Source organism: Gallinula chloropus (assembly GCF_964237585.1).
Source record: "Gallinula chloropus genome assembly, chromosome: Z".
NCBI lineage: Eukaryota > Metazoa > Chordata > Aves > Gruiformes > Rallidae > Gallinula > Gallinula chloropus.
Genome location: NC_140089.1, coordinates 67,693,745 through 67,837,923, shown reverse-complemented (window position 1 = coordinate 67,837,923; position 144,179 = coordinate 67,693,745). Strand labels below are relative to the sequence as shown.

At 41.4% G+C, this 144,179-nt stretch overlaps 1 protein-coding gene across 1 annotated transcript; it reads left to right on the top strand.

Annotated features, from left to right (window-relative positions):
- Positions 1 to 31,827: 31,827 nt before the first annotated feature.
- On the top strand, positions 31,828 to 142,833 carry ZSWIM6 (zinc finger SWIM-type containing 6; the record flags this gene model as incomplete). Its single annotated transcript, XM_084277978.1, has 14 exons — positions 31,828 to 32,353; positions 94,525 to 94,881; positions 103,772 to 103,920; positions 104,392 to 104,542; positions 118,310 to 118,489; positions 120,058 to 120,234; positions 120,523 to 120,669; positions 123,459 to 123,605; positions 125,661 to 125,921; positions 129,117 to 129,252; positions 134,675 to 134,832; positions 135,355 to 135,518; positions 139,653 to 139,734; positions 141,971 to 142,833. Exons 1-14 carry the CDS (start codon positions 31,843 to 31,845, stop codon positions 142,831 to 142,833), a joined length of 3,483 nt encoding a protein of 1,160 aa, XP_084134104.1. The 5' UTR covers positions 31,828 to 31,842.
- Between the last annotated feature and the right edge of the window lie 1,346 nt (positions 142,834 to 144,179).

Here is a 144,179-nt window from a genome sequence, read left to right as displayed (position 1 = left end):
AGGCCAGGAAGGAAAGGAGACAAAAATACTCCATGTACTTTTGAAACACTACCTTAAATAAGGCCTCGTCACTTTAACTAACAAATGATACACTTTGAAATTATTATGCAGGTTCTACCATGGATGCATTCAGCAGAGATAAAAACACTGAAATGAGCCTCTTGGTCCATCATGTATGCAAGAGAGCTTAGGATGAGAGGGGACGTGCAGTTATTTTGGAAAACAATCAATACTGCAAGGCGGGAGAACTGTACCTTGGAGGTCAGCGTGACTGGGCCAAGTTCCCTTGTTCCAAACCAGAACTGGAAAACAAATGGGAGACCTTTAATCAAGTGAAACACAGTTACTCCGAGTCCCCTAATAAGGGAACTTTGGGAAGGAAGTTTCTAGACTAAGGAGGTTAAATATCATCATGCTGTCAAAATGTACATGCTGAGTTGATCTTGGACACGTTTGTTCTCAGAACTTGTTCTTCCTATCAGCTGTGGCACTGCTTGTCTCTGGTGTAATTAGTCACATGTTTAGATGCAGCATTTGGCACTAGGAAGCTTCCTTCCTATCTTAAAAACGCAGGCAAAGGAATTAAAAGCTGTGTCCAAAAAACCCCTCCAAAACTAATGTTTAACCCAAAGGCACCCACACCCAGTTATTCTGACAAAGTGATACTCTCTTAGAAAAGCAAAGCTCTTGTGAGTTGTGATATTATCACAGCCTTGGAATGTGTGCACAACTGAACTTGCAGAGTTACTGCTTTTCTTTTTTTTCTTTTTCCTTAATTGTATTAAATAGTTGATGGATCACATGCTGTTGTAACGAGAAAAACAGGTTTGATAAAACAAACTAAATATGCCAGTGAATAGACCGTGTAGGCATAATTATTTTTTGAGAGATAAAATAGGCAAACATGAGATGTAGGGCCGGAGTAAGACTGAATAATGTGCCAGGGTTTCCTTAATCATGGGGACACAGTTTCACATTCCTCAAAGGTGGTACAAGGAATACACACTGGCTGACAGAAGATTGTTCTCCAAGCAGTTTTCCTTTGCTGCATGTAGGGCAAGGCAACACGCATAGGTCTAACTGAGGGGCAAAGGGAGCCCTGGCTGCAGTGGGCCAAGGAACCCTGCAATGCACTGTTTTTCCATTTTACCAACTCCCCACCACTTCCAGTGCAACCCCAGCTGGCCATTCTATGTCAGGTAGGGAGACTGCCTGGGAAACGGGCATTCCTGTAAAAGTAACAACCAGCCAAGCTGCCTTGCCTGGGCAGTGAAGCAATGAGAGGCACCAGCCCCAGACTCTTGGCGAACAAGTTTTAAAGAGGAAGGAGAATGGCAACATGCAGTAAAGGGGAAGAAGTTCTTGCTGTGACCAGACTGGAAGGGTGGGCACAAAACTGGGGGAGTGGAAAGACTTGTGCTTCCCAGATGTACTAAGGATCCCCCAAAAGACATTTATTATCTTTTTTACCAGCTCTTACTTCTCTTGGGTTTGTTTTTTTTTTCCTATAAGTGAAGGGAGTGACTACATGCTAAATTGTTTGTGAAGGCTGTAAATGCTTCACCTATCAGGAAGTCCTCAGTCCTTAAACTGGAAACTGGAACAGCTATGTCCTTGACTGCATAATTCCCGGAGAGGGCACCTGTTTCTGAGGAAAGTCCATGAAGGTTCAGGCATTCTGTTGGTGCAACTCCAGCTGTGCTGGCTTGAAAGCAAGTAAGATATCAAAGGTGGATCTAATATATCAGCCCTGTGACTACTTACAGAGAACTCAATCAGGGCTGTAACAAGAGCTCCTGCGGGTAAGGGGCTGTGGCAGAATGTGTCAGGTGGTCCCACAGGTAAGCCAGCACAAGTTTTGTGGGTTTTGGTTTCATGATCTTCATGGATCAAGGTTTCAGGAGGTGTGGTTTAGATATCAGAGGTTATACGTCAACAATTATATATTGATTAAAGTTTACTTGCACATAAAATCATATTGCTCTTTCACCACATAATTTCATGAACTGTCAGATACTTGTTTTTTTCCAGCCAGTTACAGAAGAGAACAGACTGCTCCTGGTTAAGAAGTCTTGCTTTAAAAGAGGAGAATGCATTCACCCTCTTACCTGGGCAGACGGAAAGTGGCTTCCAAGAATGGGATCTGCTCAGGATTGGCTAAGGAAGAAAGTCTAAGCTTATGGATATGCTTCCTAAGGAAGTCGTGCTGAGCTGGCTGGAGCAGGAAACTGAATTTCTTTCATGTGTGGACTTTGCTTTGATATTTCCTGGCCAAGAGTTGACCTTCTTGCCTGAGACTCAGAGGAGGTTTTGTGGGAATGTCTCTGTTGAAAGTATAGGCTTTAATATAGAAAACTCTGCATTTCCTTGCTTCTGTCTGTAACTAATAAAGAAGAAGAGTCACTGCAACCTGTGCACTTTACACTCTGTTACCTATTATTCATGGAGAGGCCCGGGGTAACAAATGACGTACTGAGCAGAGCTAGCCTAACCATGTCTAAGCACATTTGCAGCAGGGAAAGTAGGGGTGGGGGAGGGGATGGACATGGGTGGCCCTGATCTGTCTCTTTTTTCTTAGGGGAAACATGGTCCAGTGGAGCATACTGCCTACCGGGCATCGCTAGCTGCACCACGGGGTGGGATAAAAAGAAACACATTGAAAGGGGCATTTTTTTTAAAAGAAAAATCCCAAAAGAGAGCATGATTGGTATTTTCACGTGAGCAAGCAGATCTGAGGTTTGTCCTTTATAGCAGGAACATCGCATCTAATTAAGTCTGAATGCATTTTTAACACATTTCTAGTTTCTAAGCAAGTCAAAGATTTAACATGACACCCTACTGACAATATTCTCTTCTGAGAATATGACTACTACAACCAGAAGTAGTTTTGCTTAACCTCCCTTAGAAGTTTTTGAATGCACAGTGCATGGAGTAACGTTGGGATCGAGAGACCAAACGCTAAGAAAATTCTCCAACTTCAGGGTGCAGTGTTAAATTGTCAGTGCACATCTAACATGCCTTACAGGAGGGAGCTAGTCATGAACTGCCCCAGGCTTTCATTAGGACTGAGTAAGCTGGACAGCAGAGCACCTTGGCTACTCCTAGGGGTGCAGTCAGACATCTGAACCATGCCACTTACCTTAGTGAGGGTGCCAGAGCACATTTGAGACCAAATGGCTTCTAGATCTGCCTGCTTGATGCTCTCTCTGTCTCTCCTTCATTGCCCCTCACCCATCCCACTGGCTGTGGTTTCCTGGCTGGAGCTTTTCCTGTTGCTCCTTCCCTGACTGCTCCACCAGCTCCCACAGTCCTTTGTCCACCCTCCTTCGTCCGTGTACCTGCTCCAGTCACTTCCCTAGTTTCGTTAACATCCTCACAGCTCTTGTGGGTTCCCCTATTCCCACCTTTAAGTTTTGTTGCTGTATCCAACAACAACAACAACAACAACAAAAGAGTGAGAATTGAGAAATGAAATACAACGCGAAACTCGGGGCCCAGTCATGAGTGCTTTGATGATGATCGTGCAGAGGGTCTCAGCAGGAGCCCGACTGCGTCAGCTGCCTTTTGCAGTGTGATGGGAGTGTATGCATCTGTTGATTCTGACTCTGCCTGTTTATTTTCACTACAGAGCTATTATTCCTCTCCTTATCCCCACGCAGTGAAGTAGCAGGCACACTTCAAGCCTCATGGCAGAACAGAGTCAAGGGAGTAACAGGGATTAAGGTTGGCTGGAGTGAGAGTGAAACAGTGACAAGAGAGAACATTAACAGTTTGCTGTTTGTGACAGATACTATCTTTCTCAATATCCAAGAGGCATTTAGAGAGGTAGAAGAGAGCTCTTTATTGATGCAGGTCTAGAGAGATGTAAACTAGTGCACTCAAACAGGTAAAATGCTGCTGAAAAGTTTGACAACCTTGTGAGGGGAAATATTGAATCATCCTTCTTTCCACAATATAAACACCACTGCCATTATCATTGACACTAAGTTAGTATTGGACAACATTACTTTAACCTTGGGGTTCAAATTGGCTGGAAGTCTTTTTGAGATGGCACCCCAAATTAATCATTTTCTGGGAGTGTTACCCACCGTCAGCTGTAGCCCCAAACCTCCTGTTATCACTGCAAAACTCAGCAGTGGCCAAGTGGCAGCTCAAGAACTGGAACATTCTACATAACTTCAGTCTCTCTTCCCCAAAGTTGTCTTTCCAATTCTTCCGCTCCTTCCCCAATTACAAAAGTAGTTGGAAGAACGTCTTATTTTTAGGTAGGACGTCTTCCCATTAAGACATGAGCAGTCTCAGTGGTTTCTTTACCTCTATGGTCACAATTGTAAGTGCCGGGGGGTGGAAGCTGTGAGTTCAGCCTGTGCAGATGAAGGCCAATGCGTACGGTGGAAATGGGGAGAGCTGGTGCTTTCAGTTGTGGGTGTAGTCAGCTCCTTCTTGACTTCCAGTGCTCCCACATAACTAGGGATACAGGGACCTCAGCATACAGTGCCAAGTAATGCAATGCCATGCTCTTGGGTCAGCGAGATCCAATTCTGAGGCAAGCACAGGGATAAACACGTCATGCAAGTACTGGAAAAGTCTAACTCAGGCAAGGAGCTCTGTCTCCATTCCCCTTCTGCTTACTCATGCACTGTAATTTGCTTAGGCAATTACCATGCAAATATAAAACAGTGCTGCAACAAGCATGGCACCTGATATTTTTGTTTATGCAAAGAAACATGACGCTAGGAAAAATACACATCTGCTTATTCTAACAGCATGTTACACAGCTCACTGGGGCCTAAAATTTCAATTCCCTTTAAGAAATGGGACAAGGATGCCCGTTTTTGTTCTCCCCGGACTGATTATAGCACATGCTGGGATGCAGCCAAACACTGTGCGTCCTGCAAGCAAGTCCTGGCAGACCACCACACTCAGCTCCTTGGTTTGCTGCTGCAGACAGCTGCTTTCTGTGTCTCCAGAAAGAACGGTCTGTGTGCTTTAGGAGAGTCCGTGGTCCCTGGACACCTTGCTCTGCATCCCAATGGGTTTCTGGCAAGGCAGGACTCTGGAAGGGTAACACCAAGTCCAGCATTAAAATACTTCTGGTCGAGGCAGCAGTGTGTACTTGTTTCTCACATACATCAGATTGATCTTGCCTGTTAGTTCGCTGCTGTGATTGAACAGCAAGGTGGATGTCAGTGATCTTCACACGTGAAAAAAGGACCATGTAACTAGGCCTTAAATGGGTGTATACATATATATCTGTGTCTGTGTGTGGAGATCACTGCCATCTGCTTAGCTGTGCAATCCTAGTAGCAAACTAACAAGTGAGACTGATCTGTTTTGGGGGTGTGTATATATACATATAAATATATATATGTATATGCAAGAAAGACAAAAGACACTGACACTCTAGCACTGTAAGGTATGGAGCAACCTACTAGCACTGTCAGGTGTGAAGCAACCTACATGGCTTGGTATTTTTTGTTTCAACATCCAAAGGTCAAGTGGGCCTGGAATGTAGTGCCAACCAACGATCACCTCTTTATGAAACAGAAACCATTTTAATGATAATGCCGAAAGTTCTTCCAGCACTAGTTTGTCCATCAGTTCAACACCAGGCTTATGAATAACCAGGGGTTTTTGGTGTCATTTTAATGTATTTTACTTTGCTTTATCTATGAAATTTGAGTTTCCCTACCAATTATTCAGACCTCACTTCTATGTCAGGAGGAAAAAGTCAAATGCCAAATCTTAATAGAATAATCATACCTACCGTGCTTTAGGTCTTTTCTCATTACTCCCCAGGACCCATCCAAAGTCAAGAACTTTTCTCTCAAAAAAACCTGAAACCCAACCCAAACACCTTTAAGAAGCTTTTCTGTGTGTCAGGTATTATGAAAGTGATTGGTGTTCCTAAATGGAAATTATTTGGTGATTTAGGCCAGATCTTGCTGCTGAAATATTGGCAAGCCACTACACTAAAACTGAATCTCCATTAATACAATTCAGACCAGAACACCTATATTTAAACAATGTAATTATTAAAAGAGTGTTCAGGCTGGGTCTCATATTTCAGTGATGCAGAGATAAGAAAACAATATTTTTCCTCTTAAAAAATAGCATATTAGCTTTTCTAATTAATTTACACCGTCGTTAGAAGGCAGTGCTTATGACATAGGCCAAGCATACCTGATCCTGAATGGGTGCTACAGCTTAGTATCAGTGCCTGCAGTGCATGTAAAGCAAGAAGTACCGAAATAGGGAAGAATTTGATTTCTGGGATGGTTCAACTACTAAAACCCCCACTTTTCTCATCTCTGTGGCACTTATGCTTTCCCCTCCCCGCCCCACCTCCTCTCCCCCCACCCCCACCTCCACAAGGACAGGTCTTCTCAAAATCTCTAAGCAAAAGGAGAAGGAAGATTGTTTTATTGCATAAGGATGATTGCCTTGCACTAGTGTGCAGATATTTTCATATGTAGAGACCAAAGCAAGGATGAGAAGGCCAGGCTGGGGCACTGGCTACATCCTGCAGCCCTTACTTGAGTCGAACCCCAAGCCACCACGTCACTAGAGTGTTTTGTAGTATAATAAAAGCCATGGGTCAAAATCAAATTTGAATGTCACATACTGCACAAGTAAATACCAAATTGCCAGGTCTGATCTTATCCTATAGTTATTCTACATTTATGATGTGGTGTGATGCCTTCGCAAAAGCGGGGTGAGGAGGGAAGCTAACGAGAAGACAGTGAGAGGTGCTTGCAAAGCAGACAGGAGCCCTCTCACCTGCTCTGTTGTGGTTGGCTGGCACAGTTAGGTAGTACCTGCTACAACTTCCACCACTGTAGTTATTGTTTCAGTGACAATTTGTTTGCATCACTCACAGTGTTCCAAACCCTCAGCGGGCTCTGCTGGAAGATGAGTGTGTTGGGCAAAATTCTCAGTATTAGATGTGCAACTTCTGAGCTTTCAACAAAGTTTGACTGAGGTAAAGCCAAAATTAAACGGTTCTGCACGTTTCTTTTTAAATTAAAAAGTCCTTAGGAGGGCTGTGATAGGCATCAGACTCGCTTGTTCATTTCATTAGTGCTGGCATAGCTCTGGGACTCTCACTGCGGGCGCTTCAGGCGCGGGGACAGTCGTGTGGCGGGTTGCACAGCACGCCATGTGCCGGGAGGGGAACTGGGCAAGTGTCAGTGCCATGGCGTGTGCACAGCGGGCGGCTGGAAAGGAGCAGTGCTGGGTCCAGCTGGGGTGTGAGAGCCAGGCTGCCTTTGCTCTCGCGGGATGGCTTGTGCAAAGTCGTGCTACCCTGAGCAGTCCTGCCCATGCTGCTCTTGCCCAGCACGCTTGCTTCTCCTTGGTGCTCACCCTACTGCAGGACCAGGGGCAGGCTCTAGCAGGGGTACTAACGTGGTGTTAAACTTGCTGCTGGTCCTAAAGATACTGCTCTGTCCCATCGCTGGCTTGAACAGCGAGAGCAGGCTGGTTTCATTTGCAGGCTCTCCCTGATGAGCACATCATTATTCTTTCCGGAACAGCCGTATTGTTTTCATCACTACAATTCTTCGATTCACCTCGTCGTCCTTATTTCACTTTTTTTTTTTCTCATTAAAAATAACAATAAACCTGAAATGTGTCAGCGAAGCATGATCTGTGCTTTCATTGCCTCAGCAGGTAACCAGGACATTGTTGAGTCAATGATACCAAAGTAAGGAAATACAGTAATAGATTTGATGTTTTTAATGATCTCCTGGTTTTATGAAATATTTTTATCAATTTTTCATGTTGAAGTCACAGGTATTTTAGTATAATTTTCCATACTTTTACATATTTATTGGGTCTTAAGACCATTGCTTTATTACTATGACAGTTAAGGATGAAATAGAAATGTGGGACTTGTGCATGGTATAGAACCAGAACTGGTACACAAACCAAGCACAGACATACTGTGTATTTATGTAATGGATTTTTGTTTTGATTCTGATAACATCTTGTAAATATCAGGGCTAATGCAGTTCTCATGAAATTTTCCACAAATTATCTCGAGGCAAGTATGGGGTAATTGGGTGTTGAAAAAATGTGCTGTAGAAACAGCTCTAGACAAGTACATCTGTATTACTCAGGAAGTTGTAACATGTACGTGCTCTAAGTGCATCTTTGAAATACAATGATACATAAATTCCCAGTCTGAGCATCATCAGCACAAGGACATTTATTGGCGTGGGTGGAAACATTTTGGAGATAGGGTGCTTGTTTCCTTTCCTCTTTGTTCTGTTGAAGTGAGGTATAGTACTAAAAATGTGGTTGGGATCCAGTGCCGGCTTGGAGAATTCCAGAAAGCCCTTGTCCTTGTCAATGGCCTGACAATGTTTTTGTCCTCCTGAGCCTGGCTGGAAAGCAACTTTGCCTATGAAAAAAATTCAAAATGCCTTTCATTTCTACACTCATATCAGGTAACGCCTTTCGCATTTTAAAGAGAGTGGGAAATTGCTCTTCATAATAAAAGGAGAAAAGAGGAGTGAGATGGTCCCACCATAACAAGCTGCAGAAGCCCTGGTATTCCCAGGCATGGGGTGTGAGTGTGGATGAGGGCTCACTGCCCAGGGCTGCTTTGGCCCCTGTGCCTGCCTGTGAGGCCAGTCTGACAGCCGGAGCCCCTCTCTTGCAGCCCAGCCCAGGCAACTGCTGCAGCCAACTAGCGTGGGGGCATCCCCTTCCTTCTTATCCCACAAAATCCACCTGGCCCAGGAACGCTGTTCACACTTCCGTGGTGGTGGTGTTGCTCCCGTCAAAACCATGACACTCCTGTGAAATATTCAGTTTAACCAACTGGCATTTTTAGTTGGAAAAAAAGCTTTCCTCAAAAACGTCTCCCTCTTCTGTGCTGGACACGTCTGCATTCCTGCGCACAGGGCAGGTGCTGGTGAGCCCCTCACCCTGGTCTGGCACCCTGTTATTTTAACTGGGGAAAATAGTAATGCGTGAGGGGGCTGTCGTGAATTGTTTGAGCCCTTCAAGATGCCACTCAGTTAAAAATCAGACCTTACAAACCCAAAGCTCCTACAGACATCAAGGTCGCCAGCTAACCGAACATGCTGAAAACATTCGGCATTTTGTCTTCAAACTTCTCAGAATTAGTATTGCTGACGATGTGCTCTATGATTCTATGTCTGCCAGCTTTGCAGGAAGAGAACACTTCCAGCACTTACCTATGGACATTTTTATGGAGATAAAAAATGTTTATGCAGTTTCTTTTTTCTTTTTTTTTTTAATTAAATAGAAGCACACAACAAATGGCAATCGTAATTCAAAATCTTGATCCCTTTGGAACAATGTACAGCAAAGCCTGCTGATGCCTTGACTGATCTGACAGAATCATACCAGTCAGGAGAGGACATCAAGTGAAGACAGAAACTAGGAAAGGTGTCCTTTTCCATTAGACACCAGGCTGACAGGAAACCTTTCTCCCACCAGAGCAGCACTAGGGCTGAGTGGGCGCTTGCAAGCCAGCCCAAAGCCGGGGAGGGGGGGGCTTTGCACATCCAGGTTCAGCTCCCACCTCTTCTGCCAGGCATGGGGCTGCTTTGGGAAGGTGCCCTGGGGGATGCAAAGAGGCAAAGGGTAAGAGAGGCAATCTAGCCTACTTTAAGAGCATTTTTATAGAATTGCTTGGCAATTACAGAAAGTATGTTCTGATTCAGTATTCACAATTGGATTTATCCAGGAAAATTTGGATTTGGTTTGACAAGGTTTGAATTGCAAAACAAGCTTTGCAACTGTATTAATCAAGTCAGTCTGCTATGAGAATGACAGCCTGTTTTGCCACAGTGGGCCTTTTTTGTTGGTAGACTCCAGTGCCAAAACAAGCAGAAATGATGAGCTTATTCTCTAGGGGCAAGTATAGGCCAGTGTGTTTTCGATTCGCGCTTTGAAAGCCTACCTACAAAATGAGGTAGGTGTAAGCCCTGTCAGAAGCCTCTTGCAGCTGAGAGGACAGCACAGGAACTCTATCTATGCCTGTGTGTCGGTGGAGAAACAGCCCTTCTCTCCAGCTGCAGCTCACCTGCACGGGAAAACATTTTTGCTTGTTTACACAGCTCTGTAGGTTGGCAATGTGGCTCCTTCACTTACTGCTTTTCCAGAGGCTGACCAATGATCCTGAATCTCCACAACCCTGTAACTTGCGATCCACGACCCAAATTGAAATACATCAGGAGCAGAGCTGGGGGGGGTGGTGCTTACTCGGGGCTCAGAGATGCTGCCCAGCCCTGCGGGAGTGGGGAGATGGGGAGCTGGAGCCCGTAAGTGCCCCAGGAGGAGGTAATGGGGCCCACCTCCACTGAACAAAATTAATCAGATAACGCTGCTCTAACAAAGAATTAGCCCTTCTGATGTAAATGTTTGCAGACAAGAAAAGGTCTTTGCCAAGGTCCCGTCCTGAACTCCTTAATTAATGGAGTAGATCTGTTAATTTCATAAGATTACTTGCCTAAACACATACCGCTCCTGAGAAGAGAGAGGTATATTATTTAGTCCTAAACAAATTAGGCTATGCTAAGCAGATTGACAGGTGAAGATGAAAAGGGATCAGAGAGCCTGTTTTGTTCTGAACATTTGTTGGACTATTCTCTAGCAGGATACAGAGTGGAAGACATTCACATTTCATCTTTATCGAAAGTAACCCAACCCTTACCCAACCTAGGGAAGTGCCTTTGACTTGCCGCTTCCTCTCTGAGAGCAATTGCAGTACACCCCTGGGATGCTCCCCCTCTGGGCTGCTGTTGTCCCTCAAACGCCCCAGCCTGCTCCACTTTCCTGAGTTCCCCCTACGCTGCAGATACATCTGAGAACATCTGGAAAGCTTCTCCCACTGAACCCACCAGCCTTCTGGGAAACATCTGTGCCGCTTCAGGCTCAGCTGGATGAGCAGCGGCTGGGAAACAAAACCTGTGTCAGAAGTGTTGCGTGCATTGGTGGCACCGCAACATCACCTCGGAGAGGGAGCATGACCACTGCTATTCAAACCATGATTGCAGTTCTTCACAAGTTTCTGTGTAAAGACACATTTTTAAAAAAATGCAGGCAGTATGTTCAGGCTTTTCCTGCAGAATCATCTGTATGGCCTCAACGCTGGGGTAGCAATAGAGGAGTTACCAGAGTGCCTCTGCATGTCCCTGTGAATTTTGGGTTTACTTCAGCAGAATCCTAAGTCTTTGAAAACTGGATTTATGTATGGCCGTTGGTGGTTGTTCTTATAAGCATTTGCCAGCAACTGCAGAAAGATCTGAACTCTGCTTGTTACCTTGCTTACGTGCACTCAGGTGTCCAGAGCTGTCAAGCCAGATTGGTCCTACTGCCAGACATCTTTGCCAAGAATTATGTCTTTAAGAAAAAAATGTAGACTGTTCTCCCCCCTCCCCCCCTCCCCAAAATCTTGTCTTTCAATTGGGTACAGAGCAGGAATTGTTACTAGCTCGTGGCAGTATGCTACCTGTTCTCTGCCATGTGGACTGCTCACAGGCTGTCACCTATTACCAGTCCCAGGGCATCCTATTTTGAAGTCTGCTTGATGAAAGTGGCTTTAGAAATATGCTCAATACTTTATTCTAACTCAATGATTAAACAGTGTATCAGATCACTTCTTTTGCTAAGATATGAGCCTCAAAACCAACCTGGTCACTGATACAGAATAAAAATATAGCTTTGGTTTCTAAAGATGCTGGCGAATCAAGTCTGGATTAATGAGAACAAAAGAGATATTTATCTAATTTTCTTTCAGCACTATTAGTTTCTGTGATTGCTAGGGCTTCGTTTCATGCACTTTCTCTGGTGCTGAGCACTGTCAAGGATGCAATAATGGAGTGAGGAACTCTTTTACAGCGTATACTAGCAGTGCTTTTTTTACATATGCCAGGTATATAATTTACTGAATATAAGATTTTTTTAGATTAAAATATAAATTTGGGTACGTAAGTAAAAAGCCCTTCCAGGTAAGTAAAGGACTCCTTTTCAATTATAGGTTTATTATCACAGGTTTATTATAATAATAGTCATGCAAATTAATTTCTTTCTAAGGAACAGGACACTGAATTAAAAGAAAAGTAATTCTGAATCATGTGCTAAGATACCCAGTAGTGGTTAAATTAAATCAGTAAGCATTGCATCTAACGAGTCCAGTTGCAGAGCTACCCAATTAAGGTATCCTTGTTCTGAAGGACTTAGTCTGAATTAAATGCATACTACCCAGAAGGAACTATCTGTTTAATCAGCTCTGTTAAGACACCAGTTTTTTTAACCAGCTACTACCTAAAGCTGCCACATAATGACAGAAATACATCTGTTGGCAAAGATAGAAGCTTGGCATCCATGACTGAGATAGCCATTTCACTACAAGTATCCAAACAGCAGGCAACCTCTCCTAAACAATGAGGTATATTTTCTCTTTGATAGTGGTTTAGGTATATAAGGTTTAGGTATATATACCTAACTATATTAGGTTTAGGTATATATACCTAAACAAGGTATATTTTCTCTTTGATAGTGGTTTATCCTAAGTAATTAAAAAAATAAAACATAAAGGATGGAACAAATGCTTGAATGAATGACTCTGACAAACGAAGAGTCAGGAAATCTTATTAACTTAACAGTGTTGAATGGGCTGAGTGGCAAGGCAGCTCGGAAACCAGAGTGAGAGAAAATTTTAAAATGCTGTAAGCTTTAAATAAAACATAAAAACATTTTGTGTGTATGTGTGTATGGGGAGGACCATTACACAAAAGTCAGTGTTTGACATGTGGCATATAATTACAGGAAGTTTGTAGAAGGTGCCATGATACCTGTCAATTATCAGCAGGCAGAAAATGCAGATAACATACATAATTCATCAGCACACTGCCCTTTGTTGTTAAGCTGACTGATTTAGCTCCGTAACATAGCTGCTTACTCAAAACAAGACATTTAAATTCAAATGAAATACTGTTACCTCTTCAAAATGTGTTCAGTTATTACACTGATCAGATGTATATATATGCATTGCTAAATGTTAGCAAGGAAGACTACAGCTCCACAAATTTATATGTGCACTCAAATCTGTTACATTACGAGGAAGAAAAGAGGTGTTATCAAGTCAGCCCTAATATTCCTCCATGAAAGAATCTGTTAGCCAACTCTTGCTTTCAGTAGAAAACATTTAACAATTAAAATTACTTTAATTTTCTTAATATGTTCTTTATTCTAATTCTATTCTAAATTATTCTACTAACTGCAAATACAGTTCAAATTTTATTAAAAAAGTGGAGAGGTCATCTCAGATTGATTCCTCCTGCTATTGCCTTTAATTGTGCCTGCTTGAAGTCAGATGGATCTTAATTTAAAAGTCATCCATCTAGATAAGGGCTAGCAGAAAGTACTGATCAGATATTGTGTGAAGGATTTCCATGCTCCAAGTATGAATGCCCTCACTTAAAATTAAAAAAAAAAAAAGTAAAACAAAGCAAAAAGCCTGATAGAAATACAGATGTTCTGGAAATTAGTAGTATTCATTATTTGGGTATGGAGACAGAAAACTGTTCAATGTTTGAAGGGAGACAGATCTGAGATACACTAGGAATTTGTGTACAGCATAAAAACTCATAGGGAGGAAAGAAATTAACTGGTTTTATTTACTATTTCAGAATAGAAGAAGATACATTGTTAAGTCAAAAGGCTGTCAAATATTAAAACACTTCAAAGCAAATGCCTTTTACATAAAGGAAAGGCAGTTGGAGCTCACTCCCACAAAGTGAGTGGGAGCCAAGAGCTCTTCTGGGCAAGTGGGATTTCAATAAAGTTTGAACTTTTATGAGTGCTCACACCCATGTGCGATGGAAACTGTGAGTGTCTCGTTGTGCACAGAAGTCTGTGGTACTGTACCAAAGCCGCTGCCATTACCTGATGGTTGGGTTTCCCTTAGGCAGAGGTTGTCTGCATTTGCCTGTGCTGGGTCTGGTTTGGCACAGGTAGATGTACTGTGCACCCAGAGTATACTACATCTTGTGTCATGACTAAATAAGCATAAACACCTTCCAAGAGGCAAATCTTTTTTATTCAGAAAATTATTTTGCTAGGAAGAATAACAAAGTCTAGTAAACCAGATGATATGTGGAGATAAATAATGTGGAAGTGATCTGAAAAGGAGAAGAGAGGTACAGAACCAGGCAAGGGATCTCTCTTTTTCCTCCTGGGCTGCAGATAACCAAAGACCCTCACTGCCAGCCTGGCCGTGGCCTATAACCCCTTCCAAGCTGTCACATTTCCATGAACACCACATTGAACAAGACAACTTTTCTCACAGCTGAAGAGGAACTCCCACCAGTTCATCTTAGTCAAATGTTTTGGGTTAAGTTTTCAGAAGACTCTTGATGGGAACAGCAATCTCAGTTCTCACAGTTTTACAAAAGGCCGGACAGGCTGCAAAACTGTATTTGTGGTAGGAGCTCAGGACGACTCCAGCTGATAACTTGGTGGCTGGGGCTTCCTTTGTCTAGACCTGAGAAGTTCTAGGTACTGCATTCAATTTTGAACGTTATCATCCAAACCCATCTCTGAGATAAGATGCTGTCTGCTTGTTGTAGCAAATGCAAAACTGAATATCCATAATTAGGATTGGGTTTTAGATACGGTGCTTTGGTTAGCTGCAAATACATTCAAATCAATTTGTTGGCACGTAAACCAATACAAAATATTGCCGTATTTGTGTCCAACATATAGCATATACTACTCACCTATCTACAGTAGCACTGCCAAAAGTAAGCAGCCTGTTTTGAAGCACAGGCAGAACAGTCCTTTTGCATAAGCAGGTAAAGCTGTACTAAAGCATATGTTCTGCATAAACAAAATATTTATTGTACTTGCAAATTATCTGTATACCCTAAATGAAAAAACGGCTGTACTGCTGATTGTTTCCCCTGAGTGAACATAAAACAGCACCAAAGGGCATAATATTACCAGACTAGTTCAACCACACATCAGGCTCACTGCGGCGGTGATCTCCGTACGCTGATTTGTCATTGCTGCCCTTTCCCTGACCATTGGTGATTACTCCACACACTTCCCACTACGTGGGAACAGCATGGCAAGAAGATGAGGAATGTAAGAGCTGGAAAGCAACTGCAGTTCAGCATGGGCAAGGATGTTGTCCCTCTGCAGTAAGATGGAGTCACTCAAATATGTGGGCAGTGGCCAGAGAGCAATGAGGGCAATGGCATTGGGAGACCAAGTAAAGGAAGGAAGAGAGAAATTTGAGGAGGTTCTTGTTTGAGTTTTACCACCAACCTTGATGCGTATGCTTGACAGTGATTTATTTACCTAGGGTCAGTGGGTAATTTTGGTCATACTTAGTTGCATTTCCAAAAGCCTTCTGAAGGCCAAGTGTGTTGCTTCTGCACACACCAGGCTCTCCCGGGGGACACAGCTGCACCTATTGTCCAAAGCAATTGGCCCAGGATTCCCTTTACAAGTCCCATCACTGTAGTAGAACTTGATACATATTGCCAAAATATCACTCCCAATTTGGGACTATAAAAATGTAGTTTCTTTAGATTCATAACTCATTCTTGTTTACAGATTTATAAGAAAATTTGACAATGAAGGAAAAAGCAAAACTACTTTTCCTACCCTCCCTGCACCACCACCACCACAACTGGAAGGTTTTGGTCTCAGTACTAGCTAAAGTACATAGTAGGGTATTAAACAAAGGGGATGATGCAGACGAAACAGAAAACAAACAGCCCTAGAGATGTAAAAGATGACCTTTGGGTAGAAGGAAGAAGTTAACTCTCCTCAAAATCCAGCATTTTTCATTTATGAGTGCTTCCATCGATGCACACCAGCAAACGCTGCTTTGAGGTCTAGATGAGTGTAAGATGTAAGGACAGTCTGACCAGCGATCTCTGATGAACAAGCTGGAGAAAATTTGTTTTGTTTTTGTTTTTTTTTTTCTTTCTGACCTATTAACGATGGTTTTTGAGCATGGACAGAAACTTCTGTCACTCACTCAATGTCCTCACTGGGTAGCAGCTGTGGAGTGTGCCTTAGCCAGGATTGAATGTGATTGTTGGAAAAGGTGGTGTTTATATCTGTGCCTTGTTGTTACTAAAAGAAAGAGCACAACTGTACATAAATTTTAAAGTAATGGGAAAATTGATGCTTTATTGCACAAATAGTTCTTTAAAGGCAAATCTGCATAAAATACTCCAGTCATATTAGAATGATGATTTGTTCTGTGTGCAGAGTTAAATCAAGAACCGTAAATAAAAAAGACACATTTTCTTCCATCATATAGTGAGAAGCACTTTATTCATGGGATCATATTCTAGAATAGGCCTCAGACCATGGTTTCTACGAAACACTTTACAAATTTTTACCATATTCTTGATATAAATAGTTGATATCTATGCAATCTCATATTCTTTACAAGTTAAAATTGATGCTGAACATTACGCTATGCTCCTATAGCTTGAAGATGAATATAGAAATCAAACCTAAAACACATTAAAGTGACAAACCTAAGTAACTGCTCTAAAATACTGTATAAGCATAATATATGTAATGTTCATGGCTGGTATAAAGATAACGACTCGTTTCTATCAGAGCCAAACTCACAGGCTTTGTTGTGGGAGTGCCGGTTTCCGGATCTCCCAGCAGAGTTGCTGATGGCAATCTCTGTTCAACTTTCGTTCTTGATAAAGTACAGCACACAATCCCAGTTACTCAGATGCAGGACAAAGGACCTTAATTCTCCAATATGTAGTGGTCTGCAGCTGGGTAACAGGTATTAAGATAGCTAGATTCAGACATACACTAGGCATTTATCATTTTTCAGATTAAAGTAGCAGCTGCTTCTTGTTACAGAGTTTTCAGCTGCAGAACCTCAGATGGCATAAATTATCAAATCCACTGAAGTCAACTAGAACTATGATAATTTACACCAGATGAGAATCTAAGCTATCTTTGGAGATACGGCCTCACTACAGGAATCTTACATGAGAAATGATGCCTAGTGTATAATGAAAAGTCTGGAAAACCATTTGATCTGACTGTGTCAGTCAGGCCATACGTTAAAAGCATGGCACAATAGTCTGGGGAATGCTTGCCACTTTGTCGGTATGATGTCATTGGCATTTCAGGTGCGGATTAGATTCACCATTTTGTAGCAGAAACAAGATTATATCTATGGAGCTGAAACAGCCTTCAAGAGTACCCAGTCTGGGAATACTTTCAGCCTGGAAGAGCAATTAGATTGCTGCTACAAACAACTGAGCATTATCTCAGCACTTTGACATAAGGCTGGTGTGTATCCCAGGACAATTTCATCAGAAGTCTGAAAGACACAGGCTCTTTCAGAAGAGAAACCTCCTTCAATGGACAGACAGAAAGAGAAACTGGGGAAAGGAGAATGGAGAAGGCTTTCCCTCCTGTCCCCGCAGTCACAGATAAACATTTGTTTCTTCAGGTGTCCATGAAAAAGGGGGGATGATGGTCAAGTGTAGTTGTGTGTAGACCATCAAATGCCATGCTGCTTTGCAAGGTCTCTCCTTGTGACTTTGCTGCAATGCCAACAATAGCATCTGAGACCCAAGACTACAGCAGAAGGCAAAAATCAACTGCGGAGGCACGAGGTAGCATGACATGGTCTCATGACAGTTGTTCTTTGGAGCTTCCTGTCTCAGTAAGAGTTGCCAGGCAGTCTTTACCATGGGGCACACACACAAAGCCCAGAGGTTTAGGCATAAGACGCAAGGGCCTGCTTAGAAACGTGACGCATTGCTTACCTGTAGCTTTCCAGAGTGGTTTGGGTCTAACTGAGCAGCTCTGATGCAAAGATGGATGAGGGAGTGACACATTACAGAGACTCCTCAGTGAGTGGTGACCAGTGAGACTACAAAGAACACGCAAGACAGTATAATGAGAACAGAAAAGAGAAAAACTACCCTTAAAAGAAAATAAAGAATCTTCTCAGCAGTAAAATACTGTTTGTGAGCTTAGTGAAAAACCGGCTTCATCTGGCTAAGCCCTAGAGCTACTGACACCACAGGCAGCAGTTAGCACAGCTCCCTTGCAGTCAGTGCTGCAATCATCAGGTGACTAGTACTACCTACTGATTCCAAGGCACTACTGCGGCCCTTCCTTCTCTTCATTTCTTGACACCATTAATTCATTAGCTTCTTCAACACAGGACAGGGCTCTTTTTGCTGTGGGATTTTTCTATTTCTCCTCCCCACCCCCCCAGACATATCCGTTCCTTATCGGTATCAAAGTAATTAAAGATTTTGGGAGACTTGTACAGGATACCAAGGCCAACTTTGCACCCAAATGCTGTTAACAAGGATTGCTATCAGGTATAAGGTTTCACCTTGGAGGAAGCTTAGCAGAAAAATTCAGATGATCAGTCATCAAGAAAAACGAGCAACAACAGTGATACAAATGTTCAATTCTTGTTAGGGACTACTTGGGATGCTGATCTCATTGAAACATGCTCCCCAACTTTTAAAAAAATTTCTTACGTAATTATACTCTGTTCTCAAGTTCTTGCCACTGCACAGAGGTCCCTTTTATATAAGTTCATATTCAGGTCGAGTTCAGAGAGGCTTCACAGCCATCAAGAGGCACGACATTGTCCATCTGCCAATGTGGTTTTGCCCCAAGCTGCAAGAAGGCTGAAGTGGCCATTGTGAGGGCTATTTGCATTTTTCAGCACTTGCAGAAAGGAAGGTTTCAGCAAAGCAAGGATATAATTTTAGATGCACACAGAGGGAACTGTTTTGCAGTAAATATTAATAAGCGAATGTTACTAATTACTTCTGCACTTTTTACTTGAAGGACTAAGTATCACTTTACAAACAAAAGCCTCAACGCAAGTTGCATGTTTTGGACAAGTGAAAACTCCAAGTGTCAATACGGACATACCCTTGGTGTGTTTGAAACAGTACAGACATACATGAATTAATACATGAGCTGAGACTGTTAATCCAAACCAGTATTCTACCTTCTGTATATGACCACAAGCTTATACAGACAGACAGAATCACCAGATACATTGTTAATTCACAAGACTGTTGCTCAGAAATTGGAATAAACATGAAAAAGGAGTGCTAAATTTCCACATGTGGCTGGCTGTCCTCCATGTACATCTTTAGAACAAGCTTTTATGCAGTCTGGATCCCCTGCACACTGTACCATTTATAGATGATGATGCCCTTTCTTAAACTGCTGCAACTGCACTAAAATTCCAGAACAAATGTTAGCATCCTCAGCCAAAATAAAACCCCAAAACATGCAAGCCCCTAGTAGAAACAAAGGAAGAACCAAACTTACCTTGGTCTCTATCAGAGATAAGGCTACAATGTCCTGTGCGACCATGTGGGCTGATTTGTCAGAGGTTCCTGAGATTTGCTGAACTAGTTCTGAGTTTAGATAGAATACGTCTTTTAAGACAGAACCTTGTAAGATTAAAACTACTAGAGATGGAAAGCCCAATGTAACTCTCATTAAACTGTTCCAGTGGTTAACTGCTCATTATTTAGGAAAAATTGTACCGTTTGGTTCTTAGCCTGGTTCTGTTCGGCTTCAACATCCAGCAGTCTGATTCTGTTGTGTCTGTCAGCTAGATGGAAAAGTCAGGTATTAAATTTCTATTTCATTGAAGATACTTTTGGACTGCAGTCAAAACACTTTTCTGTTTGATAAACCAAACAGAAAAACTTCCTTGTATCACACCCCATGGGTCAATGAGTTTTCTGGCCCTTCTCTCAGCCTTTTCTGTCTACCAACAGATTTCTTGAATCCTAAACTGGACAAAGCAAATTCCAACAAAAATTGTTTCAGTGCCAAATATGTAACTAGTATTGTCTTTGTAGTCCCTAGAGATTTTGCTTAGTATAGCCAGGAATTACATGACCAAAGCAACATATTTAAGAGCATTTATTGTTACCTTCCTTGACAAATCTCTCTGCACCTCTTCATTCCTCCTCCAAATCCCCAAATATAAAGTTGTTAACAGAGGAAACATTCCAACCGGCATTTTCACTTCTTCTCAGGTCCAGCAAAGCACAAATTTCTGAAGATGAAAAAGGCAACAGCAGCGTTAGCTTTCCAGTAATGTGACTGACGATTAGACTACAGGAATTATCTGCAGACATGGTTTTATTCCCCTGTTTGTTTCAGCTGTACCAGTACATGTGAAAAAGCTGTGCAAGGCAGAGAAAAGGCAACAGAGGTAGTGACACATCTGTGGTATAAAACGTGTTTAAAACAACTGGCTCAAGATTCAAAAGCAGAGTAAATCTATAGCATGGGGATGTTTTAGCATTATTCTGAGATGCCATAACGAAGTTAAGTGAGCATGTAACATAACTGAATGCTTTAGAGATGATCAGAGCCATGATATACAAGAAAAGTCAGGAAACTAAATGGGAGGCTTAGGCTCCCCTAAAACAAAAGGCTGTGTTTTCTAGGGAGTTTTGAGAACACTATGCTTAACTGACCTCCAAATGCCCTCAAATTCAGGTGTCTTCTCTGTTCTTCAGCTCTGGTATTAGGTGGGCAGACCAAATGTAAAGGTAAAAAGGACAGTCTGCTTAACAGCAGGACAGTTACTTAAATCTTATCCACAAAACATTTGCCTGCTTGCCTCCAACTTATTAAATAAAGTCATCTGGACTGCATCAATGACTTATCTTTGTTGTTTATTAGATCCCAAATCTTTTGGTCCATCTAGTAGTATAATTAATAATTCTGTACAATCTTTGATGTTATTTAAAACAAACATTGAATAATAACCCAAGGCCAAAGCAACTCCTAAAATAACTTTAATATGAATATACTTGCACAATTAGAATTCTCCATTTACTAGCTTGTATTTGACTGTCAGCTAACCAATATTCTATTAATTAGCAGAATATCAGTCATATTGATTAAATTAGCCTGATGTATAAAAAGTGTCGTGCAGCATTAAGTCAAATTGTTTGGAAGAAGTCTAAGTATTACATAAGCAATGTTGTTAGAAAAACACTGCATTTTTTATCAAGCATGTTGTTTAATAAAACTGGTCGGATCTGTTTGACCAACATTAGTTCTACCGATTTCCTTTAACAGTTTACCTATCAATGACACTTTTTTTACCCACATGGATGCTAGCCAACAGTCATCTGGATTGTCCTATTTACCTTTTTACTGCCAGTATGGTTTAACTTCGCCAAGTCCTCTGGATGGTCTTTCCCAGTTTCAAATTTATTGAAAACAGTGAATGCAGAGAGCTGGTCAGTTTGAACATGAGACTCTGAACATGCTACTTTAACCTAGCTTTGGTGGCTAACACAGCCCTGAGTTTCTGCTGGAATATGGTGTGTTTTCTCACCTAGGAAGCGATAACTACCTGTATGCTTCACAGACAAAATATTTAATTATCTGGTCTTTTGTGTAATCTTACACAACATTTCTACAATTTCTATAAAGCTGTATGATTCTCAGGGCTAACATAAGCCTCCCTGAATGTACTACTCCAAGCCATGAGGGCAAGCAAGGGACATGAATGATGCTGTGTTCTTTGCAGACGTAATTGCCATTTACAGCACTGACTCACGGGAAGTAGTAACTCTACATAAAATATTCCATCAGACTGGCTGATGTGTTATCCCAAGATGGTGTGCTGAGGCAGTAAAGTGCAGTCACTGTTCTGAGCATCTGTTGAAAGGGCAGAGTCAGCTTAAAATCTAACCAACTTTCAAAAGTTAGTTAAAAGCCGTTCTCTATTTTCCTACACATCTCCAAAACTTGTGAAGCTTACTTATGGAAACATGTTTTCCCTGGTATCTGACAAGATGCACACAAAAGAAAAAATGACTTAAAACAAAACCAGTGAAGTTAACCACAGATAAAAGTGCAGACAGAGTAACCAGGGCATTATTTTTGTTTAGCACTACTTGCAACAGCTGGCATGACTCAATGAGAAAGGTGTAGTTATGTTGATTCTGCTTCTTTCAGAAAGAAGTGACCTGTGGAGAGACATGAAGCAGCAAGCTATTATTCAACCCACCTTAATTCTGTCAGACCATAATTTCCCACATAAAAGATTTCTGCAAGAACATCACAACATGCAACACAAAAAATACTTATTAGAGTAAGTTTATCAGTTTAAACCTGGGACAGCAGAGTTTCTTTTAATATTCTCCTTATTCCCCATTCACCCCACGTTTCTTCTTCATACACAAGCAGTAGACCCTCCATCCTGTGAAGGAATTGTCATTCTTTATTTTTTTCCCCCAAGTATACTTGAAAAAAAAGATTTTAACTATCATTGCACTGCAGTTGTGTATAAAAGGCTAGTAGCATTTGTGTTGTAAGTACTCTTCACAAAAAATTATGCTTGTTACAGGGCTAATCAGAATTACCACGGGCTACGAGTGCTTATACCATTATGTTCTCACTTCTCAAGCTGAGATCTATACAAATGATACCACAAATACTCTTGCTGAGATCAGCGTTAAGCAGAAGTAGCAAGCATTGAGCAACATTCATTCTGCAGATGCTGAAGTGTATTCTCATCTGGACTGTGTTCTGTAACATGATTTTTCAGCTCTCAAGCAGCTTTCTAAAAGTTGTCTTCTGAATGCTAATTTGAATCTTGTGTTGGCAGATCCATACAGAGTGTGTCATGAATGTTGCCATGGTTATAGTCTCCCTTTAGTAAACAGTATGAAATAAACCCACATTCAATGGCAATAAAGCAACTTAGTCCAATCCCCAGGTACACTTAAAGTGGTTCCTCTTCATTCATACTGCTTAAAATCTGAGTAAGCAGGGACTGCAGTTTCATTTCCAAGTTGCCTGTACAGGGGACACCATTCCTCTTAAGAAACTTAACATATCTTTCGCTCCTAGGACCTTCGCTGCAGACATGGCAAGAGATCCTGAGTGAAGGGAAGAAGTTGTCTTCTTCCTCTTAGCAGATGTGGTGACTGCGACTCATGAGTACCAGATGGAGGTTGTCACCACAGCATCAATTACTGGGAGAGGAAACTGCAACTTTTGCAAGGCCCAGAGCTATTTTAGGAGGATTTTCCTGATGCTAGAATCAGTCCAGGGTGGATCCAATTTCCCTGGCAGTAAATGCCATTTAGAGGGTGGAGTTGGCAAGGGACTGGGTTTATACATTCATCCTTCAAATCTTATTCACATTAGTTCTGCTGTTCTCTTCCTCAGTTCTTCCACTCCTAACTGATACCCTAGTGATTTCTTGTTTTCTTTTTAAAGAAAAGACCTCTAGCTTTCCTAGTGAACCTCAAAAGCAGCCACTCAACTGCAGCCAGTACATTTTTGCTTTAAAAAATAAAAATCAAAGCCTTTATGTTTGAAGAGACAAATTGGAAGGTCAGAGTAGAGTGCCAACCAACTCAGTACTGGCTGTCCAAGTGTGCATATGGAGAGCTTTGGTGCCTGCACTGCACGCAGTGAAAACCGCGTCCAGGCTTTGCAGCTGAAACAACAGAAGAACAAGGTGATTTTTGTGCTGTCTGTAACAAAGCTCTGACAAGTGCATAGTTAAATGAACAGGGACGCAGTTCTGAGTTAAGGTACTGGAGAGATTCTTCCATCTGCTCAGCCTGGGGGAGCAGTCGCATAGCGTCAGACCTTCACTACAGCTGGATGAATTCAGAGGCTGCACAGAGACCTACCCCTGCCCAGAGACTCAGTTTTCTGGAACCACTAAAAAATGTATTTTACATGAACACACTAGGATAGGGTTCTAACCCTCCTGCTCACGGACCGCAACATCCTCAGGATGACTGATGGTGACACCTGCCGAAGCTGGGTGACACTGTCTGGCACGGTGTGTCCTGGAGGGTTTGCGCCACACCACACACAGCGCGGTACAGCCCAGCAGAGGACAGTGTCTAGCAATAAGACAGCTGTCCCATGAGACCTGCCTCGTTTACTGAAGCAAAGCAGCATGGATACGTATTAAGGGGTCACTTCCTTTGCAGTAGTAATGCTGCCAAATTCTTGCAACTCCATCATATCCCCCTGGAAGAGGCTCAAAGCAGTAACTTTCTGGGAATATAACGGGTACATTGTGCCACTATATTATTGCAAGTGTGGAAGTGCAGCAGAGGCATATCTCTCAGCTCATCTTAATCCCTGAAGCACAAAGGAGGAAAGAAAAAGAAAAAAAAAAAAGAAAGCTCTCCCTTTCTATTCAGAGGAACTTATGAAGTTAGATGTTGTTATTCAGAGCAACTTCAAAAGTTAGATGTTGTTCAGTGACAGACCCATAGACAAAAAAAAAATTAAATCCCTGCTCCAAGAAAGGGATTTCAGTGAAATCTCTCAAGCTGCTGAAGCAGAAGGAAGTACTGGTTTCTCTGACAAAATTTTACTGCAGAGCTCCAACTGTAGCTTATCTCTATCTTTTGAATCTGATTACAAGGCTAAGTTTGAGATAAGCTTGTACTAGCTCTGGTACAATTTCTGACACTGCAGGACAGGAAGAATAGGAAGGAGGCAGGCAAGGGGATGGAAAGTTTATAGGGCATTAGTTGGGACAGGGCAGTGCAGCATACAATGAACAGGCAGAGCCAAATGATGGTCAAAGGAAGATGGGAAAGAGAAAGAAGGGATAGAAACAGACAAATAGACAATGAAAATATTTACAGTTGGGGTATGAAATAAAGGTGAAAGTATTATTAACAGTACCCAAGAGATATATTTGTAAGCTATTCAATTCAAAAGTTGGCTGCTCCAAATAGATGCAGTATTTCACAACTAAGCCACTCAGTGTCGCAGGGATGAAACAAGTACATAGCACCTGGGTTTCAAAATCTCCAATAGCTTCTGAAGTCCTGGGACACACAGCCAAGTTTCACCTAGTTAAACCCAATCCGCAGAAGTACTTAACTAGCACTTGGCTTATGAATAGATTTGACACCAAATACCATAAAAAGTAGAGATACAAACAGAAGATGAAATCTGGGTGGGGGAAAAAAGGGAAAACAATTCCCTGAAGTGTAGTACCCAGGCATTGTCTTTCCTCCTCAGTACATAGCCCTCTTTGAACAAAAGAAGCTTAATCAGAAGGCTCAGCAAACTTTTTCTGCCACACTGAAAAATCTGCCTCTAATTTCATAGGGTGACTGAACTATACAGTATGTATATTATGTGGCCTGCCACAGCAAGATAGTTATTTGGCCTATACAGTATGTATAGTTCAGTTGATACTTAGAGCACTGCCTTGTCAGTTTGTCTCCGATACAGCTCAAGGAAATAGTCATCTGTAAATCCTGACTGGGTGTTTCAGTCCCAGTAAAGCCAGAGACAGGTTAGCAATACTGTTCAAATGCTTATAAACTAAGAATTTAAGTACCTGTAGGAATCAAATTTAAACAAAACAGTTAATAAATCTTCAAGTCCAGCTTAGTTTGCCCAGCTTGCTAAACGCAATCATTGATGGCCAAGTTGCACCCAAGTGTCTTCAAAGAATGTCGGTTGTTTAAACAAAAATCATTTAAATGTGGTTTAGCTACCTCTGCCTTTTCTCTTCCTCCATACTTTCTGTGAGGCCTCAGCTATAATTTAAAAAGGCAGAGAAGTTCACCTCAGACTGGCAAATATCTGAAGCAATTGCTGGCTCATTAGCTGTACTTCCCTTTTTCCTCAACCTGCTGTCTTGGCTCTGCTGGTGAAGACAAGGAGGCACCAGCACAGCAAGGGTCCTACTGATACATGCTACATCCCTATAGCACATAGGGAGGAGCTTCAGGTTTTGTCATATTTAAACCATTCTCTTGTAAGTACAGCTCTCTTGTGATCTCAAACGAATGTGGACTCAAGATTTCTTGAAATAGAAGAAAGAGGGTTGCCGTTTGCCTTTGTTGTTGTCTGTTTTGTTCTGCTGTTTTCTTTAAAGCCATCCTATCAGCACTTAGCATCTTGGAAAATACACTTCTAAGAATTTTGGTACATGTTGTTTCTTTTTCTTTGCCACGGGTGAAAATCTGGGCAAGCAATGCCTTTTCTTCCTGATGTTAGCAGGTCGAGGTTTGCATGCCTTCATGCAGACTTCCTGTCCAAGAGTTATTACGTGGCCTGACACAGCAAGGTGGGTATTTGGCCTGATGCAAAGCAGTGTAAGTAAAGTGAAGTTTAAAGGGAGGAAGCCTGAGAAGATACAAAGTAGGTTTGTTAGTGTGGAACACTTATCCACGAGAAGGCAGCGCAATGATGCTTCCTTTTAGACTACTGGTTCGCTTCACTTTCTTTATATGGCATGTGCTGAGGTGTTCCTATACCTGCTGGTAGACAGGTTGACGACAATTTGCACCTGATTAACCTTTGAACTGGCCTATCACATTTTCAGTGGAGGATGTCTGACCAGAGGACAATAAAGTTGTGGGGTTTTTAAAAAAACTTCACCACAACTAAACAATAAAACCACTTCACCACAATTAAACATATGTACTTGCAATAAAGAGAATACCTATAAGAAAGTATTTTAAACCCTGAAGTTTTCATAAAATTTGCTTTTATTTTGGTGTTAGAACAACATAACCCTTAAAGTGTTAGAGAAACATAACACTTTAGAAAAGCCTGTGAAAGGAATAAGACTGTTTTGACTGAGTTTTCATGAATTCTGCAACTGAGATCTATAAGAGGTCACAACAAACCCAGGGGAATATTAAACCCTGATTCCTCTCAGAGACAGGATTTTCTGCTTTTGGCTTTTTGAAAATGCTAACAGAATAAGTTAAAACTCTGAAGAAAGGTGAGACACTCTTCTATTCCAAAACTGAAATTCTGAACCCTCTAAATCAGTCCAACACGTTCCATTTTAAGAAGCCACTTCCACATTATCATTTCACTTGTAACAGTAATGCTTTTATCCTTAACCAAGTAGTGAGCTAAACTGTCCCAACCGATACCCCAACACAAGGCACCATATAAAGAAGAAATAATTTGTTCCTATTCAATATATTTAAATTGAATGTGCTCATTCCTTGAGGAAATACAGAGCAGCATTAATCCACATAGCTCTGGGACTACGGCACACACACAATGTCCTCCCCTTCAGTCCATCTCAGAATGACTTCATACATCAAGTATCAAGCCACAAAAAGGCAGAGGACACAGAAATTAATGTCAAGAGGACTCGGCTCAAAGAAAGATGTTTGTCTCTCTTCATTATTCTAGAGTATTGGTAAAGCATACTCAGTACTTTAAGGACTTTTTCCTCAATGTTTTTTTATTCTAGCCACTGTCTTCAATTTTGCAATCATGAAATATAATTTGAATAAAAAGCTGCACTTTGAAAGGGCTCATTCAGTGCTGCTGGTTTATTTTCACTTTAATAGAGAGACTCTTAAAGAACTGGCAAAATTTAGCCTAGAGTACTTAACTTTAGAAGCTTAGTATAAGGCAAATGTTCTTTTTTAACCCCTTAAACTAGTTTCTGAACACACTAAAGGAAACTGCATTAAGAAAACATTGTAAAACCAAAGATACTGATCAACTACTCTACTTCTGTTGACCAATCTTAAACTAGTAACTTCATGAACACTTATCACTGCTGCCTGTTTATCCTGTGTTTGAATTTCTAGTCACTACACTGCAAACTGGAGTGATACTCACTGCCTTTACCTACAGCAGTGTTTTCCTTGCTTTCAAATGATGTTAGAATACTTTTGACTTCCATGAAACCTGTAGTGTTAGTAAAAGAACTTACAGGCCTAGTTGTCTAAAAAGGCTTACAGAAACGGGATAAAAAAGGACTTGCTTTAGCATTGTAAATTCAGTTGTTTCAACAGGCCCATCAGTCTTTTTTGTATATGATTATTTTATTGCTGACAAGTAGTTTTCTTGCAATTATTTTTTTTTAAGCTCCAATTCTGAGAACCCCCCAGCCTGAGAACCCTCCATCCTCCCTTCCTGAGTTCCCTGTGCTTCATCTCTGATCCCCTACCCTCCCAGCGCTTAGAAACGTTTCATGCAGTGCATGAACCCAGATTCTTGGTTGGTGTCAATACAGGAATGCCTAGCCTCATCTTTCCAGACAAGATTTAATGATCAGGGTGACTTGTGTTGACCAGCCATTAGGTTGCCTGCCATCCATTTTTCTACATGTAAACCATTATTTGCTTCTGTGCAGCTGTAAGGGACCTTCCTTTGAAATTAGTATAACTGGTAGAATGAATGCTCAAGCCCCATGTGTTTTACTGGAATAAGCAAAAATGAGTGCAAGTGGCTTGACACTTTAGGAGATTAATAAGAAGGAATTTCGCTGAGTGGTGGCCAAGGGTATTTTTCCCAGCAGCTCACAGAATTGCATGCAGGATGTTAACCAAGTTAAGGTTGCTGTTCTGCAGCTGTTCCCTCCTCTCTGGGTAGCTCTGGAATACAGGCCTCCTAAAACTGTGAGGTAGAAAAAGATGAAATGAATGCTCAGCTCAGCAGGGCCTCTCCACAAGAAGAAGACTGAAAGAAAAAAAATAACTTGAAATTACAATGTCACTCAGGTACAGTTTTAACACTTTTTTATTTCTTCCCTGGAGTTAGCACATCTTCCCACGTGCTTTCAGAAAGTGGAAGGAACTCAAGGGGCAAAACTGTCACCACAAGGAATTCCAGCCCCAGATGGTAATTTGCAGACAGTTATGGTGCTACTTTAGTGCAGAGGGAGCCCAGGGAGAGGCATACCTGGTGCTTATGGCAGAAAAGTCAAGCGCAAAGATGCCATTACCTTGTCACGTGCTCCCTCGCCCAGAAATAAAATAGCTTCACCAGCATCCTATGTAGCTATTAATATTCATAGACTGAATGGGAAGTGGGTATTCCTGCCAAGTGACAGATGGGTGAAAGAGGTGGATCTATGGGCTTTGCCACCCACTCTTCTCTGGGACTTCTTCAGTGAATTTCTTAATTCCTGCCCAGATATGAAAAGACAGAAGAATGACTAAGTTAAGGCAACTGACACAATGGGCTACTTCTGCTTATTATGGATGTTTTGTTGTTCAGTGGCACTCCTCTCACTCTTCTGATTTCTCAATTTTTACTGTGAAGCTTCTTTTTACTGTGAACCTTCTATGACGGGATGCATTCTTCTGGTGGCATTAGCGTGTTATTTTCATTGCAGCAGGTGGCTAAGACCTGGTAAGGAACAGCCATTACTGAATTTAGAAGAGCATTCTTACTGACTTGCTAGACACTTGTTTAAAACAGAAATAGCACTGGAACAGTCAAGAAAAATTGCTTTGAGATACGAACAAATATTAACAAAGAGTAGTAGGTGATGGGGTGAAAACTAAATATAATTTCCCTCTGGTATCATACACATGCAATTACGAAGTTTATTTTGCTTTCTACATATCCCATTTCTCTGCTCTCAGACACACTGAAATCAATACCATATTAAAAGAAAGCACTAAATCTTCATCTCTTGCCTGTAGGGTTCGGGTTCCCTTAACACCTCCAAAATGTGGTTGGAGTGATGTTTATAAATGCAGTAGATCATACGCCTAAGATGAGGAAGAAGCCAGCTAACCCCCCCAGCACGGCACCTGCGGACTTACGGAACCAGCACCTCGCGACGCGTGATCTACGCTCAGAAGCAGCAGCGTCAGGCCCTACTGACTTCTCACCCTGAAGGCAGCTCTCGCGGCCCCAGAGAAAAGAACGACTTGCAGTGTACACAAAGACTACACAGAACATAGTTCAGGGCCGGTCTGAAGTCTGCGGTTTACAACTCCTGGGTTGAGAGGGTATCAGCCCTTCTCTGTGTGTGAACAACTGACAGCAGGAAAAGAACAGAATAAAAATTAATAAAATAAAATGAGATTTTTTTTTTTTTTTAAAAAAAAGCACGACAGCCAGACGTAGAGAAACTCTCCGTGAAAACTGCAGATCAGCGCCTGAGAGCCCCCCGGGCGCAGCGACAAGCCAACCACGGGCGCATCCCCAACCGTCTTCAGGCTCCTGCTGAGCCTTCCTGAAAACCCCACGTCAGCAAGCCCGACGCTCGATTTCACATCCATTTTTAATGGGGAAATGCCGTTTCTGCAGAGCTCAGAAAGCGGGCTGCCGCTCCGGTCTGGGGGTGCCGGCGGGTGGGGCCGGGGGAAGGCGATGTCAAGCGCCAAGGGAAGGCGATGTCATCCGCAGCCTGCGGTGTCACGCCCGGCGCACCTGACGCCCGTTCCCCGCGCTCTGAGCCGCAGCCACCCCAGGCTGCTGGCCCGGCGGCCGCAGTCGCGGGATGGCAGGCACACGGGTGGCCCGGCTGGGTACCCCAGCCTGCGTGCGGGGAGCCGCTCGGCACCGCAGCAGGCTCATGAGCGCCGCGAAGCCCAAGCCCAACTAGCAACTCCTGCCCCCACCTGCGGGCCGCCAAAACCCGCCCCTTCCCAGCTGCAGCCCCGAGACGCTCGATGAGCAAAACCCGCCGGTTCCTCCAAAGCGACCCGGCAGAGCCCTCCCCGGTGCGGGAGCAGGCGCTGGGGCCCCCGCTCTACAGCGCTCCGCGACGCCTCACGCCAGCAGCGCGGCTGCCAGCGGGGCTCCGCGGGAGAACCCGGCGCCACGCAGGGCTCCGGCGTTCTCCGCCCGACACCGCCTGGCATTCTTCATCCCGCGGCCCCGCCTCCCCCCCCCCCCGCGCCCCGGCAGGGAGCCCGTGTAATAGCAGGAGCCGGCACGGTCCCCAGCGGTACCTTCTATTCTTTAAGTGGGCACGGGGCGGGGAGACGCCACTACAGCAATAAATGGTCCTTCCGGCCTGCTGCAACCGCGCCGCTCGCCGAGCGGTTCCCGGGACAGGTGGCCGGCGCCCGCCCCTTCCTACAGAAACCTTCCCGGCCCCACTGACTCACCGCCTGCGGCCACCAGCCCTTCTCCACCGTGGGCTCCCGGAGCGGCTCCGAGCGGGGAGAAAACGCACCGGAGACACCCAGCGCCGCCGCCTCCCGCCGGCCGCCGCCAACCCGCCCGCGGCGCGCGGCGCCCGCACGCGCCCGGCGCCCCGCGGGCCGGCGGCGCCGCCTACCGTAGCTACCCTAATAGCGGGTGAAGGCGCTGGGGCTCGCGTTCGCCGGGGTACCTCGGGGGCTGGCCGCGGGGTCGCGCTATGTGTGCGTAGGGAAGGACACACACACAACCGTGGCTCCTGACCCAGAGGAGCCCAGGCCTTTTCCCCCTACCTGCCCTCCGAGTCTCCCGCGGACCACCGGAGAAACCCGCCGCCGCCGTTCCCCCGCCAAAGGGCGAGGCGCCGGAGCCTCTGCGGCCCCCGCCTTTCTGCGGGCGGAGGCGCCTTCCTCAGCCGCTACCGTATTTCCCGGCCGACATGCGCGGCGGTCCCCGCCCGCCGGCTTTCCCAGCAGAGGTGACCGGGTTGAGGCCGCGGAGGCCCCGCCCCCGCATTCCATTCCCTACATGGTGACAGAGAGGGGCGCCGCCGGCCCCGCCCCCTTTTCCCACCACGCGCTCGCGGCGCGCCCGGGCTTGTGCGCGTGACATCAGCGTTTGTGTGCTTGTGCGGGGTGGGGGGGGGTTGTCAGGAGCGCGCACCACCTTTCCCCCCCGTCCCGCCCACCCCCCGCCACCGCGCGGAGCGAGCCTTCCTCGGGCCGCTCTATTTACGTTTGTGGCGCTGATTTGCATAAAACACCGCCCCCCCGCGATTGGCCCGGCGTCCGGCACCGCCTCTCGGCACCATATTAGGGCAAAGGGGGAGTGTCCCGGAGGGGCTCGCGGTCGCTCGTTGCCTTCCTGCAGCCGTTTATAGGGTACAGCCACTTCCGCTGTCTGCTTAGAAGCGGCGCGATCATGGCGGAGCGCGGTCACCTCCCTCCCCCCGCCAAGCGCCTCTGCTGCAGAGCCGGCTATGGCTCGGGGTGCAGGCCGGGCCAGCGGGCGGGCGGCGCCGGACCCGGCAGCGGGGCGCTCTGCGCCGGACCCTCCTCCGCAGCTGCCGCCGCCGCCCTGGGGCTGCTGCCGCTCGGCAAGACCCAGAGCCCCGAGTCTCTGCTGGATATCGCGGCTCGGAAGGTGGCGGAGAAGTGGCCCTTCCAGCGGGTAGAGGAGCGGTTCGAGCGGATTCCGGAGCCGGTGCAGCGCAGGATCGTCTACTGGTCCTTCCCCCGCAGCGAGAGGGAGATCTGCATGTACTCCTCCTTCAACACCGGCGCCGAGGATCCCGCCGCCGTCCCTGGGGGGGCCGTCACGGCGCCCGGCGGGGCCGCGGACGTCGCCGCTGCCGCCGACGAGAACCGCCTGCCCTTCCGCAGGGGCATCGCTCTGCTGGACGGCGGTTGCGTCGATAACGTCCTGCAAGTCGGTGAGTCACCGGCCGGGGCCGCGCTCCGGAGCCGGGCCGCCGCCACCCGGGAAGGGCGCCACCGGCCTCCCCCCTTTGCGGGTCTCCCCCTGCGTGTCACCCGCCTGCTGTCTGGGGAGCCGCCTCTCGCCAGCCCTCCTTCCGCGGCCTCGGCGGCCGGAGCCTCCTCGCCTGCCCTGGTAGCCCTTGTTTGGGGGGGGAGTGGGGATGGGAAGGTGGGTCTGGCAGCGCGGGCGGGGAATCGCTCCCCGCGGCCCGGCCCGTACAAGCCCTTCGCTCCCCGGCTGTAATGCGGGTCGGGCAACTTCCTCCGCTGGTCTCCTCCCCCTCGCACCCAGGACGCGGAGTAACTCCCTCGCTCCGTGACACGGCCACGGCTCCCGTCGCCGGGCGGGCCGCCCCCCGCCTGTCCCTTTAACTCCTCACTCCCCCCACCACTTCCCGACCCCCCCCCCCCCCCCCCCCCCCGCCTCTCCCGGTAATCTAGCCCGTGTAATCCCGTTTGGCTCAGCCCCCTCCCATCGCCCACCCCCGGTAATCCGGGTCATCGCCTTACCCCGAGCCACAATAGCGAGGAGATGCCGCCCCCCCATCCCGGGGGGACCGCTGGTGGAAATGAATCAGCAGAAGGGCGGCCGGCGGGGGAAGGAACGGGGTGGGGGGGGCGGGATGCGCCGCCGTCCAAAATAAAGACATAAAAGCGGTGCGAGACCCCAGCAGCGGGTGTGCGGGGAGGGGGATCCGCGAACAAAGGCATTTCTAGGGCAGCGGCGGCGGCGAGCCCGAGGGAGGGGGCGCGATCCGCCCCGCCTGGGGGGGTGTGGGGGGGCGGGGGGTTTGCTTTGGGATGAGCCGCTTCGTGACAGGGGGGGCGGGGGAGCGCTGATCTTCCTCCTCCTGGAACAATACCCCCCTCCTCTTCCCCCCACCCCCCTACCCTGCCGCCTGCCGCTGCTCTTCACCCGCTGCGGGCGCCCCTGGTTAACTCCTCCCTGCTGTTGTTTAAAGGGCTGCAGAGGTGGGTACCCCCCCCACACGCACACTTTTGGGGGGGGGGGGGGGGGGAGCTGTCTGCCGGGGGCGGCTAACCCCCCTCCCGGGAGCGGGGAGAGCTAGCCGCCCCCGGCAGACAGTGTCCTCCCCCGCCGGTGGGTGATGCTCTTTGTGCGACCTGGGCACTTTGTTCTCATTTTCATGTTTATTTGTGCCCTTTCTTTTTTCTGTCTCTTTTTTTTTTTTAATTATTATTCCCTGTTTTCTGTCGCTTCCCCTCCTCCTCCCCAGAAAAGGGGAAGCCAGACAAAAGAGGCTGGTGTTCGCCTTTTGTTAGCCACAGCTCGGGGTGTGTGGGGGGGCACACCGGGAATCCCCTCATTCCCTACCTCCCGCGCCCCCCCCAAAAAAAACCCCAAACCCTCGGTTATGCCCGTTGTGGGTTTGACTTGGCTGGCTGCTTGCAAACGTGCCATCAATTTTTTTCCCTGAAGGGAAGCCGTGTCCCTGCTCCTAGACTCAGTGCCCTTCCTTTCTGCCTAGGGGGAGTTCAATCTTTTTTTTTTCCTTTTTAATTTTTTTTTTATTTAAAACTAATTAACTTTCTTAAGAGTTTCATCTTTTGGCTTTCTTTCCAAAGGTCTGAGGCACATCTGTGGTTCCACAGGAGTGGCAAAACCAGAAGTAGGGCTTTTTTAGTTTGGTTGGCAGTGCTGAGGTTATTTTTTTTCCCCTTTTGCTTGCACTTGATTCTATTTGCAAGCGATGAGGAATGACAGGAGTGCACGTAGGGAGGGTTTCTTGGCTGATTGCATTTAAGCCAGGAATTCACTGTGAAAATAAAGCCAAGGGGTGATAAATAAAAGATGCAATCTTCTCTAGGAAACAGACACCCAGCGTGGGCTTTGCTTCACTTGTTTTCAGTAGTGGAATAGGCCTCAGTGAGTAGTTGTGAAAGAGGAAAAAAAGTAACTTTTTGTGTGTCTTCAGAAGGGGAGGGGGCATTGAGTAATGTTGGCAAGGGTCAATGTGAAGAAAGAAAATATGCATAAATACAACTGAAGTGTTGACTAGTGCTTCTATAGTCCTTAAATGCATTCCAAACAAATGTTGTCCCTACTGTTTGCAAGCACATTAGCTTTGTGTGGGTTTTTTTTTTGTTTAGGGTTCTCCACCACCACCACCCCCCCTCTCCCCACCCCAACACCTTACATGAGCCTGTTTTGGAAGGCTGGGCAAAAATAGTGCTGGAAATGGGTGATATGAAGCATGTCAGTTCTTCTGACAGAGGCTTTTGGCTTCCCTGGCAAGGGAGTTGTGGAGCACTTGGGTAGGTTGGGTTGTGCTGTAGGAAAGTTCTTGTGTAATTTTGGTAGGTAGCTGTGTCATTAGGGCTGGCTCTTGCTGGTAAGATATTCCTTGTGAAGCAGAAAGGTGCAACTGTTAAAGCCAATTCAACTTCAGTGAGTTATATTGGGTGGAGAATGGAATTGGTTCCATATAATGTAGCTGAATGTGTAGCATTGAGGAAAGCTTAATGTTGAGTTTATGTAAGTGCATGTTTAGTGACCATATAAATGTGAACTTATGTTCTTTGCAGTATGAGTAATGGAAACTCAGTAAATGTTTACTATTGTACTATGGAAAGGTGCAGCTATTGGATGAAGTATGTTTATTACGTATCAATTCTAACAGCCTTACTTGTAACACTAAGTATTACTATAAACAGGGAATGCAGGATTTGATTTCTGGTGGAGGCACATAAATGTCAGTACTCAAATGAAACTATTTGCTTCTAAACTTTACTTTTTTTTTCAGTCTAGCCCTGAATAAATCTTTCAGACAATTTGATCACGACAACCCATTTCAAGCAAGAGACTTTAAAAAACCTTGTGTCTACATTCTGCTAAAAATCATGTTTCATGCCCTCCCCCCAGTTTCATATCATGTATGTGATGAAAAGAAAATCCGAAATAAAAGGAAGATGACACATTAGTGATACACACGAATAATATTTTTAATAATCAGTAAAGTTGTCTGCTAGCCTATTTTGAAACTGAAAGATATTGTTCTAGTGTAATAATTAGTATCACTTCTTTGTAGACAAATCTTTCAAAATGAAGTTGACTGCAGAATCCCAGTTGCATCTAATTTATTGATGTTTTTATAGCTTTTTGATATGTTTCAATTAGACATGAAGGATTTTCTTTTCTAGTTTATTAAGAAAATACAGAATGTAGGCTCCTGAAGCAGTCCTTTTTAACTACATAAGACAGAGCTCTTCTACCATGCATGCATTTCATTTATTTCAAACCAAGTATTTTTAGTAAAAATTACAGTCTAAACATGAAAGCACTTTGTGAGTAAATACAACAATCTGGAAGGAAAATTAGAAATTGACTGTGTTTCATTTGGCCGGATTTGTGAAGATGCCAAGAGCAAGCAGACAGTTTTAGATGGTGAAGTGTATATTTGGTTTCTGAGGTTGGTCCTGAATTAGTATACAGTACTGTATTGTCGTCAGGGCTGTGGCTGTCAAGGTTAGGAAGAGGTGTGATTCCCCTCAATAGCACAGTTGACCTGGAGAGAGCCCTTAATGCAGCTATTCTAAGAGAAGAGGCACCACCCCCCCCCACCCTCCTGTGCCTCTGCTGGCATGACTCTACTTGCTTGGGGACAGACGGAGGCTGCCTCTGCTGTAGTGCTGTAGAGCTCAGCTCTACTGCTGTAGCTGCGTCCACACTAGAAGTGCTTGAAGTGGTTTTTTTGATATGCCACGTAAGTACTCCTGGAGTATCCTTGTCCGTCTGTAATTTGAGGTCGGTTTGTCTTTGTTGCGTGGACCCTGGTTGCTCACACAGGTCTTCCTTTAAGGCTTTACAGCCCTTTCCACAGCGGCGTGAGGCTTTGTAATCATGGTAGACATGCCTCTTAGGTATGAATGGCAAGGTAGTGAGTTGGAGGGAAGAGACTCCTAGGGAAGGAAAATAATGTAAAGAATTAATCAACTGGCACTTACCATGAGAGCTAGAAAACTGCCTAGTCTGTGGAAGAGGGTTCAGCCAAACAGCACCATCAGTGTGGAGAGGCAGACTGTTTTTTTTTTCTCAGAGCCCCTCAGTGCTCTGTGATCAAGGGGAAGTAACCAAAATCCTTAAAGGAAAAACAAAGTAAAATTTCTCACGTGTAAACCGATGGTTGAAGTTCCCTAGATGTTTCTTTCCTTGATTCTTAAATGAAGTTAAGATTTTCCCAATTTTCTTGTAATGAGAAGTATTTATCTTCTGACTCAGAGCTGCTTTTATCATCTATTGTTACAGCTGATTATTCCCCCCTTTTTCCTTTTAGATCGTATTTAAAAAGGCAGAAAAAAGTTCGTGATTGCTTTCAAAATGAGAAGTCATTTCTTCACCAAGAAAGCTTTACAAGACCATGTTGGTAACTGCTGTGTGTAATTTTGGTGGAATGTGTATTGTAGCTGGCAAATTTCAGTTCCTTTTAAAGAATGATGATTCTAGTTAACAATTTCTAGTTCTTTCTAGTCATCTTTACTCAAATAATATGAAATTGTGAAACATGTAAAACAATTGAAAGTTCCTTTTATTCAAGGTTTAGTTGTTTGGGTGACACCAGTATAATGCGAAACACCTTTTTGTTGATAAAAGCACACCCAGTATTTTATTAGCAAAGAGTTGGGGCAAATGTTTGTGAGCTGAAATGTGCCTTTTAGATGATCTTCATGATGATCTTCGCTGATAGAAGGAATGTGTAATTGCCAGAGCTGAAGTTTTGCAGACTCAACTCCGACCAATGTGATCAATGCTGAGCCCGTTTACTGAACCACACACACAGCTTGTATAGGTTTCAATATCAGTACACGAGTTACATTACATGGCTATTGGTTAGATGCTCTGTTCACCCACCCTACACTTGTCTCACTATTGCTAATAATTGGTTAAGGCTACACAGTCACACTGTTTCTTCTTAAGGCAGTTGTTAACATTCTTGCAGTTTATCTCATGGATTTTCTTGCAAGCTCCTGTTCTGGTGGACATCTACTCTCCTGTTACTGCATACTGACATGTCTATTCTGCCTTCCCCAGGACTGATTATATGGGGGTCAGGAGTAAATCTGGATGGGCCAGAAAACCCACTCCTCTCAAAATGCATTGCTACATATAATTGCAAATGAAACCTGGAGGACCCATGGTTTTAGTACCAAAAAATGTTATTTAATGCAACTGCTGCTCAGTTGCGTGACAAAATGAAGGGTGTTGTTTGTGGAGATGCAGCCACAGTGTTTTGTGTGAACATCTTGGGGTCCTGTGGTACCACGTTCTGGGATGCATGGTGATCTTTTTCCAAGGGGAAAAGGATGTGTTAAACTGTCTGGGGAGGAAAAGTTTATCTGCTGACAAGCGTGGTTCCTTGCACAGTCAGCCTGATGTTGGGGTTTGGTTAGGAATGTATGACTAAAACAAGTAATCCAGAATTTGTTAATACGGTATTGTGGTAGGGGAGTAAATGAACGTTGTCTGACTTTTTGCTGGACTTTGTTTGACCTAGTTCCAAAACTATTAGTCTTGTGAAAATATTGGCATTGATTCCAGTTTCAGTTTGCTTTAAGAAATAACTACCAATATTTCCATGTTCCGGAACAGAAACAAGTAAACTCATTTTTAAATAGTTCTTCCTGAAAGGGAGATGTCTGAATGCATTCCAGTTTCCTTGTTAGATTTGGAATGCAATGCGTTAATTAGTGAATGTGCAAGTTATTTTCAGTACATGTGCTCTGATGTACCATCCTTGACCTTGAATAATTTCTTTGGAAACCATAAAAAATAAAGGGAGGGAAAAGAAGGAATAAAGCTTTCTTTCAAGACCAGATCACTAAATGTAGGAGGGAAAAAAAAATTCTGTAAATTGTCTCCTGCCTTATTTCAGTCTTTCTAAAAATACCTAATTAGGATTTCAGGAGGAAGTAAGCATTCTAGAATGATTTCAAGATACAAAAATGAAACATTGTACTATCTTTCTATACTGTTACAAGTAGTAGGGTAAAATAACAGGACAGTGTCAATAGTGCTCTAGAATTTATTTATTTTTAAGGAAAAAATTGTTAATCACTTCCATCACAGTTTTTAAAACAAGGAATATTCTCTTCCATAAAAGTTTTATATTTGGTTGATGTAACAAAATTTTTCATTGTTTGTTTTTAGGTCAGTTTTCATGTTTCTCATGTTTCATTTTTCCCCTAACACTAAGGTTTTCCTCACTTCCAAGAAAACAATTTTAATTTTCAAAGCTTGCTTTCCATTTTAGAAAGTGATCCCATCTCTGTGTATGATCAGTTGTTTTGCCATGTAGCAATTCTTGAATTTGAGCCATTTGTCGTGCCAGCAACTGATGCCTGCTTGTGCTTTCTCTCTCCCTGTCCTCTTAACTTTCAGAGAAGAACAGTTAATGAAAAGCAAATTCTGTGTGTGAGGGTAGGCTAGAATTATTTAAAACTTAGAAATGGAAAAATTGATTTCCTTAATAGTAACTACTTTCTGCATTTTGCCATATAATTTTCCTTTTTAGTGAACCTGTTAGAACCTTTACGTAAGACCCTAAAAGTTCTAATTCAGGGGGAAAAACAAGCAACCATACTTTGAGTTTAAAGCATATTACATACAGCAATTTTTACTGTTGAAGGATAAAATCTATTAGATGGCACAGTGTAAGATACGTCTGCCTGTGTTCAAGTTTAATGTTGCTTGCTGTCTAGGTAACCTAGTTAAGACAAATCATGAAGTTTTGGAGTAGTGTAGCAAAATACGTGTGTAAAGTTACATCAACATAGGACTGCAGCTGACATCCCTTAACTTGCTTTCTCTTTGGGACTTAGGTGAGAGAATTTACTGCATCTTTAAAAAAAAACCCCACACTATTTTAACTGACAAAAGCTATCATAATTTATGAATATGCTGTCTGTGACAGGAACTAATTTGAAATTTTAAACAGCTTTCATGTGCAACAAGGGTACAGATTTAATGCGAATTCTGATTGCCTGGAATGCAGTCAGCCTGACAGCATGTGAATACTTGAGTACTGTCCAACAACTGCACTTGCTGTTCTGAGAGAACTGTCTCCTTGAACTTCCAGTTTTTCCTCTCTGTTTACTATCTAAAGTTACCTGTGTAAAATGCTTTTCTCAGCTGGATGTGTATGCAGCCCTTGACATGGCTTTATAACCTTCTCTGGATCACCGGAGATGTCGGCTGGTACTGTATGCTGGCTGGCGTTCTCCTTCCAGCTACGTGCCAGTTAACGTGATGAATGCGATGCCTTGCCTGTGCACTACACTGCTGTCCTCTGAAGTAGCATTACACGTCCAGTCCTTGTTGCCTTGACCCTGCTGTTGAAGACCAGGATGTCTGGAAAATTTGTGATGTAAGCGCTGTCTTAAAATAGCTTTTTGACTTAATTCTGCAAATGTGCAAACAGACCAGATGAGTGTAGCCTTCTAATAGTAAGTACAGTGTAAAGAATGCCTTTGTGGATAAGTTGGAACTGATAAAAGGCCTGCTGCTGGAGCTAAGTGGTTGTACAAAAGAGTATTTCTAGTCTGACACAATTCAATATAGACTGAAGTGTCTCCTGATGTGGGTTTTTTACCAGAGCTTTTGAAAAATGAAAAAAACAAATGGTGAAGGAAGGTAGTCTTAAACAGCATTTAAAGTACATTTTAAGATAACTGTGATGCACACCATCGCACACTTCAAAAATGAGAGCTTAATCTTTTATTTTTTAATTATTATTTTACTCTAACCCTCTACTTGTTGTAAGCGAGTGCACTTGACAGCCTTGAAATGCCTGGAAATTTTTGCTTTGGAGATGTATGGGCAATGGTTGAGAAGGTCTGACGTTAATTAGAAAGATGCAGCATAACCTGTCAGTAAGTTTAAATTCATGCTAGTAGAGCTAGCTGATCAGATAAATCGGAAGCTCATTTACTGAATTAATGTGCTAAAAATTCAGGTGACTACCTTTGTCTTGCTTTATTTAACAATCTGCCTGTTTACTTAAGTCATCTTTCATTGTTAATTGGTGTCAGACCTTTAATATGTTATGGGATTGCTGGAAAAATAGTGGGGTAGAAGTTGCATAATAGGAAGAAGTTTCATAGAAGTAGGTGTTAAATATATTTATTATGTCTATTTTGGGAGGGGGGCAAAAGTTAATTGCATTCAAATAATAGTTTTAAAGGCTGGGAAAATCAAATGTTGCATAGCTGTATGACTTCTAAGAAATAAGACACTTTATACACATGCCAAGTTTAACTGCTAACTGGTTACTGACAGCGGATAGTAATGCAAATATACAGTGCACAAACCGTGCAGGAATTGTGCAGCTGACTACAATGTTTAATTTATGCAGACTAATGAAAAAAAGAACATTTGACCATTGAGGCACTTAAAATTGGATAAACTGTTTAATGAAGTCTGAGACAAATTTACAATCTCTAATAAAGTAGAGGTTTGCATGTATTCTAATTGTTTTTGTATTTTTGAACATGTGATATAAGCAAGGTTTTGGGTTAAAGGCTTTTACCAGGATTGGCTCTCTTGGATTTGTTTCCTTGTGCTTGAAGTTTGACTCTTTCTTACTTTATAATAGTGGCCTGCCCTCTCTCTGCATAGCAGGAAAGCATAGTGGCAGTGCAAACCCTCTTCAACATAGCAGCTTCTAGCTGAGTTTGCCAAGAATGGCTGGTGAGCTTTACTATTAGTATTTAATTTCTACATTCAGCTCTGATATTTTGACAGGCCTAAAGTTCATAGACCACAAATCCATATTATGTGATTAATGATGGGATTGATAGTATGTTTATGGAAAGTATAAGTGGGATGTTCAGAGTTTCATGCTTCTTGGTTGGTCTCTTGTGTCACTTACCTGCAGCTTTTGCTGTGAAAGGATGGCAGGTGAAGTGCCGGTGTTAAGAATTCATTAACAAGTATTTCTATGGATAATCAACTGGAAAATGTGAGTGAATCAGAAAAGCTGAGTAGAGAACCTTACAGTAAGCCATTGATTACTTGCACAGCTGTTACCTCTATGAGACACTTTGCTTCTCCTGTTTGTGGAGTATAAGGCACTGCTTTGGGAGGGTCAGAAGTAGTCTTAGTAAAACACTTTTGCGTATTTACAAAGCTGGCCACATTAACCTTGTGCTTCAAGACAATTCTGCTGAGTTCACTGATTTTAAAAGTTCAAGAACGGGGGGGGAAATCAATAATCTAAATGAATTGTTTAATATATTAGCTGAAGGAAGGAACCAAGCCTGAACGCTTACTGTGTTATGGCCAATGACAACTGGGACAACTGGCTGTGCTGCTGCTGTTGTACATGCAAAATGATTCTCAGTTCCTCCATTGATTTAGATTGTAAACTGAAACCTTGCAAACTGACTACAATTACTGTCTTGGGGATAAAATATCAAGTCCATTATATGCTGTGTCTGGATTTAGTGTAGCTATATTACATAGAAGCATGAAACTTCAATTTTCCTTCATCTAGAGCAGAAAGATGAGGATGGCATAAAATGAGTAGCTGTTTCTTAGCTTTTTGTTATTGCAAGCTGTGGTGCACGGGAGAGCCATCATGCAGCTTTCCTGGTCAAAACTAAATGCATGAATTAAGAGGTGACTTCTGTAAATGTGCTACTAATGCATCAATGGTAGGCAGTGACTGTGAACGGGACTTGATGTAGCAGATGCCCTGGCAGTCTGGTGGGGTAAAGAAGCTGGGAATAACTTGATTAGTGCTGCTCACCATTACAGAAGCAGTATACTACTTAGTTTTACTGATGGTTTTCAGTGATCAAACTTTACATTTTCATGTACCCTGGCAGTAATTTACAGGCTTGATATTTTTTAAGTAGTTATACAGATGATAAACGTAAGTGCGGTTGTACTTGGTGTCAGGAGTGAACGAGTGTTCAGAAGTAAACAAGTTTGGCTCATTGACTAAGATGTACTTGAAAAGAGGTTGTAGAATGTTGAGTCAACCTTTATAGCTGAGAGGCTAGGAAGAGAAATAGGACAGTTGTGATGCTGATAAGAGACCTCAGTAGATCCTTGATGAGGTGTATTTAAGGAAGATATAGTCTGAAAGACTACTCAGTCTGTGGGTATTAGGGAAGGCATGGAAGCCAATAGATTCTTGCCTACAAAATGAAACAAAGCTTTCAAAATACAAAGCAGCCTAGCAAATGAACATAGCTGTCCTTTAGCTTCTGAAAGTGTGTAATATGTCTAAAGGTATGAAGTGGGTGTTCTCCCTCTTTTTCAACCTTGTGTCCCAATTTCATTTTTATTAATGAGATGTATGTGGTGCACCAAGGAAGCAGTGTTCTTCTCAAAGCGCTGAATTTCTGTTTATTTGAAGGGCATTTGTTGGATTGTATTTTATCCAGAAGCAGGAGTTGTTTCTGTTGAGTCATGGTAGGTTCTACCATTACAGTGGTAAAACAAAACCATTGACTAAATTTTGTGCAACTGAAGCAATTTATTCGAGTTACTAATTGATATGATCATAGAATATAACGTAATTTCTTCTACTATAAACCACAGATTATGGTTTAATTTTTCTTGACAGGCAATGGCTGTCAAATGGCTTGATTTTTAAAGCACTGTGTGTTGCAAAAAGAGATGTGTTTTTGTATCTTTTCCCACTGTAATAAATATTTGTGAACAACAGATACCGTGTTTTTTCAGGGCTATATATTGTTCTAGCCTGGGAATAAGGATGGGGATGTGGTGAGGAAAGACAGGAATCTGGTAGAAGGTGATGCATGGCTTTGTTAGGCACTTCTTTAGACAAAGATAGGAAGGGGAAAGAGGAAGGGAACAGAGTTGCTACGGTGGTAATCACAGGGACTGGAGAAGTTTTTCCTGTGGATAAGCAGCCAAGTGGAAGACAAACCTGACATTGCTGGGGGTAGAAGATAAATGTGTAAGAATTGAAATGTAGAACAAACGTGAGCATTGTAATCTCAGTGGCTAAGAGGTGAAGGGGTTTCTTGTTGGTTTTAAAAGGAAGGACTTGAGTGTGCACGGGTTGGGGGACTAGGAAGGGTGCTGATATGGTCAGAGAACTGAATACTCCCAGTATGTAGAGTGTGAAAGGTGCAAGATGGCAGTAAGACCCAAGATGCTAATTCCTGATTACTCAGTGTGAAATGATAGCTAGTGAAATGTTAGCTGGTGAAATGTTGGACTGGATGAATGGAAAGACATGTGAATCATGGGCATGCATTTTGTGTATCCTGCCTGTTATGAGGTCCATCTTCCCTTCCCTCCCTTAATAACAAAAGGAAGTTAAGAAGTATTGAGAAACGTCTGCAGGAAGGAGGAAGCAGAGGAGGATGAGTGGGCAATGAGACACTAAGCAGTGATTTTAGGAAGTAAAAGGAGAACTACAAAACCCAGTAAAGGTCAGAAGTTCTGGGGGAGAAATAATGAATTTGTATGAGGACTGAAGGATAAAGTATTACAAATCCTGAAGCACATCCAGAGAAGATGTCTATTAGGGACCTTGGTGAGAGCCATTCTGCTGTAGTGCACTGCACTGGAACCAGCAAAGGCCCAATGGCACAACCCCATTCCAGCCAAGGGCCTTGGCATACTCAATGACTTGATTGTGGGAGTGAGGAGATGGTGATGTGGGGCAGGTGGCATTGTGATAGAACACAAATACTTCAAACAAATGTCACTGGGTGAATGAGGTAGGGAAGTCAGCACAAAAAGGCTGTATATTATCCCAGCATGCGTGTAGCTTGGCGGGTAGGCCGGAGGAGTTGGATGTAGCCATGTGTTGTGCCAGGCAGCGCTGGCGAGGGGTAAATACAGCACTCAACCTTGATGAGGAAATGAATGTCCTGAGCCTGGAGATGGGGGAATGTGGTGTCAGTAAGTCAGAGCAGATCCACCTGTATTGCAAATCATGCTGGTTTGAAGTATCAGAAGTAGAGTGGGAAGGGTATGTTTGTAGGGTGGGCTGAAAGTAGGACTGCTGTGAATCCCGCCTGCCATTTAATCATCCATCAGTAGCTGGGTGCGATTAGTGTAAGTTGCAAGCAGCGTGTTCAGCACAGGCTGAAGGGACCTCTGGGCTTGTCACCCACAAAGCTCGGTGCCCTGCTTGTGGCACTAAACTGTTCCTCTTCTGTCACAAAAAGCAGTGCTGGGCCTTTGATCAGTTTGTTTTCCTGCAGGAATGAACATATTTGTGATCAGGAGGTTGTTGTTAGGTTTGTTAGCAGTATGTGCTGTGGCTGTCTAATAGCAGTGTCCAGTGTGGTGGTTATAGCTCGCTGGCCCTGATGTGAGCCCACTGGTGCCATGATACAGTGCTTCCCTTAGCTTGAGCCACCCATGTTGGCTCTTCAGAGGTTCATGTACTGGGCTGTGTTGTAAAGGTGGTGTGCTGATCAAAGGCCAAGACCAATAGTGTATGGTCTTTGTAAATACAGTTTTAAAGCTGAAATGCAGGCCTGATACCTAGCTTTTTTTTTTTAAGGCTGGTAACCTTAGATGGCCTGACAAAGATAGTAAGTGACAAAGGCTATAAACCTTTATTGTGAATGAAACTAGACTTCCACTCATAATTTAGCAGTTATCACTCCTGTTTTTGGGAGGGGGCGCATTCCTGGTGGACCAAGCCTGCTGCCATCAGGAAAGGTGCTGTTACAGTGGTACATAGTGGTTGTTAGTGCAGAAGTCCTTCTCTAAAAGCCTGGTCCAGCAGACTTGCTCCCTCTCGGCACTTAAGTGATCTCCTACAAGGACACACTGTGAAACAGGCCTATCGAAATAAATATTTTGCATTGTGAAATACTCTAGTCATGAATATGGTAGATGAAATAACTGACTCATTTGCTGTGCTGTGACTCGTTTTCTTCTCTGTGCCTCATTGTGTAACTCTTAGAACAGAAAATGTCTGGGATTACGAACTTGTATTTTGGAAAGGTTTTTTGTTATTGTCACTTGCAAACTTCACTCTCTGAAGACCACTGTGTGTTGCTCTGAAGATAGGTTGCTGCTTTAGGCTGGCCTAAGTGCAGGCTGCTGTCAATGGGACACTGCAGCTCTCCTAAAGCTTGCAGCCTGCGCCAGGGCTTGTGGAGCTGAGTGGTAAGCCAGGGAACTGGCCTGCTTATGAATTCAGATCTTGCTGGGTGAGTTTTACCTGGTTTATTGGCCAAGAAAATCTTACTGTTGATTCAAGGGAGAGGAGGTAGCAGGGTGGGGGTGGGGAGCACTTAGAACAGCAGGGCTGCTTTCTATGTCAGTCACATTTTGACTTAGTGATCATGAAGCCCTGACTGCTGCCTGAGGAAAGGAGATGACTGCTGTGTTTGGGATTTCACCCATGGCAAAAGGTGGACTGTTTGTTTCTAAGATGGCAGCATGAGCCTTTCCTGACCCCAGGCTGCGTTGGGCCTGTGTGAGGGAGCCATCTTCCCCATGTCTTCCTCCAGTGTCTTGCTGTGTTACAAAACCTTGGCCAAGTGATGAGTACCCCTATCACACTCTAGCAGTGGTTGAAAGAAAACCAGACAAATGCTTACTTGAAGAGTACAGGAAAGGGGAAGGAAATACTTAACTACTTAATCCAATTGTACATACTTCTCTATCTGCATAGCTGTTGCAAAAGGTGCTTTTTGCCTTCAAAGTTCTTATCTTTCCTCTTTTGAGACTGTGCTGAGCTTCAGTGTACTTATGTCCAACACAGACTTTTGAGGCAACTTTTCTGCATGTTATGCAGCTGTTTGATCAAGTAACATGTTCTGTGTTTATTTTTGTTGATAGCTGTTGACTTTACTTGCTAAGGTAAGCATTCACTGCTTTTTGTCTGTTAGGCCTGCTCAGCCAACTAAGGATGAGCTGGAGTCACTGCTTTGCTTCTTGGACTTAGATCTGTTGCCACTCAACAATCTCTCTGGAGGCTGGAGAGTGGTGGTGGTATAGTAAAGACTTCGGTTGTCTTGCGTCGTTCTTATTACAGAGGAGGAAATGATGGAGCATGACTTGGAAACATCAACGTGAGTTTGTAGAGCTGGCATCTATTTGATACAGATCTCAATGAGAGTCTAAAATAGATTTGTGGAGTTCCACTGTCTTTGGTACTTCCCCAGGTAGAACAGCAATTGAGCAGAAAGCTGGTGCTTTTGTGTGACTTGCTTAGTGTGGAAGCTAAATGACAGCTGCTGTGATAACTGAGGCATACTTACTGAAATGATCTGTTTTCAGGACTCAATGCTGATGTGTGATACAGTCCAGGTGGACTGAATTAATGCAGAGGTAAGCTTGCCCATAACTGGTGGAGGGAGCGAGTCCATTTTCAGGGCAGAAAGGGCTTCTCTTTACCATAAATAGAGATTTCACAGGGCTCTGTGTGGGCCTGTCTGAAAGAGGATGCTTTGGCTTTCTCAACTGCTTGCGCTTGGCGAGGTTAAAAGTTATTATTGTCTCACTTTCAACAGTAGCTTGCTTTGATGCAGAAGGATTGGTCTGGGTTGCTGACTTCCTGGAGCCCTCCTACAAGTTTGCGTTGACAGTTGTAGCTGTCAGATTCTTTAAGGCACGCATGAGAGAGACCAGGTCCTTCAGTTTTACCTAGCATAAGAATGGTATTTTACCTCTTGTGGTTGTCTCCTGCTGGAAGGGGGCCTGCATGACCTCCAACCCTAAATGAAGTGTCTAGTTCCTTCTTAACCTCTGCAGGTGGTGTTGATTATGTGTGTTTATTGGGCTCCTAAACCAAATATTTCTTATTTGAAGAAGGTGAAGTTACTCAGTCTGGTAGCTTTCCTGCTCCCTCCATGCACTGTTAAGTCTTAAACTTAAATGGCTCCTTTCTGTCAAATCATGTTTTAGGCTGATCACAGATGCTTAATATGATACTTTTTTTTTAAGCTGACCATGACTTCTGCAAGCCAGTTTTGTTAAAGTAGTACCAGCTTGAACACTTCTCCACTTAGTAGAATGAAGAGTAGTCAGGTATACCAGCCCTTCAATTTTTGTACCAATTAGTGTGGTTTCAAGGCTGGCTGCCTTTTAACCCCTCCACCTTTACCCCTACTTCCTCTGCTATTTTGAAGAGAAATACAATTAGGGGAAACTGGCTGTTGAGAACAGGGTATTGAGCTATACAGCGCTGTTGCTCACAAAGCTAACAAATAGGAAAAAGAACAATCCCCATGAGTAATGCAAGAAGTTCTTTAAACACAGTCAAATAAGTGTTCAATTTTGAAGCCTGGCCAAGTTGTATGCAGTGTTAAGAAGTACTGCCCCAGGAAGGGTGAAGGTTTATAGACTCTGAGAGCAGGAAGAATTGAGGAGCAGTGCTTGTAGGTTGCCTTCCATCCTCATGCTATTCATAAGTTATTTCATCTGCTGTGGGAGGAACGTGTGTGTACTTTATTGACTAATTTGCACAAATCCAAGTTTGTGACACAGCTTCAGGTTGACCTAGACAAAATATTTTAAGTCACATTTTATTCATACCTGTGTATGTTTTGTTCTTAATCTGTACAAAACTTTTTTTGCCTCAGTGAAAAAGCATTCTTATATTGGAAAGGCACTTTAGAGGGTTAAAAACCTGGGAGTTTTGTGCACTACAGTTGAGTGAGCCTCCCCTCAAACCTGCCAAACTTTAAATTTACTGGGATTGATGTTTCATAATGGAACAGACAGCTCAGAGTGGATGTTCTCATCATAACTCTGGGGCTGAGTGAAAAAGAGTCTACCACCAAAACCCAAAAGAACGTACCTAGCTCTTCGCAGACAGATTTGCTCACTAGTTCAGAATTTTGCAGAACTGGTTCAGGAATCCTGACTTGCACTTGCCATCCCTGCCAAAGCCCTCCAGTAGTATTACGTAAATACCTTCACACCAGCTGGAGGTGAGAATGCTGCCTGTGGGTGCGTGGCCAGAAGCTGCTCTGTGTCAGCTGCTCACTGTAATTTCCTTTCTTTGGACCTTTATCTTGCACCTTCCTGAATGATAGCTGCCTGCTTTCCACCACGGGGTGAAGTCCTGTGGACTGCTTCCCAGTCACTGTTGGGTGACTGTCAATCCGGCAGTTTCTGTGGGGCAATGAATGTGCCACCAGCTGCACCTTTCCATAGCTGTTGTTGCTGCAGCAGGTGTGAAGTTATACACGGTTGTTTGACTTAGAGAAATTGAAGACAACTCTTGGATTTTAAATCCTGAAGGTAGGAGGAAGAGGTCATAGTGGGTTCAGATAACTACTACTAAAATTGTTTGTGTAGTTTTGTCCACTTTGCTATTTGAATTTAGGCCAATGTTGCTGTCGGTTACGCTGTGTGGTTTAGAATTATAGAATTGTAGGGGTTGGAAGGGACCTTGAGAGATCATCAGGTCCAACCCCCCCTGCCAAAGCAGCTCCCTAGGACATATCACTCAGGCATCCCGATGGGTCTTGAATATCTCCAGAGATGGAGACTCCACCACCTCCCTGGGCAGCCTGTCCCAGGGCTCTGTCACCCTCACTGGGAAAAAGTTCTTCCGCATGTTGGTGCAGAACTTCCTGTGCTCCAACTTGCAGCCATTGCCCCTTGTCCTGTCTCCACAGACCACTGAAAAGGGGCTGGCTGATTCCCCCTGCATCCCCTGCTTGAGATAATTATAGAGTTTAATTAGGTCCCCCCCCGCCACCTTAGTCTTCTCAAGGCTGAACAGTCCCAGCTTACTCAGCCTTTCCTCACAGGGGAGATGCTCCAGGCCCTTAATCGTCTTTATAACCCTCCTCTGGACTCTCTCCAGGAGATTCCTGTCCTTTTTATACCAGGGAGCCCAGAACTGGACACAATACTCCAGGTGGGGCCTGACCAGGGCAGAGTAGAGGGGGAGGATCACCTCCTTTGACCTGTCGGCCACACTCCTCCGGATGCATCCCAGGATCCCATTGGCTCTCTTAGCCACCAGGGCACACTGCTGGCTCATGGCCAACCTGTCATCAACCAGGACCCCCAGGTCCTTCTCCACTGAGCTCTTCTCCAGCAGGTCATCCCCTAGCCTGTACTGATAAAAACGGTTGTTCCTTCCCAGTTCATCTAGTAGTCTCCTTAGATGTATCCATCTTTAAAGGTAAAGTTTTGTACAGACTAGGAACTGAGACTCACGCAGTTAATCTTATCACAGAATTTCTGCTAAATGCATCTCAGAGCTCATTGTACAGTGATCTGATAGGCTTCTGTCAAGCTGAATCTTTTACAGGTTCAGGATGCAAGTACTGGATCTGTTTTAGCTCAATACTTGGGCAGAAAGAGCAGGTAGAAACATCTTTAAGAAATGCCCTCTAATAGTATCTTCCCAGGAATAGCACCGCACCAGGTAATAAAGCAGATTTGATTGAAACCTTAGCAACAGGGAAGCTTCAAAGTTGTTCACTTGAATCATGTATGAAACTTCCCTTTAGATAGGAGTGTCTATTTTTGACCTAGATCTCCGTGAACACTTAGTAAATCGTGTTGGAAATACATCCTTGAAACAAGGAAGAGTCTATGATGAATGATGGTGAATATTCAGGTCCACGCTGTGCTTCACATTGAGTTTCATGATGTCTTCAGTTCATTTACTTCTATTCCCCTTGTCCCCCTTCCTGCCCGTGAAGTAGTGACAAGAAAAAACAAAGGCAAACCACAACCCAATCCTGTTTATTATGAAGAAACAGTTGAGATTTAGACTGCCTGTTTTTAAGCAGGATGTAACATTGACCTCATTAGATGCAAGGGCTGTGAGCCTTTTGAAATACTTCAACTTCTAATTGCTGAAAAGTTGAAGTGTGTTCCTGATGACTGAAAACTGTTTAATATCTTTTTGCGTTCTGGTTATTCTGAATACAATTTAGCACATCTTTATTAAGCTTGCTTTAATTTGCTGCATATGGAGAGAGTGAACATAACACCAAGGAGAAACCTCAGCTGGAAGCTGGAATAGCTTCACTCAAAGTGATCACTTAGGAGAAAGAGTATTTCCTCAGAAGATGGGGTAAAGTATGTGTGTGCTGTATTTTGGTCATCATTGAGGTCGATACCTGAAACAAATTGGAAACTGTACCATAATTGGCAGGCTATTTTGGAGAAAAACATAGCAGGTAAAGGGAATCTGTGGCTTTTATCCAGTTCACTGAAAGTTATGAAATTGTTGAGCGTGCTGAGAGAGGTGGAGTAACTTTTTTCTTTTGTTACCAACTTTCAGAGTTGATACACGTCTACCTTATTAGATTTATATCAGTCTGCCTAGCATTTCACTTAAAGCAGGAACAGGACCTGTAGGAAAGCCTTTGTTAACCCTCTGTGTTGGTGGTGACACTGCTGCTCCTCTTGCTAATGCTCTTGCATTTCACATTAGCGCTTAGCAGGGGAATATACTATTTCTGGCACTCTGAGGTTAATTATGTTTATCATGCTGTTTACACAGCATAATTTTGAAGACTCATACAAAATAGGTGTGAGTGGAAGGGGGAAAAAGATCTCTCAGAATACATTGAAATGCCTATGTGTTTTGGAGACTTTTCTCCCATTGTAAACACAGCAAATACTTGCCAGGTTTCATTTTCTACCAGTGGTAATAGGTTTTCCGTACATCCACAGCTGTTCATTGTGTGAACAGCTGACAAAAGCTCAGGCTTTTAGAGTAAGGTGAGCTGGCCTCTGGGTAGAACAAAGACCTTTAGTGGGGGGGGAAAGACTTTTTTTCTCCAGAAGCACAAATGCAAAGGCAGCTGGCAGCATGAATGGGAATCAGAAACATATCTGGAAACTTAATTCCTCCAATTGTAGTGTTACTGAAGTGCAAGGATTTATTTTTGTTATTGTCTTTAAGGATGCTAATAATTAGAAAATAAAATTTAGCTTTTGTATTTTGCTTTTTGGATTGTAAAGAAGTGCTGCAATGCACAGATACTAATTCTGTTAAAACAGAGGGAAGGAAGTGCTTGCACAAGTGGTGTGATTTGTCTTGTGGTGAGGAATTGGGGGAGGGTGGCTAAACTAGATTAAATAAATAAACCCTGTAGGTCTTGGAGCTCTTGGGTTTTCTTGAATTCAGCGTTATGTGGGAGTGTTATACAAATACTCATTCAAAATAAGCAACCCCTGGTGTTTGTGAACGAGTATCTTGATGTGCTTGCTTTTGTAATGCTCCTTCCACAGCCACAGTCCCTCTCACTTTGCCTATGTGTTATTACTTAGATAACCTTAAAGGAATGCTACTCATTTCCCCCTTATTTTTTCTTTCTATCCAAACCATTACCACAAACCCTTGATCTATCTCTGTGACTGCTCGAACTCTTGAGTTGTTTGTTTATTCTGCCATTTAACTCTAATTTGTTAGTGATGCTCCAAGAGAACTTCCTTAAGGAGAAACCATTGTCGTGCTTTGAAGGGTAGCTGCTGCTAACATGTGTGACTGGGTTGGGGGAGGGCTATGCTGGCAGAAATCAAATCAAGTTCTCCAGGCACAAGGAGGAGGGACTTCAGTGCAGCAGCATGATAACAAGAAAGCAGCCCAATTGCACTGTACAGGGTAAATAATGTGGAGAAAGTAAACTTGCACAAATGGAGCAAGGTGGTGTTGCACAATTCATTCAGCTTGTTCATTTGCTGAGAGTAAATGGCTTTTGTCTTAGAGCAAAACAAAAAAGGTTTTATTACAGCCTTCATAATTGGCAAACAGATGCTTTTGTACTTTGGTTTATAAACTGTTATGAATCTACCAGTCTAAAACCAACTGAAACTTTCTTTTTGAATTTGAAGAGCACTTACAATATAACATGCTACCTCTTAAAATGTGTGCCATTAGACGCTTTGGGAAGCTTCCTGGAGAAAAGAGGTGTGAACCTGGCTGAGTGATGTGATCTCAAACAAAAGAACACATCTGTGTTTAACACTTTGTTGGGAGCTTTAACCAATAACAAATATTGAAAATTAAAATACTTGAATTTACTAATTAGAAAAAGCTATTATACTACTTAGTTGAAGTACACTTTTTCACTTGTTTAGCTCTGTATGAGTCATGGAATCTTAAAAATATGGTGATTCTAAGTTCCATGTCTTGCATATAGTAGCCATTGAGCATAGTTAACAGCAGACTAGAGTGCCTAGACTGCTTTTATAGGTAAGAGGTAATGGTGCTTGTTAAAAAGTAAAAAACAAGTTAAAATTGCGAACATCCATCTATTTTCTAAGCCCTTTATGCTGTTCTTGAGATCCTCTCAACTGTATGTAGAGAGTAAGAGATTGCTAGATTTTAGGATTCTTTTCATAAAGGGAATAGTGCATATTTGAGAACAGTTGTGTTGGAACAGTTCACTGACTTATGTATTGGGTTATCAAAACATAGCATGCTCAATACTAAATGATACAGTTAATTATACTAATCAAAATGTTCTGTGTTAGAGGTGAAGCTGAGTAGACTCTGACATAGGAAGATCATGGATGATAATCACACTTCATCCCACCAAGCTAAAATGACTTCTCTGTTACAGACTTGACATACTTTTTTTTTTTTTTAACCTTGCTTCTGGTAAACTGTCAGCAACTGAAGGCACCTTCTGGATTATAGAGAGCAGGATTACTGGAGCTCATGAAATAATTTTGGTTAGATACTGGTATCAACATGTTCCCTTTCCTGCTCCTCTCCCACTCTCTAAATTTGTGTTATACTTTGTTCATCAGTTGCAAAATAATAGTGGGATGAGTCTCTTGTCCGTGATCCTTATTCCTATAGTTGTTTTAGTCATGTCATTTGACAGGTTAATTGGGTTCTTTTGTGGTGTGATACAGAGATCAGTTTTTTTCTTACTGCATTTGTTATGAGTTGTGTTTTTGAAATATTGTATAAGAAGTCTTAAAGCTATTTCACAGAGCATCTGTGGTTCTTGAAAAGTGGTTCATCCTGTAAAGAGCTGTAAGCAATAAGGCTAATGGTTTACTTTTGCTGTTTAAGAACTTGATTGCCTCTGTAAAAAGATGGTGCTGGGTTAAACAATGACAGGGATGTGCACAGTATGCTGTTGGACATTCCTCGTGCTAATACAGCTTTGGTTACATTTGCAGTTGAACATGTACTCTTCCAGTGTTGATGGGCCTTAAATTGAGTTCACATGAATGATGTGCTGTGAGGCATATACTACTAATGTGGAACCTATGGGAAGCTGATTAAGTTATTGCAGAACTTGAACTTAATTTTCACTGAAAACAAATGTTTTGACTCAGATTTGAGTACTTCATACTCGAGTCTGTGGCCAAGTGTATGTAGCTCAACAGTAGTTACACAGCTAATCAGTCAGTGTATGTTTGTTGGCACTATAATGCCTTTAAAAAAAAAACAACCCACCAAACAAAATCAAAAACAGGTCTTCACTGGTTTCTTTCAAGAAATAACTGCTTCATGAAGAGTGAGCTTTAACAAGAGATTCCTAAACAAAAACACTACCCTGTTTCTTTTGAGCTTTTAGAACCTTTTGTCAAGCAGTAACCACTTCTGTGTGTTCATTGGCAGCTGAATTTAAGCTTTAGAACTTAGACACCTATCCATATAGCTTAGGCCTATTGTCTCTTTGGGTTGTGGTATTTTGTGCTTTGTGTTTTTGGGGTATTTTGTGATTGGTGGAGAACTGAAGCACTTAAATCTGGATTTTTGGCAGAATTTAATCCAGGGGGAAAACTAGTTCTGTTGTTGGGATTTTGAATGCTCAGTCAAGACTGAAGAGTATTGATGGGCGTGCTTATCAGACTGATAGGGTAATACATGCAAGCTTTTTAGGAATCAACTATTTCATCTGACTCCTTCCCAAGATCTCTGTATATTTAAAGCCATGGCACAGAAGACTGGTAGGGAAGTCACTCACAGTACAAAAGCATTCTCTTATGTACTGGAAAAGCCTCCTGTCTTTTACTTTTTCCAGTCAGAGGGGACCATTGGCAGGAGCCTGTCTTAATTTTCTACGTACTCTCCTTTCAGATATTTGTACGAATTGATGAGATGCCCCATGAGGGCTGGGCAGTAGAAGCACTCTGACATTTTTTTCCCTATGAAGTCCTCCAGGGCATCCAGGGCATCACCTTTGTAACCCTTTGCTGGATTTTCTCAAGTGTGTCAGTTAGTCTTGTGCTGGGGAGCCCGGTCCTGGATGCAAGACTCCAGGTGTGGCCTCAGCCGTGCTGAACAGAGTGGGAGGATCTCCTCCCTTGACCTGCTGGAAACTCTTCTGCTGCCCAGCATGCCCACCTTTGCTACAAGGGCTCCTATTCAACTTGGTGTCCACAAAACCCCCCAGCTTCTCTTCTGCAAAGCTGCTTTCTAGTTGCTTGGCCCACAGCACAATACAAATAGCTGGACAGGTAACCAAAATTTCTCTTATAGGCTGTTGATGGAAGAGAGTGTAACACTTTCTGTGCAGCAGTACAGTTACAGCTTGCATTACTGCTGAGCTGAATGCCAGTGACCAGAGGCTTGCAAGGCAGGTAATGTATTGGAACTTGGTGTATTCTTGGGCACGAGAGGCTTCATGCAAAGAAGCAGTTTTGCTCAAGATAGTGGATTGTGGATCTGAGCCTGTAGTAGCTGCCCATCTGCTGCCCATGGGGTGCACTGGCATGTTACTGTTTGGGTGGTTTTCATTAAGCTCAGTGATACTGTGCAGGTACAGCTTAGCTTATAGCAAGCAATTTCTGTTGCTGAGAAGTCTTGTGCTCAGGCCTTTGGTAATAATGTATCTAAAGTCCTAAGGTACCTTTAAGAAATATTTGAGTCTTTGTTTCAAGTAGGGTATGCATCACTTGGGTTTGTTTTTTTAAAAAAAGAAACTGAAACACCTTCAATCCCTTTGCTCCTCGAATTTACTCAGCTTTTGCTTAGGAAAGAATATAATTGTTGGAGCATGAAGAACTATGTAAAAAGGCTAGCCATGTTCTTTATCCATGGTGCAGATACTGTGTGGTAGCTATAAACACTGCGTTGAAGGCTTAAAAAAAAAAACCTGCTGTGTTTAAAAGTGCAAGTCCCACTCACTTCTTCAAACTAGTTCTTAGTGGAGTAGGACTGGCAGAAATAATTTGCCCTTATCAGTCTGTTGGTTTGCAGTAGTTAATGGTGATTCTGGCTGAAACTATAGTCCAAATTACTTGCTTATGAGAATTCTTCAACGCTTGTTAAGGACTGCTTGCACTTGTTTGAGGTTGGGATTTTCTTTGTTGCTGTTGTATTGATATTTTTTCCTAATGTAAGTGAAGAGTTGAAGTATTTTGAAGCTTCCAATTATTTTTCAACTAACAATCAAAGAGAACACTTTCACTTGTTCTGGCCTCAGACTACTCTTAACCCTGAAGAGCAGTGAAATAAAGCCACTTGCTTAAACAATCACAACTCCTTATTTGCTCTGCCTGTGTAATTTGGAAAAAGATGAATTGAGAATATCTCCTGGAGAAGCTTTGCTTATTTTATGTTCTGTTCCATATACATTAGAAAACTGCTGCAATTTTTAGTAAGTGCTTTTAATAGGAGGTCACTGGAGAGCTCAACAGTGTTTTAACCTTCTGGCTTTATTACTAGCCTCTGCTAAAATGAAAACAGTGGTGTAGGTGGAGAAGGTTATCTGTTAGGATCTGTTCCTTCCCCTTTCTTCTCCTGGTCTCCCTTCCACCAGCAAATATCAAAGTAGCTCTTTCTGACTCTTCCAGAATGTAAATAAATCATATGATGAGTTTCCCACCACTAGATGATATTGAAAACAAAAAATCATACTGCAAAATACATTTGAGTTGTTACATTTTGGTGAAATGGCACAGAATGTTCAATGTAGAGCAGAGAATGCTGTGAATGCCAAGTTCTCTAGATGATGATTTTTTTTGTCCTTAATCGTGTTTGTATAGATTCAGTTTATCACAGCTAGAGAAAGTGGCAGGCAAGAAAAACAGCTGCAAAATTACATTTGAGAAGTGAAATTGTTTAATGTTCTTTTAACAGCAAAACTTTTCCGGGAAGTGGTCTTAGACACTCTCGGTTTCCAGCCTATGTGACTTTTCCCCATACAGTAAGACTTAACAAAATAAGCATTTCTGTGAAGGGGTAACCAAAACCAACTGTGTACTGATTTTTTTTTTTTTTTTTTTTTACCTTCCTAAAGAAAAGCTGTGTTTTCTGTTTGCAGTTAAACATAGAAGTAGTTTTCAAATGGAGCGGTAGACAATTGATCTGTGCTCCACTCTGCTCACTCTTCCACGCTATTTGGCTTGTTCCCCTTGTATTTGCAGAAGGGATTTTAAAAAAGATTGCCACGTTTTTAAGCAGCAAGCTCATTTCCTAAAATTTGCATATAGGTTCTACTGTTGTTTCTGTTGTCATAGTGAACAACTTTAAGTTCTCTTTGTCTTTTGATTAAAGCTGAGAAACACATGTAAGCTGTTTATGTAGAAATGGTGTGTGGTTGGAAGACTGGAAGGTAGGTTATAAAGTAGGTACAGGTACCACCTTGCAGTCAAAGCTTTAGTCTTTGCTCTCTGAGGAAAGTTTGAAGTGTGGTAATGCTACATCTGTATAGACTTTACAGCTAATTCCTCTAAAATAAAAGGAAGCAAGAAAATGCTCAGGAAACAAGCAGTGTGTCTTGAGCTTACTACTCCAGTATGTGCTTGACCCTATCTCAGTAGCAGTCTTAATATATTGTTTCCTTTTGAAAATTCTTATGTTCTAAAATGGTATTCCCTTGGGAGTGTTGTGGTTTAGCTCTGGTCAGCAACTAATCCCCATGTAGCTACTTACTCACTCCCTCCGATGGGATGAGAAGATAACTGCAAGAGTGAAAGTGAGAACTCTCAGACAAAAACAGTTTAATGGGACACATGAAAAAAGCTAGGCACAAAACAAGTGATGGAACAGCACAATTTCTCATCACCTGAAGTGTGTATCACCCAGCTGACCAGCCTATCAGCCCACACATGAAAGTAAAACAAGACAAGGAATTAATTCACTGCTTCCCATAGGCAGGCAGGTGCTCAAACATCATCAGGAAAGCAGGGCTCTGAAGACAAATGCCATTGTACCCCAACTGCTGCTGCAGAAGACCTGCAGCCTCTCAGGCCACCCCCGGTTATAAGTGGAACTTGATGGTGTTTGGTATGAAATATCCTGTTGGCTGGTTTGGGTCAGTTGTCCTGGCTGTGTTCCCTCCCAGCTTCCTGGGTGACCCTGTCTTCTTGTTAACAGGGCAGTATGAGAAGCTGAAAAGTCTCTGGCTGCTTGGCAACAGCTAAAACATCAGTGTGTTATCAACATTGTTTTTGTACTAAATCTGAAATACAACACCATACCAGCTACCAGAAAAAGCCTAACTTGATCCCTGTCAAACCAGGACAGAGGGAATTTAGGCAAAATTCTCCTGAAGAGCATGTTAATGGGTCTGAATTTAAATACCTGACCAAACTAGGCAAATGGATGATTTCAGTCCAAGAGGCAAAGTTATTTGTGTTGAAGCAGCGTGGTTTGGCAGGGCTGTTGGTGCAAATATGTGGGTAGAGTGTTTGTTTCGTTTTGGGTATTGTTGTCTTTTCCTGACAGGGAAGTTGCCACCTAATAAAACTCATCCTTGCTTCTTCTCTTCAGGACCTCTGTCTCTGAAGTTCACTGTTGCTGATGAGCAGTATGACTGAGATGACATTGGCATGTTTGGGATTGTCTGCACGCTTTATTCAGTTTTCTGACTTTTGTCAAGATGACAGTGACAGAAGAGCTCTCACCAGCAGAGGATGTCAGCAGGCAAACTATAGTCTGTTGGCTCTGGCTGTTTGTGCTTTGGATCCTTTTCTCAGTAATTGAGTGACAGGTTGGGCTAACCCTTCCTTAAAATTTTTGAAGTGTAAAATAAAGCTTACCAAGGTTCAGACTTGGAGCAGGTGTGCTTCTGTTTTGCCACAGCAAAACTGTCTTTTCTTCAGTGTCTTTAGGTTAAAGAAGTTATGTCGTCCAGAGATGATACCTTGTCTCGTGAGGAAATTAGGATGAAGCCATACTTACTTTCCAGTTATCTCATTCTGTGCAATGCCAGTGAAGCAATGAGAGAAACTACTTTGCAAGTACTGCAGGTTCTACCTAGCTGATTTGATTTGACAGAAATTGACACTCTTGTGGCCAGCACCATCCTGGAAGGAGAGGGTAATGTAACTTTGAGTGCTGCAACCAAATATGTGGCAGTACTTAGTTAAACTCCTTGGTTTCAACTGCAAACCATTCACATCTTCACCTTCTACAGGACTTACTAAAGGTGCCCCTTCATCCAAACCCACCTTCCTTGAAATGTGAGACATGACATAAATTCTCAGCAGGAGTTTTGGCATTGCTTTTGTTGGCATGCTATGATTTATGTCCTTGCATGATGACTAAGTATGGTATCAGATTTTCAGATAAAATATGGGGTAACCAATACCACCAAAATAAAAGACTTGAAGCTGTTGTTTTTGTAAAGATAACTTTTAAAAGTTGAATTCCCTGAAGTAACAGCAATGAAACAAAAAGATTTGAAGGAGAGAATTTTGATTATGACTTAGTCCTTGAGCAATACAGTAGTTCAGAAGCAACAAGAAGGAAATTCTTTGTTGTTTGTATTTCATTGCTGCTATGTCCTTTGTATTAAACTTTGGAGACTTTAACAAAACTGGCTCTGCTGAAGAAACAGGTACTCACTCCCTTGGGGACCATTTTCTTCCCCTAAAGATTTTTGGAGATGATGACTTGGTCAGGGTTGGGTTGATTTCTGCCTGTCAAGTTTGTGGAGCTAGTTTTGGTCATTTTGTCTGAGGTGTTACCAGGAGGCTACTAAGAGGTTAGTTGTCTGTTAATCTGCTTTGACCTTCACCCTCATCTTCAGAGACTGCCCCTTTACAACAACAATCTCCCTGGAACCTCAGAACTGTTGTGGCTGTCTAGGACAGTCATTCCCGGTTTTCACACCCTATCCCTAACTTGGGGATAAAAATCTTTTAATATATCAGGATGCAAATTAATGCTGCCCCACCCCCAAGCATTCTCTAAATTGAATTAGAGCCTGGAGGCTTTCTTGCCAACTGTGAACATTATGTCCCCTGCCGCACCCGCTTTCCCCCTCCCCATTAGTAGCCTTTCTTAGTAAATGTATTATCCTCTTTTTTGGCTTTTTTGGGGTAGCTTTGACTCACTTCATAATTTTGCTCAGTGTTTCAGTGCACTTGGGGATCCTGCTCATTTTATGTTGTGTTTTGTCTCACCAGTATCACAGTTTCAACAACTGGCTTTTCTGTGTCGGTGGAAGGCATAAATGTTTCAAGTTTTTTCTTGCCTCTTAAAATGTCAATAAGAAGGGCTGATTTCTCAGAAGAGCCTGTTTTGAACAGGTAATTGGGCTAGTAATTTGAGCTGTGTTTAAGTATCTGAACTTCTTTATTTGTATGATTTCTTTTGTCTGATACGCAGTTTTAAGGACTCTACAGCTGGAACATAAAAATACAACAGCAGTATGTTAGTGTGTTTTGTTTGAACCCTGTGATGGTGTTCCTTCAGTTGCAGTTCAGGTTAGCTGATGATGCTTCTTGCAGATTACAGCATTTCATTATGAATGCTATCTTGTAGGCAGAAAATACAGGGAAGTTAGTATTTTGGACGAGAACAGGTCTCTAAGTGCTGTTAAACTCCAGCATGTTGTGTAAGTTGGGTTTGTGCCTCTTCTTGTAGGGACTTGACATTTCAAGAAAACAGGTTTAACCCTTGTTAGGGGTTTGAAAAACAGTTCTGAAAGAGTAACTGACAATTATACTCTGAACCATATCATAGTGAAACACAGAGCTTGGGACTTACGTGTCTTTTTCTTGAAATTGCATGGGCTGTAGTTTTGTATATTCAAGGTGCTTGTGAAAGTTTCAGACTGATTCCTGAGTATTTATGCTGTGGTGGCTTGATAGCTAAAATACAATTTGAAAGTGTAAATGGGAGAGAACAAATGTTATTAGTGTGTGTTTCAACTAATGTCTTTGTGTGGAAGCCGTTGCATTTTTTTTTTGTTTAGGCAGTTTTACTTTGAAACCTACATTTTACATTAGTAAAAACCTATCAAAATAATTCCTAAGATGGGTTAAATGTTTGCAAATGCATTTTACCATGTGCTGTGGCCAACAGGGGAATTAAATGCATACTTAAGTATGACTAGGGCTGTGGTTTCACATGCATTTTGTGCAATGTCAGTATGAGCTGGAGTTGCTCTTAGCTGCTGCTTCTTTCTCTTTTTGCCCTATTCCTTTACTTGTGCCACCGGAAGTGGGGTTTTTGTTTTGAGTGATCTGGTGTGATGTGGGTCAGGGAACTTGTCCAGTGAAAGATGGTGTTTGGCTTCTTTCCTTTTTTATTTTTTCTTTTCTCCTAGCTGGGTCCATTCCTTGATTCAGTTCAGGACATAAGGCCACAGAGGAGTTTTGGTGAAACTTGAGAGGACAGAATAGGGGGCAAAAATGAGTGTCAGTGGCTAGTGCAGTCTTCTGCAGCTTCTTCTACTTTGCTAATGCTGAAAGTAACACAGATGAGGTCATGCCTGTAGGTATGTTAGCCTGAGGTGCTGTGGATTTCCCAATACTAATCATAAGCCATTAATTGAATACTTTATTACCCTCTTTTTTCTAATCTGTGCTTATGCTAAGGCAGCAAATCTTTGTCCAAGGAGGAAGGGGAAGTCCCCTTTCTATCTGGCTTACTTGGTTTTTCCTAGTCAGCTCTTAAATTACATTAGGCCTGGTTGCTGAAGTTTTTCAAGGACAAGACAGAAGGAGAGAACAATAACCATCCCCTGCAACACAAAACTGAAGAGGAAGGAGAGAAATACCTGACAACAGTGTCCCTTTAGTTCAAGTGGCTCTTTCAAGGATTTGGTTTGTCATATAAATTTACATGTAAGAAAGACCATGTAACAGCCTTAGTGGACAAGCTTCTTCCTACTCTCCTCTTGCTGGTTTGGAAAAAAAAAAAAAGGTATACTGTTCAGCTTCCTGAAATGTATTGAGGTTGCCTGGGAAATGGAAGGAGAGTTGTTCCTTCAACAGCATCTGTCATTCCTTAAGTCTTTGCTGTAGAGCTCATGAAATAGCCTGATGCCCAAAGCTTCAGTGTTACACTACAGTGCAAGGTAAGAGCTGCCTACTAACTATCCATTGCAGCACAAACTGTAAGGGTGGGTAAGGGACCCGTTGTGGTAATTTGACACTACCCTTTTTTAGGCCTGAATGAAATGTGGGTTTGTAGAGATGGCCAAGAACAAAATCTTTTGAAAGTGCAAAACTCACAGGAGAAAACCATATCTTAGTCTGCAAAAATGAAATGTAAGAGTTCAGTCTGTTCTTAAATAGAACTCGTGAGGAGTTGCCAGCTCTAAAAAGGGTGCAGTTTAGCACTGCAGTTTGTCTTTAAAAATAGTTGCAGGGTTAGTAATTTATATTTAATTGCAATAAAAATAAAGATGCTTATTTGTTAGAAGAGCCAGCTTTAGGTTTTCTCTTCAAATGGAAATTTTAACTGTATGGGGTTTTTTTGTGCTGAATTGTCCCTTTGCTTCCCTGCACTTTCTTGCTCATGTGTGACAATTATTTTCTCTGGATTTTCTCTTTCATGCTATTAATGTTCAGAACCTTTTTGTAATCATACTTATACACCTTACACAGAATGAATCATTTGTTCAGAGTTTATAAAGTCATCATCTTTGGTCAATTTGGTAGGGGAGATGTCCACAGATGACTGAAGGATTTCAGAGCATGTGTTATACTGCCACTCTGGTACTTCCCTGTCACCTCTGCCCTTAATCACCTGTACTTTACTGCATGGTGTTCATTACTTTGTCCTGCTTGTGCTAGATCCTGTGTAAACTCATATTACCAGACAGTCCTCAGTCTGAAAAGTTTATTCTTAAATTATGATGCAAAAGGGTGTAGCAAAAAAGGGGAAGAAGGAATGAGAACAAAGATGGGAACCTGTGGTTTCACAGCCTAAAATAGGTATGTTATTAGTGTTGCATAATTGTTGGCTGAAGTGTTCAAAAATTATGATTTACTTCTGAAATCAAAAGGCTTAAAAAAACCCAATAAAAAGCTTTGAACGTCCATAGTTATTTGCCTCTTGTAATGCTCTAGGAGTTTTGCAGTTTTCAGACTGTCCTCCTGCAGCGAGAAAGAAAAGATTAAAACTACTCCAAAATCCAAACAGCAGACAGAAATAAACTTTAGATTGTTAAATGGAGAAGCCCAATGGCAAGTTGAAAACTCTGAGAAACTTAAGGATGAGATTATTCTAGGACTGCTTTTAAAGGTAGCAGCAGCAGATGTCCATGCTCATATGAAGATGCTCAGCTTTTTTCAAAAGGTAGGCTAGTAGAGAAGCACAAACCTAGTGATACAACGTGCTGCTAGGATCGTAATGGCCTGTAAACCATCAGTCATTTTCCTGTTTTCAAAAGTCCTACAGGAGCCAGAAACAGCACATAATGTACTTGACTTTGTGTTCATGACCTTTTTTCTTCTGGTGGTACAGTAAAAGCTACCCAAAAGATGTCACTCTCAATGAGACTGCGACCCAGAATTGCCCAGAGGAACTGTTACAAACATGGTGGAAGGTTAAACCTAAACTTGAAGTGTCTGTACACTTCTATGTCTGAAAGTAATTGCTTATTTCAATGTTGTAATACTCCTAGAAAGGAGATGCACTAAATGTTTTTCTATCAGCAAAGGTGATTTAGGGCCATTACTGGAACACAAGCAATAGGGGATGCTCACAGGGGAGTTAGCTGTTTTTAATAGTTCACACAAATACTACTTATGAGAACCTTAAACTGGGAAGGCTTAGTAACTGAAACCCCTTGAACACAGCTGTCAGTTACCCAGTGGAACATTTTAGTCAAGTTTATGGAACTGGCATTGTTAGGAGTATTGCAGGAAGATTAATGTCTTTAAATCTGTGAATCGTAGCTTGCAGTGATAGACTAGATCAGTTATAGCTACAGATCCTTTCCAAATCAACTATCTAGTACATGTCAAAGAAATACAGAGCTTGCATGTTTAAAGCAGAGACTAGATTTGTAAATGTCAAGAAAACTAAAAATTATGGCCCCCACAGCAAGTATTAAGTCAGCCTTTAGTGCTCTTGAGTTTTTTGTGTTGCTGTGTAAGCTGATAAAATCTTGCCCTAAAATATGTATGTTGTGGCAGTTATAGTAGCTATGGGGAACTTTTATTCAAATAAGTGCCCTGGTGCTTTGAAGGCACTGAACTGATTCATTCCTTGCGCTTAGATCCTGCTGTCAGTTATGCATTCAGATAAAATGCTTTCAGGTGTTGTAATGAACTCTCTAGTTTGTCCAGCTATCAAGTTGAGTTGTAGAAATGTTTTCTTATTCAAAATATTTTATGCTATCAGTTAAAATGGGATGGGCCACATGTATTGCAGTCTCACAACATAGTAAAGCTTGAGCTCTGGAGATTCTTGGCAACTAGAGCTTCCAGCCTTAGTAACTGTGGTGGTCACTGAAGACTGGAAAAGGGACTGTCCTTGAAACTGTGCTTCAGACTGCATAGGTGGTGGAGGGAGTGTGACGGAAGAGGTGTCCTCCATTTTTGCCCAGCCGATCTGCTCATTCAGTTTAGGAATACAGGTTGATACTGTGATCACTTTTTCAAATTTAAATGTAGCGTGAAAGAACTATGTTTCAGAAGTCAAAGCTTTTGTTTTGCTTTAGCTGCCCCTGATCAGTGTCCTGGTCGGAGGAATGCTAGATGGCTATCTTTCTGTTTCTTCAAGTGGGGAGCTTTAAAAATCAGAACTTTTTTTTCTGATTAAAAACACGAACATCTGATTTAGGAAATCTCCTTTGCTATTAAAAAAAAAGATAAGTATAAACTGATGAGTCCTTGCCAAGTATGTACTTGCTCCTCTTCAGGAAGTATGTAGATTATTTTTTGTCTGTATTTGGATCATTTGACATGTTTACGGGAATACGATTACTTGTGTAGTGGGAATTTGGAAACAACTGATGAACAGGAAACGTCTGAAGTGCTTTCCTGCTTTACTTGGTTGCTGAATTAAAAATTATCTCTAGTTTTACTACAACACTTACAGGTTTGTGATACCTGTAATGCTGTGGTACTGAGGTGATGCTGACATTGTAAATCAATTTTATACAAATATTTCTTAGGGTGATCGCTGTTTTAAAGTGCGTGCCCCTTGCTGGGTTGAGGTGACATGTATAGACTAGTTCATCTGGAAGGGCAAACACTCTGAATGTGCTAGAAAAGTACTTTTGTATGGCATGTACTCAGAAAACCAGAGCTAAACTCTAGCTGTGACAAGAGAACATTGCAAAATGGCAAACAGTGAGCATGCTTTATCTGGGAGTCTGTTGCGTGCTGTAGGTGACACATGCACTTGGTGGTGTTAAACTAGTTTGAGCTCTTGTGTTTAACTTCACTCTTAAAAGCCTCTTTTGAAAAAGAGTTTCCGGGATGGTGAAGCTTTCTCTGCCTATTATTCTTGGTATTAGTTGCAGAACAACTGGTGTGCATTTGGAGGAGGGAGGACTTTGAGCAGCAGTGGTCCTGTGGCTGTAACAGAGCTTCAGTCTGGGCACGGAAGTCTGAAAATGGGTCGTCATCTTCAGAAAGTCACGGAATGCTGTGGGTGGGGTGGTGGGGAGGAATTAACTACACTGTGCTGTCTTCACAGCTTTAGAATAGGAACCGTGTGGTCTCACAAGTAGTAGGGCTGAGTGAATGAAATGTGGAAACTACGATTACGTGACCTTCAGAAAGCTTCCATCATTTTGCTCAGGTTTGTAGAGTTTACTGGAAGCTGTTTGCGTAGCAGATGCAGTAGGCTGTTACCACAGCTATATTTAGCCTCCTCCCCACCTCTGGTTTTAGACCTGCTTGTTTCGAGGCCTTTCTTAACTGGGATGACCAGCTCAGCATGTTGAGGGCCACACTTTCCAGTGTTCGCCCCGTGCCCAAACCCAGCCCCTGCAGTGCCCCCGGCAGCCCCCCCGGCTTCTGTGCTTCGCAGGATCAGTCAGTCTGTGAGACTGGTGGTAAAAAATTCGAGTAAACCGGAGCTCCTGTACGTGCGGCCTCTGTGTTGGCCGGCGCGCAGACCAGGGTGGAAACAGAGGAAGTGAAGGTGATTTTCTGGCTGCGAATGTTCGCCCCCGATTTGCATCTGCGCTTGGGGCGAGTTCCTTTTTTCCGACGTGCCGTTCCGAACGGTAAAGGCGAGAGGGGAACCCGCCCCGGCCGCTGCCGCAGCCTCGCCGGCCCGTGAGGCACCGCCGCGGCCGTAAGCCCGGTTTCGGGGCGCGGGTGCTGGCGGGTGAGCAAGGGGTTAAAGGTGGAAGGGGCCGAGGCATTATGCAAGCTGTTAAGTAAAAAGGAAGTGCATTACAAAATGCTGAGCTCAGTAGTCTGGCTCCCGGCCAAGCCTTTGCTTTCTTCACTACAGCTGAGGGCTTTCTAAGCTTCCCACCAGTGGGTTTGTCTGAACTGTTGAGGAATGCTGCCGCCGCCGCCAGCTGACGTCAGGGCGGGCGGTTCAGCTGAGGGCCAGGCGGGCTGGCGGCGGGGAGGGGACCGGGGGACGCGGGCCTCCCCTGCGCGGTGGGCCTCGCTTGCGCGCCGCGCCGCCGGGCGCCCGCCTCGCCCCCTGCCCCGCTGCGGCCCCGCACCCTCCCTGCCGCTTCCCGACCTATCTTCTTGCTGTCACGCCAGGGCCTACAGCGGAAAGGCGAAGCTGCCCTTAAACGGGAAAAGGGTGATCGGCACCCTCCCACTCCCCGCCCCCCCCTCCCCCCCCCTCATCGCCCCCGGCGGCGAGAGTTCGGCTTCTGTATTGCGTTTTCAGCGCTGCAGAGGAGCCCGTGAAGACGGCGCAAGGAACGGCCTTTAGCTTTCGAGGCTTGGTTTTGGAGGAGTTCGGGAGGCGGTGTGTGTCTTCTGCTAGCGGAGCTCCTGTCCCAGCCCTTCCCGGAGCGTGAGCAGAAGCGCCGTAGCAGTAAGGACACAGCGCAGCCCCTTTGCTCCTAGGTGTGAGAAACTCAGTTAGAAAAGAACTTCCATGGTGGCAAGGTGTCACGCTTTCAGCTAAATTGAGTAAAATCAGGCCGGTTTCAGACTTGTTTGCCATGTGAGTGGTCTTATCTTCATCTCAGTGCAGACCGATCATGCAGCCTGCGGAGGAGTTACAGAAAGTTTGTTTCAATATCAGCCTTACTACCCATGTAGGTACCTGGAACATGACTTAAATGTTTCTTTCTTAAAGGATTTGGGGAGAGCTGTTGATTGCAGAGGCTTCTTTGCTGCCTGGAGACTTGCTAAGCAGGTCCAGGCAGCTCCTTTGAAGCTTCTTCCTTGACTTTTTTAATAGGGTTGTTTTGTTTTTTTTTTTTGGGCTACCTTTCCTTTATAATCAGTCTTGTTGCTTCTAGTCCTCACTAATAAATTTGCAAAACTTGTAGGGCAGTGTTTCTCAGAGATCAGTGTGCAAGTAAGTGTATCACAAAGTCTTGCATAAAGCATATTCCTGTTGTAAAATAGAGATACAGGTTGCAGGACTTAATTTGGAACTTAACTATAAATACACGATGGAGCCAGTTTAATAACAGTTCTATGAAGGAGGGAGAACATGGGGGGGAACCTCAAGAGGCCCTTTTCTTTGTTCTCTAACTACTTATCCTGTGAATGGTGTTACAGAATGGGTGTCATCAGTATAGTTACCTCTTCCTAATAATAAGACAAATGAGAGAACAGTTTCAGACTGGAGATGATAAATTTTGAAGCTGTTAAAAAGAAAAACTTGTTTGTGCATGGCAGGACTAGTTAATGAAATTAATTGTCAGGTGGTATTGGGGCCAACTCTTAAGAGAAGCCAAAGAAGACCAGATGTACTAGTATGGAAAACACCTCTTAAAATTTGAGACAACCTAGTCAGTGGTTGGGGCTGTAGGAGTCAGAAGTGAATTTCTTCAGTATTATTGAAGTGCTGCATGACTCCATGTGAGTCACTCTGTGTGTGTTGCTTTCTCCACTGTCCTTTTCCTGTCTTGTCTGTTGGAGATTATTAATTTCATGACTGGTCCTGGACAGTGCATACATACCACAGCAGTGCCTCAAGTTCTGTCTAGAGTACCCGGGCAGTAGTAATACAGCAGAGAGTGACTATGAGGAAGCCTCTGGGTTGCCTCTGAATCATACAAGTTTTACACCTCTCATTCCAGTGAGCACAATCTGGGATTTCCTCTTGAGCTATAAAAATGACTAAGTCTAGTTAAATGCAGCATAGACCATATAAAACAGGAGTTTGGAGGTTTCAAGCTTCCTAAATATTGCTGGATGTTGGAGAGAAATTGGGTACGTATTGTGTTTGAGCCATGAGAATCTCACTGAAGTTCTGCTTTTCTGCAGAGAATAGGCATCACAAAGCCTAACATATTGCTTGCTTCTAAAGTTCACTGCCAGAGGTTTAATTTGATATGTGGAGATGAATTAAACTTCAAGGTTGTAGATTTTACTATTACGTCTATGTAAACATGCATTCATTTTTTTCTTTTTTGATTAAATCTACAAATTAACATGGCAGAAGCAGTATTTGTTGCGTAGTTGTTTTTCATTGGGGTGTTACGGTAGGTAGTGTTCATTGTTATTTGCTGTTTCACTTCTCTCTTTTTTGGAGTCTGGTTTTTCAAGGTGCAGTGCTCCTTGCACTTGTACCTGGAAGTCCCTTATCATTGTGACTCATAGTGAAGGAAGCCTAGAAGCAGTTGAGAGAGGCTCATACCCTCTATACATATACTGGGTAATGTATGCACTAAGAAATCCTGTGCAGCATAGTATTTATTGTAACTTTGAAAAGAAGTGAAGAGTGGTGCTGCAGTGCTGGTACTCAAGCAGCACATTGCTTTCTTTTTGGTGTTAAGTGTGCAGGAAAAAAATACCAGAATGGTTCTAAAAAAACCTGAAAACGATGTAGTAGCACCCCCTTTGCAGTTATGGGTGTTGTGTCTCTCTGATGGGCAAGAGAGTAAGTCCGAGAGATCGACCAATAAATGCCATATGTCTCCTACCTCCTTTCCCTTGGTGAGCTTCCTTTCCCTGATGGGGTATTAAGTACTGCGCTGTTTTTTTCTGTATCAGTTCTTTCAGCAGTGGATTATTTGGGCTAAATTTCCATCCTTGTGTTTCAATAACAAAATAAATTTGAAACACAGCATGTGTTCGCCTCACTTACTTTCTAGAGGAGTTAACTGAAAGGCAACTTCACATACAGCTTCTACAGAAATTACTTTAGCGAGGGCTAATTCCCCTCCTTTCCCCCACTAGGTCTGTCTGCCCATCTGGTGAACTCCTGAAGCCAGAGAACTGAAAGCTTGGTGCTCTCACAGCTGGTAGATAAATTAAGAATAAAAAATTAGGTAGCTATTTGATTAGGTAAGAAAGTAATGCTCAATAGAACTAGTTTTCTGAGTATTTTAAGTAGTCAAAATTTTTTGCTTCAAGTGCAGCAAAAGCATTTTTAGTGATTCTGAGCAGAACTCTTTGCAGAAGGTAAATGGGAAAGTTTACCAAGTGTCACCCTTCTCCCCCCCCCCCCCCCCCCCCCAATAGGTGTGCCACAGCACAAAAAAGGATTTGTTCTCATGTGGTATGGTTGGAAATGTGACTCTAGTTTTAAAGAGGCAAAGATTTTTTTGTTGTTGATTTGGGCTTTTTCTCTCTTCCTTCCACTTTGAGTAAGAGTGAAAAATCTCTTATTTGACTCCCACAATTTGGACACCGTAGGGGTGACAAACAACTTTTTGGTCTCACCCATTTGATCCATCACTTCCTTTTTCAGCTCTCCTTCCCCAGACACTGGACAGCTTCTGCCTCAGGTCTGTCTGCCCGGGATCTCATATTGTCCCTACAAAGGGAGATGAGCCATAGTGACGGTGTTACTGGTGGCCTTTGCCAGAAGATCCATGGAGGATTGCAGGAGTCTCAGCTGAGCAGCAGTGAGGAAGCACTGACTGTAAAAGCCTGTGGGAGCCCCACACCAAAGGCAGCATGTGGCTCAGGGAGCTCTGCTGCACATTGTAAACTTGTGAACTTGTGGCTGACTTGTCCAGTAACAGTTACTTAAATGTTTTTCTTAATGCTTCTCATAACAGTAAAATAGCTGTATCCAGCTAAATTAACAAATTGAGCCTTCCCTTAAACTTCTGTTAAAATGTCTTTTTAGTCACTATAGACAGTTCTTTTGTTAACTTTGATCTGTTGTATCTTTTTGATTTTTAGCCTTGATTTGAATCTTGCATCCTTTTGATTTAAATTTTGATTTGACTGTATTCCACTCTTTTACTGTATTCTGTGAAAAGGTAAGCTGCATTTTATTAACTTCAGGATGTAAATGACACAGATCACTCTGCCTGCATTTTGCTTGCATACTGAAAGCAAAATACCACTTGGCGTGGCTTGGATGGAGCTGGCCTGTGCTAGTGGGAGGCCCAGAGTTAGGAAAAAATGGATCCTGCTCATTTAGAATTTGGGTGAAGAGACTTTGCATCTCGTTTATGAACTGCTTCTGATGGCTCAAATGTGGAGGATTATTTTCCATGAAACATAGTGTAACTTCACTTTAGCCTTGAAATATAGTACAAAGCTCTTTTGTGCTACTCAACACCTTCTTTAACACTGTGGTATTTACGTCACAGAGATACTGAATGTTATGTTGAGGTACAGGTGCATTTCTTCATTGCTTTGAGATTTGTTGTACCCAAAGGAGCAGACTGGAAGAACACAGGCTTGGTTTTGGCTGACTTCATGAAATGTTGGAAACTTTTTCTCAAGGTCATTTCAAAGATGCTCTCTGAAGTGGTAGTTGCTGCACAGATCATTGCAATTGATGTGGTGTTGTAAAGCAATCTGAAATTAAAAATAAGGAAAAAGAATCACAAGTTTTGATATAGTTGCTCCTGCCTGGCTGGAACGATTTTAATAATTGTTTACAATAAAAACATTATTTGCAAAACATACTGTAAAAGTACAGCATCTGGCTTTTCATGCTTAGAATGGCATAGTCTAAAAGAGTTATCCTTGTGTTTGGAAGTAACTTCCATAGGTAACTGTATTAATACTCTTTTCCATGCATTGATGTTTCAACAAATAATAGAAATAATTACAGGAGCATGACAAAGCACTGGTTTATAAGTGGATTTATGCAGTTAGGTGGGTTTTTTTCTTTGCTCATTGCTCTTTATCCTGTTTTGGTGTAAAACGATGAGGTGCTTTGCACCCTGACAGGTGGAAGCATGAAGTTTTTGACTTCACTTGCCTGTGTAAGGATCTGTTGTCTGAATTTTTTTTTCTACTTTCAAAACAACAGCTGTTTTTGTAATAGCAGCTTACAATTGTATTTACTATGAACTAGTGCCTAGCAACATCTAGGCAGTGCATTTGCTGCTGCAGCTTAGTTTACACTGTAACATGGTATCTTGTTATTTTTTAGGTGAGCATGAAGTGTCTGGATTTGTGAGTTGTGCTGGCTAGAAGGGCATTGTTACATTTGGTAACAGATATTAGAGCTGTCAGATGCAGTGTCAGAAGCAGTTCTTGACTAGAAAGAGCTGCGAGGAGGTGGCTCTTGGTTGAAAGAGTAGGACAACTATAGAAGTTTTTATGGTGAATGTGGCTTGTTTGCTGTAAATACTAATTTCCTATTGAATGGAACACTAAAACCCAATCCCGTGCGAATTCTGGGTGATTCTTTTTTGGCAAGCAGAAACATTTCCTGGAGAGGCTGCCAGTATAAACATCTTGTGTGTGCGCTACCTTGGGCTCCTCCCGCAGCCCCACCTCTTTGAAACAACTTAGTTGGCACTGGCTTTGCCAGACAGTGTTGCACAGGCTGCTGGAGTTGGGCTGGTGGTGCTATTGTTTGGGAATTACTGCCTAAAATTAGAACCTCTTTAGCCAGGAAGACCTCTGTGTGTCAGGGAATGTTATCTACAGTTCTGTCTTCCTGCTTCCATCTGCGGGGAAGGGGGAATAAATGCAGCACAGCTGAATGGATTTCAGAGCTGGAGAAGGCAAAGGACCAGGTATGAGCTTTTGCTCAAAATGTTCCTGTTTGGAATGATTTGAGTTAATATTGTTTGGGTTTGAAGAGTATTTATGTTTGTGTGAATATTTGTAAGCTTGTAAGGTATTCAGAAGTGCAAGTCTTAATTTAGGTGATGCCAGTTGTGAAGGGTTGATGAAAACCACAGATGCTTTCGGAGGTGGGGGGTTGAAGGCCTAATGTTACAGAACCTGGTCCCAATTGCTTCATGGTTATTTAGTTTAAAAGCACATAGGCTTTGTTTATTTTTAAAGCACCAACACTCACCAATAACTGTATTTGTGTTATGAGTAGAGACCTAGCTTATTAAAATCAGGACTAGCAAGATGATCAGTACGGTGCTAACAATTGCAAGTCAGTGCAAAGCATGCTTGGAAGCTGTTGCTGTTCATGGGGATTTCATGTGAGTATTGGAGCTTATCTCTGCAGAGGGGAGGGAGAAAGTTGTATATAATATGCAAAATAGGATTTTTTCAGTAATTAAGCGGTATTTTTGTTTGACACCATTTCAGCTACCTGCTTAATTTGTTTGGTTTAATTAACATACAGTCGGCTTGTCCTGACATTGATGTAAAATCAATGCCTAGTTTGCCTGAGGAAAAGGCTGGTTTTGGGCTCTGGCTACATCCTTTTCATTTTTTAAAGAAAAAAATCATTAGCAATTCAGAGAGCAGAAGCAAATAGCCATTTTTAAAATTCATGTCCTCAAATGTTAATTTGATGCTTTGAGGCATAAATGACCTTTCTAACCAGCTCAAACTTGTCAAACAAAGGAACGATAGAAACAAGCTGCTTTGTTCTAATACAACAGGCTGCTTTTTCAGGGAGAACTTCAAAACAATCTGCTCCCCTCTTCTCAACAACATTAAATTAAACTTTGCCCTGTGCTACATTTGAATGTGGATGTGTATGCGTCATTGGAAAGATGGTGATGGAATCTAGACAACCTGTGCAAATTGAACCATAGACTTCAGCTCCTGAAGCCCAGGGCAGGCAAATAAGGCTTTCATCTACAGCTACCCTAGCTGGTATTACTGAGCACTAGAAAAGCAGTTAGGTATGGGTCAGAAGCTGAGAGAAGAATTAAAAGGGGATTTCCTGTTATGACAGTGAAGAGTGGGGAGGAAAGGGGAAAGGAGAGAAATGAAATCACTACCAGTCTTTGGAATCTTTCATTTAGCTGTTCAGATTGCTGTTTATACCTTGGAGGTCAGACTCTAAAAACTAAATATGTCTTTTTCTAGCTCCTAGGGGTTTCACTGAGACTGAAACTGTGTGTAAGTATATGCTGTGCAAACCGGAAAAACACTTAGTGTGTCAGTGCCAACTGTCTGTCATTATCAGATTTACCAGATAAAACAAGCACATGAAAGGTCAGGGTGGAAGGTATATTATTTTTTATAGTGCCGTATGTCTTTATACAAGGTAATGCATTCTTTCTCTTTTTTTTCTACATCCTTCCAAAAAAAAGTTAAACTTAATTTGGTACCTGAATACCATTTTTCATTGCCTGTTTTGCTTCTGATGTCTGAAACTAATCTCCTGAAGGAATTACTTGTTTCAAAAGCAGGCACTGCAATAGTAAACTTTTTCTCTAGGAGTTAAATAGTTGTAATCTGATGTTGTAGTTCTTGTGTCTTGTCTGTCTTATCTGGTTTTTTGGGTCTTTGTTCAGTCATTGATCTGCATCCAAAAAAGGAGTATCTAATTCTTGAATCTGTTCACACTTCAGACACTGAAAGACATCCTTTAATTGTTCACTATTTTTTTTTTTCTATTATCTGTTAAGAGATTTGTCTGGCACGTTCTGCTGTATGATCTGTGTTGGCTGTGTTTAAAATAACAGTCTCGCCATAATTTTCCCAGCTAGATGGGAGGAGGCAGGCCCTGGCTTCCATGTGTACGGCATGACTTTTCCATGCAGTTGTGTAGTGGGTTTTTTGATTGCTTATGAGTCAAATGTATACACACTTTGTTTTTAAAGTTCTTGTTTTGATACCTAGCAAGAGGAAGCTGCTCTTATGGACTGAAGTCTTGTATAAAGCAGTCAAGTCAGCTCAGGCTAAAGCTTGTCTGGGTGCTGTACCTGTTTCTGTCACAGTGGACAAGAACATGTCCCTTCTTACACTGAGAGGATAAAAAAGTAAAAGCCAAATTACTCTTTTCCAAAAGTACCAAATTGTTTCTAAAACATTAACATTAACAAACTGTAGGACATGAAATTCTCCTCTCTGGATAAGAAGAGAGATCCTTTTCTGCGACAGTGTCTAAAATCAGCCTGCAGAGCTGTTCAGGACTATAAAGGCTCTATCAGTCTACAGTCTTCCTTCACATCTAGGAATGAGCTGTGATTGCCATGAGGAATGCATATGCATGTACCAAGCTCATATGGAGTTACTGGTGGAAATCTTGGGCCAAGAGCACATAGCTCAACATATTGACATAAGTACGAACAGCGCTTGTTAATTATCCCATAGCTTATTAAGTTTGCAGTTGATTCTGGTAGTTGATCCAAATTGCTGTCAGACTGTATTTTCTTGCACACAAACACATGTGCTTTTGCTTTAAATTGGTACAACTACTTCAATTCTAGTTTTGCATATCTTAAGCAACTGCTAGCTTTTATATTTGGTTATTTGAGTACTGAAATGAGTAAGTATCTGGATGCAGTTTTAAGGTTTTAAGCATAGCAGAACTCTTCCTTTAAAAACCCCAACCACCTCTGCTGCAATTACACTGTCACTGGCTTTTATCCAGCGGAAGGTTATTTGCTCTCTGTGGCAACAGACTTTTTTTAGGATAGTAATTCCTCTGTTGTATGCCTATAAGATATCCCACATGGCAAGCTGCTGAAAATACTTTTTCACCTGTTTGGACTTGAGTGTGTTTTGTGCTGTCATGACAACTCAGTCACAAAAAGCCTTGGGTTTGTGGTTGCCAAGCCTGATTAATACAACGTATTGTAATTAGGAATAGGAAAAAACCCACAGGCTCTTTTCCAATTTAAATATTCCCACTGCTCTCAAGACTTCCCCAGCTTTCATTGTGCATTGTTTCTGATTAGTTGTAATTGAAATATTTATTTTGTTTCGTGTGGCCCAGACACTGGGAAGAGTCCCTGGAATTTCAGTGCTTTCAGCCTGTGAACAGCATGGTTTTGGGGTCTCTAAGAGGGTATGAGATTGGCTCTGTACTCTTAAGAATGTGTACTCGTGTTAACAGCATATTTGTGCTGTGCTTCTATAGCTTCAGTGCTGATCTAGAAGGGAATAACAGATAATACAAGCTAGAGTACTTACTTTGCCCTTAACTCTTTCTTCAGTTGCTATTACTTCTTTCCTGTGCCAGTGTAGGTGGGAAATGAGTTGAACACTAAAGTACTGAGATGGGTGTGGGGGAAGGCAAAATAAAGCTATGTGTATTTAATTTTTTCTAAGTACAATATACACAACCATGATCGGTTTAATAAAATTGAGTTTTCCGTTTTTTGAATGTGAATTGTAACTTAACCAAATGGTATTACTTACATTTTTTGACTACAGCTGCTGTAGAAATGTGTGCACAGCTACTGTTTTGATAAATAAAGCCTAGTAGCCAGATGGCAGTAATATTTAAAAAGTTGAACGATATGGTTTGGGAAGCATCCAACTGGAATATGCTGTGCTTTGCCTAGGTACCTTAGATTTAGTACACAGTGGAAGACTTTAAATGTGTTATCACTGCAGTGGCTTGAAAGAACAAATAGACTATTATGTAGAATACAAATAATGCTTATTAAACTTGGAGTTGATTCTTTCTGATAGATGGTCCAAATTGCTGTCAGACTCTATTTACTTACACATAAACAGATGTGCTCCTGCTGTAAATCAGGGTAACTATTTCCAAACCTAGTTATATATATTTTAAACAACCGTTAAATACTATGTTTCAAATAATTTCTCGTTTCATGAAGGCTTAATTTTTCTAATAGGTCCTTTCCTTACTACTGCTCCATTCCATCTTCCTACTTGAAAGGTTCAAAGTTTGTACCTTTTGTGAGCTGGTATTGAGGGAAGAGGAAATCTTTTTTCTTGCAGGGTGTGTATGCCATAGTGCTCTGCTGTCCTTTTTATATTTTTATTCTGTTGGGTAACTGTTTACCATGGTACATTATAATGGTCAGCTTAGTGGTTTTGCCTAGTTCCTGAAGGTAGGCTAGGCTGGAAGATTCTTTGCATCAACATAACCAATGTCAAATTTGTTGGGAGATAATGAATCAGATACAGCTCTTGGTGACACAGCTATGGGAAAATATGATCATTAAGCTATGAAGTGGCAAAATAACCTTTTCTAAGACATGAAATATCATCAGTAAGTAATGGCAGACTTCTTTCTTTATTGAAAAATGGGATATGCCTTTCTCCAAGGCTGCCTGCCTGTTCCCTTCCCCCTTTTGATGTGGGAAAAGTCTGCATTGTGAAACAGTTGAAATAAACAAGCCGGACACTCACTCCCACCCCCCTCATCCTGTCTAGACTGCCTGTTTCTCAGGCACTGATCTTCCTTGGAGGAGACATTGCTCACAAGTTGTGCTCCTTGCACCTCTGTCACCAGCAGCATTGACTCTTTGCTTGGAGCTAACCTTCTGCTGGTGTTTGATGTCCTTCTCCTCTGAGGGGGTTAGTTTACCCTACAAGCTTTTTTCATAGAACCTTATACTTTTCAGACTGCTGCAATTAAGAAGCAGATTTTGGTGAGTGCAGCCTGGCCCTACTCTCTGGGACTGGGAGAGACGGAGTGTTACCCAGGTATTCCTCCAGGATAGCAGTCAGCCTTGCTGACATTATACCATCCCTTCAATGTTTTCCTCACCGTGATCCTGGACAGCCCATAATAAAATGAAAACCAAATCCTTCCACGTGTGTGTGTATATGTGTATATATATATATATATATATATATATAAAAGAATATAGATATATCTCTCACACACGTGTGTGTGTGTGTGTGTGTGTGCAGGTGATGTGTGGAATGCAAGTGCTGCAAACTGACTGTGGTTATGGTTGAAGCTTTTTCCCTGCCCTTTGAAGTGGTGGTGGAGTGGGTCAGCACTTGGTGTGCAGCATCCAAGTGTTGGAGTGAATGAATCCCTTACAACAGAACCTTTGAAGCCCTGGGGAATACAAAACACAACAAACTTCATTAGGTCTTTGGAGGCACAGGTACTTAGTGAGATTACTGTAATTTTTTTGTCTCTGCATTACTCTTAAAGAACAGTAAGAAGGGAGATCTCTTCTCTCTTCGAGAAGTGTTTTACTGGAAAACTCCAAGCCAGAAGCTCTGAATCCAGACAAATGTTGTTCTTCTAAAGGGTTTTTAGGCTTGGGTAATTACTTGTTAGGCAAGGAAAAATTCCCCAGGCAACCTTAGGTAGTTTGTTTTCAGGAAGTTTGACTCCTGATTTCAATGCAACTCTGAAAAAATAACTAAAGTAGTAAGTGTTTTGGACTGGTCAGATTGTAAAACATCTTTGAAGAAATTATTTCTTCTCTCACTACACCACCATTTCATTACATGAGTGGATCCTATAATGTCCTCAAACACTGTGACTACAGTAATGAGTTCATGTAAAAATAATAAAAATTCCCATTCCAGATGTGGTAAACAACAAGGTTACAGGGTCAGCTAAATTAAAACCAAAATCCCCAAAACTCACCTGAAATAGAAGTCATGCTTATGGCTTTTCCAGTTGGAAAACAGATTGAAGGGAAAATAAAAATGTTACTTTTTTCAATCTCCTGGACAACTGGACAACTTTTAGTTTAACTTTTTCTAGAAATGAAGTATATTATCATGCTTTAAAAAGTGGTTTCTTCAGCAGTCTTTTTTTCCTCATCTGGAAGGTTTGGAATTTGCATTGCTCTCTCATGCAAAAAGCAAACATCACCTTTCAAAACAAAATGTGTGGACTGTAACATGCATGCTATAAAATCAGGGTTCTTTTTTTCCCTGGCCAGTTTCATTTCTGGCAGGAATATTTTAAAACTGTATTAAACTTACAAACCAGAACATAAAGGTTCTACTTCATGAAATGTATGTGTATTAATACAAATATTTTTAAAATAGCCTTTTTTAGAAGAGTCTTGGTTCTGCTTCATGATTTTGGTATTCAGATGTTTTTATCTTCCTGTGTACTAAAGGGGGTTGTCTTTAAGTGTGCTCATGGTGGAATAAGTAGGGGTTTTGTTTGTTTTGTTCTCAATCTGTCATAACTTCTTTTAGAAAAGACTCTGCCTGCACTCATATGCTTCATATTTCAGTAGCTGTGACTGTCCTTCCTCAATGATACCTCTTGAGAAGTATTGATGTGGTGGTTGCATGGCTTACACAATTTTTCCTTTATAAATCAGTATCCCTACAACAACACAGGAAAAAAATTATTGTTGTTCCTTTATAGAACATCTTCCCCATATTGGATCTGCTTAACTGACAGTTTTCCTGTTCTGATTGCCTGTGAACTCTTGTGTGTGTGTCTGTGGCCAGGGTGGTGGTTGTGGGGTAAGTGTTGGTCACTTCTGCTCTTCTTCAATGGTACAGTCTTCTCAGCATCCACAGTCTGTACTCCAGTCAGCAGTGCATAGCAAGCAGCTGCCTGGTTCAGGCTACTGATTTCTCTGACCTGTTGAGGAATGCAGTGATGCTGTGCTTCACAAAATTCTCAGGGCAGTATTGGGGTTACACACCGGAGCAGCCTACATGTGTGTTGGGTGAGCAGAAAGGCCCAGTCCACTGACGTGCTTTGGTCCTCAGGAATGATGGTTGCCTGCTGGGCAAAGAAAGAGGAGATAGGAAAGCCTGGGGCATCCTTGTGTGTTGAAACAATGCACTATTTGACTATTGCATGCTCCTGGCAGATAAGACGCTAGATTGAGGATCTGTCTACCACTTCTTTCTCAGACAAAGATTTTTGTACCTTGAAAGAAGATAACAGCAGTTGTGATTTCGTTCCTAACATCCTAAAGCAGCCTGTTGGGGATAACACTTGAGTGTTATCATAACCCCCAAATCTTCCTCATGTCAGAATGCTGACTTGTCTACTTGAGATGAATGTTGTTCTGGCTAAGTATATTGGAAGCTCCTTTGTCTTGCATTGTTTACCTTCTGACAGAGAGCACATTCTCACCTGCTCCAAAGCAGGTATGAAGTAGTGTTTTCCAGAGGGTGTCACTTCAGTAATGCAGAATAGACCCTTTACTTTATTGGGGGCTCCATTGAAAGGATGTAATTCAAGTAAAAATCTGAGCATTCTAGTGGTTACTGCCTTCTAGACTAGATGAACAGTCATTGTGTCACCTGGAGTAACTGTTCATAATCAGATTTGCCTGAGTTAAGTGTAGGGAGGATTAGTGACAGTGTCCTAAGATGACATTTGGCATAGGAGCATATTGAAGTATTTCCTGAAGGATGTGAACCCTCTTACACGTGCTTGTCCAACACTTGATTCCAAACCCCTTGTTTCCTCTAGTTTTAAAGTTTGATTTATTTCCTCTGAAATAGTTTGGCATTACGAACAAAATGATTAACTGTATGTCATAGAACTTAATATTACTACTTTAAGTGTCCTCAAGTAGAAAAAAATCTGTTGCAAAGGCCACTGCTGTAACCTGATTGCCTTCTGTGACAAGGTGACCTCCTTAGTGCATGAAGGAAAGGCTGTGGGTGTAAGGTACCTTGACTTGAGCAAAGCCTTCGACTTTGCTTGAGAAACTGGCTGCCACTGGCCTGGACAGGCGCACCCTCTGCTGGGTTAAACACTGGCTGGATGGCTGGGCCCAGAGTTGTGGTTAATAGAGCTAAATCCAGCTGGAGGCTGGTCACAAGTGGTGTTCCAGAGGGCTTGGTCCTGAGTCAGTCCTGTTCTGTTTCTTTATCAAACGACCCCGCTGAGGGGATTGAATATTGCCTCAGTAAGTTTGCAGATGACACTAAACTGGGAGGAAGTGTTGATCTGCCTGAGGGTAGGGAGGCCTCTCAGAGGGGTCTGGACAGGCTGAATTGATGGGCTGAGACCAACGGGGTGAAGTTAAACAAGGCCAAGTGCGGAGTCCTCCTGCACTTGGGACATAATCCCGTGCAGTGCTACAGGCTTGGGGGAGACTGGCTAGACAGCTGCCAGGCAGAGAAGGACCTGGAGGTGTTGGATAACTGCTGACTGAACATGAGTCAGCAGTGTGCCCAGGTGGCCAAGAAGGCCAATGGCATCATGGCTTGTATCAGAAGTAGCATGGCCAGCAGGTCCAAGGAAGTGATTGTGACCCTGTACTTGGCATTGGTGAGGCTGTGCCCTGAGGGGCCCCTCACTAAAAGAAAGATGTTGAGGTCCTGGGGTGTGTCCAGAGAAGGACACCTGGGCTGGTGAAGGGGCTGGAGAGCAAGCCTTACAAGGAGTGGCTGAGGGAACTGGGCTTGTTTAGCCTCCAGAAGAGGAGGCTGAGGGGAGACCTTATCACCACCTACAATTACCTGGAAGGAGGTTGTGGAGAGATGGGTGTTGGTTTCCTTACCCAAGCCACAGGTGATAAGATGAGGGGGAAGGCCTCAAGCTGTGCAAGGGCAGGTTTAAATTATACATTAGGAAAAAATTCTTCACCGAAAGGCTTAATCTGGCATTGGAACAGGCTGCCCAGGAAGGTGTTTGCATCTCCAACCTTAGTTATATTAAGAACATGTAGATGAGGTGTTCAGGGATATGGCTTAGTAGAGGACTTGATCTCAAAGGTCTTTTCCAACCTAGTGATCCTGGAATACCGGTATTCACACTCCTAGTAAGCAAGGATAGGCTGGAGTTGGCTCCTTGCCATTTGTCAGGGTATGGTTCCTTGTCCACTTCCTTTCTTACCAGAACAGTGTGAAACTACAGACTGGGGAGTGAAACCCAGGAAATAAACTGAATTATATTAGTAGTTGCAGACTAGAAACTTGCCATGTTTGGTGCTCTCACCCAGAGTCCTGGGATTTTTGATCTAGAATACTCTACAAGCTGCTCGTTTGCAGCTCTGTTACAAAGAACACCATGGAGAAATCCTAATAAAAAGTTCAGTGTTTTTCAAAGGGAATAATGCTACTTAAGAGTACATAATATCTGAACAAACAGGCAATGAACAGCATATAATTCTGCACATTATGCAGTGGCATTAAATATACATATTAGTAAGGTAGCAGATGCTCTAGTTCTGAAATTGCCATGTAAAGTAGCAGTCTTTAGCAGCAGGGTGCTGCTCTATGTGAGGCTCCTTCACATGTAATGAATAGCTAATTTCAGCTCTATAGTCCATGAGAGACCAGAGGGGATCAGGGAGGGGTAGAGTGTTCCAGCAACCAAAACCAGCAGGATGTGCTGAGATGTGCTTTTAATGGAGCAACATTTCTGAGCTCTTGGGGGTAAAATCATAAAGAGGGATGCTCATCAGTTACTTTGTATTCAAACTGAGGAATTATTCTTGCAAATGGACAAGCAGGCATGTGCAGTGCACGTTGCAGGGATGAGATGAGAAGTTTTAGTCCCTCTTCCTTAAGTGGTGGATGTCTTGGGTTTTTTTTATTCTTTGTGCTACTGACAGATGAAATAAAAACAAGCAAAAGCATGCATGAGAGCTGACACTGAAACAGTGAGCAATCATCCCCCATTCGTTTTTCAGAGCATGTGAGAATGCTTGTTGATCCAATTAATATGTCACAGACTGGAAGATTCATCTAGCAACTGAATCTGGCACTCACATCTCGTGGTTATTGTCTTGGAAGAGGTGAGAATGAAGAATTTTCTTGCTAAGAAACAAGGTTCTGTTGCTGATTTAAGCAGCAGCCAACAAGCTTTAGGTATTCCAGGTTCATTACTGAGTATTATTCTGTGTTCTTTGAAGTATTTTTGAAATAGTTGGTCAGATGCTCAAATGCTTATGTAGGAACATAACACTATTTAATGTTGAGATCATTGCTTGGTAGGACCAAACTAGGTCTGTGAATATGAACTTCTAAGACTTGCTTGGTCAATTTAAGAGCAGGAGGTATCATATTGGACATTTGTCACTCTCATCCAGAAATTCAAACTGCAGAGAGGAAAGGCAGATTTCTACGGAAATGGCTGATAATGTTTGCAGCTCCTGATATCTCTAGCTCCTTATCAGAGGGGGAAGTTTCCTGTTAGACTTAAGTAAACAGGAAAAAAACCCAGATGTAGGGAGTAGTAATCCTTGCTACGTAGTGTAATATACCTTGGTATGATGGGTGATCTATTTAAACCCTTTTTCAGTAGATAAAAATAATGTAAATCATAGCCTTCTGGAAGCATGATGCTACTTCAGCAGTTTTCTGCCTTCCCATTTGACTGAAGGGGGTATGGATGGGTTTTCTTGGGGCATAATTTGGATTTTTCTGAAACACAGACAATTCTCGCGTACTATCCAGCTGCTTCCTTCAGGTTACTCTGAGTGGGGGTAGTTTGTGGAAGGGCACGGGGGTGTTGCATGGGGTAAGACTGAGAATATTGTTTTCAGATACTTTAAACTTCTTTCAAACTCTTTAAAGTATAAAGACAAAAAATCAGTAGCCTTCGATGTAAGGGGCCTGGCTGAAGTATTTCAGTTTATTTCTGAGACTCAGCGTATTAGTAGTGTTAAAAGCTCAAGGTCTTAGTTTTTTAGTTTACAGAACTTCATTGTAATAGAGGCTGGATACGGATTTGAACTCTGCTGTTTCTACCTTTCTTACAGTGATAGAGAACCGCTTCAGTATAGCAAATCTGATGATCCAAGTATATTGGGTGTCACAGAAAACTGACTCATCTGTCACAATGCACTTAAATTCAGCAACATACTGAACTATTTATTTCATAATATAATTCTCACCTGTGCTTGATTCCTTTTTAAACTTTTTTTTTTTGCCAGCAAAGGGCACCCTCTGTCTTTAGCTGCAGTTGTTTCAGAGTTCATATGAACATTTGGTTTTTCTTTTAAGATGTTGGAATGGTCTTCCTTTTTCTTTAGCTCCCATTTATGTTTATGTAGGTCATGATAAAAGTTAAGAGCATAGACAGACTTTTTTATTGCAAAAAAGCAGATTTATAGGCATGAGACATGCTTAAGAAAGGAGATTTAGTATCACTACAAGATGAGTATCTAGCTTCAGATAAGTAAAACTGACAAACAACCGTGAGCCACAGAGTTAGTCAACAGTGCACTTGGTCTTGTGGGTTGGGGCTCATGTTCATCAACAAGTCTAACCCTTGAGTATTTTAGTAACCAACCAAAGCTAACAAAGCAAGGAATCAACCATGCTTTCAGAAGTACGCCACCTACCAGTTTATCGCAAATACTCATAGTTCCAGTACAGATGGGTTTATCAGAAGCTGAAGCAAAAAATAAATGGCAAGAGAATGCAGGGATCCAGAAGGGAGAAAGTTGCTCTGTTGCATGAAAGCAACTTGTTGCTTGGCTCACTGGTAGATGGACTTGCTATACTTGAGTTTTTCATCATGTTTCCCCGCAATGCACTGTAAAAGTGAAGTAAGTTATGGTGGCTTTAATTGTTTCCTTTTTCTTTGTCAAAGGATAGTTATAAGGTGTTCCTTGGCCAGTCAGTGAAAGTTAGGAATGTTATGTGTTACCAGAAGTGCTTTTTGTTTGGGTCTTAGGTCTAATAGCTAATGTACTATAAAATGTGGTCTTGAGGCCAAACCACAGCATGCTGAATTCCAGTAACTTGTTTAATAAATCTCAATGACAAATTAGATTGTGTTTAGTTGTGTAATTTGTCCACCTTCCTTAGATTGTTTGTTTTCTTTTATGTACCTTGGAAGCCTTGCTTCATTGATTGTCCAGTTCTGTTTGTTCCTTCTCCCTGCATTTCCAAACTTTTTGCTATTGTTGTATTGTTGTCTGGAAAGTTTTGATTTTGTGGGTGTGAGGCATGATTTTAAAAAAGAAAATCCTTATATTGCATTTTCAGTCCCATGGATACTAATAGAAACTTGGCTAATGTTATGTGCTAAAATACTATGTAGACTGTGATGAACAGTCAGAATCTAGCTTGCTAAACTTGTGAGTGTTGCAGGTTAGAGGCAAATGTTCCTAAGAATTTCTTTGCTCTGGCAAGGAACAGTGGTATACCTCTCTCATTCAAAGAGAGTAAGTGTGGGTCTATAGACCAGTGGTGGGCTCCTTAGCTACCTCTAAGAAAACTGAGTATTAATCTAACCTATATAATCATGGAATTGTTTAGGTTGGAAAAGACCTTTGAGATCATTGGGTCCGGCCATTAAACTAGCACTGCTAAATCCAGCACTAGACCCCGTCCCTGAGCACTATATCCACATTTCTTTTTAAATACATCCCAGGGTGGCAACTGAAGTGCATTCTTGGGCAGCCTGGTCTGATGATTGACAACCCTTTTGATGAAGAAATTTTCCCTAATGTCTGATCTAAACCTCTCCTGGCGCAACTTGAGATAATTTTCTCTTGTCCTATTGTTTGTTGCTTGGGAGAAGTACCAAAGCTGCATTGTTTGAGGAGCAGCTGTGTGCTCTGAATGTGCTGGCTGCGGCTTAGTAGGAGAATATACATCAGGCTCCCCCACCCACATGCACCACACTTACTCCAAGTGCTTGCTGTGCCTATGGCTCCCTGAAATCATATGTCATGAAATTAGGGCTCAGGAACATACATAATCTTTTGTTTAAACTAACAGATGTTTGTATCTTATAAATATATGTGAGCAACTTATTCTTAAAATGGTCTGTGCATTTGTAAATGTGGTTTTCGTACATAAAGCCTATTCCTTCTGTATCCCATGTCTAGAAAGAGGTGGTACATGTCTGTGTGGAGGAGTACTAGTATGGGAAGTCTTATCAGCCAGTTTTATGGGGTGTGCTAGCCACAATTTTTGCATATAGATTAGATATCCTTAAATAATAATTTGAACAAGTGAATTCTGAACCATGAGAACCTAATTTCATATGATATGCCTGTTTTTGTGGGTTTAGGCTATGTGTTAGTGTTACCAAGAATCTTCTCATGCATATGTTACATTTTTCATGAACTTTCTCAACACTTTTATTGTTGCTGTAATAGTTCCTTGGGATTCCAGTCAGCATTTGGGGCTCTGCTGTAGTTGGATCTGGACCGCTAGGAAAAAGACGCAGCCCAGATGTTGACGTCAGCCATGCAAAGGTGGATCACTTGTGATGTTGGCAGTTTCTTAGACTTGAATCCTGGAAAAAACTTTGACACTACAGTTTTAGTGGCTTTTTCTCTATTGCTTTATCAGGAAATACTGCATCATGATTTTTTTTTTTTTGATGGAATCCCTTATAATGCTCTGGTGACCAGAGGAAGTTGCTGAAAACTCTTGTCTTGTAAAATTTACAGTACAAACCAAACTAAGCCAGCACCGAAGTCCCATGTAGTGACTGTTGCTTCTACAATTAAACCCCTCTTCTTGTCTTTTTACTTACAGTTTGATTATTAAAACAGGAGTTCAGCTAATATCCAGACACTTGTAGTAATACGCACACATTTTTTTAAAGAATTAAAGCAATAAAAACATCTTGTGAATGTTAAGAATTAAGTCTTCATGAATGTTTAGTATACAAGTGAACAATAGAATCATGGGCAGAAAGAAAGGGTCCCTTGTATTTTCTGGGAGTTTTAATGCCATTTTTATTTGGCACAACTGCAGCACTGATTATTTTTTTGTCCGCTTTTTAAACAAAAGAAAAAATTTATTCCACTGGTAATGGAAATGGGAGTGGTGGTTTCCTCCTTCAAGCCAAGTATAACTCTTCCTGGTGGAAGGCTAGTTTAGCACAAAATTACATTGTCTTCCACTCTTAAATTTGAGTGCAGTCTTAAGTTACTCAATCAGGTGTTCTGTGTTGTTGGAATGAAGTAAATACCTCTTACTGCAAGCTGCCTGTGTTTCAGCAATCCTCTGCTGGGTTTTCCAAGCCATAGGTAAGGCTGTGGAAATCCAGACACATTCTTTTAAGCTGGTTGGGTTTTTTTACCTTTTAAAAATATATTTTCAAGTTCGTATCAGTGATTGCTGTTGCCTGCCTTTTTGGATTTTATCCGCTTCCCATTGAAATACACAGCAGTAGTTTGATCAAGCTTTCTCAAGAGAATGAGAAAGCAGTTTTTCCTGATGGTAAACCAGTGTTATGAGTCAACAAGGATGTAATTTTCAGAGCTCTTTCCTTCTTACTCTTACCCACCTTCTGATGAAGCTCTGCACTGTATTGTGGCTGTTGTGTTTAATTCAGTTTGTCTTTGACAAGCCATGTGGAGAAGTGATGGTTATTATGCTTCCCTTGTAAAAGCTAAGCAGTGTTGGAGCCTTACAGAGGGACTGCACAAGTGGAAGATTAACCCTAACTCAACCATAAAGTGAAGGTGATACAGCCTTTGACATAAGCAAAGGATGTGTGGTAGCAGCAGTAGAACAGAGATGTGGTGGGAATGGTGGATGGAAATTTTGAAAGGCAGAATTTGGTTTGACTAGTTTCTTCCACCCTTTAAAAATGAGCAGGTCTTTCTGAATGCTTTCTTCTCAGATGATTTAACTTATGTTGCTTCTTTCTGGTGAAGACAGATGATTCTTAGATGAAGTTAAACCTTTAACTGTGGTTATGTGTAGTGGTTTGACCCTGGCTGGAGGCCAGGTGCCCCCTAAAGCCGTTCTATCACTGCCCTCCTCAGCTGGGCAGGGGAGAGAAAATGCAAAGAAAGGCTTGTGGGTCAGGATAAGGGCAGGGAGCGATCACTCACCAATTACTGTAATGGGCAAAACCCAAATCTTGAATCAGCTCTCCTCACCCCTCCCTTCTTCCCAGGCTCAACTTCACCCCCAAATTCTCTACCTTCTCCTGCCAGTGCACAAGTAGATGGGGAATGGGGGTTGTAGTCAGTTCTTAACATGTTGCCTTTGCTGCTTCTTCCTCACACTCTTTGCCTGCTGTGGTGTGGGGTCCGTCTCCTAGGAGACAATCCTGCATGAAGTTCCCCAATTTGAGCCCTTCCCATGGCCTGCAGTTCTTCAGCTGCCTCAGTGTGGGTCCCTTGTCTCTTCCATGAGGTCACAAGTCCTTCCAGGAGCCTGCTCCAGCATGGACTTCCCACATAGTCACAGCCTCCTTTGGGCATCTACCTGCTCTGGTGTGGGGTCTTCATGGGCTGCAGGTGGATATATCTACTCTACCATGGACCTCTGTGGACTTCAGGGGAACAGCCTGCCTCACTATTGTCTTCTCTAGGGGCTGCAGGGGAACCTCTGCTTTGGTGTCTGGAGCAGCTCCTGCCCTCCTCCTTCACGTCCATGAAGGTTAAGAGCAGTCTATTTCTTGTTGCATCACTTTAAGAATGTTGCATTAAAATCAGCCTTTGGTTGGAATCTATCTGGTTTTGTTGCTTCTCTTCCTCATTTACAGGCACTTTCCCATTTGTGATATTTATACTTGTGTTTCAGCAAGCAACTGTAGTTTCTCCCTTGAAATTTGATGTGAAAACCAAGCAGCACTGAAAGCTGAAATGGCATTACCTTGGGAGATAGGTAGCCTGGGCTGTTGGATGAATCTGCTTCCTGCAGGAGGGATTGCAGCTTCTACTCATCATAGCAGAACAAATTCCTCCAAAAAATTTATAGTTTTCAGCCTTTGCTATGGCTGAGTGTAAACTTGAGCCTGATGCTTGCATTTATAGTCTATTATAATTCACCTGTAAACACTGTGGCTGGATGGTCTGAGCAGTGTGGTTAGTTAAAAACTCAGTTATTTCTGGACTAGCTCCACTTCTAGCAACTTGCTTGAGTATTAATTACCCTTTTTTCCTCCTTGCTCTTAATTTTGAATTTGCTGCCAGTTTCTCTTCAGCATTAGTATAGCTTTGACTCCACTTAACAGGCTTTTGCCACAGCGAGCTGCTGTATGAGGGATCCAGCCAGTCTCCCTCAGCTCAGCCTGTTCTGTTAAGCCTCCCTCAAACGTTTGAGTCTTAGTGTATTCCATGCATCACAAATCATAAAATCTTCACTTGCCCACATTCTGCAAAGCTTCTTTCTTTGGCATTCTTGATATTATTTTTTTTTTGGTGGCTGTCACAATCTCTGAGGGTATATTATTAGAAGAATTGTCATATATAAAAATAAATCTTCTGTCTGCTGATGTCTCATGATGAACTGTACTTTTCTACCCATCAGCTTAAAGGTTTCCAGGCTCAAATTGAGATTTCTTTTTTACTTTTATTACTGATGCTCTTAAAATATGTTGTATTGAGAGAGGAGAGATCTTAAACTCTTAGTGTAGATGAACAAAGTTTGTTTTAAACTGTTGGCCTTTTGATAAAACATAAAACCCAAATGGGGGAAAAAGGCAACAACAGGACCCTCCCCCCCGCATTCTTACCCCCACAAAAAATAAAAAAAAAGAAATCACCAAACCATAAAGGCTTGAGTTGAGTTGTGTGCTTGAGAGAGGGTGGCCTGCAGTCAGAGATTGCTAGCTGTGACAGGAGATAGTCAACATTCACACTCCTAGTGAATTTTCTGCACTGTGTTAAGGCTTTATTTGAAGAGACTTGTCTCCTGCTGCTCTGTGAGCCATAAACATTTCCCACAGCATCATAGATCAGAATTGATGCTTAACAGAGGTGCAGTTCTGTTACTACTATACAGAAGGCACTTTTCTAACGTGTCATACACCACAATCTTGCTACTTTTGGTTTGCCCACAAAGCTGTTGCTACAGATACATGGTTTGGATTATATCTGCATTAAATGTGTTGGAGTGCACACAACTTTCAGGTTTTGCAGACGTGTGATCTGAGGCTGTGAGTAGTGCTGGTGAGAACATCGTTCTGTAGTTCATGTGGGGTTCTGGTGGGGCAAGTTGCTTAATGGCAGGAATAATTGTGAAACCTGGAGGGACCCTTGAGGCCATGCTCATGGGGTGCATGTTTTGTTCAATGTCTCCACCTCCAGACAGCAGGAGCTGCAGCAGTCTGCATCTGTCATGAAACACCCCAGATCATGTATGGCTGTTGGGCAGGGGGATGCATTTTGCTGTGGTGTTTGCTGTTTGAACAGCCTTTCCTTCTATTTAGGGAAGAGACATCCAACTCAGATTAATCTCATCTGGTGTCATCTGTGATCTACGTGGTGTACAATGCCATGCAGCTGCTTTTTGAGCAGCAGAGGTGTGATCAAGCTTGGGTTGAGGGGTTAGTAGAGAGAGGCCTTTGTCTACTTTGTTGGACAGTTCTCAGACTTGAGGGTTTGGGCTGCTGAAAGAACTCCTGGCAGGTTTTTTTATTTTAGATGCAACTGTTGAATTTGCAGTGTTGGGACAAATCTTGCTGTTCAGATAACCAGAGCTGGCACTGTTAAAACATGCACGTTCTGGGACATGCGCCAGCAGTAGTGAACTTCAGGTTGTCAGTGTGTTGTGTGTGGAGTTTATTTAATGCTATTTCCATTAACTCTTGCTTGCAAAAGCCCTGAAATATCAAATCCCAGTTATTATCTTTAAGGGAGTTGTGGAATCCGGGCAGCTGTTTGTGACAGCTCCTCTCTTGGTGTTTGGGTGCAGTGGTAATGACAGTTTTATTCTAGAGGGCATTCTAGCTCTCAAAACAAGCTCTTCTATACCTTGTGCATTCATCACATACAGCAAACAATTTATTTGCTCTTGTTAATTCCTTTTTTTCTACTCATTACCTTTGTATGGGCATGTTTTAAGGTGCTATGGGCTAGTATTTTCCATTTCAAATCAATGTTTTCTCTGGTTTATAAATAGGCTGTTAACATTAGCTTGGGGCTGAATGGTGTCATGCAAAGTTTTAACTTCATAGTAATTTCAAAGTGTGTTGTTGGTCTGTTTTTGGAATGTTGCAAAGTTCAGGCAGTATCGAATGTAGGATACTACTTTGCCATCTAAAAAGAAAACCACTTAAAAGACAGAATTTGAATGATGTAAACATGGTTTAGGCTTTTGCTTGTCTTGGGAAAAAAATGCAACCACTGATCTAAGTTACGGAAAAAATAGCTAATGGGCATAGTTGGAAACTACTTTCCATGAGCATTTTTGTTGTTGTTTGGCAAGCAAGATTAAGTTTTTTTCAGTTTACACAGTGGTTGTGTTTGCCAAGTAATACAGAATAAATCTCAACCGGTATGCCTGCAAGTTCATTTAAGTGACTGTTAAAGGTGGAGGCTGTGATTCTGATTAAGAGTAGTGTTATGTAGGGGGAGGTTACCTGCATAGGTTCTGCATTCTGAAGGCTCCCGAGCTCCCAGAGCAAGCACTTTCCTCTTTTTCCTCTGTAAGTAACTTCATCTCCTGTGAATGTAAATGGCTTATGCATTTTCCTGACTAGCAGTGTGTGTATATGGGTCTTGTAATCTCGTAAACTATTTGGGAAGAGGGTCAGTGGATCACTACTGAGGAACACATGCTGTTTCCAAATACTGTCGATAGCATACTTCCTAATTTTAGGCTAATGTGTTTATCATGGATGAGACATGCATGGTGTTCTCAAAAGTTATGTGGCAGAAAGCTAATGAAAAGTGTTGGGTTGAAGTTTTAGGGTATTTCTGTAATGCAGTTGTGACACACGTTTTCTGTAGTGTACCCAGTGGTTGTGCATGGCTGCATTACAATCAAAGCTTTCAATTGCACGTGTGAACTTAGAGTGATTTTTTTATTTCCCTAGAGTTCTTGCCAGCACAGATATCTTTTTAATATAAGCAATGCAAGCTTGCATATTTTAATATATCTTCTTAAAGTACTATTATGTTAATGAAAATAGTCTGCAACTTTTTAAACTGGTGGTGGTTGAATAGACAGCTAAAAAATTGAGGGAACAAATTTTTCAGATAGAGTTCACTCCATAGTAGCTTGCCATATTGTTGACTGAATCACAAATGGATGTGGCTCCCCTTGAATTGAGAGGGTTTTCTCTGATTTCTTTTTTTCTGTATCTACAGGAACATCTTAGAAATCCTAATATAGTTAAAATTTTAGATTGGATTACTATTTGCGGTTAACTTAGAAGTTGTATTGCGGTCCTGTTTTATTTTCGTGAGACTCACCATCATATCTCAGTATAATTATTGCAGGCCCTCCCCCCAGCATTCTGCATGTCTTGTTGTTCTGATTGGTTTTTGTTCATTTTGCTCTGAATCTTTGAACTTGGATGCATCGTGGAAGACACTTTATAACACTAGGTGACAGTAGAAATTAATTAAACTTGAGAGATCGTTGATGATGTTTATTTAGTGCAGTAACTTTGCTTATCCTGTTGGATTAACAAAACTCAAATTTGTATTTGATTTGAGCAACTAAAAGCCGATCTGCTGCTGCTTCTCTGCGTGTTGCTGTCATTTCTCCTCTTTAGTGCCTTACAGTTTGAAGTTTCCTTTGTTTGATTCAGAAGTATTTATTTCTTCTGACAAGCATGCATACTAGAGCTGGCAAATACTACATTGTAGTAATGTGGATTTTCATTTATCAGACAGCTTTATGGTCTTGGAATGTTCTTATTTAATGGATCAGGTGCTGTCAAACAGATTTTTGGCAAAAAATTGCTTTGTAAAATTCACTGACTATTTAATGCTTTCCTACTAGTGGCACTTTGGCAGAGTCCCTCTCCAAAAGTACAACAGCTGAAAACACTGGGTTTTGGCTGCTAAATTGTTTTTGGGGTGTGCTGGAGGTAAATGTTAACAGAAGCAATATCACTTGGTAAAAGAGCTGCATTTGATGCATTGTCTTAATGATATTTTTCTAAAGGCATTTTTGCAGAATGCAGCTCCTCTGTGCATTTGAAATGTCACCAGAGCTTGAATTACTGGTCACGTGCTGGTCTGAGGACAGTGAACACTTCGAGGTACAGCAGCTGGAGGGAAAACCTGAAACGTTCCTGCTCTATAAATAGCTCCTCCAGCCAACACAGGCTTTTCTCACTGCAACTGTGCTGTTGTCGTTAGGTTATAATGAATGAGCTTCTTATGTTAAAGTGAAGAACTAGTGTTCTTGGGCTTTTTGGATGTCTGAATATTACCAGCAAAGGTTTCTAACTTCAAGCAAAAGAGGAATTTTCCCTTTGAAAGAAAATACCTGTTTGGAGTGAGGGCTTACAGCTTTGAGCTGAAAAGGTGTTTTCGGGCTTCTGCTTTGCATCTGTTAGTGAGATTCCATGATCTTGGAGTCCCCACATAGGTGATTCCTTCTGCCCTCTTCCAGGAGCACACACTGACATTTTTTTTTCCTTGGCAGACAATAAGTTACTGCTGGTGAGAGGTGTCAAGCAGAGTGAATCTTTTTTTTTTTTTTTTAACCTGCTATTAGCTTTTCTTACTTTGTGTGGGTAATATTGCATGGTTAGGTTAAGTAAGACTAAGGTTATGTCTGTGTAAGAACAGCCCTCAGATGAGTGTGGAGGGCAGGGGAGAAGGTGTCATTGGATGTCTGGTAGGTTAAATAACAGCCCTTACCCAGGGATACAGAACTGAAATTTCCTGAATAGTTTTCCCTGTTATGTTGAAAACATCTTAATTGTCAAATGTGCTAACAAAAAAAAGAAACAGAAAATGAGGTGGAAAATAGATTTTGATTGTTGCTAGTCATAGTACATCATCGAGGCATACTTAAAACAGAGCTGCTGCATTTTAGCCTGCAAAGGACTGATGTTTTTGTTTAAACTCTCTGTAAGCTGGTTGACTTGACTGTACTAGTGCTGTCATTGTTTAGACCAGGATCTGTATTTATAATGTTGCTGCTATTTGTGACATGAAAAATCAGTGGAGATGAAGGGGGGGCATGAGCTGTGTGTGGACAGAGTGGGGATTCAAAGTCAGGCCTGCTGTTAGCTCTCAATATCTCAGAAGACATTCAACTTTACAGGAAGATTTTAACTTTTTAAATGATTGAGTTGTTACATATTGACATATTAAAAGTGCAAGTGCTAGAATACCTGGCTGGGCTGCTTTTTTGTTTGTGAATAGAAGATTAAGGTATTTCATGAGGCTTTTTTCTATTGGAATTAATAGGAGGTACTTAGAGTAGGAAGAAGTCGGACTGGGCCTTCCAGTGTTCAAGTATTAGGCTTTTCTTCAGCTCACAGATGAGATGGTTATATATATATATGCATCTTAGAAAAGTGATATCAAATAGAGAAAAGTTCCTTGCTGTTTCCTTGGTACCACCAATCCAACTTTCACTTACTGGGAATTAACCTGAAATACAGCTGGCTAAGTTTTAATAATGCCCCTTTTTTGAGAGGAGGCACTTGTAGGAGCATACCATAACTCCATGGAAACCCAAAGGAAGGGCAGAGTAAGGAGCTTATGATAGGAGGGGCAATTCCACTCCCGTTCTCTCTGCAAGTGTTGAGTGGAGAGAGGAGCAGAAATACTGCCTGTGCGTGGACTTTGTTTATCCACTTCCCCTTCCTATCTCTGCACTTCACAGCTTAGTGCCTCTTCAACCTTGTGTCTTAGTCCAGAGTAGTGTGAGACACCTTCATGGTAGAGTGCCAGGGAACCAAAGTTGAATGTAAACAAAACAGTGATGCTGACTGTACAACCTGCTTAGAAATGTTCTGTGTAAACAAATTTGAAAAAACAGGTATTTTCCTCTTTTGCTTCCTTAAACTTGAAGAGCACTTCTTAAACAATTGGAGTTACAACATTTTGAATTAGTTATGCATATCTACACATTTCCCCCTCAATTTTCATATGATGCTGTTTCCTGTAGTACACTTACCTGGTATTTCAAGATGCTGAATCAGTTCTGGACTTTAAGGAAGTGTGGTTTTGTTATTTCCATTATGAATAGCTAACATATAACACTTTAATTGTAGTGATCATTGCAGACTTTATATGCGCTGTCTGTTCAAGTTTTAACACTGGTATGGTGTATGAAGTCTAGCTGTATTGCTCTGTTTCTATGCCTCTGACTTACTGCTCGAGCCAGTAACAATGTCGTGCTTACATAAAATCCAAAAGAAATTCCCCAATTCTGCTATCCAGTGCCATAGGCCCAGGTTTGGTGCTCAGTATTTTGTTGGGGCAAACAGAAGTGGATTTAGGTCTGATCTTCAGAGTTTCAGACCTTAGTTGAACAGGGTGCTTTCTGTGTTGGGTTTCGTTATCTTTGCTGAAGTGAAAATCATTCTTGTGGCATACCGTACCTTCTTACAACACAGGAAAACCTAGCTGCTTTGCCTTGTGTTTTATCGTGCTGAATGGAAAACGGGACTATGATGTGGTCTTCTGAAGCAGTGTGCATGTGTCAGTATTATAACTCTATCCCGTGTATTGGTGACTGCAGCAGTTTCTGTCTCCAGAGAGCTACACAGAGCCGTCTTACTGGGTAATTTGGGTGAAGGTGAGCTTTAACACCAGCTCAGCGTTGGGAGAGGTGAAAGCAAAGGGGTTAAGTGTCAGTTAGGCAGTGACAGAGTCGAGACTCCCTAGGTTCATGCCACTAGAGTGCACTACTTCCCTCTTGCTTACCGAGAAAATGGTTAAATTTGCTGGTAGGTGCTGCAGGATCCCTGGTGGGTGGGGGTTGGAAAATTGCTGCCAGCTGTTGAGATGCTGGGGTGGGGGCAGTTGCATTGGTGTTACCTGTGTGCGGCTCTGCTCCTGCAGCTACAGTTTACCATATAAATGTTTTTCCTGCTATCCAAATTTGATAAATGTGATGGAATAGCAAAGAGGGCATGCTAACTAGCTTTTTACACCCCCTGGGTTTTACTGGAGATGAAAAGGGTATGTATGAAAGGGTTAATAGCATTTGTAATTACAGCAAGTTCTTGAAGATGTATCACTTCTCAGAAATAGATGATGACTTTTAATTTGATAACAAAATGTTACTGAGAATGAGATACAGTATTTTATTTAATGTACATTCTTTTTTTTTTTTTACTCCCCTGCACAGGTTTCCACTTGAGTGGCACAGTGACAGAGCCTGCAATGCAATCGGAGCCAGAAACTGTTTGCAATGTAGCTATCAGCTTTGATCGTTGCAAGATTACCTCAGTGACCTGTAGCTGTGGAAACAAGGACATATTTTACTGTGCCCATGTTGTGGCACTCTCTTTATACCGGATCCGCAAGCCAGATCAGGTCAAACTGCATCTTCCCATTTCAGAGACACTCTTTCAAATGAACAGAGACCAACTACAGAAATTTGTACAGTATTTGATCACAGTGCACCACACAGAAGTTTTGCCAACTGCTCAAAAATTAGCAGATGAAATTCTCTCTCAGAATTCAGAAATCAACCAAGTACATGGTGAGTTTGATACTTGCTCTTCCTTTTGCTTCATTCACTCTTCGGTTTTGAGCCTTTTTGCAGCATTCAGACTGTGACCTGCTGAGACACCTTCCGACACAGATTACTTTCTGTTGCTGTGGTGCTTAATAGAGGATTTGGTTACTGAACCTGTGCTTTAACATGTTTAGAAAGCAGTATCTTTTTGGAAAAGAAAAAAGAATTCCTAAGCAAGGAGCTTGAAGTCTTCAGCACTGTTAAAATGTGGTATTGTATTTTCCAGCTATGAAAAATGAATAGTGGTGTTTAAAGGAACTACCTTACCAACTTACCAATGGTGTTATTTAATTGGTTTTGAACTTATCTTCTGCATTTTGGTCATGTAATTTTGGGTTTTAATTGCAAAACATAAAAACGAGTAGTTGTTACTTTTTAAAATAATTAAATACGCTTTTATCATCATTAGGATTCTACATGAAGTCAGGGGAAATAAAGCCTACTTCCTGGTAGTACTGCAGCAGCCTTAGAGCATCAGCAAAGATCTTGAACTTTCCTGCACATGGTTTTAATAGCTCTGTTGCTTGTACTGAACATCGTTGTTAAATAGGACTGGGTGTGACTTCTGAGGTGGATTTTCTATGGACCTTGCTGAACTGAAGGCAGGTAGTTGTGGGTTTGAGGTTTGGTTTGACCCAGCTAGCTTATTAGAATCCTGTGTTCCTTTAAGGTCTTGTGGTAGAAGTGTCCTCTAAGGTCACCAGAGCTGTATGTGTAAGCACAGCTTAGAGGGGAAGAATAAGTTACTTAACTATCTAAAAATATCTTTTGGTCATTGCTGGGAGGGGGTTTGTATGCTAGATATTTAAGAGGAATGACTGCTATTTTAAAGAATTTGCAATACAAACATAACCAAGTTGCTTAATATTAAACACTTGTTTGTCAGATACAGTGTATGCACAACAAGCATACACTTCAGCCTAGTTCCTCTCTTTAGGATCTGGTGGACCCAGCAGGCCCAGGCATGTTGTGCTGCAGAAGGTGAATTTGAGGACCATTGTGCTCCTTTTCTGGGGGTATTTTTGGCTGTGGGACTATGAGGCTGACTAGAGGCAAGGTGGTTGATATAGATGTTCTGGGACATGAGAAGATGATTGGCAGGGATGCACGATGGTGCTGGAAAGAAAGGGAAGCTAAAGCAGATGCAGGACATTAAGCAATAGAGGAAGATGCTCCAGATGTTGTAAGCTGAAGGCATACATTGCATGAGAGCTGGTAATAGCCTGAACAAAAGGAATTAAAGGGAAGGAAGAATTATGGTGAGTATGAGTGGCATAGAAGATTAAAACAGTCGAGGATTAGGAGAAAAGGGGAAGGCAGGGGTGGGAAAGGAAGGACAGCTGATGGTTATATATGGCTGTATGAGCAATAGTAATGTGAGAGAAACAACAAGCAGTTGCAAAGATTGCTTAATCTTGATCAATGTTAAATCAGTAATTATACTAATAATGGGCATGTTAGTCTGTCAGGTATTTTCTTATTGTCAAAGTATCTCTTTACTCATTAGTATTTAAAGTATTTTTAGTGAAATATTTAATGTTTATATCCCAACCCAAGCAGTAAAAAGGATAGGAAACAAAAAACGAGGTTGAATTATGAAATTTCACAATGAATATCTGTGGGTAGTTTAAAAATAGTCATCAAATAAAATGGGGTGGTTTTTTCAGATATTGCCGATTTCTTAGTAAGTCGAATTGCAATATGTCTTAATTGACTGGTGGTATTTCTTAAAATACTAAAAACTGAAGTAGAAAATCCAGGCAGCATAAGAAAATAAGCTACTGTTGCTAAAGAAATCTGTGTTGCAAAAGAGGTTCTATAGTGTCCTGCTTTTCCTCTGACATTTTTTTAAAATGTATCTACAATGCTAAAAAGGATTTACAGGATTCTTTTAAGGAAAACGTTTCTCTAATTATGTAGCAAGTAAGCATTCTTTTGGGATTTGTACTACAATTCTATTTTGATCTTTAATAAAATTCCTTAAATTAAAAATAATGAAAATATCAAAACAAAATCAATGAAAAATAACCAAAAGAAATGTCTCTGGTTCCAGTAGCATCAACTGGTGAATGAAAGATCACCATTCTCTGCTGTATCTCCTGTGCTGCAAATGTTCAGTTTGTAGTATAAAACTGTCTTGTAGTCTCGTCCTGATTTGAACAGTTTAACCTCACTAAAGTAGTGTTTGAAGAGGAATTATATTGAACACTGCTTGAAGGCATGGGTAAGAGGAAAAAAAAAATTAAGAAACTTGCTTAGAAAAGTGAGACCTGGCACAGAAACACCAGAAATGGCTTTGATGAGAGGGAAGTCCTAAACCAGGAGCTTGATGAGGAAATTATTCTCAGTGTACCTAGAGGTGTTTTAATTTCAGAGTAGTTTTATAAAAAACCCTTCTTTCTCTTGTGGTGGTTTACACTAGTTCTAGTTTTATACGTTTCCAGCAATAAGCAAAAGAAATCAGCTCTTGAATACTCCTTGTTTGTACATAGGAATGATCTGGGAATTTGAGGAGCTCTGACCACAGTGGTCTTGTTGACTTTCTTATGAGCTGTCTGGGGAGGTAGAACAACTCTGCAGTACATTCCTTTCACAAAAGGTGAATTGGATAATTGCTCATTTCCTCAAAATTCAATTTTATGCAGCATTTGATGACTGGCTTTGGCCACCTTCCTTGCTAAAGAGGTTACCAGGCGAACTGGTGAAGTGACTTAGACTGTCATGGGTTTTGAAATGACAGATCCCTTTGAGTTCTTTGGTGGTTACAAATGATGTAATATCCTTTCTTGATTCATGACTGAGCCCTACTGCAGGGGAAAAAAGTAGGGGAATGCTGTTGGAAGCACAGGACTGTGTTGTCTATTCACTAACTTTTTCAGGCAAGCCAAGTGGTTTACTGGGAATCCTCTTTCATATTTGCCATGCTAATTCACCCTTGCTGGTCACTCCATTGCAAGAGGGCTTGCATGTTTCTAGAGAACAAAAACACCTCTTAAATTTGAGAAGATTTTATTCTGATTTTCTCATGTGACATTGATACAGCTGTAGGTGTTCCTGATTTAAAAAAACTGACATCTGTGAGATTCTGTGCTGAAGACAACTGCAGATATTCATACTGTTACCCTGACATCTGCGCTTTGTAATTGTTGGCTTCATGATGGGTTTCAGTTTGGAGATGCTGGCTCAGGAAGCTGAATGTAGGTTTGGATCCTGCTTAGCTGAGGCTTCCCCCCCCCCCCCCCGTTAATTTTTGTACCACTGTGACAGAGGCAACTATCAGGTGTGTAAAGCGAAGAGTACAACTGTCAGGATGAGGAATTATCAGTTGGATTTGTTGTCTTGGATCTGTCTTGTCTTAAGTATGAAACTCACTTAATTTGGTTGAAAGGTCTAAATTATGTTCCTGAGAATTTGAGTGGAAATAGGAAATCAGCTGTAAGATGGGGAGTGGGAGATCTGTTTGCATATTAATCTCATGTTAGCGTTGATTTTTTTATGTGCCAGTCACTGGTAGAAGGACAGCCTAGCAAACCAGTTTCATTTTTCACTTGGTAAGCTGTACGCTTTCTTTCCTGTGCTAGTTGCCACCTCTGCTCTTAGAAGAACTGTATGGATTTCTCCAGACTTTCTCCCATTCTCTGCCTTACAGTTTGAGTCACTTGCCAGTACAAAATGGTGTGCAGATGGACTCAGATTTAAGAGCAGGGACCTGGGAGAGAGCAGTTCAGTACACTTGTCTTCTCCAAAGGGGAGGTAGTTGGGTTACTGTTTCTGCATGTGTCCAGGCAGATCCTCTGCAAACACTTAATGTGTAATTTACAGTAGGAGTGCTGTCAGAGGCATTCAGGAAGGAAACATCTATCCAAAATTTGCTTTAAAATAAAATTACAAAGTATATAGCTCTATAATCCAGAGGCATGGGTGAATGTGTTAGTATGGATTTAGTGTGTTGAACTGAAATAATGGGGATTTTAGTGAAAAATTGTAGGGAGTAGAGTGGGGCTGGATACAAAGTATTGTTGGCCTACTAGAAAATGAGCTGTTCATCCAATGTTAGAATTGATATGTAAACAAGGATAATCTTTCATGGGAACCTCCATATGCTGTCAAAAATGATTGAGAGAATATTTGCAAAAGAAGGATGTAGGAAATGACAGGTGAGTTTCCTTTCAAGAAGGATAAAAGTGAAGTGCTCCAGTGCTTAGTGTGAGAATTGCTTAGGGAACCAGATTTGGGAAGGAAGTAACAGCAAAACGAGCTAAAACTAGAGAAATTTCAGAAACCCAAGTAGTAAGGAGCACAGTGTAAAATAAAACAAAAGACTGATAGCTGCAAAATATGAAAACATGAACTATGTATGAAGTTCATTTTTAAGAAACGTTTTTAAGCTACAGTAAATATTAAAACTCATTATACAGAGAAGAGTGAGATTTTTCTGAGACATGGAAGGTAAAAATATGAGAATATTGCATGCTAATCTGTACTAAAAAGGAAAGTCTCTTCTGGCAGACACAAACTCTAAAATTTACTGCTTTATAATGCAGTGACTTAGATCTACACTTTGAATCATTTGGGGAATCAAAGGCATAATAATATTTGAGTTGTTAATTTTATCACCTTTAGGCGCATGTAATTATTGTTTAGAGTAATTCTGAGCATGCCTTTTAAAACCAATTACTGTTCTGTTGTGAATCAGTATACAGTACTGTTGGTTTCTAGCTGGGACCATTCAATCTGTGCACAGTACAGATTATTTGGAATCATTTTTCCTAATCATCTTCTCCTGAATGCTTCTATGGGATGACATTTAATAAAATTTAACCCATCTCCAGTTCATTGGTATACTTAAATTAGGAAGACTTTTAAAAGTTCAGGAAGTTTCAGTATCGCCAAGTGAGTAATTTGGCATAGTTGTATTTGAAGATGGAAACAACTCTTGTGGTACTTCAGAAATTAGGATCAGGGAAGCAGTTTGCCTTCAGAGTTCATTCTGTTTTAACCAAATTTTGCTATTGATCAACACCTCAGTAGTTTTCTATAAAGTTAAATCTTAGGTTATTTTAGTCGATGTTCCTGGCTTTGCATCTACTTTTCAAGGTAAAATTCTCTATATGCAACACCAGTTCTTGAATATGGTTGCTCATTTTGAAAGCAATACTCTCAAAAATGCTGTGTAAATGATCAAAGTGTTTTTTAAATGCTTCTGCTTCTTAGAACTTGGGGTTCATCGTATTTAACATGTAACCTGTTATGACCTTAAATACAAAAGGCTGTTACCCTGTTTTCAAATTTGCTTGTGTGTTCGCTGTTAAACAGTTGTGCACAATATTCCTACTTTCATTGCTGAGACTGTAATTTCAGTAAAAAGCATGAGTAAATATGTAGGGTTGTATCTATTTACTAAGGATAAATACTTTATTGTATTTAACTGCAAGTACTTGATGTAAAACCTATTTCAAAGACCCATCATGACAGAAGTTAAAGCCAGAGGTTGGAGAGAGGGAGATTAATATGTTAGTGCCTATAAACTGTCACAGTTTAATTACAGGTTTTAATATTTAGTATAGTTATACAGTGCTTTTCACTTCCATAGTTCAAGTGTGAACTAATTTATCCTTATGACACCCCTCCAAAGCATGTAAGTGATACTTATGCCATTTCACAAGTTGGATATGGGATTTGGTTGTGGTTCCAGACTGTACTGCAGAGATTAAGTTCAGGGATGACCATGTTGCAAGTAAACTGTCATCTGCCAAAGCCTCACCAGGGTGCAGCACGTTTGGGGCTGTGCTGCAACCTGAGTGAAACGACTGCCTTTGAGTTGAACCTTCTGCTCTGCTTGATGTGGAGCCTGAACCTTTCTGCCAGCTATCGCTAGGGGTTCGATCTTTCAGCTTCTAAGGCAGCACTCTTTGGTTGCTTGGTCCGGTGGTGTTGTGTCTGCTCACCTGGTCCCATGTCTTCAGAAGAAAAGTGACAGTGTGGAAATCTTGTCTGTTGCCCAAGACAGATCTGTGTTTTGAGTAGGAGAGGACACAGGCTTAGATCAGTGTTCACCTGACTGTAAGCAAACAGTGTTCTTGAAGTGCCTGGTTGACAGACATGGAGATAGTCTCAAACTCAAAACAAGAGTGAGTTGGGTTGTGGAATCTGAGGCTTCCGCAGTGGCACCACTGCTACTGCTGTGGTGGGAAGCTGGTTTGGACTCGTGCCTGGTCGGACACACGCTCTCTGTGCCTTGTTAGTCCATGGCTATTGCTGAAGACTGACAGTAGTGTTGAAGGATCAGTGAATTACAACCTGCAGCTGGTGCCAGTTACTTGTATAGTGAAATGTTTTTTAGGCATGCAGATTAAAGTTTTGATCATACTGGATCTATCCTCTGTAAGTCTTTGCAAAGAGAATTCCCTCTGTGTCAGGTGTATCTGCACACCTGTGCTGAACAGCATTATAGAGCTCAGACCCTTGGCTTGGCGTCTTTATCGTTTACAGTCTTCTAGTCCCCTGGCATGAAAATAATGCTGGCATAAGTTTAGCAATGCTGAGCCCCTGGGGAGGTGTATTTGGGATTGTGCTGGGAGAAGAGGCCTTGGTGGGGGCAGTGCTGCTGGCCTGGGGCAGCGGGTACCCTCGTTCCTGTAAATGAACCCTGTTGTTAAGGAATCTGTGGTAGCTGTGTTGAAATTTAACCTTCTAGCACAAACTGGCCAATAAGCTTTTCATAAAATGTAAACAGTTATGGAAGGAATTTTGGTGGTTTGTTTTTTTTTTTTTTTTTCCCTAAATAGGGAAGCTTAGCTTGAGGAATCTCAGACTATTTTTAATTCAATTTTAAAGTAGCCTTGCCAAGATTATTTAAAGATAAATCCCCATTTATCTTTTACATATGGATATATATCCATGTATCAATTTGTGAGGGATAAATATAATAATATTTTGTATGCTGATGATTTAACGTAGTTTGTTTTCATAGGTCTTTTCTCTGTGCTTTAGAGCAATGAAATATTTAAACTATTTGCAAGGTGATACTGCAAACCTGGGTTTGGGCAACAGCTGCACTGCTTGTTCTCATGTGGCTTGATTTCCCTTATTGTCTTGTTCTTTGCAACTGAAGACATAACAGTATGTTTCATATAGCTGAATTGAAAGCCCCTTAACACTAATGTACTAAAGATGGAAGCATTCACAGTAGAGGAGGGTCTTGATTCCTTGATTTTTGTACTGTTCTGGGCTTGATTCTTGTCTTCTGAGAGACTGTTACAGTGTCTGTGGAAGGCAGAGTTCATATCTACAACGACACCATTTCTTATTAATATAAGTGTATGTGTGTTTGTATATGTGTATAGACCTACACCAGTGCACAGTTCCTACCTGTAGGCTCTTGAAGTTGGAGGCAGTTCAGGAAGCTGCTGAGCTAGAAGCTTTTTTCACTCTTAGCAAGTGGTAGACAAGATATCCCTCTGACCCTTTAAATCTTCCAGTTCATTTTCATTAAATAGAGGTTCTAGCATTCCCTGTGACCACTTAAAAGCTTCATCTACATGGCAGAATTGCAATTGTGAAATTAAGGCTTGAATCAATAGAATCAATATTTAATTCCTATTCATTTGAAGAGTAGTAGCTATTTTTGCTTCTCAGGTCCTAAGGACTTCTTTGAAAAGGCATGTTTTATAAATTTGGTTATGTAATTTTCCTTCCCTGACAGTATCTTTTTTTTTTTTTTTTTTGCTACAGAGGTAACATGGACTTGGATTTAAAAGTGGTATATCATGTAATGCGATTAAATTTCTAACATCTTCTCAAAGTCTAATAGGGATAGAGATTATACAGTTGTGACAAGCCCAAAATCAAAACGTCAAGTTAACTTTAGGCTTTGGCATGCTTAAAATACCTTATACCTGGTATGGTGATGCAGTATCTTGAGTTGTTTCCCTGACAGTCTAGATAAGTGCTTTTCAGTCTTTTCAGTTTGAGTACCTTTGTAAAAAAAAAAAATGCAGTGGAGATGCAGGCTCTTTCAGAAAAAGTACAGATTGCTAGATGGTACAATGACTTGTTTCAGTTAATTTCATCAGCTTTTAGAAGAGGTCACTGGTGAAAAATTACTGATTTGAACGGCAGAATTTGAGTTAGAGCATTCTGTGGCAAAAGCACTGCCTGATGTAAATCTAGTCACTTCAGCTCACTGAAGGCTAATTCAGGTGTAGTTGCTCTGAATTGACTCTGTGCTGATGATACTGCCTGTGTAAAAATGCTCCCTCAGAAGCATCAGTCTATGCAGCTGTTAATTCTTCTTTATGATGGAAATGCCTTTAGTGCTTTAAGACTTTGGATTTGTTTGGGGAATTTTTTTTTTACTTTTTGTTTAGCTTTGCAGAGTCATCACAGCTCAGAGGCACCGAGGTGATGATTTTCCTCATGTTCATCAATAGCAGCGCTCACTAGCAGTCACTTAAACCTGAGCAAGATTGCTGAAGGTACAGGAGTTACACAGGTGTTTTGGGGAGCGTGGTTTTAACATCACAATTGTAGAAATGCTATGCAAAGTCTAATATTCCTTACAAAAGCATTCAGTATAGCTGCTGAGATGGGAGGAAAAAACCTCACCTTGATTTTAATGTTTTGCTATAAAATATTATTTGTTTAAATTTCACTTCTTAGGCTGTAATTTCTAAGTGATTAAGACTACTGTGGAGAAATTTAAGTCTGTTTTAAAGATGCTTAGATTAAATCCAGGATGCCCAAACCAGGACAAAATACAAATCCAAAAACCTCTTCAGTAGTCCTGTCCCCTGGACACATGAACCATTTTCTTTGTATAGAACGTAATGATTTGATTTCTTGCTTTTTGCAGGTGCTCCTGACCCGACAGCGGGTGCTAGCATAGATGATGAAAACTGCTGGCATTTGGATGAGGAACAGGTCCAAGAACAGGTTAAACTCTTCCTCTCCCAGGGCGGATACCATGGATCAGGGAAGCAGCTCAATTTGCTTTTTGCAAAGGTGTGTTGAGTACTCTAAACCTTCTCTCCTATTCCCCAAGCCAGTCTGTACTTGTTTGGGTCTTACTCAAAGTCGTATTCTAAAACAAGACAAAGCCTTGGGGACACAATGGCAACTTAATGAGTTGTACAGCAATGGACCGCAAAATCTGATTTGTCTTGATCAGTTTAAGGATGTGAAGTAACATTTCAACCGTCTGCAGCTTTACTGTTCTCTTCCTTCCCACCCCCCAAATGTTGGAGAAACCTGTAGAAATTAGTCTTGCAGCAGTTTGCATAATACACCTGTGGATTACTTGTGGAAGAAGTGTCTTTGAAGAATTACAATGGGATGCTGAAACCAGAAATGGTTAAAATTGAGAAGGCAAACTATTTTTCCTACTTAAATTTCACATGACTTTTTATAAATTACATTGTCTGTACTGTGAATTCCTTGTTTTTTCAAGTTTGTATTAAAAGACTCATTTCCTAGGTGCGAGAGATGCTAAAGATGAGAGATTCAAATGGAGCTCGCATGTTGACGTTGATAACGGAACAGTTCATGGCTGACCCTCGTCTGTCGCTTTGGAGACAACAAGGAACTGCAATGACTGACAAGTATAGGCAGCTCTGGGATGAACTGGGTAAATGCACAGACTTCAAAATCATTTAGGTGTTCATATGTGTACTGAAACAGCTACATATTTGGGGTGGAGAGAAACCTTTTTTATGGTAAAGCAGGTTAGTCTTCTGCAGTCTTGCTTGTTCAGATAAGGTTGGGTGAAGTTGAATTTCTGATATACAGTGTGAGACAATTTCAGTTGAAGGAAAGGAAGTATTGTATGAAACAAGTACAATTCCACCAGGGTGTAAGTACCTGAGGATCTAAAGAGTACAAGAGAAAATGGAAATGTAACTACACAACTGAGGGTAAGTATATAAACCATTAATGCCGAACTGTAAAGGTTAACAAAGAAATCTATACACCGCAAAAGAGAAATAGAAGGCAAAGAGGGAAGATTTATTAAGAAAATGAGAAGACAGCAACAAAGGAAAGTAGAAGGCTGTTACTAAGCAGGAAAGGAGATCAAATAAGCAATTAACACTGCTTAACAGGGAAGATCAGCTGTGACCAGATACATGACATAGCCTGTGTACCTCTCCCCATTGTACAACTGAAATGGGAAAGGAGTAGCTAAACTGGTAAGGTCTGAGGAGCTAAAGTATTCCAGAAACTAGCTAATAACAGTTGAACTCCTGCTTCAGAAGTTCTCAAGATCTACAGGAATTTGTGATAGCGAGGTGGAATTCAAAACTCAAATGTAAATGTTACCAGTATTTTGAAGGTGGGTATGTGAGTGGAAGGAATACCACGTAACCACAAGCATTGCTTTCCTAGGCATAAGGTTCTAGAACAAACCAGTTGCCGTGTACATGTGTAGAGGATAAAAGTAATACAACCTGAATTATTTAAAATACAGTGGTAAATCTGATTTGTTTCTCTAAAGGATAACTTGCTGAATGTACAAGTGGAAGGAATTAATCTGTATATCTTAGCTGTAGTATGGTTTTTGAATGCTGTCTTGGAGTCTTTCTCAAAGCAAGCTGAAGATGCACAAACTAAATTGTATTGCCGTGTAGTAGTTCATGAAATGTCGAGTAGTTTTCTGTGCTCCCACTCAACCTGGAAAGACACTTCTATTCTAGACTTGTCAGGAGTCTGTCTTGCAATGAGTTCTGGTCCATATTGCTATGCCTGACTTATGTGGCATGGAACATGGATAATTTTTTTTAAATTTAATATTTAAGGAACCTTTACAATTTATGCCCTGTGGGACATTATGTAAATAATATGTAAATACTGCAGAGAAGAGAGCCAAAGACCACCATGCTGTTGATATATTTTAAGGATCCAAAATTAAACTAATGTAATTAAATCCAAGCAAGAGTAACATGCTTCTTTTAGAAAGGAGGCATCAAAAGAAAAAACTTGGGTTCCACTGTTAAAGGTTAAAGATGACTGTGATTGCATGCTGACTGGTGCTAAGGCTGGATATAACCTTCCTAGCATAGATTATGATCACTGTAAATGAAGCATTTGGCTAATGAAGTATTAGGTATCTAGATGAGATCATAGACTTCTGTGGTGGAACGCCTTAGTATCAGAGCAGGCAAAGCAATGTCAGAGGGAGTATTTCTGTACTTGTTTTCATTGTGTAACAACCTTTTTAGTGTGTCATTTTTTTTGATGCCTTGACGTGTTGGGCACTAAGTTTTGCCAAGCAGGGCACATGCTTAGCTGGACATGTACACAGCAAAATTGTATCCCACCATACTGAAAACTGGAGGGTCTCATGCTTCATTGCTTATGTGGGTTGAACTGGTAGGTGATGGGAGAAGCAGAAATGTGTTCTCCATCTGTTACCTGTAGCAGTCTTACCACATGCTGCCAATAAAACATGAAAGGTTTTGTTAAATTTTCTTAGCGGCTGCTCTTCTTGTTTCATCAGTTTCACATTAACTTCCTTTTCTTGACAGCACCTGTCTGAAAGTGGAGGAGGTGGAATGTCTCTGCCTGCATTGAATAAGCAGTATTTTAGATTAATTGAATTGATCACTTTGCCTCTTGTTTAATTAGAATGCAGTACTGCAGCTCCCAAAAAGCTGCCGTGCAGCCTCACCACTACCTCAGCTGCTGTATTTGGAGTCTGAGGCAGACCTTGTTAGTTTTGAGCTGTTCTGCCACCTGTAGCAGAATCAAAATATGTTGATTGTGTACCATGGTTTCATTTTAAATACATTTCAATCACTTCATGTGTGCAGTAGGCTAATGGGAGAACTTGACTTGGTTCTTCCACTTCCAGCTTGTGCTTATGCTGCTAAACAGTCTATTTCTCCCTACACCAGTAAGATTTCTTCCACTGGTGCTTAACAAGTTCCCTTAAAATTGCTGTTAATTGGGTGAATCTCTCCAGCTCAATTCCTGCCTTGTGTGGAAGTTACAAGCTGCTGCCATTTTTTTTTTTGCTGGAATTTCACCTTGACTGTCACTTAGAGATCTCTTTTTTCCAAGTAAAATGGGCATCCTCACAAAAAGTGAATGTATGAAAGTTGGAGATATTAAAGGAGACCAGAGTTGCAATAGCAAGCTGCAGGAGGAAGAGCAGGATGGCCCTGGCAAACATACCTGTGGCAGAGAACTCAGACATTGGCTTTGAGTGGGTATGTTCTAAAAAGTCAGCTTCCTGTCAACCTGTCTTCTAGGATATCTGAGAAATAAAATACCAGTACAGGGAGCGAGGCAGGCCTTGGCATACTTAACTTTTTTTGTGTTACCTGTTCAGAGTAACCTGGGAGTGGTGTATATGTATGTAGGGGTTTTTAAAAAGCTTTATGTGTTTTCTCATTTCACAGGTAGGTAGCAATTTAACATTGTAGCTGTGGAGAATTTCAGGGCAAAAATTATGTAAATACAGACTCTGCTTAATAAAGGCTTGTTTGTTTGCCCTGGTATTCTGTCTGCCAACTGCTGGACATATGGCCACTTTGTCAGTTCCATCTTGGCATAGGTTTTCCTATGGCTTTGCTCCTTGACTGGTCACTTGAGCCTTTCATTAGAACTTAACTGATGCTTCCTGCCTGGCGTTGGGCACTGGCAAGGGTAGTGGAAGGACACACTGGGCTCTGATCAGAGTTTCTGTTGAAGTTTATGGTAAATTGTTGACTTCAGCAGAAGTCCGATTGGATTTGAATGTTAGAAGGTGCTGATTTTAAAAAAACAGACCAAAACCAAACACCAAAAAAACCCAAGCAACCCCCCCGCCCCCCCAATCAAACCTTGCAAAGGTTTCATATCTAAGTGTGAACCTCTCAATTTTCTAATATGAAGTTCTAATTCTATAAAAAAAAAATAATTCAAAAGCCTTATGCCAACAAAAGCACTACACTTAACTAGCTAGTTGTTTCTTAAAGCCTTTAGATCGGTGGAGGAACATAATGGCTATGCTTGGCAGATTCTCTTATTGCACCTCCAAGAGAGGGTGGAGCTAAATGCTGCTTATGGAGCTCTAGTGGTGTGGTATTGGAAAGATCAATTTTACAGGTCAAAGCTATAAGGCTTGTTCATACATTACTCAGAGTAATTCAAGTGCAATTTCAGTGATGCACCAGTGCACTCTTACAACTTTCCAGTAATATATGAATGCACTCTCCAGAGTTTAGAGCTTGAGTTGGAATGTAGTTGCTGTTAAAATAGTGTCTTGGTAGATAAATTTCATGTGGTGATCTTCAGGTGTTTAACTCTTGGTGGCCAGGGTTGAAAAGTTGTGTGTATCAGAATGATTAATTATCTGAAGCCCCCTGGTCTGCCTTTTTAATTAAATTGAGGAATATGGAAGTGCCCCATAAATCTGCTGATGCCTGTTGAGCTGATATCTATGATTTGAAGAAAGGGTCAGTTAACCTTTGTAGTCTAGAGGGAAAAATTGGACCATGCAGTCTTGGTACCACAGTTGTCATTAATATTCATCCATGAGAAATAAGTAAACGTTGCTTGTTCCCTACAAAAGTGAAAAAAATCCCATTAAAAAAGGGAGAAATTTTGACTTTGTGCCCCATCCGAGGGATCATGATGGCTGCAAGGCTCTGCTTGATTAAGTGTTGAGCGCTGCCAGATGCCAGACATGGAGAAGAGGCTGAGTTTTGTCGGCAAATGGGATCTGCAAGTTAATTGGTGTTTTCTGCAGGCTTCTGGCTGTGAAATGAAATTGGAAACCCTTTAGCCACATGGATAATACAGGACCTGAATACAAATGTCACATGTCATCATCAGGGCCCACTGTGAAACAATAGTGTTCCCACTCGAACACTGCACCATTACAGATCATTTAAATATGGGGATTACATTTAAACTAAAAGCCCCATTTGCCTTTTACTGCAATTTAAATGTCCTCTTAGCAAAAGCTAAGTGACAAATTAAATGAAAAAAGTGCCCACATTTTTAAAGCTGTAATGCAAAACAACCTTTTATTGCTTCTCATGTGCCACGAATGAATCATTATACTTGTCAACCCTAAACCAAGCCATAATTGGAGCAGCTACTGTTATCAAAGTGGGGCTGCTCTTGTGACAGCTTAATAAAGCTGAAACTGTTAAATTAAATCCCAGATGCTTAATCTGATGAAAGCAGTCAAGTAGAAGAATCTAAGACAAGTATCTACTGCTTGGTGAAGTGATGGAGCCCAACAGCTTGTCAACACGTAGATTACAGGATCAGATTTTTTTTTGTGAACTACCATTTTCAGTATCTTTATATCCTCTTGCTTGCCTTTGTGATGAAGAAACTTCATGTAATTTGCATGTTTCAAAACAAACATTTCTAGTAGATTTCCTCCATTTTGATATTTAAGAACTATTCAAGGGGGAGGAGAGCTATTTTTTTTTTGTCAGTGACTAGTTTCCTGTAAAACAAATGTAATGACTGTCTTGGGCAAGAAAGTGCTGTGGCAACTGATGAATGTGTTCTGGGTTTGCATTGTGCTGATCATGGTTTCTGTTGGCCCTCTTATTTTAAGATGTTTAGGAGAACTTCAAAGGTGTTCTGCACTTCTAGCTGGGTCATTAGTCTCCATAGTTTAATGCATGTGTTTCTCCTGTTTACCTCAACCCACTTGTTGGTTTCTAAAGTTCTTAAGTGTAGGAACCTCTCATGATGTCGCTGTGAGTCTTGTTTGTAGGACAGAGCTTTCCCAGGTGATGCCCTTAGAATATTTCCTGTTAATGTATACTAAATATGTTGTGAATAACATGGCTTTGTCACAGTAGTTCTAGTAGTCTTGGTGTTAGTAGTTTTTCACTAGCACTTTGCTTAGTTTGTGGTCTGCTTTTTACGTGTTGGAACAGCCCTATGATCTATTCTGAGTTCACATTTGCTGATATTTTGGGCACTGTCTGTATTAGTGGTATGGTTTTGTGTTAAAATTTAAAAGTAAAATACCATTTTGCAAGGGAATGTCATGTAGAGAAATAATAAAATATCTTTCCTGAAAGATCATACCTAAGCTTTTGTTAGTAACACTTCGCTCCTCATCTAAGACTTAAATTCTAAGTGTTGAGTTTAGGCGAAGAACCCTTACAGATTAAGAAATGTTTAATTATCACTTTGCCATGTGCAAACTAAGTATTGAGTGTTAAATAATGATTTATTTATTTGGAAGCTACCCTGATTTTTTTTTTTCTGAAAAAGTTTTTTAGTCCTCTCTAGAAAATAACAAGTATACTGTATTTTAACCTTAACTAAAAGAAACATAGATGGGGAATAGCTTCAATCTCAGCTATTTCTTCCTTTTGCAATTAGTGACAAACTTGTATGAATTGGATATGCCAGTTGTTATAAACAGATAATCTCTTCAGTGTTTAAGTGAAGAGGGGGAAAAAGACAAAAGCAGCTAGATTTGATGCCAGTATGCCCCTAGAGAAATTCCTTCCTGATGCCAGATTTGGTGACTACTTCAGGGCTGCTGAAAAAGAACCACTGAAGTTAAGCATTCATTACAGTTTTGTGTTCCAATACCATTTTTCTGGAGATGCATACTTGGTGCAACCCATTTTTAGGATCAGACATGCAGTAGAAACATTCACTTTCCCCATGTTGAATTGTACTTCAGAAATGACACAGCAAAGCTCTATGTGCCCTGCACCTGTAGAAAGTTCAGTTTATTTCCATGTTTCTAAGTTCAGATTAATCAGTTGCACATACTACTGTTCTGGCCTTGAAGTGAAAACTGTAGGAAGATGCATCATGCTGGAGGTGAGATGCACCATGCTTTGCACCATTTCCCTTGACCTTTCATTGTGGGATTTGTAGGTGAAGTAGTATCTTAAATGTGTTTGTGTCTTCAACTGTACCATAACCAATAGGTTGTCTTTGCTTAGTTGATAATCCTCCTCTTTTGTTTAATCTTGCTGCCATAATGTGCTTGCCATACAGTTACATATGTTGTGTGCCTTCAGTGCATGCACTTAAGGTTACATCTGCTCTTCCACAGAGTAAGCTGTTACTATGTCAAGTGTATTTGATTGATTTGTGCCATTGGAGGCACTAAATTAACAGTACTTCTGAGGTAGCATCGCAGGGCAGTTTTGCTGCTCTAAGGCCTGAGTTATGGATGACAACTTAAAGAAATTGCTGTCATGGCCCTGCAGTGTCTCAGTTGTTACCAACACCTTCACTTCCCTGGTGAATGAAGCCAGGCCCCAATTCTGCAAAGACAGGTTCTGTCCATCTTCTCTGAGGTTTATTTCCTCCCTCATCCACTATTGGCATGTACAATAATGTTATTTGAAATGAGGGTATATGAGGCCGGAATATGGCAGTAAGTGGGGCCTGTTTTCAAAGAGGGTATTCTTTCCTGTGGTTAAATGGCATTTATCAGATTTGAGGAATAATGGTAAAAGTAATTAACTTTCATCTATAAGCATAGCTTGAGGGTCTTAATTTTAATGCTGTACAGAATATTTGAGTTTCCATTTAGTACTGTTGGATGAAAAGAACTTTACAGCAGGAGCCAAATTTCTTGAAGTACCCACATTAGAACAGTTTTTGAAGTTGCTATTCCTGAGCTGTTGAACTCATTTACCTATAAATGTCCTAAAGAATTGTTCTGTACTGGAGCTGGTACAAAACCCATTGCAGCCTTAACTGAAACAGTGACTGCCAAGATTAAGGGCAGAGTCTTACTATGAGACCATGCTGGCACTTAGCATATTTTTTCCTTCCCCTCTTTATTTTTAATACCTCAGTAACACTTAAGCTGCCATTTAATTTTCCAGTACCATTTCTAGTAAATACCAAAGCTAAAGAAAAGTAATAGATTTACGGAGAGAAATCATCACGGACTCAGTAACTCGTCTGAGCTTTACTGTGGTACTTAGGATATTTTCCAGTTTTATGTCTTGAATGGATACTGGAAAGATAACTGAAAAATTGAAAAAGTAATGTAAAGTGAGAGGTGCAAGAATATCAGTCTGCTTGGGTCCATCAAAGTAAGAGAAGGGAAATCCTTTAGAATTTAAGATACCTCTGTAGACTATAAACTGGGTAGGTGTAGACACCCCTGTCAAGCAAACAAAAGATTGCTGAAATTTGTAACTGGAACTGGACGAATTTAACTAGAAAACTAGAAATAAGTTTAGCATTGTACTAGCCAGGCTGTAGATTAGCTAACCAGGAGCTGTGCTAGATTCTTGTATTGGAAATCTTAAATAAAAGTGTACTATTTTTGTAAAAACTCAACAATCACTTTTGGACTGGGAGATGAAAGTAACTCAAATCTTAAGACTAGGAAGGAATTCAGACTACATGACCAGATTGTGTTCTGTTGGCCAGTTACGGTGGATTATATACATTCTGTGAGCATAATTGTGGCAATAGTATTTTTTCAAAACTTTCCACTATTCAGGGGTGTGTTTACACTTGCTCCACATTTTTTTTAAAAGATGTATTTTCATCCCTTTTATGAATATCTTTCTTTATTTGGTGTACCTATAAAACTTTCCAGTTTTGCACCTTCCTGAAAAACTAGCTGAGAGGAATTAATTTGTGAGAGTGATAAATTTAAGTAGAGGTAGGTTAGTGTATTTATAGTTAGTAGTCACATTAACTTTTCTACTGAAAATTGTCAAAGCCTCTACAAATAGCTGTGACTGAGTGCATTACCAGTTAAAATATTTGATAAGGTCTCATATCTTATTTTGGACAGGAGCACACTTTGTTCACCACCTAGCTGTCAATATTGGCAACTACTTAAAACTGTGAAGAATCCTAGGAAAACACCAATAAAGGGGTATTCTTGTGTTTTTTATGCTAGTATTAGAAATGCTTTTACCTTCGGTTGATTGTGAGCAAGTGGATAGTTCTGTGAACATTAGGGAAGCTCGTCAGTGGACTTCTCTAGCTTTGTAGAGTGATAACCCATGCCTTGCTGCACTGATTAGGTTACAGGGTACTACTACAGGTGAACAGAGGGCAACTGATGGATAAGTGATACATCCTAAGTGCTCTCTTAGGTACACTTACACTATGACACTATAAGCTGCATCTTTCAAGTAAATTTCCGTTCTTACATGAAACCTTTTGGTCAAATGGTGGACAGTCTGCAAAGATGTGACAGTTTTTAGAAACAAAAAGGCAAAACCCAGAACAGGCTCATGCAAAGTGACAGGCATGCTTGGTTAGTTGCTTTTTTCCATTGTGCTAAAAGTTGAACATGAAGACAGGAGCAGTAGTTTTTGCTGCTTGACACATGGAGATCAGAGCATGTAGTTGATGATAGCTTAGAATAAAATCTCAATACGAAATACCTGTTTCAGCCAAATAGACATGTGCCTTTAACCCTCGGAGCAGCAGTATGCAACCAGAGAGAAAGGGAAACTTAAGGAATGAGGCTTTTTTCTGTTGTTGCTGGGTTTCACCTCCACTCCCTCTAATGCACATTTGGAGTTTAGTGTGCAGAAGGGCAATGATTCCCTCTTGCCATCAGTGCTGCAGGTAATCTATTGCATTAATCAGCCAGCTAGTGTGAAATGCACGGGGAGTGATTATACTATCATACACAATACAATCAGCATGAAGCACTTGTCAAGACCAATACATCAAAGTTTAATTCAGTAATAGAATGAATTAGAGCAAAATGAAACATTCTGTTCTCCAAGAAACACAGCACCCATACAAAGCCTTTCTCTTTTTTTTCCCCTGAAGGCTGCACAGAGAATCCAGAATGCATTAAGGAATTGTTTTTATGAATAAAATTGCAACGCGGATCCAATGCTGAGAGTACTTTTCCTTAGGGTTCTTATCAAGGAGAGAACAGCACTGAAGTGCTTTGCCTATCTTCACTATTCCATAAAAGCAACTGTTTAATTGGAGCCTTCTCCAGTGGGACTTCTTATTAGGCTTTGTTCTAATGGAGATCTCTGTGTCTGGAGGAGGGAGGTGGCTTTGCCAGTCATTCTGAAGGCACTTGTCCTTCTTGTTGAGAAGCAAGAAATACCATACACTACCTTCTTTGAGGTTTCCAAATGGAAATACCTGATGTAAAGCACTTAAATCCTTTCCTGACACTGCTACTTAAGGGGCCATAGGTTTGCTCTCCTAGTATTGTTTCTATTCTGGCACTTTCAATGCTGGAAAATGATGCTTTTGTATTAGAATTGATTAGGCTCAAATGAGGCACAGTGGCAAGTGCTGAAGCTGATTTGTCTGTTGCACAAAGGGAATGATCTTGATTACCTGGCTCCATTTTCTTAGAAATAATCAAATGTTGCTAACCTAGAGGCTTAAAGGGTTTTATTTTTGAGATGTACATTAATGAGAAGGGCAAAGAAATGTCACAATAGATTTGCATCTGTTTCTTGCATTTTTGGATTTTACAAATTAATATATCAATCTTATGTATATTAACTGTAAAATTCCAAAACAAAGGCCAAGTCTCAGCCATTGATTACACAGATGTTGTAAATGAGGAAATGCTGACCCAAGCTTAGCTACATGGCAGTCCTGTCAAGGTAGTAAAATGTTTTTTGAAAAGTAGATTTCTTGAAGACTGTACTCAAAACCCAGTCAAACACAACTGTATGCTGGATCTGCAGTTATGGTCAGTGTCCTCCCTCCCCTGCCCCCCTAACGAAAACTGATCCTGTCACCACCTTCCTATTTACTGGGAAAGAGTAAAATATCATGGGATTTATGAAAACTTCAGCAGTGCTTAATCTCTCTGGAGAGTCTGTATACATTCCTTACACTTCCTTTAGCTTCATGAATACACAGCATGTGTGATTATTATAGCACCTACTTTTATAGTGACTGAATACTTAAAGTTTTTCAGTTTGCATATTTAAATCCTAATCAGTGTAAAGGCATGCTGTCCCTTTCACCCTGATGAATTCAAAGGTACAGATGTCTGCAGAGACACACAAAAATACCAGTGTTCCCCTGTGTATACATGGCAGGCACATACTCTGTAAAGCAGTAACATAACCTAAGTTTTTGGTGGCGTGATGCACACTAAAGATGAGTGGCAGCTGTGTGTTTTCATAAGGAGGGATGTCTGAACCAAAGGTCTGTTTTGGCAAAGCTGGCTTTTTCTAGGTCAAGAGCATTAGCAGTGAACCAAAATAAGCAATTCTTCATTGAAATATGACAGTTCTAATATTCATTCCCTTGTGAAGTTAATACCAAACTGGAGTCACAGCATGTCTTGTTTTCCCGTTGCTTTCTTGGGGTAAATATTGTTGTGTATTGGGTTGTGATCATTTTGCTGCTGTGAGTAGCTTTGTATCAGATGTAGGTGACAGTCAAGGGATCCAAATCAGGACTTTACTTACACGTTAGTAGCATGTAGTTTGGTGGGAATGGGTGTCAGCCTGCTGAGAAACAGTATGAAAGGATACCTGATGCCTGCAGAAGCAAAAGTCAAGAAGAGAGCCACGTATGTTAAAGGGAATAAGCAGAGGATGTAAACACACACACCTTCTCTAGTTTTGGTTTTGTTTGGGTTTTTATTTGTCCACTTTTTCAGGTGGCATTGGTGACGTTACTTGTTTGAATAGATTTAACAAACTTGAGAATGCCAAGAATATATTTTTGGAAAATTCTTTTGGGCATAGATTGCTGCCAACAGCATTTTCTGTGCTGAGGTCATTGGAAATAGATTTTGACATCTGCCCCTTACTTTTCAGTAAGCCCAACCTGTAGTAAGGGACAAGTGTGATCAGCAGTTTTCCCTGTCTGGGAACCATTAGGCAGCAAATAGAGAATCTGTTGTTTGAGGGCGATGTGTAAGCCTTCAGGTTGGTGGTGACATTTAAGGGCCAGCTCAGGAGGGGCTTCCACTGAGCAGCCTGAAAACAGGAATAATGTCCTCCAGGCTCATTCCAGTTGGTGTGGGGTAAAAATCTGGGCACGAGTGAGCATTTCTCTCAGACTTTTCAGTGCTAGGAGCAGGACAGGAACCAGTGAATTGAAAGAGCCAGAATGGAGCAGATGTCAGGGGAGGGGGAAGGGTGCTTAGGGAGCAGGAGGAGAAAGTTGTGTGGATACAGGCTAGAGCACACATGCTAGGGGGAGAAAAAGAAAGAAAATCACACACACACGCCCCCCAACCCCCCTCCATCCTAGAAACCTAAATAGGCTGAAGAGTGTGGGATCACTGGCATTATGCATCCTTCTCCCAGATGGTAGCCTTTGTAGCTGAAGGAGAGCTGAGCCTGAGGCTTTTTCTGCTCCCTTCTCTTCTGTGTGAGGAGTTTTGTCTCGCACTCCTCTTCCTGCAGAGAATCGGCAGCCGTGAAAGCTGGGCCAGATCTCGGACATGCGTGCAGATCACCCTGAAGTCACTGGGAGCCGGGTGCAGTCTGTGGGGGTTTATTAGAACTGCACTTGTCCTTGTGCTTCATTTGCATAAAAATAGCCTGGGTTTCTGAGACAATCACTGCTAACAATGTAGTTATACTTGACATAGTTTCCTCTTTAAGCCAGAGAAGTTTTTTTAAAGGATTCTAGTACTTTGGGGTATCTTTTCCCTGCTCCTGCATAGTGTTAAGTGAATTCCATTGCCTCTGGTGGTGTTTCTGGAAAAACACCAGTCACTGTAGAAACATAGTGTAATCAGCGGTGTGTGTTCCACCTTGCCGGATGATTTAAATACTTGCCAGACGTGGTGAAGCTGCTGCACTTTGCTTTCACTTCAGTCTGAAAGCATTGGAAATCTGGTTAGAAAATACTGAATTGGCTTTTATTTGTAAGATGCTGAGAGGTGCAGCATGTCCTTAGTGCCCTCAAATGATACTTGATTTTGAAAATAAATAAGCAAGCCCAAGTTAACTATTCTCCAAGGCTTTCCACTGTGCCCTATCTTCTGTTTTTTCACAGATTGCAAGAAGTACATTTGTTCTGGTTTGGGCAGTTCTGAATGCATTGATGCTTAATAATAACCAGTTGTAGTTTGACTCTGGAAACTGAAGTTTCTATGTGTATCTAAAGTCATGGTTTGATTTTAAAAGAAGTATTTTAAAAGAAGTATTTGATAATAGTATTGGTCTTAAGCACTCCCATGTCAAGTTTCAGACACTTTAGAAAAGCCCCAAAACCTAATGCACTTTCTGTACTGTACTTAAACTACTGAACAGTAATAATCTTCAGAAGTGTAGCATCTCTGCTGTTCTGTGCTGTACCATACCGTGTTCTGTTGCAGTTCTCAGATTTCTTTAATATGCTTTCCCATTCCATGTTGGTCTGAATAGTGGGGGACTAGCAACCTTGTGTTTCCACTGACTGCTGTGCTGTGGCATACCAATGTGCAGATTTATTACTGTAGGAATTAAAGTAACGTGATGGCTCTGGGTATTCATTTGGAATCCTTAGCAGAAGAATACTTAGTGTCACAATTTCATTATCCTAGAAGAACCAGCTGCATTTTTTTACTCTTTTTTTTTTTCAGCCAGTCATGAAGATTGCATAGTTTAAACGTAATCTCTCTCTTGTAGTGTATAAGTCGTGTTCTTAATGAGCAAATGAACTGTTGCTAAATAGTATGTGCAGATGTCTTCATGCTTCTGTCAAAGTTCATGCTGATGAAGAGACAGCTGATTTAGAGAAAAATTGTTGTAGAGACCCTGATGCATTTATGCCTGCCCTGCTATGTAGTCTCAGGGAGCAGGTTCCAAAGTTATGGTGTGTGTAAAACGTCAGTGCAAATTAGCTTTCCCTTCAAGTTCTGCAAACAGAAAATGTAAAACAAATTTTCTAGATTAGCCATATTACTGAAGTAATTGCAGTAAAAATATCTTACTCCTATGAGACTTCACAAAACCAGTGTTTACTGGGTCTGAGACCCATGTGTGTTTGGTAATGAGCTGTACAATCAGCAGTATTTCTGCTGGGTTCTGAGCGTGGAAGTATGTGTTTACAAAATACATGTCTTACTAATGCACTTCTTTGGTCCCCACAATGCGAAGCTGGAAGAAACTTAGTTCTTGTTAGTAGAAAACAACAGTCACTTCTGGTACAAACATAGAACTAAAACTTGGGTAATGTCCTGCTGTAACTTTGTGAATCGTTGTTCACTTTTGACTGATGTTCCTGTCCAATGAGCCATACATTATGAACTCTGGATTTCCCAATACCAAAGGCCTTTTACTTGAGAAGATTGGTTTGGTACCCTCTTTCAACTACTTAAGATGGACCGTGCCAGCTCCAAGGTCCGGTGTCAGAAATTGAGTCTGTTAGGTGTAGTTGGGAAGCAAGCAGTGTAGCCTTTGAGGGGAAAAAGTGTTATAGTATAGAAGTTTGCAATTGGTCGTTGGCTGCTGCATTTTTAATAGAAAACATAATTTAGCAATTTTTTTAAAATCAGGTGCTCTGTGGATGTGTATAGTCTTAAATCCCCACTGCAAGTTGGAGCAGAAGGCCAGTTGGCTAAAACAGCTGAAAAAATGGAACAGTGTGGATGTTTGTCCCTGGGAAGATGGAAACCATGGAAACGAGCTGCCCAATTTAACCAATGCTTTGCCTCAGGGTGCAAATGCTAACCAAGGTGAGCCTAAACATATGCACTGACTGCAACATATAGTATAACCTCTATCTTACATACTCTATAGCCTTGCAGAATTCAGCACTCTTTCCTGGGACAAGTAACTTTCTTGTTGAAGATTGACCAGCCAAAATTATTTTCACTAATAATACTATCCTTGCAGCAAGGATACGTAGGTGGGGTTTTTTTCTGCTGGGGCTGCAATGTTTGCAAAACAAGTATTTGTGGTTAGTTAGGTCTTCTAACTTTTCACTTGGTCTTTCTAAATACACGTTGCATGAAAATTAGATGTCCTTAAAGTATGTCATGTAAAAGCCTGTTGTTTCTTTGCTTGACTATAATCTTATATTCTTTCTGGTGCTGGGATTTTTATTTTTTCTGCAGTTACAAAGCGTTTGATACCTATTTAAAGAGAGGTCTGTTGCAACTGCATTAAACTTGAGTGTGTGAGAAAATAAAGCAGCTATCTCTGGGATGTGCTCTCTATGTGCAGTCTGCATTGCCAGGTGTGTGGGGGGTACAGAGGCAACACTGCTGTCTTGGAGAAGGTGTCTCTTCTTACTTGATATACTTTCTAAGCTAAAATGTGCTTATCAAATCTGACAGAAGTCTTGTCCAGTCATCTTCAAGCAAAGATGGCTACTTTGCTAATAACAGGAGAAGATGTGGGATACTTACCTGGGGAAAAAAAACCCCTTGTAATCATCGAAATTCCCAGGTTTTGAGTATGTATTCCATATAATTATAGCAAAGTTAAAATTAAATGCTTGGGAGGTGGTAGATGTAGACTTAGATGATTTTTTTTAATTGGTTCTTTTTCTTGGAAGATTACCTCTGAAGGAAGTAGACTTGGTTCTTTTTTAAATCTCTCAGCTAGCTGGAGCCAGAAGTTCATTCAGCATGCAACTCTCTACAGAGGTGTTTTGCTTTGTGTACCTTGTGATGTTCAACCCAACCTGGGCAGGCTAGTGGTAACTCTGACATGGCATCTCAGCATGCTTAGGCCTAGTGCCACGTCAACAGAGTAAGCTTGCACAGGAAGATGTCCATTAAGGATTACGGCCTTTGTACCTCACTTTCTTTACAGTGTGTGTATATGTTTGTGACCAAAAAAAAATACATATATAAATGCTCAAAGTTAATATAACTTCTTCAGGAGAAAGTCTTTCATGCAATGTTTATCCCTCGCTCATCTTGGCAGCTCTGGGTCTGAGGAGGAAAGAGGCTGGGGATGCTTGAGAAAACTGTGTTCCATACACTTCCTAGTTTGTTTTTAGGGGAGTTCTGTACATGCTGTTGAGTGTTCTTCATCTCTAGCTGTTCCCCCTGCAAAACCCTATTTAGCAGCAGCTGTGCTGGTGTGTGGATCTGTCTGACAGCCAAGGGAGCAGCACAGTGGTTTTGGGTTGTAACAATAGGACGTGAAATGTCATCCGCGAGCTGCTCAGTGCTGGGGTGGGGGCAAGACAGGCTGCCATTGGGGGTGGGGGATGGGTGAACGCTGTGAATGACCGATTCATGTATGAATGAGTAAAAGCTGATGCAGCTTTCTGAACTTGTGAAAATGACAGATTCACCGAACAGGCCGCATCGGACGGTGTTCACTCGAGCCATTGAGGCATGCGATCTGCACTGGCAGGACAGCCACTTACAGCACATCATCAGCAGTGACCTATACAGCAACTACTGTTACCATGACGACACTGAAAACTCGCTCTTTGACTCTCACGGGTGGCCCCTCTGGCATGGTAAGTGGCTAAACCGGAAAGACGTTTCCATGACTTGCTGCTTTGTTCATTTTCTATGGCATTATTTTGGGGGGGATGATGGGGAGATGAATGAAAAGCCTGGCAAAAAGAACAGAGGCTCCCTTGAAATGCTGGCTCAGAAGTAGTCCTTTAAGTCTCGCTTGCATAGCTTTAAAAACAACAACAAGAAGAAAAAACCAAACAAAACCCCCTTTTGAGTAACCTAGGAAAGCGGGCCATTGCAGACATGGAAGCATTGCCATTCCTCAATTATTTTCTCCATTTTAGAACATGTTCCTACAGCCTGTGCGAGGGTGGATGCGTTGCGATCTCATGGATACCCACGAGAAGCACTGAGGCTAGCAATAGCTATTGTTAATACACTAAGAAGGCAGCAGCAGAAACAGCTGGAAATGTTCCGGGCTCAGAAGAAAGGTAAATGCGGGGAAGAGAGAAGGGCAAAGGACGTGTGGAGGTGACAGTAACACTGGACTGGAACTTTGAATGAGAAAAACTGGTTTTGAAACTAAAGCAAAAGAGGTGACTTTAAATGTTCAGTCCAAACGGTCATAGTGGTCATGTTCTGGATGTCAGAGGTTGTCTGTAAGCTGGGTTGTGATCTGTGCAGGACAAGGGCTCTGTTCTGTCTCCTGCAAGATGTCTGGCACGATGGGACCTTTATCCCAGTCAGGGGTTTTGGTTACACAGTAAAAATACTCATGCTGTGTAATTTACAGGCTTTTAAATGGAGCTTTGCGTTTGGCATGTCAGGTGTTTGAAATGCCTTTTTTTTTTTTTTAATCTGACCTAATTTAGCTGGACTATATCTGAGGTGTTAGCCTAAAGTTGACATTGAGGGTAACAATGAGGTAAAGACTGCAATCTCAGCAGTCTGTTCCAAAAGAGTGTCTTGCATAGCTTAAACTTTAACCGTTTATGAATAGAGGTAGATTGCTTTTTTGGTTTTTGACACTTTTTTTTAAATAATATTTTGTGCTGTTCTTCTGATGAGCATTACCCCTGGCTGGTTTTGGAAGAACACTCTATAATAGGTGCAGTTTCTGTGCCATGTGATCCTTGCTACCCAAAACAGTCCTGTACTGAAGTTTGTTAATAGCTTGAAGAGGCAGTGGAGGAAGGGGATGGGTTTGTCATTAAAGAATGCACATGGAAAAACTGAAATTACTTTCTTAGCTGCTACAAGAATCTTTTAATTCAACTTTTATTTTGTGTTTTAATTGCTGCTCTTAACTGCATGTACCTCGTGCATTGATGGTAAAAATACCAGTGTGAACTCTCATGTATAAATTTTTCAAGTGTGTGCGCAGATGTTTGCCCAGAAATGGGCATTTAAATGACAAAGTAAAATCCTGACTAGAAAAAAAAAGTAAAAAAAATAGCTGGTAGTTCCTGTGTGTCTCCATTTTTATAGTTGTTGTTTGGGTTTTATTTTTTCCCACAATACCCATGGAAGAAGTGTGCTAGGTCTTTTTATCATGTAATGAATCTTTTGTTAACAAGCATTCCCTTAAAAACAGCAGCTTTCTCTAGTTTCTCAGACTAGCAGTAGGAAGGCCTATCTCTGTGTGTGTGTATGTACACACACACACACCTGTGAGAGGTCTCCTGCAAGTGTGCTGGTGACAGTACCACTCCTTTTCATTCCCAGTTGCTAATGTGGTATCTCGACATCCAATACTTCTTTTAAGATACTTTCCCTGTGGCTGTAGCTGTCAACTAATATTATGGTATTTTAAATAAAAAGTGGAGTGTATGAAATGAGATCCATCCTATCCTGAAACAAAGAGGTTTGTGTTTCTATGTTGTCACTCACTGCTTTCTCTTTTATTAACTCTTATGAGCAGTTTTTAAAAACACACCTTTAATACCACAGAATGTGCTTGTCTTCCCTATAAACAGATCAGTTCTTCAGCCACAGCCCAGCTTTAGGTTTTAGTTCAGCAAACACCATGTGCTCCTACTCTAGTTTTTATTCATGTGACTGATTTGATGTCAGTGGAACCACTTCCATGATTTAATGTTAAATGTCTATATGACTGGAGGACAGAAGCCTTTGTTTGGCGTGACACAAGTGAAACTCACAAGCAGGCACAGTAGAATAAATAGAACATAAGTGAGTCAGAAGTCACTGTGATTAATCCTTTTTGGTAATACTACTTCTGCCTGTCATCTTTAATCCTTGCTATTTATTTGTTTGTCGTTCATATCGAACATCAGTAGATTCTTTTTTTAAAATATCCTCAGAAAATGACACTTCATGAACAAGAGGGTAGGGGGAGGTACAAGTTAGTGTGTACTAAGCAGAGAGACAGAGCATCCATAGTGGCTTGTATGTAGTTTTTAAATAGTCACCCATAGTGTGTCTGATCTGTCATAGTTCAGTTGTGTGCATCTGTCTGGGACAAAAAAAGTTGGGAGTTGGAATCAAAGGGCTGCTGGTGCCATAATACTCTCAGTAAGTAAAGGGATTTGGGGTATATGCTACCACAACCACACTTCGTTCAGTTCACTATGCTAATTTTTTTCATGTTGTAACTGAATGATTGGTGAGGGCTACAAAACAGTATCCATTAAGGTATTTGTTGATTGAAATGTTAGAATGCCAAAAAAACCCCGCACTTGATACACTTGAAGGACAATTTTTGTTATACCTCATTTAAACGTCTTATTCTTCCTTTTTTCTCCTAAAAGGAGCTGTCATCTTGAGTTTATTGCTTTAATAAATATTTAGATGCAGGATTAGCTCATATTTTATTTATGAAATTGGGATGTATTTTACAATATTTTCATGTATTTCAGTACCATCAGATTAACTTAAAATGTAAAAATAGTACCTTGTAGTTTTGGGTGAGAAAACTGTTGTATTTTACCCAAAAACGTCTTTAATGTAATCTTCAGCACACATTTTCAGAAGAGTTACTGGTATTGTGTAAAGAAACTGCAGCTGAAATTTTTGACCCATAAGAGACTTGGCCAGTGCTCAAAGTGTTTGGCCTTTGTTCTTTTTTTGTCTTTTAACATATTCACAAGGGTCAGTGAATTCCCCTTGAAAGATACTATTTTCTCCTTTTAAGGAGAAGCTAATGGAAATACTCTGAATACTGTACTGAGAGCATTTTAATCAGTTTTACTTCTATAATTGCTTCAAGGAGCTAACATGCATTCTCCCTCCCTCCCTCCTACTTCCACCTTTTCTGTCTCAGAACTTCTCCACAGAGGAGTAACCTCAATAACAAATCTTGAAGGTTGGGTGGGACACCCCTTGGACCCCATTGGCACCCTCTTCAGTAGCCTGATGGAAGCCTGCAGGGTGGATGATGAGAGCTTCCATGGATTCTCAGACTTCACAGGTAAGGCCAAGCAAAGGGAGCGATCTTCTGTACATCTTCATTTACCAGAGGCATTTTTCTATCTTGCCTTTGTGAATTGGCTTCAAAGCCGGTGTTTCTGTCTTGTAAGAACTCACATTTGCATCCTGTATGGAAACACAAGGGATAGTGAATGTTTCAAGTAAAGTTTGAATGCACTTCAAAAATTACCAGGTACTCATTCTCGAAGATAATTCTTTATTTGACTCTTCAACTAAACCCTACAGCAGCAGCCCTCTCCACATACATTGCTCTGTCCTCTTTCTGAAAAATTGCAGGAAATCATAGGGTAACTGAAATGGATTATGGAATTGCTGAGGTTGGAAGGCACATTTGGAGACCATGTAGTCCACCTGCACTGCTTAGAACATGTTGCTCAGGACTGTCTCCAGTTGGCTTTTGCATAACTCCAAGAAGGAACACTGTACAAACCTCTCTGAGCAACCCCTTGCAGTGTTCAATCACCCTCACAGTAAAAGTGTTTTCTTATGCTCAGATGGACTTTCCTGTATTTCATTTTGTGCCCACTGCCTCTTACCCTGTCACAGGATACCACTGAGAAGAGTCTGGCACTGTCTTCTTTACATTCTCCCATCAGATATTTATACATTTTGGTAAGATCATCCTGAGCCTTCTCTTTCACAGGCTAAATAATCCCACCTGTCTAAATCTCAGATGAGAGATGCTGTGGTCTTCTAATCATCTTTGTTGCCCCACACTGGATCTTCTCCAGTATGTCCACGTACTGGGGAGCCCACAGCTGGACATGGTGCTCCAGATGCAGACTCACCAGCACTGAGGAAAGGATCACCTCCTTCCACCCGTTGGCACAGCTTCTCCTAATGCTGCCCAGCATGTTAATGGATTTTTAATTAGAATTGTAGATAATACTTCAAATTGATGACAAAACACTTAAAATTGATAGCATACAGGGCGTAGAAATTATATTAATTGGAATTTAGTGGTGTAGTATTGATGCTTGATTTACGATAGGATTTGTGCAGCCATTTGAATTTCAGTATCTGCTCCTTAGGAACTTAACTGATTAATTCTTTATTTATGCTCAGTCTCTTTCCACCTCTGTGGTAGCTTCTTGTCACCACCTGTGTGGACAGAAACTGGATTCATCCCTCTACCTGCAGCTTTTTTATATGCACATATGCAATCTGCATGGGGCTTTGCCTCACAACTCTTTACTCAGTTAGATTTTCTTCAATAAATTTCTAATCTCATATCCACCAATTCTGGAAGAGCTTTGAATTAGAAGAGATTTGAAATCAGATTCTTTGCAATTACAAAAACCACCCCATGAAATAAGAACAGTGTGTGTTGAAAAGTAACTACTTCCTAACACGCATCTGAAATCTACCACCCATTCGATGCTGTTGTCCGTCTTCTCACATCCGTCCATTATAACTGTTTGTTATAATATTTATTATATGCAGCCTATATAGAGAGTGAATCTGTAGTATTATTTAAGACAATTTATGGCTTGATGGTGTGTGGAATTTACATGTAATCTTTACTAGAAGTAGGACTTCTGGTGTTAGTGATGCACATTTTAACAGAAATGTAACCATAACAAATAAAGCCTGAAGAGAGTCCTAGCAGAGGATGGTTTAAAGTTGTGGAGTTCCCAGGCCTATTGTATTCTTTACCTTCCCTTATGCACCAAGGTTTCATGGAGATACAGGAATTGGGGGGGGAGGGGAATAGAGAATGGAAATAGATCTTCCAATTTTAGCCTCATTTATACAAAGCTTGAGGAACTCTCTTTCTCTAAACCATGCACTTTAAGAATGAAAACTTTTACTAGAGTGGGTTACTTGAAAGCTGATTGTTTTGTGTCTTTCTGCTGTGTGGAATTGGATGAGATATTTCAGATTGAATTTTGAGATTATACTAGTAATCTACATCATTAAAATTAATACCACCATACACTTGTATGTGTGGCAGTATAGGCAGACTATGGGCTAGAATGATTTGCTGATGTGGCTTGTTTTTGGTTTTTTTTTCCCTTGTGTCATCCTTTTACAGAGAACATGGGTCACTGCAAATCTCTGGAGTACCAGCACATGCCTGCACACAAGTTCTTAGAAGAAGGGGAATCTTACTTGACGCTGGCTGTGGAAGTAGCATTGATAGGGCTGGGACAGCAACGAATAATGCCAGATGGATTGTATGCACAAGAGAAAGTTTGTCGAAATGAGGAGCAGCTCATTTCTAAGCTACAGGAAATTGAATTAGATGATACTCTGGTGAAGATTTTTCGAAAACAAGCAGTCTTCCTATTAGAAGGTAACTCAATATAGAAGCTAACTGCTTCTCTAAACTGAGAACAGAACTAATATTCCTGTGGAAACTGCCTTACATACTTCAGGTGGCTTTTTTGATGTAGAACTCCAGCAAAATTTTCTTTCTGCTGTCTTATGAAAATCAAACACTTAAATATCACATGACTGTAGACATAAGGCATCTATTGACCTATAAACCTTTCATTTTTAAGTTTGCATTTTGTTCTTTAGGTTTGTTGCTCGATGTAATCTCAGCATCCTGGTTATACAACTCAGGCTCACAATTAAATAATATAGACATCAGTTGCCATCAGTAGTTCTCAGGTAGCAAAATTCTAAGTGTTCTTTGCATCCGGAAAAATGGTCTAGCAGCTTTGTAAATGCATGAAGATTTGTGCCTCTGTTCCCAAATGAACAGCCCAAAATTCAATTAGAATTGCCGTGACAGAAAGGTATTGTTTTATTTGTAGGAACTAGGAAAATGACTTGCCTCTGAAGTTTATATTGTATGTGAAAACGGAAACACGTGGTCAAACATTGAGGCTTAAAGCCTGGTCTTGTGACTGAATTTGACCAAGACCAACAGTTTGTGTTTGGGAATTAGCCAGTGTGTTGCACTAAGATCTGTATAAAAAAGCACACACTTGAAAAAAGTTTAACATCTAGCTCTTAAGCCTCGTGTTCAGAGACTAATCTCATGGATTCAGAGGTTGTCTTTCTGGTTCTTGGTGTTTTAAGTAGAAGAAAAAGCTTGAGGAGGAACCAATTAGCCAAAGGTATGGTGCATGTTTTGAGTGCGTGCCCAAGGGATGTTAGGGAGAGTGGTAGTCCTGGGTGAGTTGTGAGGACTGTTACACAGCAGTTAAGTTTTGCTTGGTTTCTGTAACTCATTTCTCTTAAAAATTCCTCTTTATTGAAAGATGTACAGTATGTTGTTTAGAGTAGCTATCCTAACCCAGATCTGTAAAGACTTTGGTATCTATTGATGGTGCCATTGGAAACTGCAGAGAAACTGCTCCATGGGGAGAGTTTCTGTTATGGTGTGGCTGTACTACTGCATCATGGCCTTTGGACAAGAACAGTTGCTCGCTGTATCCAGCTATCAAATACCATACAGGGATCCAATGGATTAAAAAATCAATTTGCTGCATCTGTTTACTGGTGAGGACACTTTAAGAGGAAAAGGCAGGATTTATATAAAGCATTCTCTGATAATTCTAGTTTATTGTCTTGATCATGGAAATTCTTTTAATGTTGTCTTAGAGTAGTAAACAAGTGATCATAGCTGGAAAACTGCTATTTTAACCACCTACAGAATTGCTGTGGTGAGCAGTGTGTGGTGATGGTCTCATTGCTGTGTGCTAGGAAATACGGCTTTCCTGCAGTAGCTTTAGTTTACTCCTGGTTAGGCAGAAACTGCCAGCTCACGTGGAGGAAAAGCTGTGCAGTTATTTAAAATGCTAATCATATCAATTGTGTTTTTATAGTTAAAGTCCTGTAGATATAATAAAGAAAGCTTAATCCAATATTAAGCTGATTTCTATGCTATTAATGCAGATTAATGCATGCTCTATGTAACTACCATTTGAGTGCGTGGGAAAGCAGAACATAAGATTGTTTTGCAAGATCTGTTTTAATTTTTTGCTTGGCTGCTAAGTTAATGGCAGAATAATTTTCATATAAATGCTTTGTCATGTATTCTTCGTGTCCTAACTGAGTTTCTGACTGGACCACCAACAGGCAAACATACATGAAATGGCTTCTTTCATTGAAGCAATGCCATCCAGCTTTGAATGGCTTTCAGCTTAATTTTAAGTGATTATGAGACACACTGTCAGCTACTAAATCTTCATTGACACTTCCTTTGTCATCAGCCTCAGTCTTCAGAAATGCCCACCTATGGAGCTCAGAATTTTTTCATGCCTAGTGATTTTTATCTTTGCATGTTGTGCTAAGCCAGCAGTCACAAAAACATTGCTGAAACAGCTTGGCTGTTTCTCCTCAACTGCTGTCCTTGCCTGCTTCCTTGTAGAGTTGGCAGAATAGAGTATGAACCACTGCTGGAAGTTGTTTAAATGACGCGTGTGACTCCGCAGCAAAGTGCAGTCACACAGTCATCCCTCCAGTGTGGTGGGTTGTAGTCTCTAGCAGGACATGCAGTTGTAACATCTAGGCCTTCTGGCTGCGATCTGTGCGAAGTATTTCTGTAATTCTTCATGGAAGACTCTTATTCTGTGTCATGCACCCTTTAATGCCTAAATCTCCACTGCCACTGAAGTGAAAACCAGTTTGACAGTTTTCCTGTTAACAGGAATAACAGACTTAAGGTTGCAGGAAGAAATGTAAAAATGGGGTTCATGTGTACCATGAACATTCAGAACTCACAAGGAAGTAGTTACGCTTAACTTTGTTGTTGCCAATCCTGGTGCCACTGTTACGAAGTTGAAATACTGCACTGGATATGGGCAAAATCTATTGCCGCAACGATGGGGGTGTAACTTCCCTCTAGCAAATACAGTTTTTAAGATCATGTTGCTGTGATGGAACAGAACCCAGCTTTGGTGCAAGATCTGACCTAGTCTTCTCTGGAGACCAAGTCCAGACCAAAAGGTTATTTGAATACCTAATACCAGGCGAGACGTTAATAGTGATCACATGCTACTCTAGTGATGGATCATATAACTTCAATTAAATATATACATTTTTCCACTGCAACCACTCTATTTTTCTTTTTTTTTTTCCTTTCCTGGAGGATTTGTGGCAAAGCAGTTGCACACCACAAGGTGCATAGAGATTCATGGGCGCAATGTAACTAAATAGAGGCAAAGCTAGGATTACTGCTTTCTGCTCTTGCATACCACAGGCTTCCTGAATGAGCCCTGTGGAGCACTGGACCCACACTGTCATTTGTATGTGCACTAGTAATGTGCTTAATACAATGCAATTTATCTGTCCTGTCTCATCTCAAGGAATGTGTGGTATTTAATATCCTTGTAATACATTACACATATCATATATATACAATGTATTTCACAAAAAACAACAATATAGCTTTTCTTTTTGTACAGCAAATGCTGTGTTTCTGAATACTGAAGGTACTAAAGGTATACTAAAGGTATAGTGAGTGTTTTTAAAAGGTCTAGAAGTCTGGCTTTTAGCAGCATGTAAAGACTTGACATTCTCTCTCTCTTCCCTGCAGCTGGACCATACAGTGGTTTAGGTGAAGTCATCCATCGAGAGAGTGTTCCAATGCACACATTTGCCAAGTATCTCTTCACCTCTCTCCTACCTCATGATGCTGAATTGGCATACAAAACTGCACTGAGAGCCATGCGGTACGTATTCATGAGTCACCTAGAAAGAGCGCAAGTCGCAGTAGGGAAAGGAGAAAAGGCCTGGGAATCAGAAGCGAGTTGTCTTTTCGAAAAGAAGCATTCTCTAAGGATAGGTTACTTTTGGTCTGCCATCTGTTAAAGCAATTGTTGTCTACACCATAATAATTTATAAATGGACGGTTAGTGTTTATTTACAACTATAAAACAGCATTTTCTGTTACAAATCCTTCTAGGACAAAGACAGCTTTAGCAGGTGTGTTCTCACCCATGTGGTGGCGTGTGTGTGTGATGGTGTTGTCAAGGAAATGAGAAAAGAGGGACCTCACCAGCAGTCTCAGGATCATCTGCTGCTTAGCCTGTTCACTAGGACTATTTGTTCCATTGGTCGTCTTTATAAAGTAACTCTCAGTGATAGATTGGAAACCATATGGTGTGGTCTGAGCCAGTGCTTTTTTCTGGCGCTTTATAATGAAGCGGTTTTGCTCGCTTCTGGGTTAGTGTTGGGATTTAGATGGAGCATATCATATGACACAAAAAAATCTGACTTAGATCCCATTTGTATTCAGTAATCAGAAGATTCTTATGGAGTTCTGTGTGTGCTGGCTTTGTCTCAAAGCAGGACAGATTGGTAATGATGGCTAAGAAAAGCCACCTGAAGGAAGTTCCAAGGGCTAAATGACTAGCAGCAAATCTGTTGTCCACATACCGTGCAGGGAAGAAACTGATCATACCTGGACTGTCTGGTTGCTGTCAGGAGCTTTGTAGTTGTTGCCTGACAAAGAATAGCCATAACTGAATACTAAGAGCAATCAAGTCCCAGACATTTAAAAAAAAAGAAAGTGTTGGGCTTTCTTGGTCATTATTATCAAGAATGATTGCACGCTGATTGAAGGACGTGCTATTTGTGTAATCAGTATTTAGATTCAAGCTTTGTCCTAGTGGTTTGGTGGTGTGTATTCTGGGCCTAGTTTCTCTGAAAAGCTAAATGAGGAGAAAATAATTCTGTGTTCAAAGGATTAAATGGGAGGACATGCATAAGAACAAAACATAGCTGCTATCTGGTCAGGCCAAAGGTCTACTTAGTCTGGTTTTTTGGATGTTAAGGGAAGAGTCTTAAGAAATATGAAGTAACCTTGCATACTTACTACTTACAATTAGCATTTTAGGAAACAGGTTAAGTCAGAAGTTCATTACTAATGAACAACTGAGGACATTCAAATGTGTGAATAGAAAGCTGTGTGGGCCATCTAAGTATGCCTTTCTTACCCCAAGTTCCCTGGTCATATCAGATCAGCAAGACAGCAAAATGTGGTGTGTGGAACTTGTTAGGCTGGTTTGCTTTGTGGGTTTTGGGGTTTTGTGGTATTTCAATTTTGGGTTATTTTAGAAAAAAGGTCAGTTCTATAAAGTAGACTTGTCTCCATGTATTTGACTTCAGTTACTACCTTAAACTGTTTCTCAGAGATTGATTGTGAGGAGTTTTCCTCCTTAAACTCCTGAAACCATGCTGAAAGGCCAGAATAGACATCAGTCAGCAGCTTTGCAGTGTACTGAACACTTCAGTGAGCACGACGGCAGCATGCCATTCCCTTGAACAAGGATTTGGGCTTTCCTCAGAAACCAATCATAACAGAAAACTTCTTTTCTGGAAGTTTCCTTTCCCAATGATAAACTCTCCAGTTAGTCATAGGTAGCTCCAGCTGTCTTTTGGTATGAAGCCATCATCTCAGCAAAAGAAGTTACTTTTCAAACAGACAAGCATAAGAAAAGAATTTTCTGTCTGTTACCATTTGGGAAAATAACAGGAGACGTCAGCATAATTTGGGCTGTTCTCCATAGCTCTCTAGTCATCACTGTGTAAGGCAGATGAGAGTTTCGGCCCTGGACAGTAATCAGTGTTTCTGTATTTTGATATTTGGCAGTCTTCAGAAATGTGGGCTGCTGTCTTGAACTGTGGCCATGTCAGATTTAGATGCTTTCTATTCTATCTGTCTGCATTCCTCAGCATTGGTTCTTCTGTCCATTCATACCAAAGTGATCATTCAGTTTATAAAGGACTCTCAATACAAATAGAAAAGTTAAAGTAACTTAATATTGGCTTGAAGGGAGGCAAAGGAAGCAAACATGGGTTGAAAGTCCATCTCATGGTTGTGAGATTTAATGGATCAGAAGAGGAAAAATTGAGCATCTTTACTTCCACAGCAGGAAGGGAATATCTGTGTCAAGGACAAAAAAAATCTCATGTAAATTAATAAAGATGCTGCATAGAAATCTGTAAGGCTGCTCATGCTTTTAGAAGTGAGACTTTTTTATTTCTTCAGCACTTATGAAGTTAACTTTCTAAGATCCCAGCTAGTAGCTCCAGACATGTCAATGACCCATGATGGCAGCTGTAAAGTATTTTACCCCTCTACATTGTAAATCATCTGTTGCTGTTTCATTTTTTGAATCCTATTATAGTGTGTGTAACACTCAACTAATGGAAGACCATAAAGCCTTTTATGTATGCGCTTCAGGGCTGCAAGGACAGGGTTGTGCTATCCTTGGTGGTCACTTCTGCCTACAGTTGTCTGCTTGCAGCTCTGAAGCATACAGAGCAGAGCCTTGGAGAATGGGGATCTGAAATGACCTACTTGACTGTTCAGTTGGAATCTGAACTTGTATGTTTGGCTTAGTTTGGCTGATCCATTATTAAGCCTGAATTTCACCCAGGCTTTGTGAGACAGTGTTTAATGGTGATGCTTAATCACAAGGTGACTTTGCTAAAGCCTAGCTAAATAATTGATGTTTGAAAGGAGGGGGGGGGGGAAAGGTGAAGAATGTTAAATCTGCTTGTGCTTGTTCTGATGTTCCCTAATCTTGCCAAAATTGCATGAAAGCCACCAATTCACAACAGCATTTCTTTTCACAGCAAAAGAACATAGAAGCTGGCAATAGACTTCAAAGTGACAGAAGATTTCCCCAAAACAGCTCTTTCTTTCATGCTCTTTGTCTATTTACTGTTACTCATAACCTAATAATCCCTTTTAACATTAAGTAGTTGAAATTTTTACTGTTTATTCAAACTATCTTATAATGCATCCATCTCTTCCTTCACCTTTTCCCTATGCTTGGAAAAAATCAGCTGAAATGTTTATATGTGTTTTATGTCTTTAAAGCTACGTAAAGACACATCTCAGTGGTACCAGGGAAAAGGTTTGACTTTTGTTACAAATCAAAACAGAAGTTGTTTTTTATACTATAGGTGTATGAAAACATTAATAACCTGCTGATAGTTACTTACATAATGTACTGTTTATATGTGCATGCTAGATGCCCTCCCATATATTTGAAATTGCCTTTCTCAGAGTGTTCTTATGCTTCAGGAACCTACAGAAAACTGATGGAACTTAAAACTATCTTACGGTGGAAAAAGACATGCATTCCAGTTACATAGAGAACCTAGGTATTTAAGTGCAGGAAATTGTAACTTGTGTTTAAGCAAACTTATTCTATAAGAAATATTCTGTCACCGAAAATCACAATATGTTTCTTTTCTAATATCCAGTAGCTGCAAACTTACTGATAAGATACCCATTTTTCTTAGTCCTCTTGTGTGACTTTGTGCTAGAAAATCAGTTGTATGTGAAAGTTGGTAGAAACATAACTCAGATGCTAACCCTGATCAAGAAGCTAAGCCCTGGAAAGGCTTTACTTCTGGACATTATCTTATTACTGTCATTTGATGTCTCATTAACCATTCATGTCCTGAAACTATGCCTAATTGCATTGAATAAAAATGCCTATTTTTGTTCACCTCTACTTCTTCCATTGGCATTTATATATAGTATCTACTGTACTACCTAGTGTATTGTGTGGGATCTCAGATGAGTCTGTCACTTGTGTTGTTGTGGTCAGCAAATAATACGTTGATTTGAATTTTTAAGTATGAATTATTTTTTGTGGATAAGACTGTTGTAGATGGATGCATACACAAATAAATTTTTGGGTTGGGATTAGAAAGTGAGTCTAGAAAGTAAAGGAGAATTCCTCTGCCACTGCTGTTTGGGACCCTAACATCAGAATATGGTTTATTATGAAATATTGGTAGGCCAAAATGTAAGGGGTTAAAGCCATTGTAGTTAAACAGTACAACATCCTTTTTGGTATATCTGAATTAGTTTTTAACATCTTCATTGATGACCTTGATGAGGGAATAGCATCCACCCTCAGCAAGTACGCCAATGATACAAAGCTGGGAGGAGTGGCTGACACGCAGGAACACTGTGCTGCCATCCAGAGAGACCTGGACAGGCTGGAGAGCTGGGCAGGGAGAAACCAGATGAGATTCAACAAAAGCAAGTGTAGAGTCTTGCACCTGGGAAGGAATAACCGCTTGTATCAGTACAGGCTGGGGGATGGCCTGTTGGAGAGGAGCTCTGCGGAGAAGGACCTGGGGGTCCTGGTTGATGACAGGTTGGCCATGAGCCAGCAGTGTGCCCTGGTGGCTAAGAGGGTCAATGAGATCCTGGGGTGCATCAGGAGGAGTGTGGCCAGCAGGGCAAAGGAGGTGATCCTCCCCCTCTACTCTGCCCTGGTCGGGCCCTACCTGGAGGATTGTGTCCAGTTCTGGGCTCCCTGGTATAAAAAAGACAGGGATCTCCTGGAGAGAGTCAAGAGGAGGGCTACAAAGACGATTAAAGGACTGGGGCATCTCTCCTACAAGGAAAAGCTGAAAGAACTGGAGCTGTTCAGTCTTGAGAAAAGAAAGCTAAGAGGGGATCTTATTAATGTTTATAAATATCTCAAGTGTGAGACATAAAGGGAAATGGACAGCCTCTTTTCAGTGGTCTGTGGGGACAGGACATGGGGCAATGGCTGCAAGTTGGAGCACAGGAAGTTCCACACCAACATACAGAAGTGTGGAACATACAGGGAGGTTGGACCTGATGATCTCTGGAGGTCCCTTCCAACCCCTACAATTCTGTGCAGGGTCAAAACCTGAATGCCTTGTTGAATATAGCTTTCCCTTATTTTGATTATTTGTAATCGAAGCAAGTATGTTTCAAATATTTAAAAGTATTTACAGGTTCTCAATACAGTGGAGAGCTATTCCACTTTTCCTTCCTAGGAGCAGTGGTTCAGAGGCTGAAACAAGGCAGGGAGAAAAGCTTCAGCTCTGTGCATGATACAGAAGCCTCTGCTGCCTTGACTAATGGGTGGCTTAATTGTCCAGTGAATTCGTACAGATGCCCACTGATGTAGGCAAGTTTGGCAAATGAATTGTCAAGATTCTGTGGGAGAAGTGGTTTTCTAAGCTTTTCTTATAACCAAAAAAGCATGGTTCATAAACAAGGTTGAGTGTTTTTGCAGCTTTAGTTTTGCTCATGAGTAACCTAATGTAATAATGATTTAATGAAGGATGATTTCTTCCTTATTTCAGGTTGCTAGTATTGGAGTCTACAGCTCCTTCAGGGGATATGTCCCGCCCGCACCACATTGCATCAGTCGTTCCAAACCGGTATCCCCGCTGGTTCACCCTAAGTCACATCGAGTCCCAGCAGTGTGAGCTGGCATCGACCATGCTAACAGCAGCCAAAGGTGCATTGCTGTCAGTTACATACTCAGCTAAATGTATGCTTTTAATATTGCATGGGGGGTAAACAGATTATAAAACTTGTGTTTAGAAATTCAAAATTGCAGTCTGACAGGAGCTTGAAATGGGTCTAACAAACTGAACTGGCTTAAGCCTGTCACTTAATTTTATAGCGAAGTAATTAGGCTTGCTAGATGATAGCCAAGTGGGCCTGATTTTAGGCCAACAAGACAGCTTTTTCATCTTCTGACTGTGAGACCCAGGAATGTACAAATCACTTCTAAGATTCACAAATAAGGATGACTTTGGACCATGTTTTGCACTTAATGTCAGGTACTAGAGGAGTTTGTGCTCTGTATCTTTGTTGTTGTGTGATTTTAATTATGAGGGGTTTATTAAAACAAAGTGTGTATATATATATATGTATATATGGAGCATCATTCTATTGCATAGCAATAGCAGGCTCGGTTATAATTTATCTCTGGGTATTTGGCAGCTTGTTCCATGTTGGCAATTCTATCTTGCAGGTGATGTTCGGAGGCTGGAAACAGTGTTAGAATCCATCCAGAAAAATATCCACTCCTCATCACACATCTTCAAACTCGCCCAGGATGCATTTAAAATAGCAACACTCATGGATAGCTTACCAGACATCACTCTTCTGAAAGTTTCACTGGAGTTGGGCCTACAGGTATTTCTCTCATTTATTATTACTACATTAGAAGACAGGAATTTGACCCAGTGTTGGTGCTTACAGCTTTTAAGCACAGACAACCATACCCTCTTTTGCTTCCGTGTGGAGTCTGTGTTTCCTGATGCAAAGCTCAGTGAACTGGTTAATACAGACTAAGGGTCTCTGCAGCCACTTTGAGCCATTTGGGTGGAAGAGGGGGCTGGGAGCTGCTGGCTGCAGGTCATTCTTTGGTTCAGGGATAAGAGACCACCAGTGCAATAGGTTCAGGACTATGCGTAGGACTGAATGGAAAGCAAAAGTATTCTGCTTGCTAGAAACGCGCTGTATTTTCTGCATGGCTCTGAGGTGTTTGCCACTCCGTTCCTTCCGTTCTCTTAAGTGAGATCGGGTAGGTGCTTGTTGAGTTACTAGAGAAAGCCAAGACCAACTAAAACAACCTGTTTCTAAGGCAGAATACGCTAACAGCAGCCCTTTAACTTTACCTGAATTTTGTACTCCACAAGCTGTGGGATGGTCAGATGCATCAGACTCAGCTTGAGGTGAACAAGAGCCTCAGATCAGCTTTTAGGCTTGAGAGGCTTTTCAAGGTAAAAGGAGACAGTTAAATTTTAACTATCTGGAGTAATGCTGCCTTATGCTGATGAATCTTGGTGTTTACAAAGCTAATTTCAACAAAAATAAATCTCTTCATCATGCTTTTCAAGGAGTTTTTTTAAAAAAATAAATCCAAAAAATAAATCCAAAACAGTGTGCAAATATCAGAAAAACTTTGCTTCAAACAATGCTCCAAAGATTTCTGGGGAGAGTTTGTTACCCTAGTTCTTTCTCATACCAAAGGAAGGTACCATTTTAACTATTTCAAACATTCAGAAAGTAAAGTCTATAATCAGAAGTGAGATTTTGTATGCTTTGTTAGCCTTTCATATTCCCAACATTGCTGTGGAAATCTGCTGCTGCTTTCATGCGTTGGTGTGTGCTTTAAATATTTATTTGCTTGAGAGAAAGATCCCTGCCTCAGCTACAGCAATGGCAAGTTGGCCTGGTTGGGCTGAGGAGATGCTACCAACAGCTTCACAACTCTCACTGAGATCTCTGACAGAAGAGCCTATTATGTTGTAGATTTGGGAGTAACATGTGAGCTCCTGGGTTCTTTCTCCCTATTTCCAGTGGCATGATGGATTATGTGACTCAGCAGAAGGAAAGCTTTTAATCTGGCTTTGGAAAGAGATCATCAGCATGGCCAAATGGGCATGGCACATCTCAAGTGTCCTGTCCTTCAGAACCTCTCTGGAACAGGTGCTGTACAATCTGCAGCTACAGGAGAGGCTTCTATCCCTCTGTCTGCCTGTTGTGCGCTACATCAGTGCAAGTAGTATTGCACACATGCAAACCAGTATTGCTGGCAGAACTGCTGAGCAAATTAGCGCAGGTGATCACTTGGTGCGTGCCTGGCAAGGAGTGCCATTTCCCCCCAGACCTGTGAACGCACAAATGAATAAATAAACTGTCTTCCAATGTGCATGACAAATGTTTTGCACTGGTGTGGGAGCCAATGGTTGGTTGGCCTTTTCTTGTGTCACTAATGAATGGTGAGATCCTCTGTTCCTCTAGACAGAGAAATTCTATAAAGATCCATCGAGAACAAAAAAATGATTATTCTGTGTAAAGATCTTGACTTTCAAATAAGCTATGGAATTTCCAGGGACCTCTCATCATTTGCAGACTTACTGACTTGTTGAGAAGCTCTCTTCAATTGATAGCACGGATCTTGGTAAGATATTAGACAGATGTGGAACTCCCTCTTACAAAGAGGTAGCTCAAGAATGAATTGAGAAGAAATGAAATAGGTCTTTGGCTAAATGTGCTACAGTATAAATTAACTGGCTGTAATAATTACAGTATAAAGGAACAGCTCCTCCTTAGTCAGGACATCAATACATGCTTTATTTGAAATACTTGGGTTTTCTGTCATTAGTAAAGGGCCTTTCTCTTTCTGTTCTCAGCTTGACAGTTTAATCTAATGAAAGGAACCTAATTCCAGAATAGTTTGTCATTAAATATTTCCATGTCACAAAACTAGATAAGGAGGCCAGTTTGGAACCACTCATGATTGCTTATAACCCAACTTCTTAAAAGGTCATCTGTGCATTTGTGTCCTCAGAAACCTTTTCTATCATCTTAAGTATCCTATCTACAGTGTAGGACTAAAGGAGGTAGCAGGAGTGACAAATAAGACAGAGCTACGTGCCACTTTGAAGTCAACTTGGGATTGGGTGGGGATGTGGCTTGAGAACCCTCTTACAAATGCTGCTTTTATGTGTGTGCATTTATTAAGTTTAATTTGTAAAGTGGAGGCCAGTGACAAGTGCTGCTCCTCAGGGGTTGGTATTGGGCCTGGCACTGTTTAACATCTTTGGTGTCATGGATTATGCACCCTCAACAAGTTTGCAGACAGCACCACACAGGTTGATGGTGTTGATGTGCCAGGGGGAAGGGATGCCATGCAGAAGGACCTTGAAAGGCTTGAGAGGTGGGCCTGTGCAAACATCATGAAGTTCAACAAGGCCAAATGCAAGGTCATGTACACAGGTCAGAGCAGTCCCAAGCCCGACTACAGGGTGGACAGAGAATGGATTGAGAGCAGCTTTGTGAAGCTCTTGAGGGTGTTGATTAATGAGAAGTCCAACGCAATCCAGCAGTGTGCGCTTGCAGTCCAGAAAGCTGACAGTATCCTGGACTGCATCAAAACCAGCATGACCAGCAGGTCAAGTGAGGTGATTCTCCCTTCCCACTCTGCTCTGGTGAGACCGCACCTGAAGTAAATGTATCCAGCTCTGGGATTCCCCAATATAAGAAGACATGAACCTGTTGGAGAGAGCCTAGAGAAGGGCCACAATATTCAGTCTGAAGGTTTCAAGGAGGCCTTAGATCAATCTTCCAGTACCTAAAGGGACCTACAGGAAAGCTGGAAAGGGACTATTTACAAGAGCAAGGAGCAACAGGACAATGGGTGACAGCTTTAATCTGGAGGAGCATAGACTTAGATTAAATATAACGAAGAAATTCTTCTCTGTGAGGGCAGTGAGGCTCAGGCACAGGCTTCCTAGAGACACTGTGGCTGCCCCCTCCCTGGCAGTGTTTAAGGCCAGGTTGGATGGGGCTTTGGGCAACCTGGTCTAATGGGAGGTGTCCTTACCCATTGTAGGCAGGGCAGAACAGGATGATCTTTAAAGGTTCCTTACAATCCAAACTACTCTGTGATTCTATGAAGGTCATTACAGAGAGCTCTGTAATTAACCTATTGCACTCTTTTAACTGCTACAAATAGTAATACACTGATGGTGTAAGGGAATAGCTACTTGCTTTCTTCATCTAGATGTGTGTGGAGTCTGTACAGGCAGCTGAAGCAACGTTAGTTTTACTGATAAATACATTGCTCATGGTTTGAGAAGCAACACAGGCAGTAACTACAAGTCATGTAAAATACTGGTGCTAAAATCAGCCTTATGTCTATTTTCTAGGATTCTGGTGGTTTTACAGTTAAACTTCTTTGCAAGGACTCTTGTTCAGAGAGAAAAATTATTGCTGTGGACTCTTAAAAATACCTTGTAATATCTGGAGGTGTATATGTGTATCTGCAGAATAAGCAGCCCACCTTAGCCCACTAACTGCTCTTTGTTGTTCAAGTCAATGAAAAGAAATGCAGATGGGGGGAAAATTTTGTTTGCCTAACAAAAGTTGATGCATTTCCACTTTGAAGGCTACTATGCATAGAAGGATGAGGCATGATATAATTTAGTTTGCACAACTGGTAATTGACTGGCCTTTTTTTGTTGATTAGGGGGGCTTTGTTGTATTGTGGTGGCTTGATGTTTCTCTCCCTCCATGAATAAAACAATTTCTCTCCCAACCTTGTGTGATCTGCAATTGGAGTTACTCCGTGTTGCTCTAAGATGGTTGAGCAATACTTTTCAAATCTCTCACAAATCGGATAGAGATAGTAGTGGAGAAAGCAAGATACAGCCCTTTTGAACTTCATTGGTTTTGAGTAATTTAAAATCACTAGTTGTTGGACCATTGCCTTGGTTTACAGTAGGATTAAATTGTATTTCGTTTGTGCTGTTTTAATAGGTGATGCGAATGACGCTATCAACACTGAATTGGCGACGGCGGGAAATGGTGAGGTGGTTGGTAACATGTGCAACAGAAGTAGGTACGTTCTGAGATGCTTTTCTTGTCAGATAAACTTCATGCATTTGATCTTGCTTGTCAACAATGAGGTTCTGCAAATGTCTCCCACTTTATGTTCATCTGTAACATTCCTTCGGTGAGAAGACATTATGGCAATGAGTGTTTTTAGTCACAGACCAAGTGAAGCAATTGTTGAGTAATGCAGTGTGATTTCTTTCCCCAGCAAGGTGGGTGTGTACATAATCTCATGGGAAATACCCCAGATTTCCCCCTTTCCCTCCATGATGTGTTTGGTTTTGAGGCTGCAGTAGAGAAGAGGCTTGTGGTTATGGGTATTTGCACTGAGCTACAACTTAGCATGCTCATCTGCCTTTCACAGCAAGTAATCTGGTCAACTGTAGGAAGAGGAGCCAGAAAACAAGCAAATGAAATGCTGTGGATGCCTCCTGCTCTGGGGCAGTCAAGATGTTGTGAAGGGCTTCTTGTTGCTAGGGTGAAGTCCCTGGGTAAATCCAAGCTTAGAATGTAATGCATCTTTGTTAAGTGGCTATGACATTGTGCAGGACTCTCCGCTGCATGGGGAAGCTAACCAAATATGAATGCACCCATCGGTAACCACTTCAGGCAGAACCAGCCTGAACCAGGACAGCAGTGAGAGGAAAGTGCACTCAGCAGGATGTTCTGTTCACTTCTGGGCTTCGCCATAGATTTCCTGCGTGTCTTAATGACGCGTTCCTTAGCTTCTGCATTTCAGTTTACCATCTGGAAGATGATGCTGCAGAATCTGATAATGAGGATAAGTGCATTGAAAGCTGTAAAGAAAATAATCAGCTGGTGTGGTAGTGGGGGCAATAGAAGTATCTGTGGTAAGGGAGCAGTTGTACTTGTCATTGTACAGCTTTGTGGAAAGCCTTTTTCCTACCATATTCCTTTCTCGTGCATCTGAGCTGGATTGAATCACAGAATGCTTATTGAGTTTCAACACTTCAGAGGATGGCTGCTGCTTATTCTCTGGATTAGTTTCTTTGCTTTATGCTTAACTGAGAAATTATAATGTTGACAGTAGCATGGGAAAATAGAGCTTGCCTTTGTATGCCCTCAGCCAGAAAGTGGTTTGTGTCTGCAGATTTTCATGCAGTGCTCCTGTTTTATTGCTTTTATATCTTTGCTAAGGTAATTATTACAGAGTCTATCTTAGAGATATTAGTGCCCGGGTATTATTTTGTGCAGTTGCATATTGGCAAATAAAATGCTGTTTTTAATGCTGCTTTAAATTAGTTTACATATTCTAATAGAAGTATCCCATAAACCAATAATGTCATGCAAAGTACTCTTGAGACTTAATCAAGTTGGTAAAGCAAGGAATCCGTGTATTTAAATGAAGAACTTGCATTATCTGGCTATGTTGAATTGTTGCACATGAGTGAAGGGGTGCATGGGAAGCACCAAAGTCCTACAGAGAAAATGAGGACCTCTGGGTGTGGTTTAGGTGGGATCACAGATGTGTGTAAACTGCCTCTAGCAATAATGAGGCACCCTAGTTGGGTATAAGGTTCAATTTATGGAACTCATTAGTCACTACTTCACCCTTCTTCTCACTGCCAAGCAAACACAAACACCAGGAATAAAGTGATGCTTAAGGAAAATACCTATTTTAGATAATATTCAGTAGTTCATCTTGCTCAGAGCATTTCCCTAATAAGGATCTTGATGTTCAGCCACATGCTTTTGATAAAAGATGCATCTGAAAAGCCTGTTGAGAGGAGGCAGGGGTAAGGAATTTTTTTTAAGGTGTGCCATTTATTAAGAATACCATTTAGCATACTTTCATATTCTTTTGTGTATGTGCTGTGCCTTGAGATGCACAATGAGAAAAGGTAAAATTAACTTTTAAATGTTCAGTGTGAAGACTACCTTTGATGTGATGAGACCAAAAGAGCCAGAAGTTACTGTACAAATTGTCTTAAATAACAAGTAACACAGCTCAATTGTCACACCAGGAGATTAAAGCTTGTTTTGCAGGCTTTTCTTTTTTTGTTGTTCTCAGCATTTCAGTGATCATTACAGAGTTTGCACAGTAGTCTTTGTTTCAATGTCCTTTTCCAGCCCTCCTACCTGGTTGAGCTTTCCTTGCTGCAGTGCATCCCCTTGGATGTACTGGCAACCTCAAAGACTTTGCTGCAGTGAAATCTCTTGCTGAGTATCTGTATCTTGCTAGATTTCATTGGTGGTAGCTAACCGTTTCTTTCTCTCCCCAGGTGTTTATGCACTGGATAGTATCATGCAAAACTGGTTTACACTTTTCACTCCAACAGAAGCCACTAGTATTGTTGCTACAACAGTGATGTCCAACAGCACCATCGTCCGTCTGCATCTGGACTGCCATCAGCAGGAGAAGTTGGCCAGCAGTGCTAGGACGCTTGCTCTACAGTGTGCCATGAAGGATCCTCAAAATTGTGCCCTCTCTGCACTGACCTTATGTGAAAAGGATCACATAGCTTTTGAGACCGCTTACCAAATCGTTCTAGATGCTGCTACAACCGGCATGAGCTACTCGCAGCTTTTTACTATCGCACGATACATGGAACACCGCGGTTACCCCATGCGAGCCTACAAGCTGGCCACCTTGGCCATGACACATCTCAACCTGAGTTACAATCAGGACACACACCCTGCCATTAATGACGTTCTGTGGGCATGTGCGCTCAGCCACTCCCTCGGGAAAAATGAGCTAGCAGCTATAATACCTCTGGTGGTCAAAAGTGTCAAATGTGCAACAGTACTGTCAGACATTCTGCGTAGGTGTACTTTGACCACTCCTGGCATGGTGGGACTTCATGGAAGGAGGAACTCTGGTAAGCTCATGTCACTGGACAAAGCCCCTTTACGGCAACTCTTGGATGCCACGATTGGAGCCTACATCAATACAACTCATTCACGTCTCACTCACATCAGCCCACGACACTATAGTGAGTTTATAGAGTTCCTCAGCAAGGCTCGAGAGACCTTCTTAATGGCTCATGATGGTCACATCCAGTTTACACAGTTCATTGACAACCTAAAACAAATCTACAAAGGCAAAAAGAAACTGATGATGCTGGTTCGTGAACGGTTTGGTTGACAAAACCGTGTGAATGGGGATAAGGGGGGGGGGGAGGGGTGGTTTGTTTTTACTTGAGCCTGCCTTTGTATCCTTTTTAACTTAAAAGAAACAGAGCCACACCGGTATTATATGTGTATAGTTATATTGAGTTTGCAAACTAAACTGTCATGTTGTGAAAGTTTGTGTGTTTAATTTTTTTTCCTTTTTTCTGTTTTGTATGAGAGGGGTTAAAAAAGGTTTGGTTTACACTGAGTATATGTTGTCAAGTGGCAAAAGCCCACATCGCTCTCCTGTTCTTTCTGTATACGTTCACAGCCTCAAAAACAAACATATATTGCAATGGCTTTAAAAACCAAACAAAACACCTCCATCCTGTGATAAGTACCTCGAATGGATTCAGCTTTACTCCTTTGTAACTCATCCTTACATTTCAACATATTTAAACAAACCAACAAGTGAAATACTAATAGTTAAAAGGCTGACCACGTGGCTTTGCAGTGCTGTTCATCCAGAAGCATGGCACACAATGCTTGTGCATGTGGAAACTTAGCGACTGTCAACATACATTCTCAGGGATTTATCAAAAAAATTAAAAAAAGAATGAGAGCATTTATTGTACTGTATATATATTATAGTATATGTCTGAATATTGAAAAATATAACATTAACTAATTTATAAAAAAAAAAATCTATGTAATGCAAAATACTTGAAGCTGCAGTAGCTTGGTTTTAAACAAAAAAAAACCTATCAGAAGGACTAAAGTGCGCCTTGCTTCAGGGTTGGCTCAGGTGGTGAACTATATGCTGGGCATCTATGCAGAGCCACCTTCTGGATTGCATGGTTGGACTGATAAACTAATGGGGAAAATTTTATATATATATATTTATACAACCTGTGTATACATATATATGTATACACACATACACACATGCTTGTAACAGGCACTATAGTAAAGAGGGACAACAAAAAATACACAGCCAGAGCAGCAAGCCTTAGCATTAAGAATACAGTATGCCAGAATCGGGGTTTGTGCCTCCTAGCCTAGAAGACTTAAAGAAATATCCTTTTTGACACAAAACGCAAAATGTTTTCCAAAACGATTGACATGATACATTACGCCTTTGCAGTGAGCTAATAATAAGCTAACCTTTGTGCACAAATAACATATATATATTATATATATATATTCTGCATAGGTATTTTGACTTTGTGCAGGACAGAAAGTTGTGTAGGTATGACTGTTCTACTTTTCAGTTTGTTTTTTTAATATATTTTATTTTCTCTAGAATTACTCAAACAAAAGCAGCCTTCTATCTTGCCTTGTCTTAATGCTTTAAAATAACCAAACTGGAGATCTAACTAC